General features: G+C 39.2%; 5 protein-coding genes across 6 annotated transcripts; 3 read left to right on the top strand and 2 right to left on the bottom strand.

Moving 5' to 3' along the window:
* Positions 1–5731: 5731 nt before the first annotated feature.
* LOC135706329 (tubulin alpha-1 chain) lies at positions 5732–8052 on the bottom strand. Its single transcript, XM_065227944.1, has 2 exons — positions 7895–8052; positions 5732–7240 (listed from the first exon to the last, which is right to left on the bottom strand). Exons 1-2 carry the CDS (start codon positions 7895–7897, stop codon positions 5891–5893), a joined length of 1353 nt encoding a protein of 450 aa, XP_065084016.1. The 5' UTR covers positions 7898–8052; the 3' UTR covers positions 5732–5890.
* A 27506-nt stretch (positions 8053–35558) lies between these two features.
* LOC135706304 (protein aubergine-like) lies at positions 35559–88419 on the top strand. 2 transcript variants are annotated; one of them, XM_065227896.1, is made up of 5 exons: positions 35559–35758; positions 85127–86459; positions 86525–86734; positions 86796–87734; positions 87797–88418. In XM_065227896.1, the coding sequence occupies exons 2-5, from the start codon at positions 85144–85146 to the stop codon at positions 88059–88061; spliced, it is 2730 nt and encodes a 909-aa protein (XP_065083968.1). In that variant the 5' UTR covers positions 35559–35758; positions 85127–85143; the 3' UTR covers positions 88062–88418. The 2 variants fall into 2 exon arrangements, with proteins under 2 accessions (XP_065083968.1, XP_065083967.1); XM_065227895.1 differs by lacking the exon at positions 35559–35758 and adding an exon at positions 73788–73981 and having other exon boundaries at positions 87797–88419.
* Positions 52548–56697, top strand: LOC135706302 (protein aubergine-like). The gene is made up of 4 exons (XM_065227894.1): positions 52548–53941; positions 54006–54215; positions 54278–55216; positions 55292–56697. The coding sequence occupies exons 1-4, from the start codon at positions 52563–52565 to the stop codon at positions 55554–55556; spliced, it is 2793 nt and encodes a 930-aa protein (XP_065083966.1). The 5' UTR covers positions 52548–52562; the 3' UTR covers positions 55557–56697.
* An 8956-nt stretch (positions 88420–97375) lies between the features above and the next one.
* Positions 97376–97907, top strand: LOC135706352 (calmodulin-beta-like). The gene has a single exon (XM_065227969.1). It carries the CDS (start codon positions 97436–97438, stop codon positions 97883–97885), a length of 450 nt encoding a protein of 149 aa, XP_065084041.1. The 5' UTR covers positions 97376–97435; the 3' UTR covers positions 97886–97907.
* On the bottom strand, positions 97901–141713 carry LOC135706388 (putative mediator of RNA polymerase II transcription subunit 26). Its single transcript, XM_065227996.1, has 6 exons — positions 141635–141713; positions 113471–113679; positions 111812–111950; positions 102041–102246; positions 101052–101979; positions 97901–100988 (listed from the first exon to the last, which is right to left on the bottom strand). Exons 1-6 carry the CDS (start codon positions 141711–141713, stop codon positions 98587–98589), a joined length of 3963 nt encoding a protein of 1320 aa, XP_065084068.1. The 3' UTR covers positions 97901–98586.
* Between the last annotated feature and the right edge of the window lie 2466 nt (positions 141714–144179).

Raw genomic sequence — 144179 nt, 5'->3', positions numbered from 1 at the left:
ATTTTCTGTTGAAAATAGATAATATTTAAGTATTACAATGCATTATTTTTATATAATTATAAGTAAGATATGAAGGTCCCAACAGCTCCGAGAGCATCTTCCAATTGGAGTAAGCATTGAATGTGATTCCTGAGTGCGATCGACTTCGATTCAGTTGCGCCCTCCGCTCCGCTCTCGCAGGTCGTGATACCCGTCGTTATCGTTGATCCGGGTTATCGAACACCGATCTCGTCTGCAGTGTCTCTAGGAAACTGTCCATGATACCTTCCCGCGTCCAAACGGCATCATTGTAGAGCAGCTTTCGTTGCTTCAGTTCCTGCATTTCCTGCTGGGAACGTTCAGAAAACTTCTTTCTGTGCACAATTATGTGGCGAACAATCATCTGCACTGCACTGTGGTGTAATTATCATAAATTGAAACCATATTAATTAATGTAATATAAACCGAAGTATAAACTTATCTATCTATCTTACCCATCGTTGAAGATAACAGCCTACAGAAACTCAAAATTCAATTTGAAAAATTAAAGTTACGTTATTTTCAACATGTCTGTCAGATACTTAGCTGTTGAATTTTTGCATTTTCAATCACATTTTTCATACACCAACAGTTTATTAGGAAAATGAATGATTTTCGTTATGGGCCTTTGATGATACATTTATCTCTCAGATTTGAGATTATGTTCGTTTGGTTTGATACATTCCGGAAACAATATTTAATTCATACAAGTTTAACGTCCGTTATCATCTACTTTAAAAATGATTTTCACTTTATGCTAGGCATACTTTTCACTTGTAGCTGGTTTCATTCGAAAACAAGAAATTGGCATTTGTTAACCCACCGTATGACGAATCATTCGATATATGGCAGGTCTTTTCTTACAGTGTAGATGAACAAAAGTTCACCCGTGCACTCGACCAACAGTTCTTAAGTTGAATTATCTGAAACTGAAAATATCTGTGGACTAATCCTGATTTTTTTCTGAGATTATGGGAGCTGACGAAGTGTTGGCCAATCACAGCAGCATTCTCAACAGGAATTATAAGATGAATCACTGAATCATCGGGACGATTCAGTTGAACCAGTGGTGGAATGGATCTGGGCTTATTTTTATGATTCTGGTTAACTTCCGGAAAGGCTTTGCACAATCTGGGAGAGAATGGATCTTATTGACAAAATCGATATTTCTGAGATCCAACATCCGGCTTGAATGATCTTTGTTAATCGATTACAATTGGTCTTCAAGTTAGGTAGACCAGTACGCTGGTTCTGCCTACGAATGGTGTTACGGAGTCTAATGAGGTCTTTAGTATAGCTGTCAAGGTTCAGAGTGTTACTCACTTGTCTGGATACTGACACGTGTTGTTTTCTGGCCCGGGAAATTGCCTCCTCGATAGTATGTAGGCACCTGTCAACATCTTCGGACGTCTCCGGTTGGACATCGTAGTCGATGGTTGTGTCGACGCAGTGTTTTTTTTTAACTCTTTATTTGTTCCAAATTCAAAATAAATTACATTTCATTTTAACCTAGGTGCTTCAGTTACTACAGTAACTTACCAGCCTTAATTGTTATGATGTATATCTAAGTGTTTTTACATTGTTCCTTCCTTGGCAATTCAGTATTTTAAACAGGTTTTTTTTAAACCTGCATGTCAGTATTACAATTGAAATCTTAAAACTAAAAGCTAAAACTTAATCTTATCTAAGTATAAATTATTAATAATTTAATTGGAAGTTGTTCTAAAGTCTCAACATTCGAAATTCTATGTACCTCGGTAGTACTGTACCAGGGAGGCAACTTCAAAATCATCTTCAGAACTTTGTTCTGAATCCTTTGAAGTGCTTTTTTCCTGAAAGTGCATCAACTAGACCATATTGGCAGAGCGTAAAGCATGGCCGGTCTAAAAACTTGTTTAAATATTAGAAGTGTATTCGTCAGGCAAAGTTTGGATTTCCTGTTTATAAGAGGATACAAACATTTTATATATTTATTACATTTGGTTTGAATGCCCTCAATGTGATCTTTAAAAGTTAATTTTTGCTCAAGTATTAATCCAAAATATTTCACTTGGTTTGACCAGGAAATTGGAACTCCGTTCATAGTGAATATGTGACTACTACTAGGTTTCAAAAAAGAAGCTCTAGGCTTATGTGGAAATATTATAAGTTGAGTTTTGGAAGCGTTTGGAGAAATCTTCCATTTTTGTAAATAAGAAGAGAAAATATCTAAACTCTTCTGCAGTCTACTGCAAATAACACGAAGACTTCATCCTTTAGCGGAAATGCCTGTGTCATCAGCGAACAAAGATTTGTGGCAACCCTGAGGCAAATCAGGGAGGTCCGAAGTGAAAATGTTATACAATATAGGCCCAAGAATGCTACCCTGAGGAACTCCTGCTCTATCAGGTAGTCGATTAGATTTAGAATTTTGATAATTTACCTGCAGAGTTCTGTCAGTTAAATAATTCTGAAATAATTTCATAATATAAAGTGGAAAATTAAACTTTTCCAATTTAGCAATCAAACCTTCATGCCAAACACTGTCGAATGCTTTTTCTATGTCTAGAAGAGCAACTCCAGTTGAGAGGCCTTCAGATTTGTGTGAACGAAATTAAATTGGTAACTCTTAAGAGTTTTTTTTTCCTCTGTTCGGGACCTAACACTACTGCGACCAGTAAATTGATCTATTGTAGTATATCCCGTGTCCATAGTTTAGTGCATGTCGTATTACTCCATCACTTTTGAGAAATGATGAAGTATTCGATGTTTTTTACAGTTGCCACTCTTGCTTTTATCGCAAGGATCCGACTCCAATTGAAAGGTCCCGTATTTATACCCTTCGGAGTGTTGAAAAACCCTCCAAAGGCCCACCCCTGTGTCAGTCAAAATCGGATTCCTTAGCAATAAAATTAAGGGAACAATGAATAGAAGATTAGGGATCACATAGATGAAGAATAACTTACTCATTTTTTCCTTGTTTCAAGATCATCCTCGGTGGACAAAGCCGAGTTTTGTCACAGGCATAAAAAGTAACAAGGACTAAGATGTGTTCCTTTGATTACTGAAAAATCCTGTTCCCCTAGTTTGAAGTAGTCAGCACTAGGAATCGGTGGTTGATCTTACATCCCGTAACGTACCACGAAAAGGTGATCTACCCACGTTACGGGGGAACTCTTAAGAGTTGATGAGTAGTTGAATGCTCATGGCGAAATCTAAACTGCTCATATGCGAAAATTGAGTTCGTATTGATGTGAAGCATCATTCTATTTAAAATTATCTTTTCAAAAAGTCTACTTATTGAAGAAAGCAAACATATTGGACGGTAGCTAGAAGCTTCAGCTGAATTTTTATCCGGCTTCAAAATTGGAACAACTTTTGGTCACAGACTGAAAGACGTGTTGAATCCAATTTTAAAACCTTTAGTTATATGACAGTGTGGCAAGGGTAATACCAACAATCAATTCGAAACTAACGGTTTTAAATTGGCTCACTACTTGACTAACCTATTGGTCCCAAGCAAATCGATTACCGTACCCCATTCTAGTTGAAATTCTAGTACTACACTAGGTTTATTTTTATTCACTATGAATGTTTGATAGATAAAATGTTCGTGGATTTTCCTATGTTTCGAGGGGTGCATCGATTAGCTTGGGACCGAAGATAGTACCAGAGCTGAGCTCGTTTCTTCGGGACCTTCTGGTCTTAGAGTTACCTCGATGGTATTACAAATATGTCTGTATTGGAAATTGAACGCTGCACTGCAGTTGAAAATAAAACGAGGAACCCTCTTACAACAGTGAAAGGGAGAGACGGGAGATACATGGACGTTGTGCGTTGGACGTAGCTCGATAGCGCTATTTTCGGTACTTTATTATGACTCACCCGTTCGCTTATGCAAATCAATAGGTACAGTACCGGACGTAAGCATATAACATCTGGATTTTGTTTTCTCTTCTAAACAGTTCAAAGAGTTCAAAGAGCTGTAACTTTTTTGGATGCCGTGATATTGTCTGAAATCTGTGCTGCTGGTTGATCAAGAATTCGAAACATATCGGTAGAATTTTGAACATTATTAGAAGTTTGAACATTGTTAGCAAAACGCTTCTTTTTTGAGTAGCCTATTTAAAAATTACATTTCCTGGAGTACCTAAATTTTGCTCATTGACAGTTGATAGTTGATAGTTTTTTTTTTCATATGCCTAAAGTTTCACTAAAATCCGTTTTGTACAAACAAACTTTTAACAGTTTGATGATTTCGCTATCTGAAAAATTAGGCAAGGTTATATACTTTTGTCCGAGCTGGATTTTCACTCTGCGGACAAAAGCATATATCTTCCTTTCACGTGGCAGCAGAGAAACGATGTTATATGCTTTTGTCCGCAGAGTGAAAACCCAGCTCGGATAATCTTGCCTAATTTTTCAGCCGGCTATATAAATCAAACTGTTATATCTTTTTTGCATATCCATCCGGGAAATGTAACATTCTATTGATAAGATTTTCATGAAAAATATGCAGAATTTGCAATGTTTCACGACATGAACAGACTCGTAATGTGGTCGCCAGAAGGTTTTTAAAATAATTTTGATTTTTTTTTGTTTGTTTATTTTCATACAAAGTGTATTTCCCCAAACGCATTCCTCAAAAAAAAAATCATATCGTGAAGGTTTTATACGAAAAATATACATTCTGGAAAAACTTGCAAGAATTGTCATTACTTTTGTTGTATGAAACATATGCAGAGGATGTAATATTTAAATCCAACCTTACATTGATAAATTTGTTTTGCGTGACGGATATTAGTGAAACTTTAGGTATATGAAAGACCTATGTCTTAACTATTAATCAGCAAAATTTCCGCATATTTGGTTCAGTGTACTCCAGGAAATTCAATTTTTAAATAGACTACTCCAAAAAGAAGAATTTTGCTGAAAATGCTCAAACTTCTTCAACCGATTGCGCTCAAAATTGTACCGATAAATTTCGATTGCTTGATCAACTCAGCCGCCCAGATTTCAGAATATTCCATGGACATTCGAAAAAGATACAAAATCGCAATGTATTGCAATTGCAATACTTATGCCCGGTACTGTAGGCAGGACCGGATATTCAGTCTGTGGGAAGCAGTTTTGGAGTTGTGGAAAGGTTGTTTTCACACCGCTTCCCACTAGGTGCGTCAATTTAGTTATGTAGCCTTATGTGTGTGTAGGACCCCAGTCGCCGTGAAATGCGTTGAAACCCATTCAAACTCCCACAATCGATTCAGAGACTGCCTTCTGTCTATCTACTACCCAGTGCCAGTGTGTGGGTGGTTGACTCTTTCCTCTGCGTCCTCTTGTTGCCTCTGCGTGTGGCCGGGAGCCATTCTACCTTGTATTCTACATAATTGAGCAAACATGTCTCGAAATCGATTCAACAGAATGACGAATAAAATACTTAACTATCTATTTGGTGGGTGAGTAGGTAGGAGGGCTGGCGACAGACGGCCGGTTTGATCAATACCATACCTATAAATCGAGACGGTTTATTCGCACCGTAAAAGGTTATTTTCACGTTCAACGAGTGATTGCGTCATTTGGTACTGATTTCAAGTGGAACAGAAAAACAAGCCCGTTTGAGCGGAAAGTGTAATTCCATCTAGGGGGAGGTGACGGCAGACTGAATTTAAAGGCCCACGCACGAGTGAATCAATGGATTTTTTTTTAATAATTGAAAACAACTTTTAATTAGAGGTTCATGCTTCTTTTCATTGCTGTGTTTATTTCTGGGAATTTTGAACTATGCTATCAAAATGGAGAAATAGCGTCACTGTTGAATAGCGAGAAAAAATGGTGCATGATGTTGTGTGTGGTTCGGTTTGACTTCGTAACGGTAGTTCAACGAATCAGCTTTCTAGTATTCCTCAGCGCCTTCACCCTCGCCCTCACCGGAATCCATGCCGACTTCCTCGTAATCCTTCTCGAGGGCAGCCAAATCCTCACGGGCTTCGGAGAATTCACCTTCCTCCATACCTTCACCGACGTACCAGTGGACGAAGGCGCGCTTGGCGTACATCAGATCGAACTTATGATCCAGACGGGCCCAGGCTTCGGCGATGGCGGTGGTGTTGGACAACATGCATACGGCACGCTGAACCTTGGCGAGATCACCACCTGGAACGACGGTTGGTGGCTGGTAGTTGATACCAACCTTGAAACCGGTTGGGCACCAGTCGACGAATTGGATGGTACGCTTGGTCTTGATGGTCGCGATAGCAGCATTGACGTCCTTGGGGACAACGTCACCACGGTACAACATACAACAGGCCATATACTTGCCGTGACGTGGGTCACACTTGACCATCTGGTTGGCCGGTTCGAAGCAAGCGTTGGTGATTTCAGCCACCGACAGCTGCTCGTGGTAGGCCTTCTCGGCCGAGATGACCGGGGCATAGGTGACCAGCGGGAAGTGGATACGTGGGTACGGCACCAAGTTGGTCTGGAACTCAGTCAGATCGACGTTCAGGGCACCATCGAAACGCAGCGAAGCAGTAATGGAGGAAACAATCTGACCAATCAGACGGTTAAGGTTGGTGTAGGTTGGACGTTCAATATCCAAGTTGCGACGGCAGATATCATATATTGCTTCATTGTCGACCATGAAGGCACAATCCGAGTGTTCCAGGGTGGTGTGGGTGGTCAGAATAGAGTTGTAAGGTTCAACGACGGCGGTTGAAACCTGAGGAGCTGGGTAGATCGCGAATTCCAGCTTCGACTTCTTGCCATAATCAACCGAAAGACGCTCCATCAACAGCGAGGTGAAACCGGATCCGGTACCTCCACCGAACGAGTGGAAGATCAGGAATCCCTGCAGACCGGTACATTGGTCAGCCAGCTTACGGACGCGGTCCAGAACCAGATCGACGATTTCCTTGCCAATGGTGTAGTGGCCACGAGCGTAGTTGTTGGCGGCATCTTCCTTTCCAGTGATCAACTGCTCGGGGTGGAACAATTGACGGTAGGTTCCGGTGCGGACCTCATCGACTACGGTTGGTTCCAGATCGACGAAAACGGCACGGGGCACGTGCTTACCGGCTCCAGTCTCGCTGAAGAAGGTGTTGAACGAGTCATCACCACCTCCGATGGTCTTGTCCGATGGCATCTGACCATCGGGTTGAATTCCATGCTCCAAACAGTACAGTTCCCAGCAGGCGTTACCAATCTGGACACCAGCTTGGCCGACGTGCACGGAGATACATTCACGCTGTTGGGAAAAGCAAGAGGTGAAAGTATAAAATTAACGGCTTTCTAAAATTGGCCTGCATAACGGTGAAAGGCAGTGAGAGGAAATCTGGGATGCCACATGGACGGAAATAACTGCATTGTTCGGCTTCTCTTTTGCTTTCTATGCTACTCACTGCAGCATAGCAGCAGATGATGAGTCACTGCTCACGATTCATGGCAACGTATAATGAAAATTTTATGGGCGTGGTTTCCAGGTAAATGTTCTAGAACATTATTTTTTCAGTTTGAAATACACTTAATTCTGTTTTACGGGATTTTTATTGCCTCTATTTTTGACCGTGTGATCCAAAATTTAAACCAAATTTAATGCAACTCGTTTAAAAAAATCAATGTAAAATATGGTGTTATAAAATGTACCCATCATGCATGAGTGAAAAATCGATAAAAAAAAACAAATAAAATCGCATAAAAACAGAATTGAGTGTAATTTCTACAGCATTTCCAACAAATCCACGCTCCAAGCAGAATTTCAACTTTTTGATGAGTCACTTTCTACCCGTCCCATAAAACATCTGCCGGTAGATAGTGGAAAATTCCCAGATTTCCTTTGACCTTTACACAATTTCACTCGATTTTCACTCAGTTTTCACTGCAAATAACCACTTTTACTTACCATTTTGATGCAAAAGATTCGGCAAATTCCACAAAAAGCAGAAAAGATTTAGCAGTTAATAAATTAATGCAAGCTTGTAGTTTGATCAGATAAATCCACTCGAGCTTGGACACAGCAGATCAGGACGCCTTCCAAACTGAGAATGAAGCAAAGCGCTGCCTGCTGGGGTTATTTATGGACACCGGTTTGGAGAGAGCGGAAACTGTTATGCGCAGACGCCATGGTAACGTGGGCCGATGATGAGGGCTTTTTTTTGTCTTGATCGAATGCGGCATAGAGCGTAGGATATTTTCTACTTCATGCATGGGAAGAGATGCCGTGTGATGACGTGATGCGACGACGATATAAATCGCGAGGGTTGATTGTGCTGGAGTTTCTCCGGAGCAATCTTCTCCGACTGGAGGAACGGCTGTGGAGAGAAGGTTGATATTTTCTCGCAGATTTGAATTTTTCATGAGAGAAGGCTCGAACGGGAGATTTCTGTTGGTTTTGTGCTATCTTGTTCCAATGTACTTGCATGTCTTGCTCCAATGGAAATCATTATGCTTGAGGTAAAACTTGCATTGTGGGGCTAGTGCATATGTAGGTTTACTTTGAATTATGTACAAAAATCATACAAAATCACGGAAGTCGATAATGAGCCGATGGAAATGATGTCTGCGCTTATTGGCCATCCGATATCACTACAGTTGTTTGTTGCGACATCTGTTGGAAATTATGCATAAACTGCTTTCCACTAGTTGTTAACAGATGACAGTGCAGTCAACAATCAAAAATATCCCTTCGAGTACCGGACGCTGCTTGTGACTTTGACTTTAAATGCTCTTTATTTCTTGTATTTGTGCGATTTACATGTATGACTTATCAAGTGACACAGATGCGTCTTTTCAACTTTAGTTCAATTATTATTAATAACATTTCCTAGTCCTATCAGGCCTGTTCAGATAATGACCATCTTGGTGGGATTGGTTTGTTTGAAATTGGAAAAACGAGACTACTTAAAACTACTATTTACAACTACAACTAACCTACAACTGCTATATACACCTAACCTACTATACACAAATTGCTTATCAAAGCCTATAGATGGAGATTCGAAATTCTTGTATCGAGAGGACGATCAAGTACCATCCTCAGCACTCTATTCTGAGCGACCTGGATTTTGTTCCTGTGCGTCTGTGCACAGGATTCCCACACTGGAGCTGCGTAGAGGATCGCAGGTGCTATTATTTGTTTGTAGACAGCCAGTTTGTTCACCCTTGAGAGGCGGGATTTGCTGCAAATCAGCGGATACAGACACATAACCAAGGTGGAACATTTGACTACGGTATTCTCCACATGCGAGCGAAATAGGAGCTTTTCGGCAAAGAAGATCCCGAGATAGGTTACTTCGGTGGACCAGTCAACCCAACTGGAGCCGGTTTTAGTTTGATCGATTGCCGATGGAGGAATATGATTGCTTGAGTTTTGGAGGCATTGATTTTGATTTTCCACGTGGTGGCATAACCAGCAAAGGCGTTGAGGCATCCTTACTTTGACGGCTATTGCGGTATCATCTGCGAACAGGAAAAACACGCAACCGCCTCCGAGGGGAGGAATGTCGGAAGTGTGAATACTGTAAAGCAAAGGTCCCAGCAGACTGCCATGCGGGACTGGAAAACGTGTCTGAAAGACAACCATTCAACGATACCTTTGCTGGAGGTAGTTCTGGGTGATTTTAACAAGATGTAATGGGAAGTTGAAGTTACAAAGCTTGTACACAAGTCCGTCATGCCAAACATTGTCAAACGCCTTTTCAACGTCTAGCAAGGCCATAGCTGTGGACTTGGATACGGCTTTGTTACTTCGGATGTTATTCATCACCCGTACTAGCTGGTGATAGGTGAAGTGCCCCTTTCTAAACTCAAACTGTTCCGGAAGGAGAATGTTATTTTCTTCGACAAACTTGAGCAAACGAATGAGAATTAGTTTCTCGAACAATTTGCTCAGCGCTTAAAGGAGGCTGATTGGTCTGAAGTTTGAAGGCAATGTTTTTGCTATCTTCCAGACGCTTGAAAAGTAGTGCAGTTTCAAGCATCTGTAGAAGATAGCGGTTAGAAGAGACTGCACTTTCATGCTGAGTCTCTTCAAGATCAAGTTGAATATACCGTCAAACCCGGGAGCCTTCATGTTCTTGGTGCATTTCAGCGCTGGGCAAATCTGTAGTACTGTAATCATATCCGCCGGAGGCACGACACAATGGGAGGCATCTAGGTTTTGAACGAATTGCGCAACCTGATCCGTACTTTGGACAGTCGAAACAAGCAAATGCGATGAAGCGACATGCTCACCGATCGCATTTGTTTTCTCCTGTGGGGTGATTAAAAGTCGATAGTCATCATTTTTAACTCTTGAAAGGTGGAACGGGTTTGGAATGAGTTTTTTCACATACACTCAAGAATGGCTCTACCAAAAATAATGCACATGTTCATGAACGCCGTTAAACTTCTATGAAAGTACATCAGGTTCATGAGCAGTTCAAAATTTTTATTTATTTATTTATTTAATATTCAACACTGGCGACATCTGCGTTGAGCTTTTACCGCAATCTTCCAATTCTAGAACTCCATGGTCCCTTCAATATCGAGTTCTAGTGAGTTCACTGATTTTTTTTTTTAAATACCGTTTGCGTTGTGAACCAATTAAAATTGCACACATAACCAACATAGATGGAGTATTAGATTTCCATTTTCAATGTAGTTTCTTTACTGATACATTCCATTTATAGATCAGTACAGACGCCGGCCGCTTCCTCACAGGCTTTGGGGAGGGGAAGGATGATTAGTTTGACAATCGTTCGAGTATAAACCTCTGCATCTCCACAATAGCCGCGGGAAGAATAGTTGTGTTAGAGGGTCGGCTTATTTTTGGATCGCTGTGGTATGTGATGCGATCAGTGAATGCAGATTGCTTTTGTTTTAAATATAGTGAGCATAGAATAAGGCAAGGTGAAAAATTGCAACGAAGGAGACGGGCCTGGGATTGAACTCTCGATCTTTCACACTTAGAATTTTTTACCGAAATCTGTAAAATTTTACCGAAATCTCAACAGCTGAACGTTCGGTAAACAGTTTCGCAGATTTCCTGTAATTTTTCACAAATATCTGTGAATTTATCACAGATATCTGTAAATAATTACAGGAAAACTGTAAAATTGTCTACCGAGCGTTCAGCTGTTGAGATTTCGGTAAAATTTTACAGAAATCTGTAAACTAATCTTAGTGTGTTCACTCAGTAAGCAGAAACGTTAACCACCGAGCCTTGCCATTGATAAATAGAGCAGTTTCGGGTCAAATAGCAAAACAAAAATGAATTTTTGACTTGACCTTCTCCGATTTGTATGATTTAATCGGTGACCGGATATTAGCCATACGGATGTTTGCGATACGTACGATTGCTATAAAGACGATAACCATAATAGACGATAGCCATAATAGATGATTTATTTCAACATCAACAGGCGTTATTTGCCCCAATGATGTAACTTAAACTAAACATGAAAAGTACTAAAACAAAACATCAATAAGTACATAGAAAGTCATCTCGTGAAAAAAAGGAACATTACTAAACAAACTAAACTGATCTAGAAAAAAACGAACTAAACCTCCGGCGAAGCAGCTGGCGAGTCACCCGAAAAAAAATAACAACAAAAATACATTAAAAAACAATGTAACAATAAGACGAAAATTATTGTCTTAACAATGATTTATGTTGTTACGTCTACAATAAATTTACCTTGATTTATGTTGTACAAAACAGTAAATTTCATGGTAAATGGAAAATTTACAATAAAAAAGGGGGGTTGTTAAGTATCTTAACAATGAAATTTTCGTGATTTTCCCATATAATTTTTTTTCAATAACATTATATATTATTGTTATTTTACTGTTGGTTGGCGAATTTATTGATTAAAAAAAATAACAGTGTATGTGTTGGCTTGACAGATCTACTTTATCGACTTTAAAAATAAATCGAAAAAATAAAACATTGCCCCGGGAAGGGAGGGGGTGGTATGTCTGTTACGGGTGGTCCTTTTTTTACTGGTTATGGATCGAGATTCGATCCGGAACTTGTGAGAAATACAGGCCAACTCCCCTGCGCTCGATATCCCTAGGTCACGTCTCCTTGGTGGTTGAGCGTCGTTGATAAGTTAATGCATTCGACTGGAGAGAATCGCCCATGAAATATGCTTCCACCTGAGAGTTCCTTCCTGACATCTTCAAGTGGTGGAATTTTTTATTATTATTGTATGATTATTGACTGCACGGAAAAGGTCTCCATTAAGCTTTAGAGAGGGTCTAGGATAAGATATGAGCGGACGCGGAATGCCTGGTTTTGAGCCAAACGATCTGTCAAAGCCAGAGCCATACGAGCAGCGCCTATCTTATAGCGAATTCGTTTATTATTCGGTTCCAACCTGGATCGGGTATCAAGATTGGGTCTGCTTGTTTTCTAGCAAACGTCAGTTTGATCGTTTGTTTTTAAAACTTGGCACGGGTCGAGGTTCGCACTGACAAAAAGTTCGGGTTCGCACCCCGATAATAAACGAATTCGCTATTAATTAAATTGGCAGTGTTGCTGACCCTCTCATAGTCTGCATGCTACAATCAGATTTATTTTTATTGTTCGTGAAGTAACCTACAATGAAAATACACCAATATTTAATGTAACAACAATTTTTATTGTAATAGAGTTGTTCATTATTGTTCATGATCGAATCATGTTAACAATAAAATAAATGAAAAATACGATAAAAATCATTGTAACAACATTTTATTATGTACATTCATTGTACAGCTACGTAGCAGTTTTGCCGTTTTCGGAAGAGTACAACATTATAACAATCATTTTTATTGTCGACAATAAATATTAATGTTAAAGCATTGTTTCCACTGAAAATTTCACTGTAATTTTTTTTTCGGGCAGGTAAAAATCAAACAGTGCGGAGACCCTATTGAAGAGTCTCTGTAAACCACCGATAGCACTGAACATGCTATAATTAGTTCGCTGTATGGGCAGGCGCAGCATTGAATTAATCCGTAGGGCTCGGGGTTGAACATTGATGTCAATTTGCTCAAGGAGGACACGGCAATCGGTGCGTCCTTGCAAAATATCCGCAATTAGCAATGCCCTTGCTGTATCTCTTCGGACCGACAGGCGCTCCAGATGGATCAGTTGCAAACGACTTTCGTAGCTAGGCAATCGGAAGGGATCCGTCCACGGCAGTTTACATAGCGCATATCTCAGGAACCGTCGCTGAACAGGCTCAACTCTTTCGACACCGTTGTTGTAGTGAAGAGTCCAGACAACCGAGCAGTATTCTAATATGGAGCGAGACAAGGAGCAGTACAACGATTCAAGGCAGTAGATATCCGTGAAGTCTTTGGCAATCCTGAAGATAAACCCTAGAATTCTGGAAGCTTTGTCGACGGCGTGCGAGATGTGCTGCTTGAAAGAGAGTTTTGTATCCAGAATCACGCCTAGGTCCTTAATTTGGCTGACGCGCTCAATTTCAGTGCCTAACAAAACATACTTGAACATAATAGTCTCTTTCTTGCGCGAAAAAGAGATAACCGAGCATTTGGACGGGTTAACCTCCATACGATTCAGAATACACCAATCAGCAAAAGCATTCAGCTGACTTTGAAGGTAGCAACAGTCTTCAATTGAGTGAATTCGGAGGTAGAGTTTAAGGTCATCTGCGTAAGATAATCGTGGTCCCTCAATTACCAGATTCACGTCGTTGAAATAAATCAGGAAAATCAGCGGTCCCAGGTGACTACCCTGAGGTATGCCGGATATGGCAGCGAACGTACGGGACTGGTGATCACCAATGACAACAGTAAGATAGCGATCGGTGAGGTACGACTGAAACCATTGCAAAAGGCAGCTGTGGATACCCAGCCTGTCCAGTTTAGCGATTGATATGCGGTGATTCAATTTATCGAATGCAGCAGATAAGTCAGTATAAATGACATCCGTCTGAGCACGATCCGACATACTGTTAGAGATGTAGGAAGTAAGGCACAGCAAGTTAGTGGCAGTGGAGCGACCAGCCATGAAACCATGCTGGTCGATACTAATATACGGCTTACAGTGAGCGAGTAACGGTTCCATAACAACGAGTTCGAACAATTTAACAACAGCGCTAAGCGAAGTAATCCCACGGTAGTTGCCAACGTCCTGTTTGTTGCCTTTTTTATGTACACTGGAGTCGCTTTTTACGCGGGTGATACGTCCTGCGTAAAAAAAACCGCGTAAAAAAAACCGCGTAAATTCCGGAATCCGCGTAAATTCCGAAATCCGCGTAAAAAAAACCGCGTAAAAAAAGACCGAGTAAAAAAACCGCGTAAAAAGCGACTCTAGTGCATAATGATAAACCGCGTAAATTCTGATATCCGCGTAAAAAAAACCAAAATCCGCGTAAAAAAAAATCCGCGTAAATTCCGAAATCCGCGTAAAAAAAACCGCGTAAAAAAAAACCGTGTAAAAAAAAACCGCGTAAAAAGCGACTCCAGTGTACTGGAAAAAATGTGCGCTAGCTTTCAACAGGATGGGAAAACTTCGACGTCCACAGACCGTTGAAAAACGTGCAGCAGTGGAGACAACAAACTGTCCAAGTGCGTTTTGAGGAACGCCGATTGAATTCCGTCAGGAGCCGGATTGTACGACGACTTGAGTTTCGAGGAAGCCCTGAAAAACATCTCGGGATTGATGTAAATTCTGCTCATAGTTTGGCCAGAGAGTGGTACGTAACTGGCAGCCGGTCGGGCATGGTCGTCACTCAGTCTCTCGTCCGTGATGACACTAGCAAATTTTTCAGAGAACAGCTGACAGATATCTTGCGTAGATGAGGCCACGTTACCATTATGCATCATAGACGACGGCAGACCAGCTTCATGGCGTTGTTCGTTGACAAACTTCCAAAACTGCTTGGGACGTGACTTAAGCTTTCTCTGCAATCCACGTCGATACTGAAGAAAGCACCGTTTCGCAACTCGTTTGTATGCGTGATTGATCCTGGCATAGTGACGTTGAAGGGATAGTGTGCGGTGCTTGGTGAACTTCCTAAGAGCGGCTCTCTTTCTGGATTTCAGTCGACGAAATTCGCTCGTATGCCATGGTGGATGGGTCGTATGATGATGAGCTGTAATTGTCCAGAAGGAGCGAAGCGTAGGAATGGATGACAGAGTGATCCATGTCAGGATAGAGGAAGCCGTTGCGAGTTTTTTTTTTCTATGAAATCCCCGGGAGATTGAAGTCACCAAACACAATAACTTCATCGGTTGCTTTGGCGGTATCCAGAACAGAGAAAACCGATAATAAGGAATAATAATATAGGTAATACAGTGCTTGTTCGCTAACTGGGCTTAAAGCGCAACCCAGTTATCGAATTTCACTCGCTAACTGGGCTGGCTTGTCAAACGTCAAAAAACACTGAGGGGAACTTCAATGGATTGTTTGATCGGCGTTAAAATTTTTTAATGTGCATTGAATTGCAACAGTGTAAACTTTGTTATTATTATTTTCACAGCATTAAATTTGCCCCCTAGTTTGTCAACAAGCCCGAAAATGTAGTGTTGCCAAAACCGAATGGTTTTATTTTGAAATTTATTTTATGATTCCGGATGGACCACCGCGAAGTAGAGAGGAATCATCTTCATGACTAAGACTTTAATAATTTTAATTTTATTACAAATTGTGATCACATGGAGCGAGAATACATAATCTTCTAAATCCCGTGCTAAATATCGAACGGCTTTGTGGTTTTGTTGCCAACATTGAACCATTCCAGAGTTAAACGGGCACTGTACTCACAAATAATTTTTCTCTTTAGAAAAATGCAATGGAAATGCTCAAATAGTTTCTTGCTTGCACTACTTATTTATACTATAACCCTCCCAGATGACCATGGCAATACAGGAAGTATTGGTATTGGAAGGTAATTGTTATTAGATATTTTGCAAACAGTGACAGATAGCGGACATGAAGAACCAGTGGAGGTGCCGGGCAAAGGTGTTTATCCTAGACAAATAGTAATTTACAAATTCGCTGTTGTCTTTGTCGTAGACGCCACCGTAGTCGCTGTCGTAATCGCCGTCGTAGTCGTAGGCAGTACCGTTAGTATATTTAAAATTAACCACCAACCGCTGAAAATATGAATTATCGCGTATTTCTGTTGTTCATTACATGCCAAGTAAAATTCGAGAGCGTAATTTCATTTGAATAGCTTGTTCAACTAGGTCTTAAACAATCGTCATGTCGGTCATAGCTTGTTATGATTACCTGAACCATGCGTAAAGAGAAAAGCGAAACTTTTAACGTCGCGTGAAAATGGATCTTAATAAAGGCCTCTTTCGTAGCTTTTAGTTTAAGGATTTCAAAGATTGTCGGTTGCAGTGGCTTGCTTACTGAGCAGAAAAACGCGATCCCAGATCCTTTCATATTAAAAATGTATGGTTAGATCGCTTGTTTATCGTGTATTTTGTAAAACTTTTCGTTGTCGTCGGTGCCGGGTCTGAATAGTCATAAAAACTTAAGTAACGCTATAATGTGATATGAGGGGCTCGGTGGCCTTAGTACAACCGGTTTTGCTTACTGAGCAGAACATCATGAGTCTAATCTCAAGCCCATCCACATTCAAGATTCGTCAATCATTTTATTTGTTAACATGACTACATGGTCATAACAGCAACTCGATGATTAAAAAGGAGCTCGTCTGCCTAGTGGCAAACGTTTTTGCTTACTGAACAGAAGACCGTGGGTTCAATCCCAAGCTCCTTCGCGTTATATATGATTGTTAGGACATCAATTCAGCTTATCGTTTACCAAAATGAACCCTGCTGCAAACCCAACCCAACCCTTTTACCCAACATCCCAGTGATTCCTCGTGGAAGTGCAGAGGTGTTCTCGGCTTCCATCAAAGCGAGTATCACGTCAACACATTCCTACCCCTTCCTTTCTTGACCTGTGTTCGGGCGCGGCCGGCGCTGGTATTTTCTAGTTTGAGATCACCAGTTTTTACACATTGAGGATGATCGCTAGTCCCAAGCATCGTCTATTGGTTCTCTGTGTAATTACAGCTGGTCTGGCAATAACAGAGTAGCAACCGTGGGCGGTCAATCGTGCTCATGCTCATGCTCATGCACTACTTCTTTATACTATAAGCTGTTGCTTTTCAAAATTCTATCATAAAATAATCATAAATTATGTTGCTCACTGTAGTACTTCAAACTAACAAAAAATTCTACCATTTTCGTCACATTTCAAGTGTCCATGGTTTTCAATATTTGAAAAGTTGAAATTTATCATCGCAAAATTATAAAATTTGAACAAGGAAATTTTGAGATATTTCAATTGTTACCTACCACTTCTTTTTAAATTTTACTCAAAATTTCTAAAAAAAATACCGTGTATGTTTTTTCTCAGAAACATTTTGTTTTTCTCTACAACTTTGTCTTAGACGTCATTTCGATCAGAAGTGACATTTTCGTGCTATAATTTATTAAAAAGTGTCAAAGACGCCATTTTGAAAAAAATGGTCGAATTTTAGCAAAAATGTGAATGATTTCCCATAACAAACAATTATGCAAAGTTTCATGTAAATCGGAGACGGTAGAGTCTAATCGATTCGTAATTTGGCGTGGAACTGCTCCATTACATTTATACCTACATTTCTCATAAGAAACATGCACAGAGGTGTTGCGTGTGTTAAAGTCATTTTATTGTCCCATTCACAAGTAAAATAAAGGTGGTTATTGGATGAGTATTCAAAAGATTTTAGTACACTCAGGTCTTTTTTACACGGGGGATACGGTCCGTGTAAAAAAACCGTGTAAAAAAACCTACGAGATTTTGATTTTTCGCATGCTTAAATGTTTTTAAAAAATCGGATTTTGATGCCATTTGTAATTAAAGCATGATATGGTCCATACAGACATATTTTAAAAATTTCTGTATTTACACCAAAAATTGTGATTTTTTTTTCTAAGTATGCCATTCGATTACCTATAGCTTGAAACGGATAATGTGATTGGAATCAAGTCGATAGGTTGTATCCTTGTCGAGAAATCGTTAAAAACGTACCGTGTAAATCGTGGAAAACCGTGTAAAAATAACCGTGTAAAAAAAACCGCGTAAAAAAAAACCGTGTAAAAAAAACCGTGTAAAAAAAGACTTCAAGTGTAATTCAAAATGCTTTCATGGGTTCCGCTTCATTATACTGTTCACATTAAAAAAAATGCTTTTCATGATTCTCTGGAATATATGTGAGTTTTTGATGAATCGTTTTTCAGGGAAAGGCTTTTTAACTTTGACATGTGAATGTCATGAGGTCAGAGTTTTCCCAACAAAACCCTCCATGTCACTTTTCTCAACGCACGTTTCAAGTATCATCTTTAAAACATCCATTGAATATCCGTTTAAATCGTACCAAATACACTAGTTTACAGCATATTTCAACTTTGTACGCTGATGGTCATTTCCCATGTAAAATCGTGCGCTGAATCCAAAAATGTAGTCAGAAAAAAACTCAGTAGGATAATTTTACAGCTAAAAAAATGAAATTTCACGTAATAATAGTTTGTTTACTAATATACAGATATCTCCGGCTGTAATGAAGATATACATTATTTTAATGCCAAATTAAAAGTGAGAAAATTTGTTTTCAATCTGGATACTATTTTTCAGTAAGATTAGTGGTATTGTTGGCACAACCACTACAAACATTTGTATTTACCTTGCTTAAAAACTTTGCTCAAATCATTTTTTCTTGGAAATATGCAAAGCATTAAAAATATATTAAACAAACTATTAATTAACAACAATACCAATGATGTTCAGCTGATCATAAAATTTTCTCACTTTTAATTTGGCGTTCAAATAATTGATATAGCTTCATTACAGTCAGAGATATTAATGTTTTAGTAAACAAACTTTTTTGAGCGTAATGTCATGTTTTAGCTGTATCTTGAAAACTATCCTACTGTGATTTATGACTACATTTTTGGATTCAGCGCACGATTTTTCATAAGTATCATAGGTCAAACATTTCACTTTCTTTTACTTTTATTTTTAATTTATTTTCAAAAATTCAAAAGTAGTTTTTTTCACCTACACACTTAGAAAAATTCATGTAAATCTAGGTGCTCTGAGAGTGACATATACGAGCGTCATTTTTGACATAAATTTTTAGTCATAACAGACGCGAAATATAGCTCAATCAAACGTACTTTTCGTCGAACAACGAACTTTTCAGTCTCGGAGCACTTAAAATTACATAACATGTTTGTTTACGTCTCATCTTTTATGTCAGAGATGGATTCCGTCACGTGTAAAATTAGTTATTTCTAAGAGTGTAGGCATTAGCATAACCTTGAGGATTGCCTAACTGCAGCCAGGTCCCAGGGCTTGTCTGTAGCTTACATTTTGAAAAATGCACACTAGTGATGCCAGTTGTGATGTAGCGAACCAAAAGTTTGTTGGAATTGAACTACAAACCAAAATTAAATAATGGTGTAGTTTAGAATTATGATTTTAACAATTATTTTTTTCTTTCTTCTAAATAATTGAGATTTTTTTTATTATTCGTTTCATTCAACACTTTTGGAATGCGACATTGCACAGGTATTACCTTTGAATTTGGCTTGATCGAGTGGCGATTTTCTTTTCTTTAGATCAAGACGATGAAGTTTTGAAGAAAACAACGATCATAAATCACAAGGAAGAAAAAAGTTGGTCGCCGTATTACATCTGGAAAACTAGTGTGAAACAGGATATCAAGTGATCGAGCTATTCCTTGAATTTCTGGAAATAGCTGGCAAATAACAGAAAACAATTTCAAAACGCCACCTACAACGCCACTACGCGAGCGATGGAACAGTATCGGACGATAGCAGCAGCGATGACCTTTACCCAACAAAATTCGAGGGATTCCCTGATAAACGCCATGCTGGGATTTTCATCGGAATTATCGTCATACCTATAGAGGGGGGCGTTATCAAGAGCGCCAACAACAACATCACGGTAAGGTCAGGCATCATAAACAATCAAATAATTTCTCACTAATTTTACCTATATTATACTTATACTCGAATTAGCCACCTTAAGTTACAGCTATCTATGAATCGACACAAACCCCCCTCCCTTGTCTCTTCCCTTATGGCATCTAATACATTAACGTTGAGATGGGGTCTTGCAAATACGTTACCCTACCGGTGATGTTACTATGGCTCGCCCTATTATTCCACATTCGTGGATTAAACAGAACTTATTTAACCTGCTGGTAAAGATGATGTGATGCCACCTGTCTACTGGAGTAGCATGTACGGCACATAAAAGTATTGAACCCCTTTCGATACTACACAATCACAATCACAAAACAAAAATCAAAAGTAGTTTTTTTCTCGTTCAGAACCAAAATTACGTTCATGAAAATGTGTTTATTGCATTCTACGTGCCTACCGGAACACAGTGAACACATTACAGAATTTCGGTTTTAATCGAAAAAAAACTGCTTTTGAATTACCAAAAAATAATGACGTCCCCTGTTCCCTTAATGTTAGGAGAAAGGATGTGGATATATTGGCTGATTCTTAGGATATCTGAAAATAGAGAAAGACTGCATCGAATCTTAACGATAGGTAGTCGATTTAGGGTATTATGCCATAATAAGGACCCAATAATAGGTACTGTTTCAAATTAAGATCACTATTTTGTCACTGAAATATTCAGACATTGAATCAATGATCTTCGCTTCATTGGGTAGCAACATGCCGAAGCAATAAATACTTTCTTATCTTTAGTCCGGACGATAGTGCCGGTTGAATGTGTTGCGGGCAGATACCATCTATGTACCTGCTATCAGCTTGCACCTTTTCCTTCTTCTTAGCTGCAACGTATCGACCTCTCAGATTTGCATATTTTCTGTGGGATCACAGAGGGCTTAGCTCTTTCGACTGCTTTATAAGATGAGGCGCATTTCCGCTTGAATGTTTTTTTTTGTTTTAAGCAGTAAGCATATGCAGGGTAGACATAGCAATGGAACATATTATTGGTGTTTCAATCGGGATCAAACATAAAATGTAACACGAATACAATTAAGGGTAAGCGTGTGGAACGAAAGCATCAGTTTATGTGGTGGCTATGTGTTGCTTCAGCAATGTTTTGACGGTGTTGTTATACGAAGTAAATGCGTTCATTAATACTATGACATTGTTACATTCCACTAGCAGTTCGTTGATTTCTTTCTCTTAAGCCTAGTATACAGATCGAAGCGAAACGAAATTTGAAGCACACGAGAATACATGAAATTTTGCTAGCAAAAAAGGTTGTGAAAAAATGTTTGTGGAACATTTTCCAGTTTCATTTTCTCGCAGTTTACAGTTCATGTGAAACGGAATCGATGATTTTCGCTTCTCTTCGATCTCTGTACAGGCCTTTATACGATGATTCAAGATTGAGTGCACTGTTCGAAAAAGTAGTGTAAATATCTGTTCAATATGAAGCACATAAATGGAGCCTCACATATCATATAAGTTTTCATTATAAAACGTTTTAAGTTCTGAGACATTTCATGAAATGTTGCAAATATTGTATACAAACAACATTGCTTAGAAGTTGCTCATTTGCGTGAAATGAAATACAAGTCTACGTGAATGAATGCAATCTAAAGCATGTGATTGTATGTCTAATTTGGAATTGTGAATTACAGCCGTATGTAGTATTTTTTCAGTTATGTGTGCTCAATATTTTTTTTAATCCACTCAAGCTTCACGATAAGTCTTGGACTTTCCGAATTCATCATAGAACCGTGGTGTTCATTCACAAATTATGTAAGGGAATTGGTCAGGATTTATTATTTTCTTAAGATTTAATACGTAGAAGAAAATTATTTGATCTTTATCGTTTTTATGTCCAATAGGGTTAACTACCCCATTTCCGGCCTATTAAGCACAACCCGCACTTGGTATTTCTTAATCTAGCACAGTTTAGCACCAAACGGACTGTTATTATTACTGATGGCTACCAAATTTATTTACCTTTCCGTACGTACCGTTAGATTTGATAAAGAGAAACCTACCGTTGAGATATTGTCAAAAGTCTAACACTGTTTCTTGACGCCAAACTCGGCCTACGGATTCTAAACTCAGCCTAACGCATTGAAACGCCAATGAATTCACTTCGGCCTATCGGATGAAGATAAAAAATTGATTCGGTCGAAGCGCTTCATTTGTGTTTGGGAATTATGGGCGCAAACCTTCATATCACGCGTTCTCATTGACTTCGTTTGGTAGCTTATTAACTAAAGTATCGTACCAAACGCATAATTGACTTTTCAACTCTGAAATCATGGATTTATTTGAAGTTTTCTGCTCGATAGGCCCAAAATGGGCGATTAGGCCGAAGTAGTTCTCTACCCTATCTGAATTTCGATCAACTTTCCAGGGTTACCCGAAACATCTCCGGGTGTTGGCCAATGTGGCCCTGGGTTATAAACTTAACACGAGTACTCGCGCGTTGTACTTTGTACAACAGTGTGAGTTTTCCATTGCCATTTTGCAGCCGAGCTACCAATCGATATGAAACCAACGGGTATTTCTTAAAAAACTTGTTTTTAAGTAAACAAGCTAAACTTTTATCACAGTTAACCCCCAAAAAATGCGGATAATAGAGAAAATGTGAATGGAAACCGCGTTAACGGTGTCCGTACTACGTGGGATTTGACTTAATTAGTTACAACATGAAAAATCTCGAGATCCTGACCAGATAGAAAATTACTGTTTTATGCAAAGTTGTTTTATAGATCATAACCTTTTCGCTAGTGGAGACTAGTTCAGAATTTTCTCACTACGTAGCATTAGAATACATGTAGAATTATCGCATGTGATATATCTCGAGATCATGACCAGATAGAAAGTTACTGTCGTCGGCAAAGTTGTTGATGAGATCAAAGCCTATTTCTTGGTTCACAATAGTTCAAAATTTTCTCAATAAGCCGCGCTAGTATACCCGTGAAATTCTCATATAAAATATCTCGAGATCCTGACCAGATAGAAAGGTACTGTCTTCGGCATTGCTGTTCAGAAAGTCAAGGCCTTTTCGTTGGTGTACAGTAGTTCAGAGTTTTCTCACTTCGTGGCGCTAGTATACATGTAAAATTCTCGCATATATAAAATATCTCTAAATCCTTTACCAGATAAAAAGTTACTGTCTTCGGCAAAGTTTTTCAGGAGGTCAAGATCTTTTCGTTGGTGGAGTAGTTCAGAAAATTCTCACTACGTGGCGCTAGTATATACGTACAATTTTCGCATATACAATAGCTCGAGATCCTGAGCAGATAGAAAGTTACTGTCTTCGGTAAACTTGATCAGGGGATCATGTATTTTTGGCTGGTGGACACTAGTTCAGAACTTTCTCACTACGAGGCGCTAGTATACACGTGAAATTATCATATAAAATATCTCGAGATCCTGACCAGATAGAAAGTTACTGTTTTAGGCAAAGCTGTTCAGGAAATCATAGCCTTTTTGCTGGTTAACAGTAGTTCAGAATCTTCTCACCACGTGGCGCTAGTAAACGTGTACGATTCTCGCGTATGCTATAGCTCGAGATTCTGAACAGGTAGAACATTACTGTCTTCAAAAAAGTTGTTCATGAGGTGCTTATTGCTTGGTGCACAATAGTTCAGAATTTTCACACTACGTGGCGTTAGTATACACGCAAAATTTTTGCATGTAAAATATCTCGAGATTATGATCAGACAGGTTTCGCTAGTGGACAGTAGTTCAACATTTTCTCACTACGTAACGCTAGAATACACGTGAAATTCTCGCATGTGGTTTGTTGCGAGATCCTGACCAGATAGAAAGTTACTACCTTCGTCAAAGTTGTTCAGGAGGTCAAAGCATATTGCTTGGTGTACAATAGTTGAGAATTTCCTAAGCGACGCTAGTATACACGTGAATTTTTCACATATAACATATCACGAGATCCTGACCAAATAGAATGTTACTGGCCTCGGCAGAGTTGTTCAGGGAACCCAGGCCTTTTGGCTGGTGGACAGAAATTCATTTTTTTTTCACATGATTGCGCTTGTATACACGTGAAATTCTCGCATTAGATATATTTCGAAACCTGATAAACTGTCATCGGCAAAGTTGTCCAGGAGATCAAAACTTTTTCGTTGGTCGACAGTACAGAATTTTCTCACTACGCGGTGCTAGAATAACCGTGAAATCTTCGCATGTATAATATCTCGAGATCCTGAACAGCTAGAAATTTATTGTATTTGGCAAAACTGTTAAGGAGATAAAGATCTTTTGGCTGATGAACAGTAGTTCAGAAATTTCTCAAAACTTGGCGGGCAATATCGCAATTTACATCAGCCTAAGTGGGATAAGACAAATATATTCTGGATTTCTGTTACTGGTGAAGATTTGCATGCAGATTTGTGGATACATAAATTGGGGTGATTCGTTCCACTTGTATACCTCTGATAAATTAGTGGTAACACGTAACTCAGATGGAAAACATTATCTTTAAAGATCAAAATCGCTGAAACTTCCACCAAATTAATGTTTAGAGTCTCCCTTTCATTTAAGGCTAGTTTCAAAATGTCTTATCGTCTAGAACAACAAAAAAATCCCTGTATTTACGTGTGCATGGACAACGAGACTAATTCAGAGAGTGAGGCACTTTTGCTCAGTTGAATGGAGAAATTTATAAAACCGTACACTCCCGATCATAAGTTTAAGGACACGCCCTAAAAACGCTCAATTTTCGTTCTCTTTAGACCATTTTATAGATTTTGAATGAAAATTGAAGAGGCAGATAGCTCAAATTTTATATACCAAAGGTTCACCCAAATTTACACTATTTTTCAAAATTTACTCTGAAGAATCATGACTGATTTTCTCAGAATTTCTCATACCTCCGCCATGGTCAAATAATCTTTTTCGTTTAAATATCTCCTTTTATCACACAACGTAGAAGTCGGGTCCTATCCGTGCGCGATCAAATGTTTTTCGACAGTCAAATCGCTGCTAAGGTCCAGCTAGGACGTGACCTGGCTATGTTTGGCATTGCTCCGTACTATAAGGCAGAGTTGAAAAAAACACTGCAAAATCTTTTGTTGTTGCATGGTTTAGCGAATCCCTAAATAAAACAACAACAAACAAACAACAAATGGATTTGAATGCCCGATTCTGGGATGATTCGAAAACCGAGGTGGCAACTCGTTACATGACGTCAAAGTTTTTGGGAAGATCCCGGGCATCAGATCTACTCGCTGCGTTTATGGAAGCCCTTGCCGGTGTCTCTTCGAAAAATTTGCTACAAGTGTCCATGGATGGGCCCAATGTGAATTGAAGCTAGAGGTACAAAAAGGTGGCGAGAAGCTGATAGATCTGGGAAGCTGTGGGCTGCATATTTTGCATAATGCATTCAAGGATAGTGTTCGCAGTATAAGCTGGGATGTTGTCAAATATTTGCGTTCGATCTACAATATCTTCCTACAATCGTTCTACAATCGTCTTCCAGCAAGACGAGCGTTTATCACGATGTATTCTGGATCTACCATATTCCCGTTAAAGTTTTGCGGTCACCGATGGTTGGAAAATAGTGGTGCTGCTGTTCAGAGGGCAATTGAAATTACTCCATAAATACGAAAATTTATTCAAGGCGTCCAGAAAGACAAAATCGAACCAACGTCAGCTTCCTATCAAGATGTTAAAAACTGTTTGAATGACTTGCTGCTGATGGCTAATAGTACGTTCAGACTACAGAGTTATAACATAAGTCCGATATACCGTTATATAATGTTATAACTCTCCAGTCTGGACAGCGTTTAAGCTAGCTTTCTTCAAATCAGTTGCTGTCGAAGTTGAGCTATTCCCAAGTAACAATTTCCAGTTGAAGAAACGCTTTCGTTTTGATTTTGTTCAGCTGCATGTTGAATAATAATTGCACAATGTGTTCACCACAACTTTTATAAAACCCTTTTTACACTGGTTTGGAGAACCTATACAACTGCAACACAAAGGTGTTGTCTAACGTATTCAGTAAAACGTTTACCAAAAATCAATTTCTTGTTCAAGAAACGCTTCCATTGTGATTTTATTCAACTGCATGCTGAATAATAACTGTACAATTTGTTTATTACAACTTCTGTAAAACTCTTGTTTACACTGGTTTGGAGAACCTGTTCAACTACAGTATTATATGTATACGCGGTATAGGAGTAGAAGCAACTTTTATACAACGTTTATAGATACATATTTAAAGTCAAGCTTTATTGTTTTGATGAAAACTCTTATACAACGTTTGTAGACACTTCCTGACAGCTGCTTTGAAATTTAGTAGAGAGGAAACCTGAGAGGCGTTTGTTACACTCTTTTATGACTCCTAAATATTAATTGAACAGCAAGCGGTGAAAAGCGTTTATAGCACTTTTTAATGACTCCTTAATAACCGTTGTGTAAGTACTCACAATATTCACAGATTAAAATTAGTTTAATAATTGTCGTGGTACGCCAAAATAATTGCTTGTACAGTTTTTATTAATTTAATTTATTTGTGCACATTAAAAAAATATGTAATTATGCCATAATTCACATTCTGTGATCATGGAGGAAGTAGTAACAAGCATCTGTTTAATCTTTGATTGATATTCTTTCAATTAATCTCTCTTATCATTAATTGAGAGAATTTATCTAGAAATGTTATCGTTGATTATATGATATATGTCTTAAATTAATGTTTGCATTTATTAATAACACCTATATATAATTTACCTCTACTCCACCGAGGGTTTCTCGAAGCAAGATTCGAACTCATGATTCCGGATTACCAGCCGCTTCTGTTTCCATCTGCTCTATTCTTGAATACATATTTTGATCATATGAGAGAAGTATATGAAGCTCATCTTGAGTGACTTCTCTTGCAGTCGAATAATCATTGCCTTATGGTCATATAAACGTGCCTATCACTTGTGCTATTTTTTGCAACAAAATTGTGGTTGGTGGTTGGTCGAACGTAAACAATCATACAAGAGCGTTCCATGCAGTTTTTAAAGCTTTTAACCAAATGGCAATACAACTACATTCTTGTACAACTCTGGAAGCTATTATTCAACGTTTGATCAACTCAGGTGTTGTATAAGAGCTCCCAATGGTTTGTTTTGATGCGTTTATTCCACGTTCTATATAGCTCTTGTCAATCGGTTTAACTGAGGTGCTATAAAAGTTATTGTATGTCTTATAAAGCATATAGGTAAACCGAACGTAAACAATCATTTAAGAGTGCTCCAAGCAGCTTTTGAAGCGTTCAACCAAAAAGGCAATACAACTACATTCTTGTACAACTCTGGAAGCTATTATTCAACGTTTGATCAACTCAGGTGTTTTATAAGAGCTCCAAATGGTTTGTTTTGATGCGTTTAATCCACGTTCTGTATAGCTCTTGTGAATCAATTTAACTAAGGTGCTATAAAAGTTATTGTAGGTCTTATAAAGCATATAGGTAAACCGAACGTAAACAATCATTTAAGAGTGCTTCAAGCAGCTTTTGGAAGGAAATACAACTACATTCTTGTTCAACTCTGGAAGCTATTATCGAGGCTATTATTCAACGTTTGATCAACTCAGGTGTTTTATAAGAGCTCTCAATTGTTTGTTAGGTTTCTACCTATGCGAATTTCAGACGGACAACCATATGGTGCATTTTTTGTACCACGCGATGTCTCAAATGGTTAGAGGCATTATGAAAAGGTTCATTAATATTGGTCATCTAAACAATATTGCACAGGTAAATGCACATTCGATCAATATGATCGCAAAAAGGAACGACTGGACGTTTTTTTGGCAATGAAAACATGTGGGAAGAGTCAAGGCCCAAGCGCAATGACAGCAGAACTGCAGTGGTAACGGAAAAGCCTGATCTGAGTAAGCCTACTTGTCGGATTGAAAACTAGTTAGAATCAAATCGACTGCCGTTAGGCATCTTGATGCCATTTGTGACAATTGTCAAACTTGCCGTTTTCGTTCCGCTTCCGCCTACATTGCGTTTGGGCCTTCAGTCGTAGCGCGATGTTAGATCTATAGATCATATATGATGGTGTCACTCATACAGGCGGGTTGGAATACTTACAAATTTTGGGAGTTGGTTGGAAATGCTATCTAATTTGAAGCTTTAGTGCGATAATTTATTAGTTAGAGAATGATCTTAGTAGAGGGTAGGCAGATAGTTCCGTTAGAGTACGGAAGTATGAAAATTGAATAGAAGTTGAAAATGAGCGAAGGGCCATTAATGCGACAGTCAAACGCACACCTTTTGCCTAACCCGTACGATGTACGCGGAGATTTCAAGTATGTCTTCAAATCTACAGTATGAACTTATTCAGCGAGTTTGAAATTCGCATTCGCTTTCCATGTAGACAAGGATCGTCGTATGAAAGAAGCGAAGTTGTTGAAACGCCAGAGAGAAGCAGAAGCGAAACATCTCGAGAATAAGCGAAGAAAGTTATTGGAAGATGCTCATAAAGAAGCCGAGAGTTTGCTGGAGAAAATTGTTCTGCTCAAATGATAAACATTTTTAAAAGTAATCCGAACATAAACACAAATTCAACTTGTAATTTCTCCTTGTTATGTGAACTCACTGAGATAATAAAATGTTAATGATGATTAAACTTAAATTATTTTGCCATGTCTGAGGTTGTTATTGCTAGATAATGGTCTTAGCAGAGTGTATATAGTTAGTTCCGTTAGATAGCATTTCCAACCAACTCTGAAAATCTCGCGTCACCTTTCAAATAGACCAATCTACATTGATCGATTCTCTTCATCGACTCTCTCTTTCGTTAATAACGTTGCTGCATTCATATTGCGTGCTAGTTTTTCTTTATATGTAGTCTGTTAAAAGAAAGTATTACTAAGCGTATTGGACAATAAGAACAGCTGACCATGTTATTGGAGACGAGTTATTAACTAAAGAGGGAGTCGATGAAGAGAATCGATCAATGTAGATTGGTCTATTTGAAAGGTGACGCGAGATTTTCAGAGTTGGTTGGAAATGCTATCTAATGCCTTGTTCAGACTACAGAGTTATAACATGTTATAGCGCTATCTTGATGGTGGTTTCTGTGTTGCAATTATTTGACAACCGTTATAACATGTTATAACTCTCCAGTCTGTACAGCGTTTTAGACCATTATAAAGCATTCTAGATAGCATTTCCAACCAACAATAAAAATGTAGACTATTAGAATTCAACAAATTTCAGCACAATTTTTTTGTTTTTTTTTTATTTTATTTTTATTTTTATGAAACTAGGCTCTGTATTACGCACTTCTTACGCTCTAATTAATCTATTTTTGTGAACTATAAATGATTGATTTGTTTATATTTATGATCTTGCAAGTTGGTTCTATTATGTTTTCATCATTAAATGGACCTTAATTAAATGAATCTAGTTCACGTCTGTTTTCCAAGGTTGCTGATCCGAAGCACAATTCTCGCGTCACTTTTCAAATACACCAATCTACATTGGTCTATTCTCTTCATCAACTCTCTCTTTCGTTAATAACGTTGCTTCATTCATATTGCGTGCTAGTTTTTCTATATAGCCTGTTAAAAGAAAGTATTACCATAGAGGTAACTCTAAGACTAGTAGGTCCCGAAGAAACGAGCTCTGCTCTGGTACTATCTTCGGTCCCAAGCTAATCGATGCACCCCTCGAAACATAGGAAAATCCACGAACCCACGAGCGAAGCGTTTTTAATCATTCAGCTACTTGTGTGTATGCGCGAGAACAGTAACTGTAAGGTAGGAAGAATATCTTCTATAAATAAAAATTAAATAGTATTCGTATGTCACGCTATAACTCGAGCACGGATTGCCAGATTTTCAAGATTCTTTTTTTTTTATTTTGTTTGTTTTGGCAGCACAGCGTTTGCCAGGTCAACTAGCAATAGAATAAAAAGATTTCATTAGCCTTTGCTCCTACAGATCTGGATCCAAAACATTGGTGCTGTTGACCAAAATCCATATGAAAGGTGTTGGTGACCGTGTAACAGAAAACAATCGGTACCACCACTGAATATAAAATGAAGATCTATTGAATGTTAGGCAATCTAAATGTAGTATGTGAAACATATTTTGAGCGTTAATGGACCACTTTGTCAAGCAGTTTTGGCGTGATTTTCGACCACCGATTTCACAAAACTGAGCCAACTAATTTCTACTTTTTTCATGAAACGCACAAATGTTGGCTACTTTTCTCGAAGTTCTAGAAGAAAAAATCTCAAAATTATGTTTTATTTCTATTACTACCACTCGAAGTAAACGTCATTTTAACTGCTCGGATGAAGTGGCTAATTAAAAAAAAAAAACGTAAGCACAATCCCATGTGTAGAGGAGATGTTCCAACGAACTGACTATGGCAATTTATGTGGGTATCAGACAGGAGTAATGATCTGCGTAGTCACATATACCGGATACAGTAAAAAAATTGTTATGAGTCATGGATTTTCAAATTATGCCAATTTCGAAATAATCGAGAAGTCATATAGGGGAAATTGCCCCTAATTTGGGCCCATACATAAATTCAGCAATCGACTAAATTTTTATTAGCGTCCAAATATATCCATTAGTACAGTCCCAATGACGAGTTCATCTAGGTAAAATTGATAAATAGCAGATTTTTAGCGATGGGCCCAATTTTAGATCCATAGGCCAATATTAGAGCCTACATAACTCTGAAATTTTCTCCAGTGAAAAATAAAAGGTTTTTTAGCATGAATAAAATTAATTTCTATAAGGCAATATTTTTTCCTGATTTTCCACCGTGTAAATTTTAATGGAAAACATTTTTCAGTTTATATATTGGTGGGCGTTGGCCAAATTTGGATTTTTCAGATATAATCCTAAATAGGACCTAGATTATTTAATACTCTACTAACCTCAAGTCCGTGCTCTGTCACAATGTTTCATTGTGATTAATCAACACTCAGAAGAGTAAAATATAAAATTTGGGGTAAATTTGAAAGAAAGGGTACTTGGAGTGTAGAGCGCACTGCCCACTGAACGATTCTGAAGCCTGGCCAAGTGAGTGGGGTATGGGATTATTTGATTGAACATCATTTCCAATGTATATATTGATACATTCAAACCATTGGCATTTGAGATAAGACAGAAATAGGATGCGAAGAGCCCGCTTAGGAGGAGCGTAACCCATGTTATGGTTTCCATTTATTAAATAGTTCAGATAGGCTAGAAATGGCAGGTTTATAGTGAGAGAATGTACCATATTGGGAAAGCATAATTTTCATAGGGTTCAGAGCGGCTGAGCTGTTCGTTTGTAGTTTGACCTTCCTTCAAAACCAATTTGGCACTAGAACAATTTGAAACTTGTTCTGCATTATTCACATGTTGCAATTATTGAAAAGAGCTTGATATAAGATAGCCACAGAAAACAGACGTTGAGGCTCCAATATTTCTCTAAAAACTTGTGTAAAGATTCCTATTCGACTTAAGCGCCACTAACGGCGACTTCCCCACTTAAAAACCCTCTTTGACAACATGATGGCGTTGCAAAACTTACACTAGACACTAAGTGCTGGTAGCGCCAAGTAGCAATTTTCAGCAGGTAATTTATCGGTACTAGCGACAAATTGGTCGAAAGTGATAAATTTATAGAGGAAATCAGGAGATGCTAGCGCTACGTAACGGCAACGTTTCCACTTAACTTTACACAAGTTTCTGACCGAACTTGGACATCTGGCCTCTGTGAGATAGCTTAATACAATTAAATAGAAATACCAAAATCTTACCGAGTAGTTTAGCTGTTCTGATTTCGGTACAGTTTGTTGAGGTCGGGTATAGTTTTATTGCCAGGGAACTTTCTTTTGGGATCGTCTTTTCTTCATACAATTCTCATTATTCATACTATACTAATTATGTTCAGTCTTAGAAAATGTTATATGTTTAAGCCCCGTTCTAGATTTGTTTGTTATTTATATCTTATGCATTGCAGCTCGCAAGAGGTTACCAAACATGGGTTCTTTTTCTCATCCGCAATAGTTTGGGGGGAGGGGGCGATCAGAGAGCTGAATAGAGGCAAATAAAATAGGGAACACAACACCATGACCCAAACGACTAACCAACGCAAGCGGCTCACACTTAACTTGTTCTATTTCTTTCTTCCTCTCATGTACCAATATTACCTACCTGAGAACAAATGGGAACACGGCCAGATTTTCAATAGGCAGAAGGAAAAAAAAGCGAGAAAACGAAAGAGAGTAAGCAGTCAGAAAGGATTAGGCCATTTGGAAACAGCCAATTTATACTGGACGGAACTGGTAAGTAGGATACCAATTGTAAAAGGTGTGTGCTTGCATGATTTACATGAGAACCTCATTTCCTTCAATTACTACTCCATTGCAGCACACACCTAATAATGATCACTAACATTCATATAGTTTCAGCATTATCGACATTTATAATCAAAAGGTGAGTTGCACAGTATAATTACCATGCATAGATATAAGTTAATGTACCAGAACCTGGACGGACACGAGCCTACCCAGGGGAGGACCCGGATACGACCACCCATGTGTGTCTAGAGTATCGCACGAGCTGACGAGTGCAACGGGAAGGACAGCCAACTTAGCCAACATTTTTCAGTTTATATATTTTATGGATCGCTGTGATATGTTCCTTGGTCTCTGAGTTATGCATTATTTCTATCTGTGGGCAAACATTCATAAAATTCTGATACCCTTCGGCCCGTCCGGTCCGATAAAAAAAACCCAATCACCTTTTTGCACTTTTTAGTTTTCTTTTTCCAATAATCATCTTTCTCTAAACAGGTTACGAACAGCCCTAATTTTGTCCGATGATTCAAAAAATCCCAAATCTCATTTGTAATACTAGCACGATAGGTTTATTAATTTGCAATAGACTTACCATTCGAACAATGCCATCCTCGTCCTTGAACGATAAGTGGGGCCAACAATAAATTGGCACCTTCCCATTGTGGATACCTTATGGGAAGGTTGTGCTCCGTTACCATTTCCAACGTACCCAGGAGCATATCACCACATTTTCGGTGGTTTTGCGCGTTTTGCAGTTTTTGTTCGCGGTCACTAGTCTCCTCCACAATATTTAGTCTCTGGACCACTTCCGGGTGGCAGGCATTAAAGTGCCGTTTGATGTTCCCCGGATTGAACACCTTTTGTTATATTGGCTATATTAGCGAGGCAACCCACTGCCATCTTTTACTTCTTCCACCGCGTCACTTATCTTCCTTTTTATATATCCACGGTTCGTCTTGCTCATATTGGCAGTTGCACTCGCTGCGAGTATTAAATTGACTCACCGTGAACGTTCATTGAGGTCTGCACTCTCATCCGATCACACCAGTTCGTAAAGAACGATGAGAATGGAACGAGAGCAAATGGAAGGCAGCCTACCAATACTCCTTCGCACACAGTTTACTCACGAAGACTCACGGCATCGTTCGGTTCGTTCAGGACTGTATGCTTTGCTTTCGATATTCCAAACGCGTTCGGAGACGGTAAAGCTGGGTTTGGACAGGGCAAGTCAATTGATCAAGTCAGTTTAATTCAACTGACTTGAACGCGAATTGAACGTGTAAACCATGCCATTCAACTGAGTTGATTATTTGACTTGCTTAGTCTAAACCCAGCTTAAGCGCTTTTGAGTCGTACGATGCGAGTAATCAGTAGCCTTGCTGTTTTCGTTCTTTAAATAAACAACATCACCTGATTGTATGTGTACTGGATTTGCTGTTAAATCGTTTATTTCTTTTCTTATTTGTTTTTGTTCTTATAATTTTTGTTTAACAATTTAATGAGATTTTTGAAGTTTATATTTTAATTCTTTGCTATTGTCGCGCTTATGTTAAATTCTCATTTGGTGACGGTCGAAGCGCGCCGCTGATAAGCGCGCTGCAACCCCGCTCATTAGAATTATTCATATGTGTGTAACTTAGATAGTATTTTATGTATGCGACTTGAAGAGCAAATCCTGGATAAAGAGCCGCCGTGTGTTAAATCAATGGGCGCAGTCGTACGGCCATAAACTGAAAACAGATAGTATAATCCCATTTTGAGAAATTATACTACCACACACAATAATAAAAGCTTTATTTGAGGCATTTTAAGATTTTATTGCGCAACATTTTGCAATTTTCAACATTAGGACATTTTTCAAGATGGCCGCGAGAGACCAAGTTTTACCGGCCTATTAGATCGAATAACGGGTAAACGGTTGTAGGTAGAACATTTCTTTCTCATTATTGGTTGGTAGCCGTAAGCTTTCATAAGTCGAAAACAGATCAATTCCTGATGTACAGGGTGCGGAAGAATAATTGTCACCGATTGACACACAATTGATAAAATGAAAACATGCGTACACAGAAAAAAAAGTTGTTGAATATTACATCCAAACTGCTGCAACCAGGTCAATCCATCGGTTGTGTAATATAACGTTGTACGATGTACATCGATTTTGCGAACAAAATTACATCCATTGATGTAATATTGTATCTGCTTTTTGCTATTACATCATTATTTCACACATCAGCTTGAATTACATTGATCGATATTAAAAATTTTTTTTTGCTGTGTAAATATTTTTGTTTTAAATTTTATACAAATGTCAGCTCGGCTTTACGATAGTGTTTGAAATTCCATTCATTTCATTTCCGATTTCAAGTGACAGTTACTCTGGCTCACCCTGTATACCGGCGTTATTAGAATTGGTGATGATTTTCATTGCCGTTTCGGTCGACTAGAGAATATACCTGAAACCAAGCATAGAGTACAAAGTACAAAGGATGGAAATTAACAATGAAAGTGCTCAAAACATTTAACAGAGAACGTCCAAAAGTTCCAGTTGGAACGTAATAAGAACATGAAAAAGAAGAACATGAGTTTCATGACATTATGAAATTATTATTTTACATTCAGGCAAATTTTCTATAACGACATTTTATCATAGGTAATCAGTTTGTGATCTAAAAACATGCATAAAATGGAATGATCTCCATAATTCAGAAAATATAAAAATGTATTTCCGTATCCAAACTGTCGCGAGTATTTCTGACAGTTTCTTTCGTATTATGAATGCAATACCTTTCTCGCCTAAAATGAGAAACACATCCAGTCTGTTCAGTCAGTGTCTAGAGAGAGGACTAGCCAAACACGTCAGTTTGACTTGAGACGGCTTCGAGGCTGCAATTCAAGCATTTTGAGTTTTTCGTGATTATAATCGTGGACAATTGAGACGTAAAGGTAACAGCTATCATTTTACCATCTTTTTTCCAGAGGATATGTTTGCTCGTGTTCATTTTCTGTGGTTAGCCATAATAAATGAGTGATTGAGGCGTAGTTTCACGGTGATGTTATAGTTATAAGGCTACACATGTTTGAAAGCAGACCACGTCACTATGACTTCCGAGTCTGAAAATTGTACGATGGGTTTTTTGAGAAAACGCATGGGGTTTAGTCTTTAAAATGGTGAAAAATATATCTGTAATATGACGAAATCCAAATTTCATTTCACTCTCACAATGAAAGTGCCGAACAAAAACACGGCTCCACCATATGTGTGCGTGCATAGCGGGTGTGGATATGTATATGTTTTGGGTGGTTCTATGTTGTGGATGAATGTTTTGTCGCTATGTCCCCGGCGCAGTCTATCGTGGACTTGGTGCTGTGCGGGTATTTGAGCTTCATGGGACTGGTTTGTAGTGAATCTAGTTTTTTCCGCACAATTGACAAGTGAGATAGGCGGTTTGCTTTCTAAGGTACTGTGGATCTTTTTTGCATTCTATATCTTTAATGTGTCGATGACAAGAGGGTAATACTCTTAAAGAAGTGCAGTGCCCAAATGGGTGGTATTTTTTGTGTTGGAATATTTCATGTGACTACCTGGAGCCAAAATGGCGAATGCAGTTTTGACACATGCACTAGTTTCCCTATATTTATTAGTATTAATGGCGTCGTTGAGCGATATTAAGTGGCGGTTCTGTAGTTTGCTATGCGTCAAGATGTTTGTTTATAAATTTTGGAATATTTATTCATCGATTTCCAAACAACATGCAAACAAAGATTTGTTTATTTTAATTGAGATCAAAATGTAACCCGTATAACAAACTTTGCCTTTTCATTCAAACTGTCCTTTTTATATCTCAAATTAATGCCATGTGAACGTGTGCTTGACAGTATCTTTTTAAAAAGCCGTGGTAATGCTAAACGTGAACCTAAAGCCCGGTTTACACGATTCAGTTATGCGTCCAACTCATTTAAACTGCGGAATGGACGTTCAGAAAGCTGGTCGATGTCGAACTTGCTCTATTCGATGTCATATCAATTGAACGCTGACTTCTAGATCGGGGGTGAGTTGAATCTACTGCCTCAAACCGTGTAATTACGTCTTACGATTCGAATGAAATCTTGCAACATCCAACCCATAAAGTCGTGACTTTTGTTAGCTCAGGCGAGCTGATAGAGCTTTTATGAGGCAAAATAAACATCTGGCCTTCGGATGGGGTCGACATGTAGGGTCTAAGCAGAGTCGGTGATTGGTAGAAAATATACAAACCAAAATGGGGCTGTATGGTGCTTACCAATTGTTTGGAAATGAATCATAATTTTAACTGTTGGTTCAGTTATTTTAGTAGGCACATAACGTGGATTGGATTCGATAAACAAATTTTTAACCAATCAATTACAAAATTATTTCAAAAAGAACGAAGTTATTTTCTTTATCTCCGTGGTGGTCCTCAGACCTATTTTAATTTCACACATCAAGCCAGCTTTCGGTTGCCGGTATCGGAACACTTGGGTAAATGGCGTTATTTTCATGCTGACTCTGATATTTGCGTGCTTCTTCTTCTTTTTCTTTTCTGCAAAGTAAACATTGAAAGTTTTCCGAAGTAAGCAACAGCCATCAAAGTGTTTGCTTCAGTGTCTGAACAATTGGCGTTGACGGCGACTCTGGTAACATCCATAAGCAAACATCAGACTGTGCGTGAAACATGGCGGACTATCCTGTCAATATATGCTAGAAGAGACGATTTTTCGGCGGTGCCGTCAACGCCAATTGTTGAGTCGACAAAATTTATGCACCACCGCTCGAACAGAGTAGTGTTTGTTGAGTACGAATTTCATATTTAACATTGATGCGCTCCCACCATCGACACAAACACTGCAAGTTTGTGTGAAGCGAACACTGAAATGCGACTGGCACACGGAGTTTCAGGTTTCCGTTCGAAATGCAGACGACAGCAATTAAATGTTAGGTCTGCTGCCCTCGAACAAGAATCTACCTGCAAACAAAATGTTTTTTTTCCTTTTTGCCCTCCGAAGCAAGTCTTATCTTCTCAGAAAAGTTATACCTAGATTTTTGTATCGACTCATGAGCAGATGTATGTAACAAACATACCAATTGTTTTAAGGGGGTAGTACACTTTGAACGTCCAAAAAGTAAAGCATTTTCGTTAATTTGTTTAAGCAATAAAACACTCAGGGAGGGCAAATATGTTATAACCCATTTATTAGTCATCCTTCGAACTACAATTTGTATTTTTTTTTAACTAGATTGGCGTCTCCCCGTGGCCGGTGCACCAGGTCGCGCGGGCGTCCTCGCGGGGAAGTCGGAAAACGGTGTGGGTAAATACTCCTTTCCATGTGATCCTGGAACATAAATCGAACAAAAATCCTGATTAGTAATGAAATTTGGGTTAGAAATACGTATTCCGATTTTTTTTAAATTAATTTTTTCAAAATTTGTGGCCTTAGGAAAAAAAAAAGTCAATTTTTTCACCCTAAAAATGCTTACAAAATCGTGGATTAAAAATCCATTTTTGACAAAATCGAAAATGTGGATACGTATTTATAAGCAGAATTTAATTCTGAATAAGAAAACGTAGGCGATATCCAAATTTGATGATAACTGGTTAGAGTTATTTCCCACGCCAGTTTGAAAAACCCCGTTTCGAGATAAACGCGTTTTCGCGATTTCAATGCTCTCTCAGCGCGCCGGTACATGTTTTAGGAAATCGCTTCGTAAAGCGGTAAGGAATATTCTGGCGGACTTGGAGTCTTTTCTAAATTAAAGTATACATCCCAAGGAACATTTTAAGCCAAAAAAAATGTATTCTTTTGAAAAATCAAAGTGTACCCCCCCTTTACTTTTAAATTTTCATGCACAAGCATTCGGCCTGCACAGCGACATTTGACAAGTCACATGTGGCAAATGGCAGAAGAAAGGCATAATAAAAGCATCGATTGTGTTGGTTAAAGATCAAGTATTGCGAGGAGAAGCCAACAGGACGCGGCGATCATAAATTTGGTTTATTTTAAACAAATTCAAAGCCCCACACTTGACGACAATCAATGGGCTGCCTTGTAGTGATTCTTAAACGCAAACTGGGTTGGTGGTATGGTTTGGTTTCAACACATGGCAACATGGCTTTCCGTTTCATAAACTAATTCGGAATGAACTTATCTGAATATCATTACAGCAAAAGCAAGCTCGGAATGCTAGAATATATTTGAAAACACATACAGTAAATTATAGAACCTCACATCCATATTTGAAGCATTCCACTCTAATGTCCGCTAATCACCCTTTTTGCAATAAAAAGTTGACTTAGGGCTTCCGAGCTTTACATTAGTCGTATATCGACCTAATATGTCAAAAAGGGCCAGTGGCTAGTGGGACTAATGCAGTAAACGCATAACCATCAAAACATTTGAATATTTATGCAATTCAACATAAAACTCAGTATTCCATCTCAATTGGGTTCTTTGAAGGTATTGAGGTAAATGCATGTTCGAAATCTGCATTAAGAATGGAACCAAAATCCCAAATTTCATCCATTTTCTTTACACTGGAACTATTTAAAAAAAAAAGTGCCCCTCGGAGGGACTTTGTATGGGAGCGAGCTGTCAGTTTGTTAGTTTTGTTTCAAACAGTGAAGTTATTGTTTTAAATCTTGATTCTTTTTTTAAAAATTAAAGATCCCAATTGTTTGAAATACAAAAAAAAGACACGAAAATTAGTATTGTTGTCGAAAACATACAGAAGAAAGATTCGCCTGAGATGAAAAAATTATAACATTTGTACTAACTTTGCAGGCATAGAACGCGAGAAAACGAATAGTGGATGGGAAATTCTATTTCATGGCTTGATTACGTATTTTTTTGGAGATTTTTTGATGAGTATTGTCTACCTGATCACTAACCAGGAAGCATGAACAGCCTATAGTGTGGAAAACTAAGCTCGAAGAAGCAGGGCAAAGGTTTGAGTCGTGTCCCAACCCATGTAAGCAATCATATATGTATAACGAGCAAGGAATCAAAAATATCGCACAATGACAAAATGACAAGCGATCAACGAACAAGCAATATACCATTATCCTTCTATCACTCCGATCGAGCTATGTTACAGAGCGAGTTTGTCATGGTAGTCGTAGCAACCGTTTTGTCTGTATCGTTGGCAAGCTTTCCTAAGCTCCTGGAACTCAGATTATGCCGTATAGATGCTCATTCATCGTGAGCTAGTTCATCTCTCACATATAAAGAGCAATGATGTCAAATCCAAAGAGCGCAAAAGAGCTCGAGCTCAGATTGATGCTCAAGCTGGACTTCCACAAACACGCATCACGATGAGTGATGCGGGGTTCGTTCTTGAGTATGGCGTGATTTACATCGGCTCTGCTCACCAAACAACATTTTGAGCTTCGGGATGGACTCGGTGCTCGGCGCCTAATACATAGGTGCCACAGTCGGAAGAAGTGTTAGTTTGTTTACTAAAATGAACCGTGCCCATTTTGTTATGGCATGTTTGCTATAAGAAATGTGCCTCGTGTTTATTAGCGAATTTCACGTCAAAGATTGATTAATTGAGTAGGAAATCAGTTTGGCACGGCATTTGTGACCAGCATACACCTTCCGGTAGTATGAAACAGGTCAAAAACTGTTCAAATCCGCAGATAAAAATTTTTGTTTTGAATTTCTGTATAGCAAAATAGTGAACTTTTCGTGAACATTAACGGCAAAGAACTCACCAACACTGGGAGACCGTGAGTTCCTGCCCACCTGTCATAAAACCGTCTTGGACTCGGTGAAACCGTAAATATAGAGCTTCGTTATGCATTCGGAGAGAGCACACAACAATACATTCAATGGACTATAGGACCACTCCCACAGAACGTAACATTTTGAGAGATTGATGTTTTTTAAACTTGGGGACCACTTTTTGGGTTACTCAAACTCAGTCACAAAAATCGTTGATCGTTTTTTCCACTAAGTGCTTTATGAGTGGATAAACGAAATTATATTTCTGACTTAGAATGTACGAGGGAAAACCTAGTAAAAGCACTAATTACTCCGTTTATGGATTATCCCTTGGTGATGTTTTTGTATTCCCCTGTTACCTTTTAACATGTTCATTCATTCAATTCGCTACCCTCGCTGCACACACGGTAGCTCGGAAACCTTTCTGGACCAACAATTGAAATAGGTGGAACAACCCAACGTATTTTTTTTTTCTTGGATTTGTTTTACGTCGATCTTGTTTTCCGTGCTGAGCACCAATGCTACCGACACCAGGAAGGCAGCTCCACACCTGGACCCTACCTATCGACCCATCAACTCATGAACCGGGGACCAACGGCTTTACTTCCCTTCCGAAGGAAGGCGTGATCAGAGATGTTATGCCTTAGAACATCCCGGCGACGCCGACTGGGATTGAACCCAGGCCTGCTGGGGTGAGAGGCAATCACGCTTACCACTACACCACCGGCGCCGCTCAACCCAACGTAAGCAATGGCTTTAAACACAAAATTCTCGAGAATCAAAACACTACCACTAGTAAGCTAAAATTACCATTCAATAAAGGAAATTTGCTCTATCCGATGATGGTGTTAGATTGTTTGGATGTGTTTTGATTTTCGAGGAATTTGTATTTAAAGCCATTGTTTAAATTTGGTTGTTTCACCTATTTCAATTGCTGGTCTAGCGACCAGTTGGAGTCTAAATCGATTAATTATTCATAACCTTCAGTTGGTTGCAAGATGTCGCAGTAACGCAAATCAAATTTTATGCATAGGGAAGAGCGCTACTTTGTCGTAATCGCCCATTTCCGTTCTATTGAGCAGAAATTTTCAATAATATCAATGATTTCATCATGCACAAAACAATAATACCTTTGTTCATAAGCAACAACATGAAGCCTATTACAGCGCATTGTATGAATATTTACACTCATTGTGCTCAAAACCAAAGAAGCGCTCCTAGCGAATCCACTTTTTCTACGATCATCAGTAGGACCAAGAAAATCCCGTAAGATTTTTAATAATATCTCAACATTGCTTGACTCTTTATCAAATCCATATGGAAAGGTGAATAAATTAAGAAGTTATTTTTGATGAAAATATTACATGTTTTGTTCAAACCCTTTCAAAAAAGAGATGTAAAGTGCGGGATGTGCTTAGTAGGACGGGAATTAGATCAAAAACCCTATATGCATATGTTCCATAATGCTTTTTTTTTATTTCTTGGTTGTGCACTTCTTTCTCGAATACAATATTGTGTGTGGCAGGATAATTTCTCAAAAAGGGATTATACCATCTGTTTTCTGTTTATGTCCGTACCACTGCGCCCATTGATTTAACACACGGCGGTTCTTTATCCAGGATTCGCTCCTCAAGCCGCTGCCATAAAATACTGTCAAAGTTACCCACCTGTGTATAATCCTTATGGGCGGGGTTGCATCGCGCTTATGAGCGGCGCGCTTCGACCGTCACCAAATGAGAATTTAACATAAACGCGACAATACAAAATCACGCATTCATGCAGTGCGAGAGAAGCAATGAAGAGCTAAGCTCTCTACGAACACATCACGAAGCTCCAAGTTTACTGCTTTGCGCGAGCGCATCACGAAGTTAACATAACTGCTCGGTAGTCAGAGTCGATGTACACCCGAGAACGAGCTCCGAATCCCCCTCAGCGAAGCGGGTTGGCAAGAGCCCAGCTTGAGCATCAACTATAGCTTCGTGAGAGCAAAATATATCATCATCAAAATATGCTGTAGCTCAACTTATTGATGACTCTTGATAGAGCTTTTGGCAAGCCTGATCGTTGGTTGCTTTATGTGTTTGGATTCGCTGATATCAAGTGCTTATTTACTCTCAACAAACATAAATGGAGCTATCCACCCATAATCTAAAAACGATTATTCGTCGATGCGGTGTAAATATTTACAATATTTGACTAATCTCATGTAATCATGACAGCCTCAGTAGGTTTCTTTTCTTCAGTCACATTGTTTTCAATAATCAGACCTGCACCAAAGAATTATACCACCCATCATGTCAAATCGATGAGAAAAACAGCATCACGTGGTAGGTTTAGTATCGACCTACGACCCTGATGTAAAAGATTTGTGAAAAACTGAGCTTTTAGGGCTGTGGATTAAACAAATTAAATTCTAAAATTATACTCTCAAGGACATAACCAGAGCTGAAGAGTCGGAGGAAAATTGATCGACTCCGACTCCTTTGATACAATTACTTCAAAGAATTCCTGAAAAAAGTAAAATTTAACAAAATCTGCCTTCACTTTTAACCAGATCGATTACAAACTTTTGTTATGGAAGTGAAAAGTTATAAATTCAAAATTCGTCACAGTTTCGAGCAAAATGTGATAGATTGAAAAAAAACAGGAATTTTATACAAATTGATAGCATTTGCACTGGAATTAGTCTCAACTTATAAATTTCGGTCACAGCTTTCAAATCATATTTTCCAATCAAATGACAAAAGGTGGGGACATGTGGGGTCTTGAGCGGGATCAAACCAAACTGTCAGCATTAGGCATGGAAAATCATTTCCGTGCATTCATTTACATTCATTTGCCTTTAACTTTTTTCTTCAACAGAATTCCGTAAAATTATGTATAAAGTTTTTGTAGGTTTTGATATTAGCTACAACTTTTGTAAATAACACAAATCTGTATAGCTTATGTTGTCCACTAATTGCAATAATGTTATAACTGCTCTGTCGGGCCAGCGCTTTAGCATTCTTCTTTGGTAAAACGGGCAAGTAGGGTAGAGCACTACTTCGGCCTAATCGCCTATTTTGGGCCTATCGAGCAGAAAACATCAAATAAATCCATTGTTTCAGAGTTAACAAGTCAATAATGCGTTTGGTACGATACTTTAGTTCAACAGCCAATGAATGTTTACACCCATTTTTTCTCAAAACCGAAAGAAGCGCTCCGACCGAATCCATTTTTATCTTCATCCGATAGGCCGAAGTGAATTCATGGCGTTTCAATGCATTATGCCTAATTTATAATCCGTATGTCGAGTTTGGCGTCAAGAAGCGGTGTTAGATTTTTAACAATGGGCCATATGAATAAAAAGAGTTTACTTTACTTTCCCGTGCTTTTCTTACGGGAAAAGTAAAGTAAACGCTTTTATTCATACGACCTAATATCTCAACAATTGTTTATGTTTATCAAATTTTACGGTACGTACGGAAAGGTAGATAAATTTAGAAGTCATCTGCAAAAGTGTATGTGTAACCTACGCTTTTAGATAACCGAATGAGTGAAACTGACTCACTCTCTGTGTAAGATTTGTTTTCAGTGTAAACAACTTGTCGGATGGCAAGCACTCAATTTAATGAAAACAGTGATCACCATTCCGAGAAGCATACACATCATAAAAATGTCTACTTCTATCGGAATCACCATCCTTTTCCGGACAAGCGAGCATTAACCTTCCTAGAACTCGGCTCCTGAAAGCATACAAAGAGTTATCCATTTTTCCATTTGATTACCACATGAACATGGACTGATCTTCCGTTCTCCATTATCGACCTTTCTTTTATTTCCAGTATAGATCCTTATTTCTACAAAAGTCACACCTTTAATGCCACTCGAAGCACTTGATTTGGTTTTTATTTTTAATTCTTAAGAAGAATAGGTATGGTGGGTGGCAGGGTTGCTTTCACTCACTTAGCATTAGCATTAATTACTTACCTACTTGCATTATCTGAAGAGAAAGTGTCGACACATGAAAATTATTATAATCAATTGACGCAATTCTGACGTGTCTTCACTTTCTTTTTAGGTACTTTAGGTAATTTGAATTTACCAAAATTCTTCAAACAAATTTTCGGCAAAATTTCGCAATTAACTTTAAAATACTCACATGTTTTTGCACGTATAAGAACAACCCGATTTACTTTCACGGATTTTTTTCATTCAAAGATATCCATATATCCATATATCCAAAGATATCTGATACAGATCAGCATACATTTCAAAAACTGAAGTCAATTTTGATAAGCTGATTTTATAAAACTACTAGCTGAGTGTGCCCAGTCTTGCTCGGGATTCAATATTAGCTTGAGTTTATGCGCCGATTTAAAAAAAAAAGCATGCTATATTGTACGTAGCCCCCCCTTTTATCTAAGGGGCTACCCCCTATGATTATCTCCTTATACCCCCACACTCGCCCCCACATGCCTAATTTGGTTCCATTTGCTTGATTAGTTCTCGAGTTATGCAGAAATCTCTGTTTCATTTGTATGGGATCCCCCCCCTTACAGAAGCCCCCAAGGGGTCTCGAACCATCATAAGAACCTTCCACGGCTCCAAAAACCCCTGTATACAAATTTTCACGCCAATCGGTTCAGTAGTTTCCGAGTCTATAAGGGTCAGACAGACAGACAGAAATTCATTTTTATATATATAGATTTAAGGTTCAATTTACTTTGATGCTTTTTGGAAAAATTCAAAAGCAATTTTTTCCTACGCATTATTTCAGATTGTAAAAAGCTCGCACTATTCGATTCCTTTTGATATTTTACGCAAAATGACGCGAGCTTTTCGCAATCTAAAATAATGCGTCGAAAAAAACTGCTTTTGAATTTTAAAAAAATGCATCAAAGTAAATTGAACCTTAAAAAGTAGAAGAGTATGTGCCTAGGGACACGAACGGAAGCTTGACGTAGGACCGCTAGTGGACGGAACAAATATGTTGATCATTGGGTTCTTAATTCTTTCCTTTTTTGAATTGGTGGCTCTGAAAAAGGCCAGTTGTTTTTCAAATGGTGACCGGATGACGACCGCCTAGTCATGCTGCCTATTGCGGGAAGCCTTCCCTCCGGTTGATGTGGGTGCTCTCGACGTCGTCTCGTCTTCGTATTGGTGCGATGCGTTCTGTTCCACTCATACGTCGTTTTAGAGAATGACCACTATGGTGGGGTTGGTTTGTTTGACGAAGAAAAAGATTTGGCAAGCTTTTTTTATCGCTGCTTTTCTCCTCCCTGCCTTTCATTGGTGAAATGGTGAGCGGTCAACCGAGAATTGAGCTCGCTCATGTGTCGTGTGTTCGATTTGCGCTCTATCGTTGCGTCCGTGTTTGGGATTTTTCGTTACATGTCTGAATTTTGATTTTTTTTTATGTGATCCCCAGTATAGACATAGTCCTACGTCAAAATGTATAAAGGTTTAGTCAGAGGTTGCATAAAAAGTACCCTATTTACAACATTCATTATTTCTGAGTGTGCGTTTTTGCTGATTTGAGTAAACGGATCTCAAGTTTAAGTTGGATTTATCGGCCGTGTACGGGGTTGTTGGCCTCTCTTAGTTCAATCGATACATGCGCAGCTACAAAGCAAGACCAGGAGGCGGCTGGTTTCGATTACCGGTCCGGCCTGGGATTTTTTTTATTGAAAAATTTCTCGACTTCCCTGGGTATAGAGTATGATTGTATGTACTTGGCACTCAATTATACTAATGCATAAATGGTACAGGCCTAAAACGTTCTCAATTAACAACTGTGGACGTGCTCAAAGAAGACTAAGTTGAGGGCCAGTGTTAAGTCCCAGTAGGGACGTAATAAAGCCAAATAAGAAGAAGAAGAAGCTGTCGAATGAGCTAAAGTCTGTGTATACGAGTCACGTCAAGAGAAAAACAATGGAACTCGCATCACGGTTTTCGAAAGATTTCCTTCCCTTTCACTTGGCAACAGAGGGCATCTGCATCAACTTCAGTTGAATTCTAGCGAGAAAACAAATTAGCTGCTGTAGTACATCATTATTTCAGTTATTTTGTCGAATTATCTCATCAACAAATATTACAAATTTGCATTACTGATCATTACCATGACAATTGAAGCCACACTGCGTGTTTATGATCATTTATTCGACTAAATTTTATATGTTATTGGAATTCCTTTCGGGGAGCATTCATAGCATCGTAATGTTTGTTTAATTTGCATGATAGGTAGCCGGTTTGACAGTTCATTAGGTAGACTTGGCTTCACTCTTGGTGTGACTCATTGTGCTCATTATACACCGACATTGGAATGACCGATTTTAGGGGAGTGTGCCTAATAGGATTTGCAGCCTACGGCTGAAAGTCTCTCAGGCTGTGTTCCATTTGGTGAATTTTCATTTAAATTTGACAGTTCGAAAATAAATTAAGATGTTAGAAAATCCCTCTGTTGTTGATCTTCCTCTTTTCGATAAGGTGTTTGTCAAAATTGATTCCTGGTCTGTCAGAAATAAGTCTGGTACAATAGCAGGTTTATTTGAAAATATTCCATCTGTCAAATTTAAGTGAAAATTCACCAAATGGAACACAGCCTTAGGCTCTGAACCATTTGGTGGATTATTTTAACTTTTGGTTAAAATTTGTCAGATGGAAAGTTATCGATTAACCCTGCTATCCGAGCGTGGATATTTCTGACAGACAAGAAGTTAAATGTTGACAACCGTGGCTGAGTTCTTCTCGAAAACCGATCGATCGACAGCACAGGGATTTTCGAACATCAAGAACAACTTTCGAAATGTCACTTTTAATCACGAGTTAAATTTAACTCGGCAAATGGTTCACAGCCTTAAAAAACAACCTAATACGATTGGGCGATCTTGGACGGATCTTTTAAGGATCGATTTTTTCCATCACGATTTTCGATTATATTAAGGCTCTGAAGCATTTGGTGTATTTTTTTTTTACTTTTGGTTGAAATTTGACAGATGGAAACTTATCGATTAACCCTGCTATCCGAGCGTGGTTATTTCTGACAGACAAGAAGTTAAATTTTGACAACCGTGACTGAGTTCTTATCGAAAACCGGTCGATCGACAGCACAGGGATTTTCGAACATAGAGAATAACGAAATGTCACTTTTAACCATGAGTTAAATTTAACTCGGCAAATGGTTCACAGCCTAAATGATCATAAAAATCGATCTAATAGATAGTGGTGCTAGTTTACATAGGCAAGCTGGTGCTATGACAAATCGGCGTTCGAAATCATTGTTTAGCAGTTGTGTCGATTTAAAAGTTTGCGCATAAATTGCTGGGAAATTACTGTGAGTATCTGAACTTATTTAAACTATTTAAAATGGTGTCGGCATACAATATCTTGGTTTATCTCATGCAGAAGTAAACACTTAATCTAGCTCGGTAAAATCTCCAACAGCCGATTACCTCGGCATTTACTTTTGCTGATATCTCTGCAAAATATCTGTTTGTTAGCTGAGTCTCGGTAATTGTTTTTCAGCAAAATAAATTGCAGAACTATTCACATGTTGGAATCTCGGCGAAAAAAATTAAGTGTGTAGTGTAGTATAGTTGCGGTACGTTAGAAGCGTTAGGTTCCTATAGTTGTGTATGGAGTCTCCATACACAACTATAGGAACCTAACGCTTCTAACGTACCGCAACAGGAGCGTTTACCCTACATCTAATTTTTTAAATTCTAATGGGTCATTTTCTTGAATGTGGTGAAATGGATAGGTGGGGTAAAATTGACCATGTTTCTACAGAACAAAACGTTGAAATCCATTGCTATGGAATATAAATAGAATATCATTGTACTTGTCACGAAATATGAATGCTCATGAAATCACAATATTCAATATTGAATAACCAGATCTATGGTAAAATTTTACTATGGCCTAATCATCCATTTTCGTCCTATCGAACAGAAAACATCAAATATATCTACATGGTTAATGAGAATAACTCAAAGCAAGAGTCACTTCTACCATAGAGGTAACTCTAAGACCAGAAGTTTCCGAAGAAACGTGCTCAACTTTTTGGCTCAGCTCTGGTACTATCTTCGGTCTCAAGCTAATCGATGCACCCCTCGAAACATAGGAAAACCCCTCATTTTACCTGTCAAACTTTCATAGCGAATCAAAACAAACATAGTGTAGTACTAGAATTTCGACTAGAATGGGGTACGCTTATACACAGCTAAAAAAAAGTAGTGTAAATTTCCGTTACTATGATGCACATAAATGGAGCGTCATATATCATACAAGTTTAGATTATAGATCGTGTAAATTTATGAGACATGTCATTCAATATTCCAAATATTGTATACAACTGTCCACTTTTGTTTGCAACATTTCTTGCAAGCTGCTAGTTTACGTGAAAAGGAAGTTTACATGTATGAATGTTTGCATGCATGGATGTTTACATCGCCAGTAAAATTAAGAATTTTTTGGTGTGTAGATGTACTTGGGACCAATAGGCTAGTCAAATAGTGAGTCAATTTTGTAATCATTAGTTTCCATCGGTTGGTAGAAGTGACTCTCCCTCTGAGTTATTCTCATTGGTTTATGAGGTCGTCGTTAATGATTCAATTATACGTTTGGACCGATACTTTAGTTTAAAAGCCACAACACAAAGTATCAATATTCAAATCCTTTGTTCTCAAAAACAAAAGAAGCACTTCTATCGAATCCATTTTTCCATTCCATTTTTGAGTTCATTCGTATGACGAAGTAAATCCAATGACGTTATTATGTGTTTGCATGAAATTGAAATCCGTAGGTAGGGACACCATCCGTCCTGATTTACGAGTTACATTGGCTAAAATCATCGTCTCAGCTTTCCGCCATTAGTGTGGGTCGAGCTGCCAATTTATGGTATGGTATTCGTCAGAAAGCAGGTTCGGTATGCGAAAAATGAAGCTGTTTCAGACGATGGGGATTTATTACAGTCACTATATTCATAGTCTGGCGGATACAAAAACCGCAAACTAGCAAATCAGATTGAACCTCATGAAAATGCTCAAGCTTTTGCAGAACATTTTCGTTTTGAGCAACAATTTTTTTTTATAAGCTATGTATCGATACTTACGATTTTATACTAATTAGAAAGAAATGTTCAAGCAAAATATCGATAAACTCACTTATCGACGTTTGCCATTATGTATGTAGGAAAAATAATGAAATAGTACAGGTTTTATAACCTATGCGTTACCCGCGTCAATGTGAAGACACACAAAAATAGTGCAAAGGAACACATTGATAGACCACCAAAAAGTATTTCAGTTTCGTTAGATTTAACTATCGCACGATCACAATACTTCCACCACATTGATGCAATAAGAAAATGCCATGCTCGATTCGCTCCAGAAGTTGACTACAGTCAACTCTCCACACGGCCAATGAGATCAATCCAAATTAAGTTCAGTTTACTCATAATCGCAGAAAGTGCAGGAGTAAATGGAGTAAATTCACGAAACACAAATTATTTTATTCATGTGTTTCACTTATAAATTTTTACCAAAACATCAGTCTTATAAATTCCATAAGACATACCACATAGGTACTATAAGACTGCATAAACGGTTTGTGTAACCATTTATACATTTAATTTGACACATGATCTTCATTAACGTTTTACAAAACGTCTTCTTATTAGTTGACTTATACATTTCATGATTAATCAGCAATAGATATTTGCCAATGCCAATGCCTCATGTTTTTCTGTGGACAACCTCAAACATCCGGAAAATTAAAATTTAACGCAGTCTAGGAGTAGTACCAATAGACTGATGGAATCCAATCTTTTCTTTTCTCATATCTCTCGCTTTATTGATTCCTTGATTCTTTAATCTTAACCCAAAAAATAAAAATACATTGAGATCTCTCAGCGGAAACTGATTTTAATCATTTTTACTTGTAAAATTCCCACAGTTTTGTTTAAAATATCTTTATTAAGGAGACTTTCAGCCCTGGGCTGGTTCTTCTTCTTCTTCATTCCTTTTTTAACGTCGGTCTCTGTTCCGCAATCTAGTGCCAATCACCGACGGACATCGATTGCCATATCCATTGACGGCAATCGAATGTGCAGGAAGGCAGCTTCCACACCTGCATAGGATATCGCACCCATTTATCAACACACATGGGCCGGGACCAACGGCTTCACTTCCCTTCCGAAGGAAGACATGACCAGAGATTTTTATGCCTCAGAAAAATCCAACCGACCTCGGCTGGGATTGAACCCAGACCCTTTGGGGTGAGAAAGCAGTCACGCTTACCACTACATCACCGGCGCCGGCTCCCTGGGCTGGTTCATCTTCCAATTCCCACAGTGTGATGTATATAAATTCGACATACACTACCGGTCATGAGTAAGGACTTGCTTGAAAAAGTATTGCAACGCTTCTATTGAACATTGCATCGCCTTGAAAAGTTTAGGATCACCCCACGTATTCACATTCTCTTTGGGTGATGCTAAACTTTTTAAGGTGATGTAATATTCAATATGAGTGATGTAATAATTTTTCAAGTGATTCCATACTTATGACGGGTAGTGTGTATTCTAAGGCGTTCTTTTAGGTTAACGTATTTCCAAAAATTAAAACATTTCATGCAAAGGTAGCTTCACAACTAACCTCCCTCCCCCCATTATATGTTAACATCTGGTGACGGTCGCTTATAAGATTAAACATGTCCTGATTACCTCCCCTGTACTAACGGCATCCCGTTGGTCAAATTTTGAATGAAGAATTATTTTTAATAAAAAAAAAATCATTGTCAAATCTAGCGGTACATATGAAAAGGTAAACCAATTTAGAAGTCACCTGCATTAAAAAAAAATCAATTTTGTCTAAAACTCCGCTCGAAAAAGAGAGATAAAGTACGGTATGCGCCTAGTTGGCCGAAAATTAGATTGCAACCATTTAGGAACTGCCTATCTTATCTTTTCATTAACTGGACATAGACATTGTTTCCGTTCCCCTCTATTCATGGCTGCATGTCGTCAATCATGCTGTTTGCGGAGGCGCTCCGCAGATCGCCTTCCACTTGGTCGACTCACCTGTCCCGCTGCGCACTTCTTCGTCTAGTTACAGTCGGGTCGGTGTGGAAGACCCTTATCACTGGGTTGTAGTCTGATATGACGTGCCCAGCCTACCATAGTCGCCTGATTTTTGCAGTATAGACGATGGCTGGTTCAATTCACGTTTCATTCGCCTCTTCCACCTTAATTCGATTACACCCAGGGCGCGTGAGTAAATTTACAGATTTTTGCTGTAAACATGTCAAATTACTTGATAAACATCCCGCATAAACAATAAACCAAAAAAAATCTACATATTGGGTTTGTGTAGAAATTTCTTTCTCTTTGATGAAATGTATGCCCAGAATTCAACTGTAACCATGTACTTTTATTACCTATGACGACCATGAAGACACATAATAAAATTGTGATATTTTCGTGAAATATATCTGCGATGATTGATTCTCTTCATCGATTTTCTCTATTGTTAATAACCCGGCAGGATTAACGTTTATCGGTGCGAGTGATATTGTCGTTGCTAGCTAATACAACCTTTAACTACAATGTATTGCGTCAAATCCGGAAAATTCGAACTGTGGTAATGCGAAGAGATAATCTATGAAGAAAATCGATCATCGCAGTTAGGCCCTAATAATTCTGAACGCTAAACATGATCTATAATATCGACAGTAAGCATGCATAAGGGCGTAAACGCGATGAGCGATTTTCTTCGTCGATTTTCTCTTTTGTTAATAACTTGCTAGAATTAACGTTTATCGGTGCGTTTTCTGTTGCATTTGACGGCCAATACAACCTGTAACAGCTCTGCATTGAACAAATTCTATAAAATTGTTTCGCTTAGTTGTAGCAATACAAAAAGAAAATCGATGAAGAGAATCGATCATCACGTATACGCCCTTATGCATGCTCACTGTCACACATATGCATCAAGTATCAGGCGTAGCATTTGATAAAGGCACAAACACTTTTGTAAACAAAAGTTGTAAGGGCCTTTACACGCGAACTGAAGTACGCCTACGCAAACCAATACAATTATCGGAAAGGGGAAAATTTCTCCCACCCGATGATGATGTTGGTTTACGTGGGCGTTCTTCGGTTCGCGTGTAAGGGGCCTTACAACTTTTGTTTTCAAAAGCTTTGGTGCCGTTATCAAATGTTACGCCTGATATATTATATAATCTACTGTGGTCAAGGGATAGGGGGGATTTTAAATATAAATGGATGATTGTCCCCGCAGGGGGAGGGGGACAGACACTTGTCAATACTTGCATGCTATAAATCCGTTTCTGCATGATTTTAGTCGAATGCGTGGTCGAATCAAATAGATCGGTTAGTGTTCTTTGTGTCTACCGGAAAGCCTTAGAGATTCGGTAAGTTTCGGGTCTATAACACGAGCAAACAATCCAGTACTCTTAAAACTATGAATCAAATTACAGAACTCACATTCAGTGATTGCATTTTTAGAACGGCTTGGCCCTTCAATGGCGGATAGACAACAAGGTAACCGTGGAGGTCGCGGTCGCGGCCGAGGAGGTGGCGGCGGCGGCGGCGGCGGTGGTGGCGGGGGCTACAAAAAACGTGGTGGCGGCAGTGGTGGTGGTGAAGGATCTGGTGGACCACCACCGGGTCAAGCTTGGCCTTCCCTTGGACAACCTGCGGGGCAACAATCATCTCAGCAGCAGCAAGCTCCAGGATGGGGACAACAGCGCCCACCTCAGCAGCCACAGCAGCAACAGCAACGCCCATTGCAGCAGCAACAACAACCCCCAATGCAGCAGCAACAACAACCCCCAATGAAGCAGCAACCCCCAATGCAGCAACAACCGCAAGCTGGTGCTGATGGAGGTGTACCTCGTGCAGCAGGACCACGTCCTCAAAGGGGTGCCACCGGAGAAGCGCCAGGTCGTGGAGCTTCTCGTAATCAGCGAATACTACAGGAAATCGTTCGTACGCGACCGACGAACAGTACCATTACAAAGCATGGTAAAACTGGAACACCGATCGTTCTGCAGACGAACTATTTCCGTGTGACGAAAAAGGACGATGAGGCCATCTTTCAGTATCGTGTGGACTTCAATCCTCCGGTGGAGAGTAGCAAAATGATGAGCTCGATCATCTACACTCTGAAGGGAGTCCTCGGTGGGTACCTGTTCGATGGAACACAACTGTTCACCAGACATAAGCTTCGTAGCGAAGAAGTGGAGATTACGACCAAGGAATCTATTACAAACCAGGAGTATATTGTAAAGCTCCGAAAAGTCGGTGCCATTGACGGTACTAATGAAATGGCATTCGTGATCTTCAATTTGATAAACAGGAAAGCAATGGGCGGTCTGAAGTTACAGATGATTGGGCGGAATTATTTTGACCCTATTGCAAAGATCAGCATCAGCCAGTACGGAATTGAGCTGTATCCTGGCTATGTGACGAGCATTCGTCAACATGAGCATGATGTGCTGATGTGCGCCGAATTGACACATCGAGTGATGAGAACAGACACTTGTTACACCATGTTCAAACAGTGCGCTAATCAGGGTGGTAACTGGAAGGACAACTATAAGCGCATGCTTTTGGGATCTGTGGTGATGGCCTCTTATGGAAAGAACAATACCTACACTGTTAATGATGTAGAATTCAACACGACTCCGGAGAGCGCATTCGAAACGTCAAGTGGTCGAATTACGTTCATGCAGTATTTCAAAGATCGATACAACATTATAATCCGTGATCCACGTCAACCTATGTTGGTGTCCCGTGCCAAGCAGAGAGAAATACGGGCTGGAATGTCGGAGTTAATCTATTTGGTACCGGAACTGGTTCGTGCCACCGGACTTACAGACGAAATGAAACGAAATTTCAAGTGGGTACCGATGGGAGGTTGATTGGGAGCAACACTTAATCGTTGACAATCTTTTACATTTTAGTCTGATGCGAACACTGGCTGATTATACTCGATTAACTCCAGATAAGCGCATCCAGCGGTTGGAAACTTTCAACCAACGCCTACAGCAATCGAAAGAAAGTGCTGAAATATTCCAATTCTGGAAAACAGAGTTGGATCGGCGGTTGGTTGAGGTTCCTGCTCGAGTTCTTCAACCGGAACACATATTCTTCCATCCGACACAGGATTCTTTGTATGTCTTACTTGTTCGAGGGTGTCCAGAAAATTTTGGAATTAAACTTTGAATATTTTTAGCAACGTTGTAGCCGGCGATATGGCCGATTGGCAGATGGCGTTCCGGAACAATCCAATGTTCCTTTCGGTACCATTGATCAATTGGTATGTCGTCGTAGCGGCTGGATCGGAAAAGCTTATGGTCGATTTCATGTCGTGTTTGAAGCAGGCCGCTAAGCAAATGCGATTCCAGATTGAAGACCCCCAGAGAGTTACCATCCATAACGATTCACCGGCTGTTTATGTGGAGAGCTTGAACCAGATTGTTCAACGGGATCCTCAGATGATTATGTGTTTGGTGAGCAACGATAAAGCTGATCGTTATGCTGCCATTAAAAAGAAGTGTTGCGTTGATCGTGCTGTACCAACACAGGTCATGAAGGCTAGAACGATCACTCCGAAGGGTGGTAACGTGCGGACATTAATGTCTGTGGCCACTAAAGTTGCCATTCAACTGAATTGTAAATTGGGTGGAATTCCATGGGTTTTGAAGAACCCACTCACTTCGGTGATGGTTATCGGGTTCGACGTATGTCACGATACACGCGATAAATCTAAATCATTTGGAGCAATGGTTGCGTCAATGTATGGAGCCGGAATGAAGCATCCAAAATATTTCTCAACCGTAAATCATCATTCGAGTGGAGAGGAATTGTCCAACTTTATGGCATCGAACATGATCAAGGCAATCCATTCGTACAGAAATGATTTCAATGGAGCTCTGCCGCAGCGAATTATTGTATACCGAGACGGAGTCGGTGAGGGACAACTGAAGTACGTCTACGAGCACGAAATTGGAGCCATGAAGGAAAAGCTGGCTTTGGCATATAAGGATCAACCGTCTCATGGTCGATTATCGTTCTTTGTAGTAAGCAAAAGAATCCACACACGACTCTTCCATCGTAAGCAAAATCCATTACCGGGAACAATCGTAGATGATATCATCACTTTACCGGAGAGGTGAATACATCGTTTTAAAAATTCTTCCATTTTTGCCATTGATGAAATTAATGATCGCTCTTCATTTGTTCCTAGAAATGACTTTTTCCTGGTGTCGCAAAGCGTTCGTCAGGGCACCGTATCGCCAACGTCGTACAACATTCTGCGGGACGAGTCCGGTCTTACGGCCGATCAGTTGCAGCTGTACACCTACAAGCAGACCCATCTGTATTACAATTGGTCCGGAACAGTTGGTGTCCCAGCCGTTTGCCAGTACGCCCACAAGTTGGCATTCCTGGCTGGACAACATTTGCATCAAGCTCCAAATAACTTGCTGGAAAAGAAACTCTATTATCTGTAATTTGTTGCTGGTGCCCTAAGGGTGTGATATTTGAAAATGGTTTGTAAGTTTCGTAGAACTTGAGCAGGCTTTTATAGGTTTTCAATTGCCATATAAAAGTATTGAACTGTTGAATTATTTTCAAATATTATGTAAGAATGTATGTTCTTTGGACTGTTATAGTTGATTTAAAAGACTGATGTATTCGAGACCATGCGTTGTGGAGATTTGTACATTTGTGAGATGGATGTTCTATGTTGTCTTTTTATATTTTTATTAATGACTCAATGATTACATCCACAAACTTCATTTATAATTTATTCCTAACAATTTCATTTATTGATAGGCTTGTTTTAGATTTATATTTTTGCCAGAATGGCTAAAATTTATATTTTGCCAGGAGACCTGCAAAGAACACAAACGCTCTCTCGTGAATCTGCACCAAAAACCAGTCAAAATTCAACCATTAAATTTTCAGTGAAAATCACTAGAAATGTACTCAGGATGTCTAAAGTTTGATTCACTGCAAACGTAAATCACTGTCAATAGCGTGGTGCTCTGCAGTGATCACCAAAGAGAGAGTGAAAACTGATCATCAGGAAGTTGTCAGCTCTTAAGGCCGGCGTAGATACGTTTTCAGGTTTTTTGACAGTTAGCCCATGCATTATCTGTTAAAAAACCCGAAAACGTATGCATTGTGCGCCGGCCTCTACACTCTCCTGTTCCATCTTTGTCTTCTCTTCAGCCCGTAGAGAATCTCCGCAGAGACGATCAGTGATTCACCTCAGTGAGTGTGAAACTCTCTCCCCAGTGCAGTATATCAGAGAATTTGTAGCAATCCTGATATTATCTATAGAGCTTTAAAACAATTGGAGACTCTTTCAATCAATCGTAAAATACTAAACTGTAGCTTATTAAGTCAAAAGACATCTATTAAAATGTTCAACTGCTCAAATGTTTGCTGGGCTGTTTTGCAAACTATTTTCAAATGTTGCTCTTGTTATTCACCCATAAATTGCTGTTTATTACTGTCCATTCAGGTTTGGCTCATGTCCAAATGTGAGTTGATAGTTATGAGATAAATATAACGCTGAAGAAAAAACTTTTTATTATAGGTTTAACGTAAGATATCTATAAGATATACAATAAGAAATAAATCCCTATCTTTCTAACAAAGCCAACCGTATATGATACTTTTTCAAACAACAAACCATCCCGAAAACCTGAAGTGTTAGAATCTAGCCTGTAGCAAAATGGCGCGCAGAGACACATGAATATTTGCCTCTATAGGCCATTAAAACTTGAAAACGGCTTGATGATGCAGATTATCTACTTTCAATTACTTAATTAATTATCTATCTATTTGAACCACTATCACATATTTCGGATGTTTAATCAAATACGTCTATTGGGTAGTCCTTGCATTTTTATCTCTCAGGGTTCTGCATTTTCGAAACAAAGAAAAGAAAATGAACTCTCCGCAGAATCGCTTCATTTCGAGCAATATCATTTTCGTGTAAGTCATCGTGTTTCTTGTTATCGAGTCACGATGAACATTCCTCTTTTCAAACATGACTGGACTATCACTTGTTTCGTTCGTCAATTGCTTCAGTTCATTTCATTTGAAGTAAAGACTTGTTTCAATTGACGCAATGAATGACTCGAAAACTTCGTTTTTTCCACTTTCACTTCAATTAGGGGCTCATTCGACTTGTCACGACCTGACGACGCAGGCATCAAAATATAGTATCCGGATAGTATCCACACAATATCGGTAGCCGATAGGGATGGCATCCGGATTATATGTAGTAATAATATATTATTTTATATTAAACGAAAATTAAATTAACGAGGTTATTCTGGAGTCCAAGATGGCAGCCATCGGGGTCATAGAAAGTCTCAAATACCCTACAATACGGGTATTTTCGGAACGGCGACGACGCGAAGGTGCCGCAAATCGATATTCAAAGTTATTTTGGAATCCAACATGGCGGCCATCAGGATTCAGAAAGTATCAACTATCCTACAATATGGGTATTTTCGGAACGGGGATGCCGACAATCGATATTCGACACCATTTTGGAATGCAAGATGGTGGCCATCAAGGTTCATAGAACGTGTCAAATACCCTAAGATATGGGTATTTTCGGAACGGAGACAACGCATGGCTGCCGAAAATCGATATCCGATGATATGTTGGACTCGGCCATAGGGTTTCAGAAAAAGTGTCAAATACCCTACAATATGTTTATTTTCGGAACAGGGGCAACGCGTAGATGCCAAAAATCGATATCAGATACCACTTTGGAATCCAATATGGCGGCCATTAGGGTTCAGAAAGTGGCAAATACCCTACAATTTGGGTATTTTCGGAATGCGGACAACGTGTGAATGCCGAAAATCGATATCCGATGCCATTTGTAGGCTATTTAACACTTCTTCTGAAATCGGAAGCCACCATCTGGAATTTCAAGATGGCGTCGGACATCAATTTCTTTCTTCTAGATGTCAGCCCGATTCCAAAAAACCCACATTGATCGGTATTTGACAGTATTTCTCAGTTTTTCTGCCATCTTGGATGTAAAGACGGCGTGACATCAATTTTCGGCATCTACGTCTTATTCCCATTCTGAAAAAAAAACCATATTTTAGGATATTTGACACATTTCCGCACATCGGAAGCCGCCGCCTTGGATTACAAAATGGCGTTGGATATCGATTTCCGGCTTCTAGACGTTCCCAACGAACAATTTGGGTTGATTAACAGCTGAATAAGCCATTTTTTAGCTGAAGAAGCTTATTTTTGCCTGAATAAGCTCTTATTTAACATTCAATGTTTGTTGGGTTACCCTGATTCTAAAAAAAACTGTTTCTTTGGGTATTTGATAGAATCTAAAACTTTTTCTCTAACTGGAAGCTGCTATCATGGATTTACAAATTGGTGTCGGTTATTGATTTCCAATCTCCAGACGTCATCCCGATTCCAAAAATCCCTGGGACTGCATCAGCATTTCCTATTATTTTTTCTGGATATATTGGATTTACAAATGGCGTCCGATATCGATTTACGGCCTCTAGACGCCATCCCGATTCCAAAAATGCCTATATTGATGGGTATTTGATAGTATTTCCCACTGAATCTAAAATCGGAAGCCGCCATCATGGATTTCGAAATAGCGTCGCATATCAATTTTCGATCTGTAGACTTCATACCGATTACAAAAATACTAATATTGATGTGTATTTGACTGTGTTTCCACTTTTTCGTAAATCGGAAGCCACCATCTCCGATTTCAAAATGGCGTTGGATATCGATTTTCATCCTCTAGACATCATCACGATTCCCAAAATACCTTTATTGATAATAGAGATGAACTAGCCTCAGGCTAAAAATCTCTAAAATAAAGAAAAAAAAAAAAAAACCTTTATTGATAAGTATTTGACAGCATTTCGCACTTTTTCTTAAACTGGAAGCCGACATCTTTTATTTCAAAATGGCGTCACATTTCAATTTTCGGTCTGTAGACGTCACCCCAATTAAAAAAATACCCATATTGATGAGTAAACAAACCAACAATGATAAATTTGACATCCACGTGCACAGATCTATGCGCATACGCTTAAATCAACAGAGTGAGCAAGCAAAAAAAGTCATAAACTCATGCAACAAAAGTCATGACTTTCAATTGAAAGTGATGGTTGACAGCTTCGTCGTTGCTTGACTATTTTCGATTGAAAGTGACTTTTTGAGGCCCTGCCTGTGGTATAATTGAAAATAATAATAAATGCTTTATTTGAGAAATAGAAGCATTTTAAAATTTTAATCCCACTCCACGGCAACTAGAATCGATTTTATTATTCCCTTTCAGAATTATATGAAACTTCGCTTGATTGTTCACTTGGCAATGAACTAAGTTTGTGCTAGAATTCGGCCATTTTGACTCACGCCTAATTTTTCATAATGGTGTATTCGATATTTATCAATAAATCATAGCACGAAAACAGTTCATCTAATTGAAATGACGTCCGTGACCAGTTGTAGAAAATAGGATTGCCTTTTCATAAAAAGTACGCTGAAAAAAATATCACACGTTTTCGTTAAAAATTAAAAAAAAAAAACTGTTAAAAATTCAATAACATCAAATGTGCATTTTATAGATTTTTACACTTATGTTTATTTGAAAACTTATAAAAATGCCAACTTTTCTTAAATGGACACAACATTGTGGAACACCAACTATACGCCTTTTTAATAGAATCTACCCAACAAACAATCGCCTATTGAAGAAACGACTTCTGGACGATTTTATTCAACTGCTTGCTTAATAATACTTGTACAATTTTCAACAATAACTTCTGTTCAGGCTTTGTTCACAAAGCCTGGTGTTGGTTAAGGTATGTCGAGAAGCTTTTATTCGACTTCCATGAGTTGTAACAGAGCTTATTCGATCAATTTTTTTTTATTAATCAGTGTTTCTTAAACACTGATGATGTATACACTTGATTATCATATGGGAAAAGTAACGTTTAAATTAGACACTATTATAAATTTATTAAACGATTATTCAACTGCATTGAAATTATTCCGAAAATAAAGAATGGTAGAGACAGACAGACAGAGTTGTCTTTTCTTTAGTGATTGTTATTGTCCGATCACCAATCGCTTGCCTTGCCATCTAAGCTATCCTAGAATACAACATATGGGCTGCTCAATATTCAATAAAAGCTTACTTGAAACTGAATACCTATCAGCACTCCCGATCGTCCTAAGGTCCAGGGGGAATCATTAATTCATTCATCGTTGTTTTACATGAGACCAATTCTACCTCTTCACCTCTCCAATTTCCAAGGAAAGGATGCTGGGTTATTTATTAAACTAAATCAATGAATTTGTTGTCGTGAGTGATGTGATCGATGATTACAATTTAGAACACAAATATAAAAAGGGTTGAGCTTGGGATTGAACTCGCGACCTTCTACTTGGAAAGCAAAAACGGTAACCACCGCTCTACTGATTTCGTCTTGTTGTTAGACTGAACCAGTGTTCTGGAATAATGAATCTAATACGTCGTTTATAAAGCATTTACAAAGCATGCAATTAAAACATGGATGCAAAGTGGTAGGTATAAGAGCTATTTTGCTGACTGTATTCACTTTTATACAGCAATATTGTAGAGCAATGCAATTAAATCTAATAATGGAGCTATAAAACATTTATAAGACGTCTAATAATGCAAGTTATTAAATCAATTGAAAACAGTTGAATTAAAGCGTAAGGAGGACAGTCAACGTTTATAAAGCTTTTAAAAAGAAAATTAATCTTATCAGAGCAAACAGCTGAATAAAGGTACATCTATAGAGCCTTCCATTCATTTTGGCTAAAAAAAATGTTCTATGAAATTATGGAATAATAAGATATTATGATAATATTTTGTATGTGTAAGTAACAAGAAAAGATTGTAAAGTTTATGTTTGACACACAAAACATGCAAATTTAGCTTTAACAGAGTCACAATGAGCGTATTTCTGATCGCCTCTTCGCGAAGAGTGAAGAGCGAAGAGTGGGTGAGATAAATGACAAAATCGCTTATTGCGACTCTAATGTAGCAAAAATGGCAGGTATTATGCGTCAGACACAAACTTCACAATATTTTCTTGTTGCTTACACAAACAAAATATTATCATATAATCTAATTATTCCATAATTTCATAAATGAGCTTTTTTCAGGACATAATTCGACATTCTGTTTTATTCAGCATTTTACACTGTTATACAGCATTTATTCAATGTCTATGCTTATTTGTGACTTTGATTTGTTTGTTGGGTAAGCGATAGATTCAACCTCTAGTGGTGAATAGGAGAATGTCAAAACAGTGTTGTGAGTAGAAATGTAGCCACTTATTTCCTTTTCCCGATAAATTCGTTCATCTGAGATCTTCCAAAACTTGATGTACAGTTGAAAAATTTAATTCAAGTATCGTTTTTGGCAGGATCCTGCTGGTGTTGAGGAACATTTTTGTTGAGAACAATTGAAAATTAGAATAGTGCCTTATGATCTTCCGGATTTCTTGTGTGTGAATAGTTGACGTACAAATTTGATCAGATCTGTGGAAAATCGTAAAATAAGGCAATTTCCAATGGAAATTCGCAAGATGTTCAATGGAAAATGCATCGTGAAAAATCCTTATTCTGATGTACAAACGGTTTGATTGACGTTTCCTCTAGAACTCGCCTGGCGCCCTCTACATTGGTGGTGCACAAAGTTACTGATATTCGTATCATTTTTCCCGCAAGATCTTCGAAGCATCGGTATCCCACTCTTGAATGAAAAGGACACCAGCGTAAAAGTAAATCATGGTGAGTGATCTGCTTGAAAGGAATATGAGTGTTGATGCAACACATAAATTATGCGTGCCTCTTGCCTTCGGCATTTCCTCGTCCTACGCAAGATGAGTAGTTCTCTTCGTCCTTCTCATACTTTTATCACAGATAAACAGACAATTCACTCGCAAGTTGTTCATCGAATAAGCATTTAACGGTAAATTTAAAAGTATCGTAGTTGGTAGTACCGCCACCTGTGGCATGCATAGTCAATTCCCTTGCGTTTGAAGTTTACACGCTACCGCCATCTGTTATGCGTACTACCCACCATAGTGTACTCAACAGATGGCATTAATGTTTAGCGACGATGTTGTTATCTCAGTTTGTCTGTGCTTTTTATCTTCATGAAGATGCAAAGTGTTTGGTTCTTTATTCATCGCGAATAGGACATAATAATTCGCTGCGATCTGCCTAGGAGCATGCTTGGCATACACAGTTTTGGTCACGAACTGCTCATTTGCTAATAACTTTGCACACAGTTGACGAAACATAGTTCTTTTTGAAGCAGTAGATAAAATAGAGTTTAAGCTTGTTATAGATACGTGAAAAAAGTAGATTTTAATTCTATTAGATAACTGTATTTGTTTTTGCGTTGTAAAAATGAAGTGAGAAATGCTCGCTGCACATCTCGGACTTTAAGCGTAAAAATTCATTGGTGTTGATTCAAATGTTAAGATTTACCTACTCTTTGCATATCTATGGCAAGCTATGATTCTAATATATCAATTACTTTAAAGAATAACAAATTTCAACAACTGAGTGAAAAGTTATTATCAAATGAGTAGTTGGTGTGTACAACTGTGCATGTCAAGCATACCTAGGAGACGTAACCCAACAAACAATTGCTTATTGAAGAAACGACTTCTTGACGATTTTATTCAACTGCATGCTTAATAATACTTGTACTATTTTTAATAATAACTTCTGTTCAGGTTGTATTCACACAAATCTGGAGAATTTTTTCAACCACAACATCGAAATATTTGGTGTTGAATAAGGTATGTCGAGAAGCTTTTATTCGACTTACAAGAGTTGTAACAGAGCTTATTGGATAAGTTCTTTTTTTATTATTTAGCGTTTATTAGATATCATTGCTTCCTTAAACAGCGATGGTATAAAGGTGTGAAATTGCGTTTAATTAGACACTATTATACATTTATTAAACGATTTTTCAACTATGGGATAATTAATCCGAAAATAAGAACGGGACAGAGCAGGGTTGTTCTCGTTAGTGATTGTTGTGTCATTATTTCTGTCGACGCACGGCATCCACCACACAGAAGATACTAGAAAATGTGTAACATGCACACATGTCGTTGCATGGGATTCGAACCATAGACCTTCCGCTCACCAGCCGCTTGCCTTGCCATCTGAGCTATCCTAAAATATATCATATGGGCAGATAAATAATAAATAAAAGCTTGAATCTGAATATCTATCAGCACTCCCAGCTGTAACTCTAGCTAATTCAAGGAGATGTGAGAATGATTAATTCATTCATAGTTGTTTTACAGGAGACCAATGTTGCCTCTCCATCTCTTTAATTTCGATGGAAAGGATGCTGGGCTATTCTTTTCGATAGGTTAAAATGTCAAGATCGCAACTGATGAAACTACAACGTGTAGAATCGGTACCTACCCTAATAAAAATGTTATGGTTTATTGGCTTAACAACGTGTTCGGGGTATCATCCAAACCATTTGTGGACTAGTTCAATCATTTGAGTTATCGTTCGTTTATGGTAATTTTTATTAGGATACCTAACTAATAATAACCACAGATTTAAGTAAAGGAGAAAAATCTATTCAAATCTCTAATAAGGAATGTTAACTGCAGCGGGAGCTTGTGTTTTGTGTAGGAATAGGAATTTGAGCGGGGTTCTCTCTGTTTACACTCTTTAGTATGACGCGCTTGGTATAGATGACCCCCAGCGACGAAGAGCAACTGATTCCGATCAATAGCGGTGCGGCTTCTTCCTCCTTCTATGGATGCTCATGTGGGCTGCAGCTCGCTGCTTACAGGCAGCCTTTCGTTGTGAACTGGAAAACACCACCACTTACCACGCGGTGATTGAATAATCACCGTTTGGTGAGACCGGATGGAATTCATATTTGAAATCTGTGTTGGGGAAATCGCTTTTCGCAGGCAATCGGTGATAAATTTAGTTATCATAGCAACAGTTGGACATTCGTGAAATTTTCAATAGTGATATTTTGAAAAATGATAAAGTCTTAAAATAAACAGATGCGTAGGAAAATTTCTGATCGATTGGTGATAACATTATTGAAATTGGTCCAGGGGCAGCTGAGTTATTAACGTTCAAAATCTTTCATAATTTTGTTAGATGTTCCATTTTAGGTTTTCACAAAGTGTACCCCCATATAGAAATCACAGACGTAGTCCTATATCAAAAGGGGTTGAGGTTGGGATTGAACTCGCCACCTTCTACTTGGAAAGCGGAAATGGTAACCGCTATGCTACCAATTACTTTTGGTTGTTAGCCTGAAACAGTGTTTTGGAATAATTAACGAATACGTCGTTTGTAAAGCATTTACAAAGCATGCAATTAAAACATGGACGCAAAGTGGTATAAGAACTATTATGCTGACTGTCTTCACCTTCATTCAGCAATATTATTAAGCAATGCAATGGAATCTAATAATGGAGCTAGAAAACAATTATTAGACGTATAATAAACCGTGTTATTAAATGAATTGATAACAGTCGAAATGTATGTGCAAATTACACTTATTCAGTATGTTTTTAGATCGAACTTCTGTTCTGGTGTTGAATCAGGAAGACAGTCATCGTTTTTATAGCCCTCACTATCCCTCTCCAAAGGTGGAGTTTGGTAAAGAGAGATGAAAAAACCGATTTGTACCTTCCTTAAAAGTTGTCCTAGCTCGCTATTCTAATATCTATATGCAATCTTCACGCTGCCGTACTCTAACGGAACTATCAACTCTATGCTTTCATCTACTCCATCTATCGTATAAAAATTACCACTACAGTCTGTTATTTGAAATTAGCATCTTCAACTATGTAAATCGTTGACTTCACGTAGAAGTAATACTAAAACATATAGTCAAAGTATATTAATCAAATATAAGCAAACAGCGGAATAAAGGCGCATCTATCGATCTCAATGAGGTTTTTTCAGCACATTTGACAACCCGTTTTATTCTGCATTGTAACTGTTATAAAGCATTTTTTCAATATATATGCTTATTTGTGACTCTGAATTGTTTGTTGGGAAGGCGTCCATGGTCGGCTAAGTACGCGGTATCAATCAATAGTTGATCAAGGATGCATTATGAAAGCTTTTGATCCTTAGCATCTGGGCCTTCATTTTGTGAAATCCAATTAGTAAGGAATTCCGCCGCTAGGGCAGCGCTGCTAATAACTTTTTAATATAGTATTATAGAAGAATAGTGTCTTCGACATGTCGGGAATACCATTTTGACGAACTCTTCTGAAGATACTAGCTTTGCAAAACATACTGTTTTCGGGATTATGACCATTTTTTTGGAATAAAAATGCCAATGGCTAGTTTTGGACCGAAAATCACCTATTCGCTGTTCTATGGTATACTTTTGTTATGCATACTGCTTTATTCATGAACATAATTTACTACATCATCGAAACAACTCAGATGTGAAAACGTGGTGAAAATGTGTAATTTTCGATAAAAAAAGTAATTGAAAACCGAGTGGATGTCGTATTACTCCATCACTATTGAGAAATTATGAAGTATTCGATTGTCATTCTTGCCTTCATCGCAAGGAATCGATTATAATTGAAAGGTCTCGCTATTTATACCCTTCGGAGCGTTGAAGCACCCTCCAAAGGATTCCTTAGCAACAAAGTTAAGCAATGACACCGATAATGACCATGCATCAGACCGTAGTCTTAACCACTCCAAACTAGGGAACAACGAATAGAAGATTTGGAATCACATGGATGACGACTAACTAACTCATTTTTTCCTTGTTTCAAGATCATCCTCAGTGGACAAACCCGAGTCTTGTCGCTATCAATAAGGCATAATAAGTAACAAGGACTAAGATGCGTTCCTTTGATTACTGAAAAATCCTGTTCCCCTAGTTTAAAGCAGTCAGGACTAGGATTCTAGGTTGTAGATCTTACATCCCGTAACGTACCATGAAAAGGTGATTGAACCACGTTACGAGGCAATCGTGTCTGTCTTTTTTGCACCACAAATTTTTTTTTTTGATATCGCACCTTCATTTTTTTTTCCTGTGTTGGGGACATAATACCACCGCGACCATAACTTTGATCTATTGTGGTGTATCCTCTTTTGATTTTGCCGTAACGCAATGACAAGATGCTATTTATATGAGCAACCACCACTACTGTTGTTGGCAATTATCCCAAACAGGTAATGCATTCCTTATGAAATGTAAAACTTGATTGGGAGAAGCAGCCCAGATTTCCCAGGGTTCCATAAGCCCCTTATCTAGATATATACGTCGTTTGTAAAATAGTGCAACGCAGTCACACAGCAGATGTTTAGAGCTCTCACTCTCTAGTTTACAAAAACGGCATCTGTCTTCATCAACTTTTCCGATAAGTTTAAGGTGATATTTACTAGGACAGTGTCCTGTAATCAAACCAGTATATGTACTCAAATCGTGTTTCGATAAGGTCAGCAGTTTTTGTGTGTGCAAAGCGTTGGGCTCTATGAAACGTTTTGATTGCCGGGCATTTAAGGTATTATTCTTTCCCAGTTATTGAACTCCATTTTAAGAGCACAAAAAGATAATCCTAAAAATGGTTCAGGTCCAATAAATTGCATTGATGATCCCACTTTAGCCAATTGATCAGCTTTTTCGTTCCCTTCGATTCCGCAATGACCAGGAACCCAGTATAGGTTAACCTTATTACAGTAGGACAAATTCTGCAATAGCTTAGTGCATTCCCAAACCAGTTTTGAAGTGCAAGTTTTGGACTTTAGAGCATTCAACGCTGCTTGGCTATCTGAACAAATACATATGTTTGCATTTTTATAATTTCTTTTTAAGAAAATCGTGGCACATTCTAGGATGGCATATATTTCAGCTTGAAATACTGTTGGCCATTTTCCCATCGGCACCGATAGGCTGATCCCAGGACCACTTATTCCAGCCCCAACCATATTATCTTGTTTCGATCCATCCGTATAGAATACTATTGACCCAGGACGAAAAGATGGCCCTCCTGTATTCCAATCATAACGAGTCACTTCAGGAACTTTGAATTGGTGATTGAAGTTGTTACGCTTTAACATCCAGTCTTCATTCATTAAAATTAGTGGACTTATTTGAAACTCTTTTAAAATGCTCAAATGTCCAATAAGATCTCCATCAAAGAAATTCATGGACCGTTTGAGCCTCAGAGCACTTTTCATTGCATCCATTTGAATAAATTGATGTAAAGGAAGAATATTGAGTAGAGCATCTAATGCCTTCGAAGGAGTACTACGCATTGATCCAGTAATGGAAATAGTAGCAAGTCTTTGTAACTTGTTCAATTTAACTTGTGCCGTTTGTTGTCTAGTTTTCGGCCACCAGATTAGTGATGCATAAGTGATTCTGGGTTTAACAATAGCCGAGTAGATCCAATGTATCATCTTCGGCTTTAGACCCCATTTTTTACCAAATGATCTTTTACAGACCCAAAAAACATTTGTTGTTTTTTCTATTTGTTGTTTCATATGTCTGTTCCAGCATAGTTTACTATCTAGGATTACTCCCAAATACTTAACTTCTGACGACAGTGATAATTTAACATCTCCTAGTTTAAGATCAGTGGTAGAGACTCTACGTCTTTTAGTAAAGTGCACCATGATAGTGTGAATTTTAATGCTTTTTGCATTCTATCAAATACAATTTTATCAAATTTTCCGCGAACTATAATAACAATGTCGTCAGCAAATCCGATTACTTCAAATCCTTGATGCTTTAACTTTAAAAGAAGATCATCAACTACCAGAGACCACAGAAGTGGAGAAAGAACTCCTCCTTGAGGACAGCCTTTTACAGCTGTTACTTTTACTAGTGCATCTCCAAGATTAGCTGATATTTTTCTTTTGGATAGCATCTCCACAATCCATTTAATTATGTTTTCATTAAAGCCACGATTTCTCATGGCGTTTATCATTGACGAAAAAGACGCATTGTCAAATGCACAGTTCAATATCCAGAAACGCTGCTAATAGAATTTCCTTTGCTGTGAAGGATTTTTCTATTTTAGTAACTAGCATATGAAGAGCTGTTATGGTGGATTTGCCTGACTGATAGGCGAATTGGGCTCTAAATAGTGGGTTACCATGAAGAACATCTGATTTGACATATTCATCTATAAGTTTTTCTATTAACTTAAAAAAAAACTCATTTAGACATTTCGGTGAAGTTTTGTCTTTTTTGTTTGCCTTAGGTATGAACACCACCCGGACTTGCCTCCATATTTTTGGTATGTACCCTAGAAGAAAGCTCGATTTGAAGAGCTTAATTAAAATAGGAATTATGAAAGTTTTGCACTTTTGGATATGTGCTGGAAAAATTCCATCTACACCTGGGGATTTGAATGGGCTGAAAGAGTCTATTGCCCATTCAATTCTAGAGTCTGTAAATAGAATGTTTGCTAGATTGACAGCCTCCTTGTTGAACACTACTAGTTCACAAGAGTTATTCATTCTAGTAGTACCATTTTGTTCTTCACTTCTTAGAGATGTATCTTGTATGCAGTCAGTAGTAGGACTAGACCCTGGCAAATGAGAATGCATCATCATTTCCAAAGTTTCTGTTGCATTTATAGTAAAAGAGCCATCAGCTTTTTTTAAGAGCTCCCAGGCCGTTAGAATGGTCCTTTGAGAGAACTTTATGAAGCCTTGCAGTTTCAGGAGTGCTTTCTATGTTTTCACATATGTGCCTCCAGTCTTTTCGCTTGGATCTTCTTATTTCTCTGTTATACTCACTTAGAGCCTCTTTATACTGAGACCAGTTTGCTGTGCATTTGGCAGAATTGAATAGTTTCCTAGTCGTTTTCCTTAGTTTTTCTAATCTATCATTCCACCATGGCACATTTCTGTTAGTCGTGCGCACCTTTGCAGGGCAACTAATATTATAAGCCTGATTTATATTGCTTATTAAGCAATTAGCAGCTTTTTCTAGCTTAGAAATTGAATCAAAATCCTGTAAAATAGGCTCATTTTGACTCTGAAGACTGAAGACTGAAGCTGTATAGCTCCCAATTTGTTTTACGAGGATCTCTGTAAGTTTCCTTTAATACATCATTAACCGTGAATTCAAACATAATTTGAATATGATCAGATAAAGAAATTTCATCCGATACATGCCAATTTACTATACGATCTGAGATTGTTGTATTGCAAAGTGTTAGATCCAACACCTCTTCCCTTATTGAATTAATGAATGTTGGCGAATTACCCTTATTACATAGGGGAATTTACGTATTCTCGGCAACCTAAGCAGCGACCTTCTTTCTATAGCCTTTTTCTCTAAGGAACGCACACATATGCAGTATTGGTTTGTTTACAATATCTTGCTGCCAGCTGCTCTAACAATTTCAGTCGAAAGAATTGTCAAAAACTGGTTTGAAACGCTTTTACAAAGCTCCAATCTTCTCTAGTGAGAGCGAGTATTGTCGGCAACCAGTTTTTCTTCGGCAACCGTTCCATTTGAACTGCATGTAAATCTGCTGTTCTATTATCGGCAACTCGAAATCAGCTACAATTTGTAGTGCGTGTGTTTCATTTCAAGAAAACCTTGCTAGATTGCTTTTTCTCATCACAAAGAATCGTTTGCATGCATTCAGCGAAGCGTTTTCGTAAGAAAATCCAGTGAAAATAGTGTTTCAATTTAGGTTGCCGAAAATAGTCTGGCATGCCGAAGCCGACACGATTGTGTAGGCATTCCTAAAATCCTACTTTTATATGTCCAAGGCTCTTGAAGAAGCGCTACGTCCAGTTTGCCTTTGATGAATGTCTTACATAGAATTACGGAAGCTGCCTTTGCATGATGAAGGTTTTCTTGTATAAATTTGATACTTGTTCCGGTCATTTCTATTTCTGTGAGTTACTATTTTTACCAAAACTGGCATTATTGTCTGCCTTTATTACAAAATCAGGTCGATTACCCAGAGGATCCGTGAGCTTGAAGCAAGAGGTGGGCAACACAGAATTTCCATTATTTGTTGCTCCACTAGTTCCAGGAGGCCACTGATCAGCGTTGTGCAAACTAAACTCAACATCTGCAGAAGCATTGCAGCTTTCACCGCTAGCTTCTGTCCTTTGTTGGTTAGTATCACGCATCTCAGCGTCCTCAGTATTTACACAGATTGTAGAACTTGAACAGGACTGTTCTGCATTGCCCTTACCCTTATTGTCATCAGGTTTTTCCTCTTTGGGACCTTGCATCAATTCTCTATTAGTCTCCATCGCAATACGTACGCTACCTTCATAGTTTTCAGACTAATGCATATCTTGAAACACTAAAATTCAACACGTAGCCAACGAATCTGAACCCCTTGAATCTAGTTGTCCAAATAATAAGATGAAATATGTGCTTGTCATGACAACGATTAACAAGCATGTTGCTGTGATAAAATTGGGGTTTCATCAATCATTCAACTATCAGTTTATCTCATTTTGATATTTTATTTTCATTTCATCTATCTTGAATTGCTACCGAACGTACCGTAACAACAAGAGGTTAGATGACCATTGTCACAGTAATCACAATTTTTCAGCGTCTAAAAAAATATGTTTTTTTTTGTCCGCAAATTAATAAAAAAAAAATACGGGAAAAAATATTTTCAAAACCTGAACCAAAAACAATACCTTACGATTTTGTGTTATACCCCAATGATGAAATGCATACAGTCAAGACGTCTATAGTACGGATCCGCCGTTATGGAAACACAAATACATTCGAGTAACGTAAAAATATAATACACGAGAGGACTCTAAATAATTTACCCATACATTGAGTATACCTCTCTTTTTTGAACGGGTTTGAACAAAAAATGAATATTTCTGTCAAAGATGACTTCTAAATTTATTCACCTTTCCATACGTACCGTTGGATTTGATAAAGAGTCACAAATTAATGAGATATTGTTTAAAATATAATACTGCTTCTTGATTCTAAATTCGTTCTATGAGTTTCAATTCCGTCCTAACGCATTAAAACGCCATTTGATTTTCTTCGTCTTACGGATAAACGATGGAAAATTGGATTCGCTAGGAGCGCTTCTTTTGTTTTGAGAACAATGAGCATAAATATTTATACAATACGCTCTAACAGGATTTATGTTGTAGCTAATGAACTAACGCATCGGAACAAACCTCTTATTGGTTTGTGAACGGTGAAATCATTGATATTATTGATCTTTTCTGATCGATAGAACGGAAATATGCGATTACGACGAAGTAGCGCTCTACCACATAACATATGTGGAACTCGATCATCCCAAATCGACCCCATTTCAGTGATTTCAAATGGTATAGAAAGGAATCGATCTGTCAAATTGATTATTCCAGCTATAAAATGAGAAAGGGAATCAAGGGGTTGGTCAATTTCATTAAAATAATAATAGAGTGGTTTATAATTCTATGACTTCTTAACACTTCTGAACTAAACCTTTGTTTATCGTTAATGATTTACGCCGTTTTCATAACTATATAGCTGGATTTAACAAATTAATCACCTTGCTTCACACAGCAAAAAATATGTTAATGTTTGCATTTAAAAAAAGTAGACTTTTTTCGCCGATATTTTATGCAATGACCTGCCACCAACTTTAATCCTAAAATGCCATTGTAAGCTACCTTAACTGTTTACAGCCCAATTTTGAAAATGATACGTATTGTTTTTCTCTAATTCTTGTTAAATTTTTCAAATTCTAATTTATTTTTATTTTTGTGAACTTAGAAGAAGAATGTATGTACCATTCTTTTAGTTAAACTTCTTTCAAATTATTTGGAACCAATTGCATCAACTTTTGATTTTATTTGGATTCGTAGGAGGAAAAATACGACCGTGCAAATTAAAAGTTTACAGCAGCGAAAAAAGTCCAGAGCGAAGCAGCAAAATTTTGCAACAAGTGGTCCAGTTTAGGCAGAAAATATGCAGTGTTTTGAGGTTACCATCGTTCCATTCGCAAGAATTTCGTAAGCAGGACGATAAAACAAATCGAACGCTTCGATACCTGTAATACCCAATGATTTCACCCTCCGTATGTTTCTCAACTGCGGCAAATTGAAATGTTTTGCTCAAATCCCAACATAAAGATCTACTCCAATTACTTTGTACTTAAAAACGTGGAAAGGTTGATCTAAAATGCAAAGGAGAGGCTAAACAGGATCGTAACAAACTTTTTTCGACCACTATGGCTGGGACTCCCAGCTAGCTGACTCAAAGTTACCAGGAACAGCTATTTTTTCAACGTAAGCACTATTTACAAAAGAAATTAATCGTTTGGGTCTATTTTACGTAGGGTAAGTGTACCAGTTGTGACACAAGTGGCACAGTTTTTGACCCTAGGGCTTAAATCAAATTTGAAATAAAATTCCATGGTTTTATTTGCGTAGATTAATGACAAAAGATATGTTCGAACATTGTATCGAAAAAAACTGGCTAGTAACGCTCTTGATTGGCTTCTGACAGATTTGAAAATACTAGTTAAAAATCCTTTGATAAGCCCCTTGTCACTAGTCGAAAAAAGAAGAACCGCGTTACCTTGAAACTTGCAAATAGCCTTTTCGACCACTCTGTAACTCTTTACTCCTATAGTTAATCTCCCTCAGCAAACGTCTGTCTGTGCATGAAACATGGTGGAAATTTCCCTTTCACTCCTATGAAAATTTCATAAGATCCTGTCAAGCTTTGCGTGAAGAGACGGTGCCTCACTGATACCATGGTGGAGTGAAGAGACAAGACAAAGCTCGTTAGATAGCATGCAAAGATTTTCAAATCCTTTTGGGATTTTACCATAGGAGTAAAGAGTTGCCGAGTCGTCGTCCACTTCAATACTTACTGAGTATGCAATCAAAGCATTTCATAAGAGTCAATGTCGCAAACTAAAACAATGACTTTTTCCGCGAATTTCTCGAGAATGGAAAACCACTCAAGTAAACCACCACGATGGTTATGTAGAGGGAGAGTCCCCATATTCGATAGTATTGGTGGCTTACATGGATTGACTTTGAGCTACGAGAATTTTACGGAAGAAGCCATTGTTTATGTTTTCGACATTGGTCTATGTGAACGCTCAGTGTCGATATCATGAATGTTTTGTTTTGACAGATCGATGGCCAACTATACCAGTTATACCACTGAGGCAACACAAAAAAGGGGTAAACTTTTTGTCAGTTATTTTGCATGAAGTTCCACATGTGTTATGTGGCTCTACCCTACGTAGATTGATATTTTTCATGAAGAATGAATATCAATCTAGGTATATTCGTTATTGAGTGGCATCGCTTGCGAAGAATGATTATTGGAATCGTGTTGCTGCCAACTTGTGAGTGAGTGACGTATGTGGTAACTCACCGAATGAAAGAGAAGGTAGGAGAGGCGAAATACTACGAATCGCTTCGTCAGTGAGAGCGATAAAACTTGAATACTTGATAAGCAAGCTGTTTGAAATTGAAGGGATTGCGGTGTATCATTTTTTATGTCCAGTACTGTATCACTGTTCTATTACACCATAGCTGACCAGTATGAATCAACAATTTGTTTGCATCGCCTGTTGTTAGGTTCTACGACTGAAGGCCTTTGCGTTCGTTAGCAACTGAACGGACAACGGGCAAATTAATCCATTGTTTAACTCTTATCTCAACCGCTGTTGTCGTTCTATCGATTTGGTGTTGGAATGTTGTGATCGGTGGAGCGTTTTATTTTATCGTCTTGTACGTTTATTTAAAGTGTTTGATTATGTGACTTTTTCCATGAATGCAATTTTAATTTTCCGGTTCGATATTTTGATATACCTGAGTGATTTATAACGTGACAGTATTACACACAACAATATGGCTTCAAAAGGTTAGTATTGCGCATTTCACACCAAACTGGACTAATAAGCGCGTTTTCACTTATTAAAAAGTGTGATTAAAGTGCGAGCTTCAGTCTTATCGTCTTGGTGTCTTCGGTGCACTTATTTCTTATGATGCAAGCAATAAGTGCTCCGAAGACACCAAAACGATTTGATGCAAAGGTCCACTTTTATCACACTTTTTGCATTTTTGGGGCAGTCCAATTTCAGATGCAATCAGCAATAACATGAAGCAAATCAGTTGCCAGATTCTAAATGTTTTGAATGTGTTGCAAAAATGCAGAATAGGTTCTATCAAATGATATAAATCCTATTAAATTAGGACTTCAATGAACTAAATGTGTCAAATGCAAAACACTTTTTGATTTGCTTAATGTACGCCGGGGCAAGTAGAAACGCGTGGAGATGTTGGCTATACGTTCCTATTACCGTGGACCCCCGGTAATCTGACCATTCTTAATGTGAACACTTTCTAGTTTGAACCTCCGCTAATCTGCCCGCGGGGGCCTTAACTCAGTCGGTAAAGGCGTAGCTTCAAAGCAAAGCCATGCGGGAGGTGGCTGGGTTTCGATTCCCGGTCCGGTCTAGGAATTTTTCGGGCTGGAAAATTTCTCGAAATCTCTGGGCATAGAGTATGATTGTACTTGCCACACAATTATACTAATGCAGAATTGGTACCAGTCATCGAAAGCTCTCAATTAAAAACTGTGGAAGTGCATCTAGAACACTAAGTAGAGAGCACGCAATAAGCTAATACGCGATAAGCAATAAGCTTGAAATGCGAAGAAGAAGAAACAATCTACACGCCTATGCTTATTAAAATCAAGTGCAAGCTCCTGTTAAGGTCAAGGTTGATAGAATCCACAAATGGCCGTTGTCATGGCTGATGTGCCTTTTAAAATCAGCCATGATAGCGGCCATTGTAAATTCATTTATTTATCAAGACTTAAATGCGGAAGCTTTACCGAGCCGAAATTCATTTTACTTTCAACAATGTTTCTTAATACTCGAGTTTGTACAAGAGGTGTCTGAATACTCGCGGCGTACTCGAGGTTATGGACTACAATCTATTAACAGATAGAGAAGGGATCAAGAAAAAGGTACACAAGGATTCGATTGATATTTTACCACCGCCTGACTGTTTTTCGATGATTGACCATGGGAGATGCATCAGTGCGGTGACGGGAAAGTGCTCTTGATCTCTCTCGAGATGACTGATGGTTGTTTACAACTGCAACCAAACATAAAAAGATGGGCTTCGGAAGGGACAACAGATACTAAAATTGATACACGAACAGACTAAAATCTACCAAACTTCAAACGTTAGTATTTTAAACGTCAAAGTTGATGATCGACGAAAGTAATGGCCATTTAGAAGCTAGTTGCTTCAAAAATGTCTTTCAACATTAGTATCATCAAAACAATAATTTTCCTCATGGAGTCAGACACATTCAATATTTCGAGAATGACATCCACAATTCCAGAAAACGTTAACAAACGTTGGAAGAACCTGGAAATTGCGGAAACTCCCTATCAAAATCAAAAGATTTGAAACCCGTTGGAGGAGCTTTCGGAACATTACCGCTACTTCCTGGTTTCTTCAAGATGACTCGAGATTCAATACGAGAGGCCTCCTGAGGCTATTGCGTGGTAATTTTGGATCGCTTCCTAGGTGGGGCTTTGACTTTGAAATGAAATGACTTCCCTCGCCAACATTAGGGGCAGAACCAAGGTCATCAACTTAGAGAAGGTCGAATGGGCTACTACATGGGGGAACTCGGGAAGATGGAGTAACTGATCACAGCGTGACCGCAGTGTGCCATAGTCGCTTGTATTTTGTGCAATTCATTACCTTTGGTACAAACAAGCGCACTGGTTGTCGGATCATCCCAACCACGACGTAGTCCGGTAGAGCTGAACCGGTGAAGGTCACACAACACGAAGCCGAAAACGTGTAGATCTTCTTTGTTCCAACGAGTGACACTGAATGCACTTGAATCCAGTCTAGTATTTTTTATTTTGAACAGGTTAGGGTTCTTGAAGACACCAACCCCACCTTTCAGAAAATCATCACGAGCCATACTCGCTTCGGTCACAACTCCCTCGATTTCAACTTCGAGACTCAAAAATAGCTCAAAGGTAACAATCTTGTTTGTCTGCACACGGTCGGCAACGGTAACGCGCAGTTTATTTGGCCTCACCTTCAAAATCTCGGTCACGGCTGAAAAATGTTTAATCAGATCCTTTGAAGTCTTTTTTGCGTTGGAAAAAGGCATCCCACGACCGTTCGAGTTTTCTTGGTTAGCCTTAGCGAGTGGCAGGTGATGTTCTCAGGGGAACGGGTGAAGCAGGGGGCAATGGAGAAGCTGGTGGAGAAGGGGGCTTTGGAGAATGTGTAACCTTTGGATACGCTCCGGTGTACTAATTGGTGGCTGAACCATCACCACCATCATATCATACATGAAATCCCGAATCCCACACTATCCTATACATGCTCCAATCGATTCGATGGACTTTTCAACTTAAGAAATTGTGTGTTTTATGTTTGAAATCTAGCGGTACACTCAGAATAATTTTCACGTCAATGCTACGTGAAAACATAGGTAGATTTTTTCCATCGTACTTTTCACATAAGACCCACGTAATTCTCATGTAGGGGCACTCATTTAATGAAGCTTAACCGTCACATAATTATCACATAGCAGTTACGTGATTTGGTCGGTAATATTCATTGGAGGATTCTAGTATCAATATTTTGACACTGTTTATACAAATATTTCCTTAATATGTAGATAACATCCTTACCGTATTCATAGTACTAAAATATAATAATATTTCTTTAATTTATTCATATATGCTAAATTCACCACATCAGATTTTTTTTTAAATATTCGGTACGAAGCACAAACAATATGGACGATCATGGGGATGGGCCGAGATACTTTTTTCCTTAGCGGAAGAAATTGCTGGACAGCTTGAAATCATTCTGTTGAGCACGATGAAACAGTCAGTTTGTTTTTGTCAAAGAGAAAAAAAAAAAAATCATAATTTTACACTTACATCTTGCCACTTTCTTTCAAAAATACCGAACAAAGGATATCGTGATGCCGCCATGATTTGCAATGCTCTGAGTGTACCTACGTACCACTCTTTTTTCAGATGTGGAAATAAGCTTTACGTGAAACGCACATAGACTCAGTGTTATGTGAAAATCACGTACATTTCTAGAGTAACATTTGAAATGGGTCTATGTCCAAAACGTAAACAAATCGGGTTTTGATACCATTCTTTAGCACCGCTTGATAGCTACTAATCGTGTAGGAAAGTTCCGCATAATCGAGAAAAATCATTAAAAATAACTCGATTTTCGAAACGGCCGATCAACGAAATTTTTTGATTCATTAATAGGCCCGCACGCTGAAACGGCCAACCATTCATTTATTTCATTCCATTGATAAGCCTAGTGACGTAGAAGGGCCGATGATTGAAAAATTTCAAACCAAAGCTAGGCCCTACTGCTTGAGGCAGGGCCGATGATTTGTTTTGAATTTATTTGACGTTGCGAAAAGGCTTAGCAAAGGGCCTACCATTTCTCATGACAAGCACAACGGCTTAACAAAAAGGGCCTATCCATTGAAAAATTCACAAAAAAGGCTTATTAATTTATGAAATTATATTGTTATCGATTTTCTTATATTTTTGAAAGATTTTCGTATATTTTGGATGTTGTATACTGAGATACAGTTACTATTGTTATTGTGAACAACATAAATGCCTAAAATACTTCAATTTTCTTAAATATGAATTGAATTGGGGCAGTCAAAATTTAAAATTCATTTTCTGGTTTGTTTACGTTTTGGACATAGGCCCATTTCAAATGTTACTCTAGATTTAATTGATTATTTAAGTGTGTTAAAAAGGAACTCCATGTGAAATGCAAGGAACATGACACACTCTCTACGTGGGCCACATAAAACTGAGAGGAGAGGAAAAAGTGAGAACTTACGTGATTTTTTACGTAGCTTCAACGTGTAGATTATTTTGAGTGTAATTTTCAAAACTGTTAATTATAAGACATAAATAACGAGTTTTGGGGAAAATGGGGCAATATGGGCTATCTGTTAAGTCTGCACAGTATGACTTGGATTCCTACCATATCATTCTTAGCATTTTATGGCTGTAGACAACCGGTAGTCTCATATAAAGCCAAATAACTACTAATTTCACCAGCGGTATTAGATTCCCCGGATTTCTTTTACATGAGAATAGGTATCTCAAACCTCCTGGAACCAGCGGCTCCAGAAAGGTGGTAACATTTTGATCACGAATTCGGAAAAAGCTCAGAAATTTGCTAAGCGATTCAAGAATTCCCATAATTTAGGTTTGGGTCTTACTAGTCCTATTGAGAATCAGGTTGCTCGGGATTATCTGAATATTTTTTTCGGGAAAATATATTTGGACGAATTAAGATCTATATCTAAAAAAATGAATTTTCTATATCCTCATAAAAAAACTTTTAGAGAGTATCTTGGATAAAATTATTTAACAGATGTTTCCATTTGGCATACTTTCCTGATAAATGGAAAAATGCAAAAGTTATTCCAATTTTGAAGCCAGATAAAAATCCAGCTGATGCTTCTAGCTACCATCCAATAAGTTTGCTTTCATCAATAAGTGAAATATCTTGGATTAGTACATGATGTGATGTGATGTGATTTGATGTGAATGGAACCCACCATCAGTGCAAGGATTACCAATGTCGGCAGATACTTTACTGGTCGTAAAATTTTGCCTGAGGGTTTGTTGCAGCATGGTGAATCATCTTCATTAAGACCTTTGAAAGACAAAACGACCAGATGGCCACCTGGAATCACGTGACAAGAGACTGGCAAATCCACGAACCCTCGTCCAGTCAACAAATCCTTTGATTCCCTTACCCCGTTCACATTACAGCCTATATCACGTAATATAGGCTGTCTTGTAATGTGCACTCATACATAGGATTTCCAGTGAAAACTAGATGTATGAGTGCTCATTGCAAGACAACGTATATCACGTGATACACGCTGTAATGTGAACGGGGTATTAGGCTGCCCCCCAATCCAGTATATAATATAATGTTTTAACATCTATGATTTACAGTAATGTTCCACCACATGCTTAAACATGTACAGACAATTCATTTGGCATTCAATGATGATTCCAAAGACACAAAAAATAGGATGCGTGGAGAAAACTCCATTAAGAATTTGTCAAATTTAAGAGAATCATGTAAATTTAGTTTAAATAGATAAAATCAGATACGATCGCACCAAGTTAGTCCAAATGAATCCACAGGAGGCATCCGTGCTATTGTTGCATTGTAGTTCTAATCAAAGACGGTTCGCTTGATGGGAATCAACATAACCTAGTCCCGTCCTATGTAGAACCAGTTTGAATTGTCCAAATATAGTGAACCTTCGGCTTGGGATAAAAGATAATCGGCTGTAGTCGATTGCTGGATCCGAGTGAAGGTAGCCAAGTAAGAGGTCCAGCAACTTGAAATTTCTTGACATGAATACGAAGGACAATGGAATATCTTGGTTCCAATAAACGTTCCGTTTCGTTTTCGTAGCCGTATGTCAGCGGCGAATCACAGTCAGTACAGCAGCATGACTGACAGCCAGTATCCCTTGGGGATGGGATGCAGTTCTCGCAGGGCTTCTTCTGCATAGATGGTTTGATTCCTTTTGAAACGGATAATCACGTTCTTGGCCATCTTAACAATTTTTCTAAACTCTAAATCTTGGATTAGTACTTGACCAAAAATTAACTTTTAATGATCACATTGAGGGCATCAAGCCAAATGTAATAAATAAATAAAATATTTGTATCGTCTTATTAACAGGAAATCCAAACTGAAGAATAAACTTCTAATATTTAAACAAGTTTTTAGACCAGCCATGCTTTATGTTGTACCAATATGGTCTAGTTGTTGCACTACCAGGAAAAAAGCACTTCGCTAAATCTGCTAAATCGCAAAAAATCTGTTGTTTATCAATTTTATCTAGATAAACGCTAGGTAATAATGAATATGTTCGGTCTCTATTGAAAATTTAGTCGATTGTTGAATTAATGTATGGGCCCAAATCAGGGGCATTTAGGCCGACATTACATCCATTTCCCCTATTCATCCAACACGTTGCAAAAAGAAGATTTTTTCAACACGAGTCGTAGCCCGAGCAAAGTCTGAGATCAAATTGAAATCTGAATTTGATGTTGTGATTTCGCTGATAATGATTGCTCAGGTTGCTGTCGTTTTGGTCGTTTTATCGGTTAAAATATCAAAATCTGGGTTCAATCACAGTCGAGATCGGTGGAATTTTTCTGAGGAATAAAAATCTCTGGTCACGTCTTCCTTCGAAAGGGAAGTAAAGCCGTTGGTCCCGGCCCATGTGTCTGTTTGAATGGGTGCGATATCCTATGCAGGTGTAAAAGCTGCCTTCCTGTCAGTGTTGGGAAAATATCAAAAAATCAAAGCTCACCAACGCCCAAGATCACGCTTGATTTTCTTAGACAAAAATCAACAAGCAAACAACTGCGGTTGATTTTGCAAGCTCTGATATCGCAGCTCGGAATATCAAGATAACAAAACTCACCAAATGCAAATCTCACCAAACTGTGGTGAGATTGAGTTTAATGATTTTTGCTTTACATCCGAATGCAACCGAAACTTCCATAACGACTTACAGCAGTCCCTTCGCGTCTGCCATCGGTGAAGATTAAAAAGAGATTGCAAACTATGCTTTCTCTTTCTAAGAAAATGATGTGCAATTGAATCATTTTTGTGTCGAGTCAACTCTCAGCTTGATTTTTGCACATTGTGAATAGTCTCGCAATATCAAAGGAGCTTGTAAAATCAATATCAAGCATGATATTTTGTTCCAATATCATGCGTGATATTGCGAGCTCATGAGAGCGGAAAAATATCAATTGATTTCTGATTTTGCCAACACTGCTTCCTGCACATTCGATTGCCGTCAATGGATGGCAATCGATGTCCGTCGGTGATTGGCACTAGATTGCGGAACAGAGACCGACGTTAAATGAAGGAAAGAAGAAGAAGAAGAAGAAGAAGAAGAAGAAGAAGAAGAAGAAGAAGAAGAAGAAGAAGAAGAAGAGCAAATGTACCGAGGGGGGCGACACATCTAAATCTCAATTTGAGATACTCAAAACATCTCACACTAGCGAATCAATCTTCGAAAAATCTTCCTGCATTTCTCGCAACTACTTGCATCGAGCATCATCTTTTTGCAGGAAATCTTCAGAATCGTCATCAATCCTCTTTCTATCTACTCAGCGTGTGAGCAGCTAGCCACAGCAGAACACAAGCTTTCCTGCAGCGTAGATAGAGTCGTCCCCCTCGAAATGTACAGAGAAATGAAAAAGAAATTTTTCTATTGCATAAACTGAAATCAAATTATGATTTCAGTTTGATGTTGATATCAAAACTTGTTTTCAATTTGCTTTCATTTTGATGCTGGACTTTGCTCGGGAGTCGTAGCATACCAAATTATTTGTGCTCAAAAGAGTGCCGAAAAGTAGAACCTTTCGGCACTGGATGCGGAAAAGTAGTACTTTTAGACACTGTTATTCGTTGTTTCACTTCCGATCTTCTGAAAAAATGGTGGGTGGAATAAATTTACAGCTGTATTTCCGAAATTCGGCAATGGATGAGGTCAATACCGAAATCTCAGTAAGCGTGATTGCTGATTTCGGTATTAGGTATCTCTAATTAGGCTCTGAACCATTTGATGAATTATTTTAACTTTTGGTTAAAATTTGATAGATGGAAAGTTATCGATTAACCCTGCTACACTGAACCAAAACATCATCCTGGCATCGAATGATTATTGCCTCACTCAAGCCCTATAACCTATAACCATAGAGGTAACTCTAAGACTAGAAGGTCCCGAAATAACGTGCTCAACTTTTTGGCTCAGCTCTGGTACTCTCTTCGGTCCCAAGCTAATCGATTTACCCCTCGAAACATAGGAAAAACCAATAACCCCTCATTTTATCTGTCAAACTTTCATAGCGAATCAAAACAAACATTGCGTAGTACTAGAATTTCGACTAGAATAGGGTACGGTAATCGTTTGCTTGGGACCAATAGGCTACTAAAGTGGTGAGCCAATTTAAAATCGTTAGTTTCGTATTGATTGTTGCTATAACTATTATCAGATGATTTTGAGATGATCGTTATTTGATTTATCATCTGTTGGAAAATGAATAAATCACATGACAACCATCCATATTTATAATGAATGATTTTAGATCGTTTTGCGAAAACCAAAGTAGTCATAAATCATAGGATAATCGTATTATTTTCAACAAATAATAAAATGAAATTATATGACGGAATTTCGGAGGAAAGTCAGGTTCAAAACATCAAGTCAAGTTTTACAATTTATTTATGATTATATTATTAACAAGTTGGGATTTAAATTGAGCTGGGTCCTTGAGAGACGAATGATGATGGCGAGGTAGAGCCAAACGAGGGTTAAAGATGTTGTTATACAGCAGATTGATGTTGGCTTCGTAGAACTCCCAGTAGTTGTCAACGATGTCAATACAGGAGGGATTGAATGTGCACGTAATAGTATTGGTATTTTCGGTGCTTATTGCTTACTTGCCAAGGAATAAGTGCACCAAAGACACCAAGACGAAATATTTTATAATTATTAATCAAATGATTTTAGTTATGGGACTATCTCAAAAGATATTTCATTCGTTTCCATACTGAATGTTTTTCGTTATATTTAACATATGTATTGCTATCGAAATACATACAAAAAACATGTCAATATTCATTCAACAATCAAAAGAGCATCACACGTTTCCTAATAGAAAATCATCCGGTTGATTTTGTCAAACGGTTTTCAGAAAAATTGAAATTGGATGCAACTGAATGATGTTTCATTCTATAAATCGAGGGGGGCGACACATCGAAATCTCAAGTCTAGATGCTCAACAAATTTCACACTAGCGAATCAATCTTCGAAAAATCTTATTTCATTTCTCGCATCTACTTGTATCGCGCATCATCTTGTTGCAGGAAATCCCCAGAATCGTCATCAATCTTCTTTCTATCTACTTAGCGTGCGCGCAGTTAGCCACAGCAAAACACAATCTTTTCTGCATCGTAGATAGAGTCGTCCCCCTCGCTATAAATGGAGGGTGATTTGGTTCAGTGATATCTGAGCGTGGTTACTTCTGACAGACAAGAAGTTAAATTTTGACAACTGTGGCTGAGTTCTTCTCGAAAACCGGTCGATCGACAGCACAGGGATTTTCGAACATAAAAAATAACTTCCGAAATGTTACATTTAACCATGAGTTTATAAATTTAACTCGGCAAATGGTACACAGCCTTACTGATATGCGCAGTGATTTAATTTGCCGAATTTCGGTACAATCAGATGAATTGCTGATATTTCGGCAAATGTTTTTGGTTAATCTCGGAACAAATAGTGTGATGGCCGAGATAATTATGAAATTGCCGTGTCGAATCAGTATTTTTTTTTTCTACCGAACTCGAGAAATTTTTTAACTGTGCAGGTGACGGTATTAAAAAAAACCCATGCAGGTAGTCCTCGTGTTATATAGTGAGACAGAGAGTTATAAAACACTCGGCAGCAGTGATGCCATATTTTATTGATTTTCAATCTGTATTTTGATCGCAAAAAATCTTTTTAATCTGTATTTGGCTGACAAAAATCTGTAAATTAATCTGTAGTTTGGCAACAAGCCCGAACATTTAGTGTTGTCAATATCGAACGGTTTTATTTTTAAATTTAATTTATGATTTCGATGATTATAAACCAACGTGAGTCATCTTTATTACATAGACGTTATTAATAATTATTCTTTTATTGAAAATTGTAATCACATGGAACATTAACGTTAACTGTTATTTATTTATTATGGTCTCAGTGTGGATTTACCTAAATCTTCATTGAGTTCATTCATAGTTCAGAAGTAGTTTGTTCAATGTTTAAAATCTTAAAAAAATACTAAATTTTGCTTTCTAAAGAATTTGTTTTTTTTTAATCGTGAAATCCTATAATCTTGATTTTTTAAGTGATTTGTATCCTTCCTACAATTGAGAAAATACAAAACATTAAGTTCCAGTAGTACCGAGAGACAAATCTGCTTCCAACGGAAAATTTCCTGCGTTTACTAAAATTAATTGTTTACTGAATTGACGCACAGTTAATTAAATATTGTATCTGTCACCATGTGACATGGTAAATTAAACAAAAAGAAAGGGAAACTAATATCCCTTCTAACGAGAAATCAGAACATCTGAACATCAGAAGTTCATTCAAAAGATCCAAGCAAATTCGAAGATAATACAATCATGTTATATTTAGTCAAAAATACGTTTTGGGTTTGATGCTCACAGATTGAATTCAAGCTGCTCAAAAGTATGAAACGATTATTTATCAGAATTAATAAATATGAAAAATAATATAAAAAAAATATTCTCCTTATTAAAAAAAAAACCTGTATATTTTTCAAAAATCTGTAATCTGTATATACATATCAGTATCAAACTATTGAAAAAAAAATCTGTATAGTTACAGATAAATCTGTATATGTGGCATCTCTGCTCGGCAGGGAATTTCCAAATTTTCTCGGTCAATACCGACATCAATGAAATGCAGGCTGTTTTTTTTGGTAGAACGAAAGTAGGAACATAAACAAGATAAACAAAAAGAAAGAAGATTTATGCATAACTTATTTTTCCATGCTCGTGTTGGGTGTCCCTTCCATAAAACAATTATGTTAAGGGGTAGAAACAAGAAAACCTACCCATGAAAGCGCCGTCACATTGAACACACATGTTTGGTATCATTTGCAAATGTACCCAGCCATAAGATTGGTACAAACAGTCGAAGCATAAATCTGGCTGAAAGTACTAACAGATTTGTGTATGTTCATTATGTAAAGCTGAGTGCAGTAAGAACCATCGTGAAAGACGCTTGTGTTGAGTGATTTTGTTTGATTTTTTTTTAATATTTCAAAGGTATTATAGGACAGTGTTTTTGGGCGTTCGATAAAATATTTTTTTTTCTTCTTCAAATCTCCAGGACGCTACTACCGAAGGATGGCCGATAATCCACAGGAGGGATCCAGTGGCGGTCGGATACGAGCCCGTGGCTACGTAGGAGCATCTTCATCGCGCGGTGGATACAATGGAGGTTCATCGCGGGGTGCGTGGCCAGGATCGGATAATGGACAAGGTGGCCAGAGAAGTCAGGTGGGCAATTTCGAGCATCGGCAGAAGCAGTTCCAGCATCTGGAACCAGGTCGTTCTCCGAAACCCTATGAACGACCGGAAGTTTCATCACCAAACGTCCGACCAAAAGAAGAAATGTCGGCTTTGGAGTCTGAGGTCAAGACGGAAGAAAAATATCAGCATGGACGAGATGGCGGCAGAGGCGGTGCCAGAGGCGGTGGTAGAGGAGCCCGCGGTGGATTGCGTGGAAATCGCTATTTGCCGGAAATTGTACACACTCGATCTAATACAGCGGTAAGCAAGCAAGGAAACAGTGGAAAACAGGTTATGCTACAGACTAATTATTTCCGGGTTGTCCGGAAAGACGACGAGCGTCTGTTCCATTACCGTGTTGATTTTAAACCCACCGTTGAAACGAGTAAGCAAATGAGTTCCCTCATCTACAATATAAAAGAAAAACTTGGAGGTTACTTGTTTGATGGGACACAAATATTTACGAGAACCAAGTTGGATGCCGATCCAACGGAGTTCACAACTAAAGACAGGACAAACGAGGAATCCTATATCATTACTTTACGAAGAGTTGGAGTAATCAGCGGAACAAACGAAACGGCTTTCATGATATACAACCTTATCAATCGCAAAGCCATGGGTGGCCTGAAGTTGCAGATTATTGGACGAAATTTCTTTGATCCTGAAGCCAAAATCGCCATCAGGCAGTACGGAATTGATCTGTACCCAGGGTACGTCACCAGTATTCGCCAACATGAGCAGGACGTACTGATGTGTGCCGAACTGACGCATAGAGTTATGCGAACTGATACATGCTACTCACTGTTTGAACACTGTATGAATCAACGAGGAAATTACAAAGACAACTACAAACGTATGGTTCTGGGATCGATCGTGATGACTACCTATGGAAAAAACAATACTTACACTGTATCCGATGTGGAGTTTGATGTAAACCCGGAGAGCTCTTTCCAGACTAAGAATGGGCCCATCACATTCATGCAGTACTTCAAGGAACGGTACAACGTTTTAATCCGTGATCCACGGCAGCCTATGCTGGTATCTCGTTCGAAAGCCAGAGACATACGAGCTGGAATGCCAGAATTGATCTACTTGGTACCGGAGTTGTCCAGGATCACCGGTATAACCGACGAAATGCGGAGAGATTTCCAGTGAGTATCTAACTTACACAATCTTTGTAAGCAACATGAATTGACACGATTCGTCACATTTTCAGCCTAATGCGTGCAATCGCCGACCATACCCGGTTAACGCCTGACAAACGTATTCAGCGATTGGAGGTCTTCAACCGACGTCTGCAGCAGTCAAAGGAAAGTTCCGAAGTATTCAAATTTTGGAAAACTGAGCTTGATCGTCGCTTGGTCGAGGTCCCTGCTCGCGTGTTGGCACCGGAAACGGTATTTTTCCACCCAGAGCAGGATAACTAGTAAGTAGTTTGGATTGAGCAGTTCCTCGAAATGTTGATACTAAAACAAACATTTTTACAGTAAAGTGTTGGCGGGTGAAATGGCCGAATGGCAGATGGCTTTCCGCAACAATCCAATGTACCTAACGGTAGCACTGACCAACTGGTGCGTTGTCATACCCGGTGGATCGGAACGGCTGATTGGTGATTTCATGTCCTGCCTAAAGCAGGCTGCCTCGCAGATGTACTTCCAGATCGAGGAACCAAGGCGCGTATTGATTCCCAACGACTCACCTGTTGTTTACGTGGAGCAGCTCAGTCAGATAGTTCAAAGAGATCCCCAACTGATCATGTGTTTAGTAACGAATGACAAGGCCGATCGCTATTCGGCCATCAAGAAGAAATGTTGCGTGGATCGAGCTGTCCCAACACAGGTGTTAAAAACGCGAACCATTACGCCCAAGGGAGGCAACGTACGTACGTTGATGTCCGTGGCTACCAAGGTTGCTATCCAAATGAATTGTAAATTGGGTGGGATTCCGTGGGTCATCAAAAGTCCATTGGCATCGGTGATGGTAATCGGATATGACGTCTGTAAGGATTCCAAAGATAGATCGAAAGGATACGGAGCTTTGGTTGCCTCTATGTACGGAGCAGGCATTAAGCATCCAAAGTATTATTCCACCGTAAACCAGCATGCTTATGGTGAAGAGCTGTCGAACTTCTTAGCAATTAATGTTATTAAAGCAATTCGTGCGTACCAGTCCAGCTTTGGGAACATCATGCCACAGCGTATTGTTGTTTATCGCGATGGGGTAGGGGATGGTGACTTGGGCTTTGTGCACGAGCATGAAGTTGGTGCCGTCAAGGAGAAATTGGAGCTCGCTTACAAGGGTCAGGAGATTACTCCAAAGCTAACCTTCTTCGTAGTAAACAAACGAATCAATACGCGTCTGTTCCACGACAAAAGAAATCCAACCCCGGGAACCATTGTCGACGATATCATTACGTTACCGGAAAGGTTCGCTGAACTTTGTTCCATGTAATGGAAAAACTCTATTAACACGTTTTTGTAATTTCCAGAAACGACTTCTTCCTGGTATCGCAAAGTGTACGTCAGGGTACGGTATCACCTACTTCCTACAACATATTGTGCGATGAATCCGGACTTAGCGCAGATCGGTTGCAGCTGTACACTTTCAAGCAGACGCACATGTACTACAATTGGTCCGGAACGGTTGGAGTACCGGCCGTTTGTCAATATGCCCACAAGTTGGCTGCCCTCGCCGGGCAGTATCTTCATCAAGCTCCCAATACATGGTTGGAAAAGAAATTATACTTCTTGTAAAACTGAATGAATCTCGACGTTAACGGAAATAAAACAAACACATTTTCAGCGTAGCGAGTATATAGTTCTTTCATTCAGCAGAAAATATATTATAGTACTAGTACTTTGCAGTAAATTTTTGCTTTGTTCTAGAAGTAGTCCTTTATATTTCTTTACACTTCTATTGCTCTACGTATCCAGCATAGTTTACTGAACTTTTTCAATTTAAAATGTTACTGATTTGAAATGTGTGTAAATGGAAGCAAATGTCATTCGCTATACATCTTAAAAACTCTTTTCCCTCACGCAATCTTTTTTTTTTCGGAAACTAATATGTTTTTGATAGGTTTAGACTCTTATGGTCGATTGGATTTTTAAATCACAAGGCAACTAATATTTTTAAACAACAATCAAAATAATAGTCGTGTCATTCAATTTATTATTTCCGAAAAAATCCGCACACTTACCTAATTTAGGAAAGCAATAACATATGCTGAGTTGACGAGGCTGTTTGGGCAGAAGTTCCTCAGATGTGACTTATGCGGTGGCCAGACTGAGCAGTTCTAACATGTTATGACATATTATAAGGCTATCCTCGAGCCAATCTTGATGACATTTATCTTGTCAATAATTATTATAACATGTTACAACGTTACAACTCTAGTCTGAACGTTGAATTACAGAGAAAGCACATATTCATTACTGTCGTTATATACGCATAATTGTTCCACGGTCAACAAGGAGTCCTTATTAAGGACTGCATTGAACATGGAACAATCAACAATCAATACGAAACTAACGATTTTAAATTGGCTCACTACTTGACTTGCCGCTAACGTACCCCATTCTAGTATCAATTCCAGTACTACACTATGTTTGTTTTGATTCGCTATGAAAGTAAAATGAGGGATTAGTGGATTTTCCTATGTTTCGAGGGGTGAATCGATTAGCTTGAGACCGAAGATAGTACCAGAGCTGAGCCAAAAAGTTGAGCTCGTTTCTTCGGGACCTTCTGGTCTTAGAGTTACCTCTATGGTATTGATGCTGATACTTGGAGCCAGGGCGTCACAATATCAGCTTCAATCGACCAAATCGATGCGACGAAGAGACTGCTGGCTTTCTTTTTCTGTTAAAGTCGAACAGCTTCGCAGCATTCTAGAACCTCAGTCGGCGTGCACAAACAAATGTTCAATCGCTTGTCTCTCTTTCTCCCGTCGCTCCATTGGTCTTCCTTTCAAGCTTCGCCGAAACGGATGAGCGAAAGAGCGCTCGACTTTGATAGTTTTCTCTTTCATGAAACATATCAACAGAGGTTTCATGACGTATATGACGGAAAATGAAATAACACATTTAAAGCATTTCTCACGTCAAAACACTTGAAGATTACACGTCATATTTTTAATTTATCTTCCATCCATATATTTATCTAAAAAAAATGATCGAAAACGGGACATAACGCATTTTTAACAAATTGAAAGAGCGGTGATAGAGTGTTCGTGAAAGTGGATTGAAAGCCATACTAGAAAATCGACGTTAGTTACATTGAAAGCGATGAGCAAAGCAACGACGAGAAGTTCCACAGCCAGCCTTTCCTTCTAAGCGTCCTGCTTTTTTTCTTTTCGTTTCTTGCTGATAGTTTAGCTAGGCGTTATAGAAATGAAGTGTCGAACACGTATGTATGAGAGAAACAAAACACGAGTTCATTTTAGAGCTTCGAAATTGTAGAGCCCTGCTTGGAGCTGTCCTTCCCCTAGGCGCTAACACAGTTTGAGTACAGGTTGTTTAGTTGTTTAAAAAGCACTTTTGATGTTAATGTTATTCAGCAAGAGTGGTTGGTTGTGTAGAAGCCATCAAACAAGTAATATTTTCGCTTTATTAGCTTTGTTTTGAAGCTAAAAGTTGAAAGTTGATTGATATTTGTACAGAAGTGACATTAGCGTTTATTAGCTGATGTTATTCAGAGCGACTGACAAATTGAATAACGGTTGTGAAAAAGTTGAGTAAACGCTCTCGAAAAATATTTTGCTAGCTTCTGCTTGTAGCTGTATATGCAGCTTTGTTTCAGCTACTTTACAGCACAACGCTAGAAAAGTTGGGTTATAAAGCTGAAAATGTTAGTTGGGAATACCATAGAGGTAACTCTGAGACCAGAAGGTCCCGAAGAAACGTGCTCAACTTTTTGGCTCAGCTCTGGTACTCTCTTCGGTCCCAAGCTAATCGATGCACCCCCCGAAACATAGGAAAATCCACGAACCCCTCATTTTATCTGTCAAGGTTAGGTTATCTTGATTAGCGAGACTTTCAGTCAGAAGCTGGTTCATCTCTTGACGAATATTGGGGAATTCAGAAGGGGTCCCCCCTAGTGACAGAGTTTGAAATAGCGGTGGGGAGCCAGAAGGGACCCCCTAGTTATAGAGTTAATGAAGTGGGGTATCCAGAAGGGACCCACTAATTAAGAGGAGTGAACAGTCCAGAAGAGACCACCCCGGTAACAGAGTATTTGTCTATCAGAGTTGGCTGTCGAGGTGCTGTCGTAGGTAGTTAGTGGTTATGGTGGGGAATTCAGAGTCCGTTATAGAGGTTGGTCCTGGTTCGATGCAGTGGGTCCGTTATGGCTGGTTCTTGTCAGTGAGTTAGGTCAGATGTTCTTATACATGTTGGCTTCCTTGATGAAACATATAACAGTTGCTTCGGTTGAAGGGTCATTGGCCAAGGCGTTTTAATGTTCATCGGGATTCCATAAAGATCCCTAATTCCCTGGAAACCTGGGCAATTCACTAAGAGGTGCTCTACCGTCATCGTTGTGTTGCAAATATCACAGTGTTTTCGGAACAAAATCGCACTTCCCATATTGTGGGTCGTCCGAGTATGTCCTGAGCGGAGACGAGAAAGAATCAGTTGGTCATGATGGTTTGGAGAATCTTGGCACTTGGTGGTTTCCCCTTTGATTTTACGGAGGAAGGGTTCCTTTGCTGGCTCACTCCTGGGCCCAAGCATTCCTAAGTTTGAACTTCATCCAAGTCTTGATATCAGGTCCTGGAACGGTTTTAGTAGCGAGCCTTCCAGATCGGCCTTTTATCTGTCAAACTTTCATAGCGAATCAAAACAAACATAATGTACATTCTCCCTTGAAGCCTTGTGCAGTAAAGTTGGAAAGTACAGCCAGGTGTATCAGTGCGCGTAACGCGTTGTTTTTAAGAGAATTTTTTATATCCGCCATTTTGTTTTTCTTCTAAAATTTATTTTCGAGCAAATTTTTATTGTAGCATTGTGAAATTTGTGTAAATTATTATTGTTATTTAAACTCCATTGGATTTTTACTACATTATAGGATAGGCTAAGGTAAGGTAAATTCGATTTTTCTCCACGAGGTCTTGTAAAAGACTGGTTGGAGAGAAAGCATGGATGAAGATGAAGATGGGGCTTATGGCCCTATAGATGAGGATGGCTCTGGTACAGGATATGAATCTGCGAGTGACGCATCATTGAGTATCCGCCGGAAAAAAGAATCATCAGACGAAGATAACAGAACTGGAAACAAGAAATTGAAAAAGGAACAAAGAAACACGAACGACAAGAAGACAGACAAATACGCTGAGAGAAAAAAAAACTAAAGATCTTCCGGACGATGGCTGGATTCAAAATAAGATTCACAAGACTTTTTTCATGGAACCGACTGACGAAAAACAAAAATTGCACATCATGGAAATAGCCAAATTGTTGCATAACATCAAAATCACAAATTACAATGAACTCAAACCAGCAGGAAAATTCCGATACAAAATCACATTCAATAACCAAAGACACGCAGAAAACTTGATTAACTCAAAAATACTGACAGAAACATACAAGTACAAGATCTATGTCCCAAAAATGTTTCAAGAAACCATAGGTGTAGTCAGAAATATACCTCCCACAATAACAGAAGAGGAATTACAAGACAACATTGAAAGCAAGAGAATTAAAATAACAAAAGTTGAAAGAATTCATAAAATGGTAAACAAACAACTGATTCCCACATACTCCATTAAAATATACGCAGAAGGTGAGAAACTCCCACAAGAAATCAAAATATATGGTGTAATGTCAAAGGTAGAGGTTTATTTGTTTCCACTCAAATTTTGTTGGAAATGTTTACGCTACGGACATAAACAAAACGCATGTAAATCACAACAGGTCAGGTGTTATAATTGCTCACAAAATGATCATGAAGGAAAGGACTGTAAATCATTGAATGTTTCATGTTTCCACTGCAAAGAACCACATAAAGCATTTGACGCAAACTGTAAAGAAAGATCTCGGCAAGATAATATTCGAAAATCAATGGCATATAACAAGCTCTCATTCGCTGAAGCTGAAAAACTTAACCCTCGTCCATCACAGACAGCTCAAAGACTTCAATCACTGACTGATTTTCCTCCGATAATAACAGACAACGACATTAACAACAAACAACAGCCAAAACCCCAAAATAAAAAACAAATCATAACAAATACCCAGAATAACATCAACACAAACAAAGAAGTTAACAATGATAACTACATAACAAAACCAGAATTGGAGCAAATCGTAAATAAACTCAAAGTCGAAATAGTAAAACAACTCAACTTGAATAAACTCATCAACAAAATTAAAGAAATTCAAGAAAAGATTAACGAAAACGTTTCAAACGAAATCCAAACCAATTCAAAGGATCAAAATCTGTTTCTTATTAATATCAGTGAACAGTTAAATGATCTTATCAACCCAGAAATTCTACAACCACCTAAACCTCCATATAATAAATAAAAATGGATCCAGTTCGCAATCTAAATATACTTCAAAATAACATCAATAGTATAAGACCGGTAGCTAACCGTTCACTTCTTACTCATCTATTACAATCACATAAAATAGACATTGCTATCTTATCTGAAATTTGGCTAAAACCAAATGAAGATTTTAAATTTCCGGGATACAAATTCCATAAAAAAACAAGAGACAAAGGCTATGGTGGAGTAGCCTTCTTAATAAAAAATGAAATAAATGTCCAAGAAATAAAACTTCCAGATGTAAAACCTATAGAAGCAATAGCAATAAAAACAACTAACACAGTATATCCATTTTTATTCATTTCCATTTATATACCTCCAAGTCCTATTAATAACACTCAAATTAAAAAACCTTTGACTGACTTATTTAATTTTATTGACCTAAACAAATACAAAACAATAATAGCTGGGGATTTTAACGCTCATCATTCTGTATGGAATGAAGCCAACAAAACGTGTACAAGAGGCGAACTAATTTTAGAACTAATTGAAAACAGGAACTTAATTATCATGAACGACGGGTCACCAACTATGTTGGAACATCCAACCATTACTCCTTCTGCAATAGATTTAACTATAGTTTCATCATGTTTAGCACCAACAATTGAATGGTCTGTACTAAATGAAGAAATCTGCGGAGATCATAAAATAATAATTTTTAAAATGATTAATCAAGCTCAACATTTTTTCTATAATTGTACTCTTATAAATAAGAAAAAAACAATTAAAAACATTAATGAAATAGATCCAAACACAATAACATCACCAGAACTACTAAGTAACTTATTTATTTCTAAAATTGATGAAACAAAATACAAACCGAATAAAAAATTTTACCCAAAAAAATGGCGGAATCCATTAATTCAAGAATTTTTTGATGAAAAAAATAAAGCTTTTAAAAATTACTTAAATAACTTAACCATGGAAAACTTGATATATTTCAGAAAAGCAAGAGCTAAATTAAAAACTGAAATTAAAAAATCTAAGAGAAAAAACTTTCAAGATCTCACAGATACTCTCACACCGGATTTAAACTTAAAACAATTATGGCAAACAGTAAAAGTAATAAGTGGAGGGTTTCCTCAAAAAAATAATCTACAACTATTGAATAACAGAGAACTAGCTAACAAATTCATGAATCTAAACTTTCCCACAATAACTAATGATATAGAATACAATGTAAATAATAATTCAAATCAACTTAAACTATCTATAAATGACATTATCAACACTCTAAAAACTAAAAAAGACAGTTCTGCTCCAGGTCCTGATAACATTTCATATCATATTTTAAAAAATACAAACATTCATCTTCTTAATGTAATAGTCAACATGTGTAATGAAGTTTTAAATAGCCGTAACATCCCAGTCAGCTGGTTAACCGTAAAAGTAGTTGCAATTCTTAAACCAGGGAAAAATGAAATTTGCCACACATCATATAGACCTATTTGCTTAATACCTACATTCTTAAAAATAATCAATATTAAAATTAAATCAGAAATAGTCCATTTCATACAAACCAATAATACTATACCGAAATACTCCTTTGGTTTTAAAAGCAAAACATCCTCAATAAATTGTGTTAATTACTTAGTTTCTAAAATAGAGGGCGCTAAAAACAGGAAACAATGTATCATGGTCACCTTTTTGGACCTATCGAAGGCGTTTGATAACGTCGATATTTCTATATTACTGGGAATTTTAAAAGAAAAGAAATTTCCGGAACATTTAATAGATTGGATATATTTCTATTTAAAAAAAAGAATAGCAGTATTAACATTAAATAATGGCACTACAATAGAAAGGATTACAAATAAGGGACTACCTCAAGGCTGCCCGATATCACCTATTTTGTTTAATATCTACACAACTAAATTACATGAAACAATAGAAGAAGGAACACTCATTCAATTCGCAGATGATTTTGCTGTTGTCATAGAAGGTGTAGATGCAATAGATACTAATAACAACATGAACAGAACGCTCAACACAATTTGTTCAAATTTAGAAGATTTAGGAATGCAAATCAACCCAGATAAGTCGGCAACATTAGTTTTCATGAACAACAATATTCCAGATGATATAGTTATCAAAATCAACAACAAAACAGTTGAAATAAAACATGCACATAAATATTTAGGAATTTGGATTGATTACAAATTAAATTTTAAGGTACACATTACAGAAACGGTTAATAAAGCTAAGAAAAAAATTAATATTTTAAAAATGTTAAGCAGGAAAAAAGGCGGGTGTCACCCGAAAGTCCTTCAAAAAGTAAATAACTCCATAGTTAGATCTCAATTAGATTATGGATTATCGGTATATTCAAAAGCAAGTAAGACAGATTTATCTAGGATCGAAAGAGTACAAAATGCTTCAATTCGAACTTCTTGTCGTTATTTACAATCTACACCAAATCACATACTTTATGCAGAATTGGGAGAACTTCCATTAAAATACAGATCTCAATATCTTACTTATAAAGAATTGCTAAAAACACTCTACTATGAAACAAGTCCAATAAATGATCACTTAAAAGATTTAATTAATTCAGATGAACTACCTAAACACCATAGCTTTCTAGAAAAGATTGCATCAGTTAACAACTTCCATACACTACAATGTAAAACCCAACAGATACAAATACATCAATCAATTAATACTAATGTTATTGAAATAGTACCTATAATAGCATCTTTACATAAGAAAAATACACCATTAGCGTTACAGAAGTTAACCATTCAAAAATTAATCCAAGAAGATTACAATTCATATTTTAAAATTTTTACTGATGGCTCAAAAACAAATGTCGGTGTGGGCTATGGAATTTATGATCATGAAAATAAAATATCCTTCAGTAATAAACTAAATTCTAATTTTACAATAATGAATGCAGAACTAGTAGGTATTATTGAAGGACTAGAATATGCTATCACTATTGAACAATTTAAAGTAGTTATTCTAACTGACTCACAAAGCGGCTGTATAGCCCTAATAAATAATAGTTTTGAAAATTACCTAGTACAGAAATTTTATACTCTCGTTCACTACAATAACTTTCAAAAGGTGGTTATCCAATGGATTCCGGGTCATACAAATATAACAGGAAATGACAGAGCTGATAAAGCAGCGAAACTAGGAATTACCAAAGCTAGAATTGAAGACTATCCTCTAAGTATAGGGGACTCACTAATCAGTTTTAAAAATGAATTACTTTCAGAATGGAACGAGGAATACAAAGAACTATCAAATGAAAAGGGAAAAGAACATTATCAAATAATGGATAACATAACAATGAAACCATGGTACCATAAAATGGAAATGACTACGACACAAACAATTACAATGGGAAGAATAAGAACATTTCACACAGCAACTAAAGACAGGCTATATAAGTGGAATTTAATAAGAACTGAAAATTGTGAAATCTGTGGAGTCCAGGAAAATTTGCTGCATATCCTTTATGAATGTCCAAATCGAAACTTGATCAGAAATAACTATCCTGTATTAGCAGACAAATCCAAATTCATCAGCATCCTAAAAAATAAAAATATCGATGAATACCTTCAAATAGCCGATTTTATAAAAGAGGTTGGAACCAATGTTTGAGCAAACCGATCGCGAATTTTTAATTGTTTAGACTTTAACATTTCCTTAAATTTAAATCTTTTATTTTGCACTCCTTTCCAAGACATACTGTTCATTTTTGCTTGAAAATTTCTGGCAGAAGTTAACCAAAACATAACATAAATACCGTATACGTCAATTGACAACCAACTATCACTTGATAGCCTGGCTAATATGGACCAACAGGTCTGTGCCATAAAAAGGGAGAAAAAAAAAAAAAAAAAACATAATGTAGTAGGGGAAATGTTTGCTTCGGCAATACCTTAACCTATTATCGTCAGGGTGTAAACAATGTCTTTGAGGGCTCAATTTTGGTATGTGGATACATTGTGTTTTTTTTGAGCATCCATTGGCCACATTTAAGTGCTCTAGGACTTTGTTTACCCCGATAATAGGTTAAGGTATTGCCGAAGCCAACATTTCCCCTACTAGAATTTTTTTCTAGAATGGGATAAGTTAATCGATTTGCTTGGGACCAATAGGCTATGAAATTAGTTATAAATACCAAAACCAGCGGACGCCTCTATTAGTGATCCATCCTAGGATCCATCTGTGAAGAACGATCTTGCGAAATCAACTTGGCCAAACTTTGCAGCGAAAATTTACGGAGGAATCATGGAGCGATGATGCTCTGGGATCTCACGAATCTCCGCGCCATGGATAAATCAAATTGCAGAATTGCCGAAGTCGGAGAAGCAAACACGATTGGGATTATGCTGCGAAGGGCTGAAATCCTGTGTTATGTACACGTAGTATAGGTTCCGCTTTTTGATAGATCAAAATTCTATCCGCCAGACTATAAATATGGCGACTATAATCGATAGGGGTCAACGTTAGTATGCCATGACCGTTTTAACAATGACTGATTTTATTATTTCATAAACTCACGTTCCGGAAACAAGCTCTTCCAAATTTATCGTTGCTGTTTACATTTTTAGTGTCAATAAATAAAACAAAATGTCCGCTCACAGTCTTACGGAGCAGCAGGAACGACAGTTCCGCCAAATGTTCGAGATGTTTGACAAGGACGGTAACGGTTCAATCACAACCTCGGAGCTAGGTATGGTCGTGCGGGCATTAGGCATGAATCCTTCAATGGCGGAGATCGAGCAGATGATTCACGAGGTCGATCTGGATGGAAGCGGGACGATTGAATTGAACGAATTTCTCATGTTGATGGCCCGTAAGTCTCGGGAAAGTTCATCGGATGAAGAGTTACTGGATGCCTTCAAGATATTCGATAAAGACGGAGACGGATTTCTGACCGTCGATGAGCTGTCGGCTGTAATGAAGAACTTTGGAGAGCGTCTGACGGATGACGAGTTGGCGGATCTGCTAGAAGAAGCGGATATAGACGGAGACGGGAAGATCAACTATGAGGAATTTGTGATCATGTTGACTAAGTGATTGGTGAGGGGAACGTCGGGTATTAATCATTTTTATTACTACTATGAAAATATAAAATACCTATGCCTACAAACATCTGATTTTTATGGTCGTTTAATGGTTACTGAAATAGATCTCCCGTTGGAAGCTGAGGTAACTTGGTCCACCAAGTTACCTGTTCGTTGCATTCTAAGCAGTGAAGATTTCCGATAATATGGTAATTGTTATACCCCATCGTTTTAACAAATAATTAACAAAATAAGTCAAACATTATATGTCTAGGTTTCCTTAGCTTACAACTAGATACGCTCGCTTGATCGTGGCGCATTTATTTACGTTTTACTGATATATTTTACAAGTACATATAAAATGAGAATAAACTGTAAATATGGCCAAACATTTCCACTGTATTCTACTATACTGCCAGTGCTTCGGTTACTCGCAATAATTTCTGGTTATCATACATTTACACATGTTCCGCCTTGCACTGTCTTACAAAACTAGCATATAGATACAATCCGCTCACGCGTACCCCGTGAGTAGATCCCATTGTTAGCATTCGGTTACACTCTGAATTAGATTCAAGGGAATGATATATCTGGACTTAGGCACTAACCATTCGTAATCTCCGGAAGCTCTCGTGTACACGTTCTACACTCAATTGCACCATTTTAAAATCAGTATTCACACTCGCTTGCGGCCTGCCTGGATGACGAACGGCTTCAGTTTCCGTTCAACTTGCCGCTCGGATGCTTTGACTGGTTCTTGATCGAGGTGATGCTTACTGAAACCTTATTGCTAATGTTGTTGTTGTTGTTGTTGTTGATACTGTTGTTGTTGTTGTTATTATTGTTGTGTTGAGCGAACGGTGGCGGTGATCGTGGGCTGTCATGGCCGTTGTTCAATTTACTGACCGAATTGAACACTGGAATTCGCGATGGACTCGCTTTGGTGGCCGGTGGGCTCGATCCGTTGCTGTTACCGTTCGTCATGGGCTGTGGGCTAGAGTTAACTGCGGTGGAGTTGTTCAAGTTGATTGATGGGATCGAGGTTCGTCGGATTAGTACCGGGATCTCGGTTTTGGAGTTGCTGCGTTCCAACACAGATCGTACATCGGTTTTGGAGTTGCTTCGTTCGAATGTGCGAACGTCGGTTTTGGAGTTGCTGCGCTCGAATGGACGGACATCGGTCTTGGAGTTGCTGCGCTCGAATGGACGGACATCGGTCTTGGAGTTGCTGCGTTCATATGGGCGTACGTCGGTTTTGGAATTGCTACGTTCAAACGGGCGGACATCGGTCTTAGAGTTGCTTCTTTCGTATGCACGGATGTCGGTCTTGGAGTTGCTTCGTTCGTATGCGCGCATATCTGGCTTGGAATTGCTGCGTTCGAAGTTGGAGCGAATCTGATCGATACCCAGAGGACGCTTCTCGTGGCTCTTGCCGGAGTCGTATGTAGAAGTTGTGAATTTGATTTCCGTGTTGCGAGGAATATAGCTGTGTTCGCTGGACATTCTTCGTTCGACAGGAATTCTAGACGGAGGAGTCGTTGGTTTTTCCGGCTTCGGAGGCTTCTTGGTTACTTTCGGTGGTTCTTCAGGTTTTCCGTTTTGTTCCGATTCGGGGGTTTTGACTGTGATTTCCGTGACAAAGCTGTTCGGAGTTTTGGGCTTTTCCGGCATGGGTGGAGTAGTTTCAATGACGGTCTTGTTAGTATCTGACGAGAAGTTCAGCTGAGGTTCTGGAGCTATGGTATTTTCAATACTGTCGTCGAAGTCATCCAAGGTTTGCAGGCTGAAGTCGAGCTTTTCGTCATCGATTAGGATGATCGAAGATGGTTGAGATGATTCAGTGGAAATCGTTACAATGTTGTCCAGCGAAAACTTGGGGGCTACTGTGAAAGGCTTGTTGTTCAAGGATGTGGCCAAATCTACTTCCAATGAAGATATGTTGATGCTGCTGACTCCATTTGTGTTGCTGGAGAAGACGGGAGAAGCTTGACTGCTCTCAGTTTGATCATTTTCAACCGAAATGTCTTCAACGTTGTTGACCAAGGTGAGACTAATCGGTTCACCGACATCGAGATAGTTGTTTTCGATTGTGATCTTGTTGGAATCATTATCGCCAGAGATGAACACGGACGGGGTATTTTCCAGCTCTTCTTTCTGACCCAATAGCTTCTTCAGGACGTCAGATTTTGGTCGTTCAAGACTTCCAAATGGATAGCGTGATACTTTCACGTCATCAGGAATGTTTGTGTCATAATTAGCGATCTTGACGTGGTCAGTTTTGTTGCCACTTTCTTCCGATTCCGTTGGATAAACGCCATTGTAGTCCATATTGATTGTAGTTAATGAAACATGTTCCCTGTCATTCTCTTTTTCCACCTTTCTTTCTTCCGCAACGATCACTGCTGGAGCGATTTTATCAACTACTGTTACGATCTCAACAATGTTCTCATGTTTTTCTTCCATTGGTTCGTCTTCCATGCTGATGACGGTTCCATTCATTGGACTCACTTCATTAACCATCTGAATCACCGTTGTGTTGATTTCCATCAACTGTTCCTTAGCCATCTCCTTTACGTTATCCAATTTATTTTCAATGACAGTGACCTGTTGTTCCATAATCTCCTCGGTGGAAGTCTTCAGCTCACTTTCCGACGAACTGTTCGTCAGTTCACCGCAGTTGATGGCGTCCTCCAGGTTACCCCAAGCGGAAGCTCCCTTAAGACGGTTTCGCTGCAGCGAATTTAGCCCATCGATTCCAATGGTCAGCTTCGGTTCTTTCGATTCCATATCAACCTGGCCTTCGATTGACGCCTTACGTTTCTTGGTTCCAGGTGCTGTGGTAGTTCCAACTACGACGGCTCCGGTGCCGGCAATCGTCACAACGTCGCCGGTGATTTCCAGGCTCTGGGCACGCTCGAGAGTATTGCAGTTGCTTCCGGGATTGGAAATTTGAGTCTCCAGTTTGGAAAGGTCACCCAGACTGGCGGTGCGCCGATTACTGTCATCAATCATCTCTTCGCTGCTCGATGGACTCGGTGAACTCTGGTGCACGGTGATATCACTGGAGTCCAGCTCGATTTTGTTGCTACCTATCGGGGTTTGTTCGGTGTCTGAGTCTGTCAACGAAGAAGAATGAACTTAACACTATATGGCAAAAAAGGAGATATGAAGAAACTTACCATGTTCTTCATGCGTCATGCTCTCCGTCATCGAGGACTTCTTCCGCTCGCTCTTCGGTGTTGAGCTATTGCTCGGTCCCTTTTCCTCGAATTTTTCCACTCCGGAGACGCTTTCAAACGTACAGTTGAGTACTTCCTCGGCGAAGTTATCCGAGAAGTTCATACGATCGCTCAGGTTGAATTTCCTCACTTCAGTTTCCATGTGTACAGCCGCATCGGTTGTATCCATGCTCAGTGTGGTATCCATGGTGGCTGTACTTTCGTCCATTTCGGTTTCGTTTTGTGGTGGCCTAGGAGCTTTACCTTTGCGTTTGTTTTCGGCGTCGATGACGCTGGTAGATTTCCGGTTGTCCTTGGCAGCATTGGCGGCCTGCATCATGAATCCAGGCATCTCCTGCGGGATTCCGTCAGCGTCTCGTTTGATTCCACTGGATGTTAGACTATTCTGTCGCTGAAACTCGCTGGGCATGGTAGTGGTTATGTTGGTCGTCGCGGATTCAATTACAATCACATCGGGAACGATCTTCGGTTCCTTGGTGCGTTTCTTCACAACCGGAGGTGATGGCGATTTTTCCTTCTGCTCATCGGATACCTTCTTCTCGATATTGGTGTTATTTTCATTGTCGGCTTGGACCTTGTTTGGGCTTTTTCCGAAGAGTTTATCGTTCACAGATGGTGGGAAGACGCGAATGCCGAATTTGTGTCCCTTCTTGCCTTCGGCGGCGTTGGAGTCCTTACGTTCGACATCGGCATGTTTGGTTTGAAACTTTTCCTCGATCATCTCCTTCATCTGTTGCTTGAACGAGTGCTTCTTGGGTTCCTTCTCGTTTTCCTTGTGCACGGTCGGTAGCACCTTGTTCAGCGTGGTTGGACTTTGCTGTTCCATCTTGAGCGTGGAGTTGCCATCCTTGCGGGAGTTGCGTTCAATCTGAAAGAGTAATCGTTTGAAATATCTGCATATATTGTTCAGGTAATTAAAATTATCCCACCGTATTCATGTCTGACTGACTGCTGGACCGCACCAGTGGATGGGTGAGGGCCTGATGTCCCGGTTTAGGGCTTTGCGTCGGAGGGATCTTTTCGCCGCTTACACACTCCAGCTGCACGTTGTACGGAGAAGCGTAGCTTAGGATGGTCATCGCGTCCTCTTGGACGATGTGACGAAAGTCGATTGTGATGCTGGTGATTCTGTCACCTGTGGAGGGGAAATTGATTTCATTACAAATAGCTTAAATAGTAAACTGAGAAATGTTTTGTTAAGAATTCCCATTCATTACCAGCTCTCCTGCTTTGAAGCTGCCTTCAGCAAAGTTTTTCACAGTACAGATGCAAATTTGTGGTAATAGCTTAATTTTATATAGGTATTTCAACAATTACTTCAAAACAATAATATTTAAAAAGCTTGTAGTAGAGTAGAAGTAATATTCAAATATTCTCAATCAATTAAAGCGTTTTTATCTTGAATGTTAACAAGCTAGAATATGTAATGGTTTCGGAAAGGCTGGTGTAGTTTTTTGTAATGCTACACTCAAATGCTTTTAGCCAGTTAAATATTTGGCTCAACTTGTTCCAAATAATCATGTAAATTAAATTGGAGGAGTTAACATAAATGTAAATGGGTCTTAAACTGCATTGTGTATATTGACTCAAAGTTTGCATCAATGTGTCTAATCGGATTCTTCTGATAAACTAGATTGTAGCACATTTCAATAACCTCCACGCTAGTATTACTAAGTTTAATCACAAATTAGCCTACACCCTATAATCCATTATAATAATTCGAGAAAAACGCATTCGCCCTCTCGGAGCGCTGTCATTCATCGCATTTTTTCCACCACATCAGCATGATCGATTATTCTAAGGAATGTAGGCCATCGTGGTAACCAAGTTATGCCTTTTTTTCTCGCTCCCTCTACACTACAAGCATAAGAGCACCTTTCGAAGTTCCACGCCGGCGAAGTGAACCTGTGTGATTACCGTGCGCAACTTTTCCGCACATAAATCTCCTGACAAGTCGCGTATATGTTGCTTACTTTTCAATGCCAAGCCACATAATAGTCCGCGATCGACCACATTCATTGCAGAAGGGAAGGGGATCTGCACACGCTGCACGACGGACGACGCCAATACAAAAGATACTGTTAGATTGGAACACGTGCATCGACCGCTCGCGCGCCCCTAGTATCGATTCTTTGACCGGTCCTGGAGTTTTTTGCCCCCATGCATCACCTCGACCGCCAGCAATTGGACCTGATGCAGCGCCAACCCAAACCAGCAAAAACTGAAACCTGACACGGGCAATAATAACTGCAATCAGCATAGATCTGGAAATTGACTGTCCGCAGCAATTGAGCAGCAGCAGCATAGCTGGCGACCATACTCGCAGCATAATAATGCATGAGTCGATCATCTTGTGCAGTTTTATAGGCATATGATCCAATCACAATTCGAGGAGAGGAAAAAAATATAGTAGTTGCAGCGACTGCATGGTCGTACTTTTACTTTCTAGAGTTATTAAAAATTTCGTTTCTAAGCTGTAGGGGAAATTGAGTGCCTACATTAATTATCGCAGAAAAAAAAATCAACATCTATGAAGAGGTACCTATGTTGGAGTATTTACTTAGATCCAAAATTCACAATTCAAACATATTCATACTTCGCTTATGTTTGGTTCACCCGCTTCATCACGGCTGTACCACAGACAAACAGACATAATTCACATTATGCAACAACACATTCTTACAAAATTTCGTCAACCGTATTTTGCATGTACACTAGCACCCTCTATCATGCACATTCCCAAGCATTGCTTTGCAACCGGAGTATCCCTCGTTCATGCAATGTTTTACTAGTTACTTTTCCCTCGATCTGTCAACACCTCAGCTGTGTTGAATAAAAACAAAACAGATGCAGGTCACTGATGTCGGTTTGATTGAAATTTGCAGAAATACGGATCGTAGAAAATATTCACCGAAGCTTAGGGATTTGTTTTGTTTGTTAAGTGGGGTTTTAATTTGCTGGAAACAAGTTTTCAAACGTGGTAATGCATCACTAATGAGTGCCATTTCTACCACCGCTCATAACTTTAATGTGAACACATCAAACAAATAAAATATGTATCAATCAATGATATTCATGATGATTTATTGATCATCAATAACTGGTAAACGTTGATAAAATATTACAGATATCATAACTACTTGTTTTCAAATTCTGTGGACATCGTGCAGCGTAATATTACACTAGTGGAATGACCAATGTGCAGCAGTTTGGATGTACAACTTTTTTTCTGTATTCGACAGATGTGGTGTGTCTTCAGTGGGATGCCTTAGCCACTAATCATTTTCAAGAGCTAACATCTACTAAATTTACCCAAAAAATAACTGTCATTACTGATAAGTTTGAAATGTGGTAGCTTGCTTAACGCTGACAACCATGACAAATGCGAGCACATTCCCAACTAAAACCTTATTTGCGATGAATGTGATTGTGAGTGTTATGTCTGTTTGTCTTTGGCTTTACTATGACCATCCATTGATAATGAATGTCCAGGGAGGCTCCCTCAGCCTAGTTTTAGACAGACGATTATCGATTGTAGAAAATGCGTTGGCTACTGTGACCGCTAACAACATTATTAAGGACCCCATTATTGGCCACAACCGGACATGTTCCGGATGCCACCGGGGAAGTTGTCAGTTTCACGAGGCGCATCAAATTACCTCATGATTTGAAAACTAGATCAAGGACAGCCAAACCGAGTGCTTAGGACCACATTGGTCCTGTTGCTAATTTACGCCGGGGAAAGTGCTGATAATGTGTTCGCCGCTAGTTTTGGGTGGCCGACGTTGCCGTGAATCAGCGAGTTTACGGCTTGCAAAAGAGCTCGTCTGCTGGTCTCTCACCAGTGTCGGAGATTGTGAGCAAGCTGAAGGATGCCTCGCTGGATACGCCCAAGACTTGACGGACGATAGCTGGTGGCCGTGAACGGTTCCTTGGGAAATCACTAGACGCTAACCTCCTCCCAGATGACCATGGCAATGCAGGAAGTATTACAACAAAGGTAATTGCTATTAAATATTTTTGCAAACAGTGACAGATTGCAGACATGAAGCTCAAGTGGAGGTGCCCTGCAAAGGTGTTATATCCTAGACAAATGGTGAGTTACAAATTCGCTGTTGTCGTCGTCGTAGGCGCCATTATATTCGCCGTCGTAGTCGCTGTCATAATCGCCGTCGTAGTCACCGTAGGCAGTACCGTTAGTATATTTAAAATTAACCATCAACCGCTGAAACTATATGAATTATCACGTATTTCTGTTGTTCAGTTCATGTTGTGAAATTCGAGAACGTAATTTCATTTGAATAGCTTGTTTAACCAGGGCTTAAACAATCGTCACGTCGGTCATAGCTTGTTATAATTGCCTGAACAATGCGTAAAGAGCAAATCAAAACATTGAACGTCGTGTGAAAGTGGAACTTAATGAAGGCGTAAGCTTTTAGTTTTCGGATTTGAAAGATCGTCGGTTGCAGTGGCTTGCTTACTGAGCGGAAAAACGCGGTTCCAGGCGAGGGAGACGACTCTATCTACGCTGCAGGAAAGATTGTGTTGTGCTTTGGCTAGCTGATTGCACGCTGAGTAGATAGAAAGAAGATTGATGACGATTCTGAAGATTTCCTGCAAAAAGGTGATGCGCGATGCAAGTAGATGCGAGAAATAAGGAAGCTTTTTCGAAGATTGATTCGCTAGTGTGAGATTTTTTGAGCATTTAAAATTGAGATTTAGAAGTGTGAAATGTAGGATAAGATCGTTTGTTTATCGTGTATTTTGTATAACTTTTCGTTGTTGTCGGTGCCGGGTTTGAATAGTTATAACAACTTGAGTGACGGTATAATGTGATCTGAGGAGCTTGGTGGCCTTAAAGCAACCGTTTTCGCTTACTGAGCAGAACATCATGAGTCTAATCTCAAGCCCATCCACATTCAAGATTCGTCAACCGTTTTAATTGTTAATATGACTACATGGTAATAACAGCAACTTGATGATTAAAAAGGAGCTCGTCTGCCTAGTGGCAAACGGTTTTGCTTACTGAGCAGAAGACCGTGGGTTTAATCCCAAGCTGCTTCGCGTTATATGATCGTTAGGACATTAATTCAGCTTATCGTTTACCAAAACGAACCCTGCTGCAAACCCAACCTTATTATCCAATATCCTAGTGATTCCTCATGGAAGTGCAGAGGTGTTCTCGGCTTCCATCAAAGCGAGTGTCACGTGAACACATTCCTACCCCTTCCTTTCTTGACCTGTGTTCAGGCCCGGCCGGCGCAGGTATTGCCTAGTTTTAGATCACCAGTTTTTACACATTGAGGATGATTGCTAGTCCCAAGCATCGTCGATTGGTTCTCAGTGTAATACAGCTGGTCTGGCAATAACAGAGTAGCAACCGTGGGCGGTCAATCATGCTCATGCTAATGCTCATTAAATACAAGTTAAAAATACTTTCCCTACTGCCCTTTACCCTAATAAAACTACATTCAATTGGTTTACTTCCACTATATACAATACATTTGTGATTGCCGTGTGATCTAATGTAAAGTCATTTTGATTGCATCTGGTCGGCAACTAAACATTTAAATTATTAGGAGTAGGGTACTTCGTCGTAATGGTCCATTTCCGTTCTATCGATCAGAAAAGATCACTTATATCAATGATTTCACCGAGCACAAATCAATTATAGGTTTGTTCCGATGCGTTAGTTCATTAGCTACAACATAAATCCTGTTAGAGCGCATTGTATGAATATTTACGCTCATTGTTCTCAAAACAAAAGAAGCGCTCCCTGCAAATCCCCTTTTTCTACGTTTATTCGTAGGACGAAGAAAATCTAATGGCGTTTCAATGCGTTAGGATGGAATTGAAACTCGTAGGACGAATGTAGAATCAAGAAGCAGTATTAGATTTTGAACAATATCTCAACAATTTGTGACTCTTTATCAAATCCAACGGTACGTATGGAAAGGTGAATAAATTTGAAAGTCATCTTTGGCAGAAATATTCAAGTTTTTCCGTTCAAAAAAGAGAGATAAAGCGCGGGTTGTGATTAGATCGAAAACCCTATGAACGTAAATGAAAGTTGGATACTACTCTAGTAGTAGAGCAAGTATGACATTTCGAAAGAGCGAAAGTACGAGAAAGCAGGATCATGTGGACATGCATTTACACAAGCAATCTTTTGCCTCGCTACTGGAGGTGCTGTGTCAAAGTACATATTATATTACTAATGTGATCTCTACTATAGCCCATTTGGGTAGTGCTAGTGGATCCAGATCAAAGTTGCGTATGGAAAGTCGATTTTTAGCTTAAAGTTTGTGACTCTTTTAGAGCTTTTGACTTATTACCGAAAATACCCGTTTCATTGAGTCATGTAAAAGCGGTATTTCGGTAATGGATTTAGGACCGGTATTACCGGTTTTCGGTAATGAATTTCCTGAAAGGCAAGGTTGGAGTCTTTAAGAACCCAAACATCCCGATACTTTAAAAACTAGACTGCATTTAAATACATTCAGTGTCCCTCGTCGGAACGAAGAAGACTTAAACGCTGTCCAGACTGGAGAGTTATAACATGTTATAACGGTTGTCAAATAATTGCAACACAGAAACCACCATCAAGATAGCGCTATAACATATTATAACTCTGTAGTCTGAACGTACTATTACACGCATTCGGCCTCGTTTCGTGTGACCTTCGCCGGGTCAGTACTACCGAATTGCGTCGCGATTTTTGTCGTGGCACTGCAAAATGTTTATATGTTTATATTATACTACTCTCGCTGATTGTGAGCAAGGCAGGGAGCAAAATTTGAGCGGTCTTTGAAAGCTCGCTCTCGGCGTTCTTTTGTGGAAGTCCTGAGAACTGTCGCTCCATCCTCCAGAATTATGCCGGGTAGCAACCCCTTTGACCTTCTCCTAGATGATGATCAGGGTTCTGACCCTGGGTTGGCGAGGGAAGTCATTTCCTGTTCAAAGGCCCATCTAGGAAGCGATCCAGGAGCGTCGCTCCACAGCCTCGGAAACTCTCTCGTATTGACCTTCGAGTTGTTTTGAAGAAATCAGGAATAATCATTTGATTTTGAAAAGGACTTTCCACGTCTTTCAGGTTCTTTCAAGGCTCCAGATGTTCGAACTTCTCAGAGTTTTGTGGAATTGTGGACAGCATTCTAGAAATATTGAATGTATCTGCATCCATGATAAACATCATTAGTTTGATGGTTCTGACGTTGAAAACTCTTTTGAAGCAAACAGTATTTAAGTGGCCATTGCTTTCGATTTTTCAATCCAATACCTTGTTCAGACTACAGAGTTATAACATGCTATAGCGCTATCTTGATGGTGGTTTCTTTGTTGCAATTTTTTGACAACCCTTAAAACATGTTATAACTCTGTAGTCTGCACGTACTATAAGTATCTATCGTTGCAGTTTTGCCATCAGCCATCAGACCTCACAAGAGAGATCCAGAGCACTTTCCCGTCACTGCAGTGAATCACCCACGGACAATCGCGTTACGAGGCATGGTTGGTCCTAGAAAGAAAACTCTATTTGAATCGAAACCTTCAATAGTTTATGATCTATTGAAGATAGAAACTTATTATCGAAGACAAAATGTCGTTTCTTTCAAGGGGTGCACATCAAAAAAATAATTTTGATATCACATCAAAGTGGAAGCACTTCATTAGTGTCGAAAACATGGTGTAATATAACTTGCCAAAAAGGGCAAAATTATCATTAATACAGTGCATGAACTGACATTACGCTGCTTTTACTGCGTTTGTTTATTTTTGTGGCCATAAAAATTACATAAGATTTTCGACATGATTGAAGTGCATCCTCTTGGATGTAATATTAAAATTTAGTTTTTGCTGTGTGGCCACTCTACACACTCATTCTGCGCCAACTTTTTTCTCAGTGTGCCGCAGCTGTGCCAGCAGTACCGAGAGTGTCAGTCATCGGACTGACATTGTTTCATTGTGAATAATGGTATGTTTGGCAACCCAGTTTAATTGACAGTTCAAATGTTTTGTTATGAAGCAACAACACAACTAGCAGAGTAGGGGAATCCGAATCAAGAGACCATCATGAATTCCATCACCAAGCATCACGTAAATTTTACGTGTTAATCCAGTGACGATGATGCTTATTGAAATGAGTTCTTCCATATGATGATCACCTACACACTTAATTCAGATCACCGAAGTCGGTAGGAATTTACCGGGTTTTTGAACAGCAGAACAAGTCGGTAAAATTTTCAAATTACCGTTACACGTGAGAAATCAAGAAAATTTAAAATTTTTATTTTTCACCAATTAATGGGGTAAACCGAACAAATTCTGTACATGTTCAGAATAAATTTTCAAATAATTGGATTTTTCACTGATTTTTAAACTTTTACCGAACAGTTCTGTAGTTCAAAATTTACCGAACGATGGAGGCCTGGATTAGTGTGTACACACTTAGAAAAAATCACCGACTTCGGTAATTCATTTACCGAATTCTCAACAGCTGAACGGTCGGTAATGTTTTCGGTAATCGAGAACATTACCGAAACATCTGTAAACAGGATCAGCAAAACTAGCTGTCAAATTTACCGAACGATCGGTAACGTTTACCGATGTGCATTCCTTGATTTGTAGTCGACTTTACCGGAGAACTGTAATTTGAGGACGATATGCAAATCGAAAATTACCGAGTGATCTGTAATTTTTTAAAAAGGTCGCCGACTCAACTGTAATTTGCTTTAATATTGTTTCAAGGTGGCGGTCACTGCAACCTATGCAAAAATTTGGCTGCCGTCGTGATCAATAAGTTAGTGTTGCAAATTGCACCACCAATGAACAAAACCGTTGGCGACGATCTGAAAACTTAAGTTTTTGTCGGAAAGATTCGGCGCTACATTGAAAACAAGCAAGCATTGGAAGATCGTCGCCAACGGGAATGGAACTTGGACCGACAGAAAAAAAACAAGCAACAACATCGGCCATCTGTAATCGGTATTTATTTAGAAAACGAAAATTAATTATTTACGGAAAATATCTACGATTCGCTCATCTTGGTGTTGCATAACAGTCTCCATAATTTCACCTTTTTATTTTTCCAATATGGTGGATTTGACGTTTACCTAGGCCGTTACCGAACTCAGTAACGGAACGCTTTGTTTATCGAAACTTCAGTAAAATATTTCACCGAAGTCAGTGATGAAGCTAATTTACAGACCCGCCGCTAAAATTTTTATCGTTTTCGGTAAATTAAAATAAAATTACCGAAATTCGGTCATTTCATTTACAGTTTTCAGCAATAAAGCGAGAAAATACCGAAACATCTGTAATTTTGAGCATTACCGATCTAAGACGATATTTTTTTTTACCGTACTCAGGGTCTCTGTTTAAGTGTGTAGTCCTTACGTGAAAATGGGTGTCCAGCCATTTGGCCGAATGGGTTGTTTGGCCGAATACTTGAAATGGGATTTCCAATTTTTTAACACTACTAGATTCCTAAATGGCAGTATTGTGACCTTTTCTTTTGCTTTCCACAATTTTGGTTTTTTGAAATTATAACTATGGGATTTTTTGTTAAATTGCATATTGTATAAAACTAAAATTTAATATTGTCGATGGATTAATTATTCTTTTAAAGATAAGCTGTTAGTTATGTAATTGGTATTTTTAGCCACCCTTTTTAACATGAGCATTTCTTTGGAATTATGTTGTTCTAATTATTTTTTGCACAGTAAACGCAGCATGTCATAAAATTAAGACAAATCAGAATTTTAAAAGAATATGAGATTTTTCCTTTTTTCAAACATGGGCAGTTCTTTGGAGTTTTGTTGTTAGGCATTCAGCGAAACGACCCATTCAGCCAAACGGCATTCGGTCAAATGATACACATACATTGCATTGACGTGTCGATTATTTTGAGTGCCCTATAAAGCGTTGGGGAGTAGAACTTGTAGCTTCCTTTCCCTTGCAGAGTCTGTTAGACCGTTATAGGTGTTCCCCAAACCTCCAATTATTATTGTAAATTGTTTTAATTTAGCATGTTAGACATTACGTAATCACGAAGATCAACAGACGAGACAAATTTTGCCTTTTTCCACCTTAATCAATAATGTAATGCGCACCTCGGGCAGACGAACACTTTCTACTCTTTACTAGCAGCGGCTGGCGCGCTTCTAATCGCAAAGCAAATATTTATTCAAATTTTACGACTTTCAACAACTATTTGTGGCATCATTTTATTTGGGATAAACGCCAACAACACGGTGTATGCATACAGAGACGAAAGCATCCGCGACGCAGTAACAAACAACACCCAGCTTATTATGGGACCCACGACAATGAATGGTGTCGCGTTTGAACCGGTACCGCCATATAGCATAACCCATTGGTCCGGATTATTATGAGCAGCGATTTCCGACGACACTTAAATGCCTCGGCGGCTGAAAGTTGTGCAATTTGGACACATTAGACGCTCCATTAGGTTGATGCAGGCTCTAATATCTGCGGTGAAATTACACGAATCGACGACGAGCGTCGATCGCTCATTATAAGGTCCGCAAATTGGGGACCGCCCGCGATTTTATTTGTGATTTTCTAAATTCCCAAGATCGTGATTTAGGCGACATAAATTAGATTTTAATTGGCAGTCGCTGATCTGCAGGGAGTTCACACTCGACAGCATAGCCGAAAAATTGCACATATATGGAACTTACCTGTATTTACGGATCCAGCCGCTGGGCCCTGGGGCATGACTTTCTTCACGAAAATGCCCTCCTTGAGACCACCGTACACCTCCACCCCCAATCCGGTAAAGTCGGAGCCGCGCAGCGAGACCAACCGAGGAGTGGCCGCCTGTTTTCGGGAGATCGGAAAAGAAAGAAGAAAACATACATGAGTGGGTGAGATCATGAAATGATTAATTAAGTTAATGATTGGCGACGAGCAGTTTTTTTTTTGTTATGTAAATATTTGAACACGTCTCTTCTCTTTCTTTAAATCATTCGGAGAATTCGGATCGGCTCAAGTGCGGATGTTTCGATCAAATTTCGCTTTCAGCTTCGATCTCTTGTGGTGATCTTGGTGGTGATGATTGTTCGGGAATGAAAGTGTCGGCAAAATTTGAAGAGATGGCGGAAGAGTGAACAAGTTCGGAGTATGTATGTTTGCCTTGGTTGCACCAGACACAAGCAAAAAATATCAATTAAAACAGGTGCGATTTTTGGCTAGTTTGATGGCTTAATGGTCGGTGTGATTTTGGGGCAGGAAATTAAGCTTATGGGAAAAATTAAGGCCGATAATTGTTGACTCCGAATCCGGATGAATGGTTTAAATTTTAATTTTGGATGCATTGCACAATTCTGCAACCAACGTAACTGGTTGCGTAAGCTTTTTTTTTAATTCTATGCCATGTTCCGTATTGTTAGATAATTTTTAGACAGCTTTTTTTTAAACATCTCGAATATGGATAGGCGATGGGTCAACGATTTTTTTTACACAGAGAAAATGGCTTTAATGTTGGCCTATGGATCTAAGATTGGGCCCATCGCTAAAAATCTGCTATTTATCAATTTTATCTAGAAGTACTAATGGATATTTTTGGTCGCTGTTGACAATTTAGTCGATTACTGAATTTATGTATGGGTCCAAAATAGGGGCATTTATGCCGACATTACATCCATTTCCCCTATAACAATATTATTTTAAAATAAGTATTACTGAAACACCTACAAAACGAAATCCTAGGTGCCTCTCTTTCATTTGATGCTTGTTTCAAAATGTGACTTTTACATTAATTTTTGGATGTGAGCTAAACAATACGAAAAACATAACCCCCGGTAGAACATTTAGATACTATCCTCATATGAAAGGGGCGAGATTAAGCTTTCGTTTCGTGGGTATTTCAGCGATACTGTTATTAAATAAGTGTATCTGAAAAAAATATCGACATTTTGTCATCCCTACAGTTTAAAAATACATAGTCATATTGAGTGGTCTACTTTTATCGATGTCGATAACTATTTATCAACAACGATAATTAATTCGAATCTCGAAATGAAATTTTGTTATGTATATGAAATCGGTCAACTCATCTGAACTCTGAACATAAATCTGGATCTAGCGGTCGACGATGATGATGCTGATGATGAAGTGAATGAGGTAACATTACTTTTCCCAATGATTCCCCACACAAAAATTCACCAATGAAGACCATCGGTAAATTCCAATCCTTTATTAATTTCCAATCACCAATCACGGGGCTTACGACCAATTCCGGCAGCCAATTAACATCATCAAAAAATTAAGCTTTTGAACGAGCTCGAACTCTTGCACACTAACACATTTCACACACACGCATATACACACATACTCACATTGATGCAACTGTCGTCCACGGTTTTCCGCTTGTCGAGGCTGTTCTGCTTGGCCGCCGCCGTCGTCGACGATGTCCAGCTGGGATCCAGCGGGGAGTTTGTTTTGTTCGTGGTGGTTCCACCGGCTCCATCGCCAGTCTTGAAGGCCGGATTATCGAACGCGTACTCGTCCTTCTTGCTCTCGGGGTCTTCTGAGACCAGTTGTGATTCTGTTGAAGGAAAAAGACAAGACAAAACATGTTCATGTTAATGAAATCAATTAATAATAATTTGCTTAAACTATACTACGGTGTACCCACCGCGCTGGGATGATGGGAATGGCATCCGAAGAGGGTAAGGCATAAAATTAATAAAATCCGTTGTGATCCCTTTGCTCAACAAGCTACAAGCATCAACTCATCCTATGCAAGTGCTTTTATTTCTCAAAACGAGCCGGGAAATGAATGTTCAATTTTTTAACTGCCCAACAATCGTTATTACTTTTTCGAGTGTATGTGAATGGCTCGCGCATTCGAACGGTTGGTATAATTTATGTGGAAAGGTCGGCATAAACGCCTCATTACGGGCAATTATCGAATCGATCGATTAGCGATGCGATATTGTACCCTCTCGCGGGGTCGGCACATGGGAGATGGGACGCTGGATGCATTGGATGGGATTTTTTTTTAAAGGTAGGTTGTATCTTAAAGTGGCAACAGCATTGATGATGTGGAGGAGAAAATTGATCGTAGCATTGAAGGCCAATCGTGAAGCTGGGTCATAATTTCTAATGAGCTGATCAAAGAAGTTATGCGAGAGATGACAGCTATTTAGTTAAAATATAGCTACTTATGGTAAACGTTGCAAAAATTGGCAAGATGGGAGACCGTTCGATGGGTTGAGGTTAGGTTATGTATATTTGGAAAATGGCAGAGTTGAGTAGAGAAGAGTTTTGAACTAAAACACCAAAGCAAAGCACAATAAACATATGATGGAACGTCACAACGCCTTTCAGTCGCGAGAGTTGCAACTTCATTCTTATCAGCCAAGCTCATACAAGAGAATGTTTGTGGTCTAGTGAGATCGATCGAGAACAACGGCAGCAACTACAGGATAAAACCCCAAATAAGAAACAGAGAATTAGTCAAGAAGAAAAATAGTAAAATAGCTGTTAAAAACCTGATTCATCCACCTTCCGGTAACAAGTGCCTATCTCGTATGGAATTATAAAATTTGCTTCATGTCATACCTTGCCTGATAATAAACTTTCTTACAAATTTATCGGCAAAAACGAATTTGAACTTGCTAGGGACATCACCTTGATCAGTGGCTTTATAGAACTTTTGTCCGGGAAGCTGCCCATAATCCATCTTTATGTACGTTTCGTCTTCCATGAAAAGAACCTCATTGTAAAACTTCCGGGCACGTCTTTTGGCCACTAGATTCTTCATATATCATATATCATTTCAAATATCAGACTAAAGTGGTAATTTTTATACAATAGATGAAAGCATAGAATTGATAGTTCCGTTAGAGTACGGCAGTGTGAAAATTGCATATAGAGAGTAGAAAGCGAGCAAGGACAATTTTAGGAAGGTACAAATCGGTTTGATCATCTCTCTTTACCAAACTCCCCCGAGAGGGATGGTGAGGGATATTCCAGTGGTGGCGTATAAAAATTATCACTTAAGTCTGTTATTTGAAATTGGCATCTTCAACTATGTAAATCGTTGACTTCACGCAGAAGTAATACTAAACATATAGTCAAAGCACTAGATTCTGCTTCAGTGTCCTGTTTGGTTACTTACTGGCCCAAAAAGATCGAAATCATTCCCGCTGACGAATCCTTCTGACGTTGCATTGGCTGGCAAATTCTTGGCGATATCATAATCCGACTGTCCTGGGTTTGCCCTAATCGTTCTCAACATCTGTAAATGCAGCTTTTGATCCTTAGTTCCACTACGACGCTTGCTATGATCGATCGATAGTATGCCGTTTAGCATTGGGCGATCTTGAGGCAAGAATCCATCTTGAGGCAAGAATCGATTTTGAGGCAAGAATCGATCTTAGTGAATCGATTCATTTTTTTTGAAAATAATCGATTCACCGATTTAATACATCATTTTGAATCGATCTTTTGAATGGATCATAGAAAAGTTGGTGCAGATTTATGCCAAGTTGATATCACGTTACATAGCCTATCTTTTTATGACATTTCACTTATAATAGTCATTTTGTGTGATAATCGATATCATTTGGAAATAAATGGTCTAGAAGGTACTCAGTAAAAGTTGTGAGTGTAACATACATACATGATGAGAACATAGTAAAAGACTATTTCGATTTCATTTGTCATGTGGAAGTTTTTGCTCAGGATACTTGATTAGGTGAGTGAATTAACAGGTTAGAATTTTCGTTTTATTGGTATTAAATGTTAAATCGTTCATCAAACGAAAGATTAACATATGAAATAAAACGGGTGTAGTGTAAAAGTAGAAAAATACGGTTAGTACGGAAAGTATTTAATTCAGTTATCCCAAAACTCATGCGAGAGGGATCCCACACGCAAACCAAAAATTTATTACAATGAATGTTAGTTCCATTTCCTATCATCCTCTGTTCATGAACATCGCAGCGAATGTTAGAAGTTGACCTTGCAGGCGATGTAATGGTTTTTTGCCCTTTTTATTTCGTGTTCTGTCTGTGCTCTCATCTACACAAGCAAGCATTTGCCTTGATTTTTATGTATAACATGGCAGAACGACGCACACACTTGCCTCGAATCTCTCCAGCAGAAAAAAAAACATACGAAGTCAAGTGTGAGAGGAAATGAGCGCTTCTTGTTTGCTTTTAGGCTATCCATATTCAGAAGCATGGAGAGAGCAGTGGAGAAAGCACAGGTCTGATAATCACAACGTTCGTCGTTCGAGTCCCAGTCGGCAACCTTTTTCCAATTTTTTTCGACGTAATTCATTTCACTCACTACCACTCCACATTTTTCGGTCTCCAATTCTCTTGCATTGGACCGCAGCTAGGTATATTGCATCCTCGGTTCATGCGGTCTCCACTTACATCCTCTGATGATGAATCCCACATAATAGTAAGCGAATCTTACATCCACCGGTTGGGTGCAAGAAAGCTTATAAGCCTTTTTAATGCACCACGTAGAGGGCACCACGCCAGTTCGAGAGGAAACGTCAACCAAACCGTTTGTTTACATCAGAAGAAGGATTTTTCTCAACGCAAATTAAAGCATTTTTCATTGAACATCTTGCCGATTTACATCAGTAATTGTCTTATTTTACGATTTTTCACACATCTGAACTGATTTGCACCTAAACTATTCACACACAAGAAATCTGGAAGATCATAACCACTAAGGCACTGAGGGATACGCTCCAGTATTGGCCATGTTCCTATTTTGGCCACCATTTGACGATATTTTACGTCGTTTACAATTTTGAGATGTTCAGTTGCGTTCAGTCTGTTGGTACAAATCATATTCATCGGTGTACATAAACATTTCGACCACAAAATGCACGTATATTGTAATTTAATCGGTTTTCTGAGGTGTGGCCAAAATAGGAACCAATGGCCAATACTGGCGCACTGCCACCAATTGGAATTTTGCATTTTTCTCATCAAAAATATTCCTGAATACTAAACATTTTCAACTATAGATCAAGTTTTCGAGCATCTCAGATGAATCAATTTATCAGGAAAAGTGAAAAAGTGTTCCGCTTCCAATGTCCCACGGCAAAAATTTCTGCTCGCAACACTCTTTTTGGCGTTCTCAAATTCACGTCCAGATGTTTAATCGATCGCTTAGTTTCTATTAAAAAGGCGTATTGAGTCATGCGTTTTGCATTGAGCCGATATCGATTATGTGTGGTTTCACCAGTTTTAGAGAAAAGGATCGACAGAACGTGGGAAAACAGGCTGGTGCAAGAAATTTTGTATTTCTGCCGATGTGCCCCCATGGCGATCCAGTTCTGAAATAGCAGAGGATTGATGAACCGCGCTCGAACACAGGTCAAGAAAGGAAGGGGTACGAATGTGTTGACGTGACACTCGCTTTTATGGAAGCCGAGGAGTCCTCTGTACTTCCACGAATAATCACTGGGATATTGGGTAATAGTGTTGGGTTTGCAGCAGGGTTCGTTTGGTAAACGATAAGCTGAATTGATGTCCTAACGATCATATAACGCGAAGGAGCTTGGGATTGAACCCACGGTCTTCTGCTCAGTAAGCAAAACCGTTTGCCACTAGGCAGACGAGCCCCCTTTTAATCATGAGTTGTTGTTATAACCATGTAGTCATGTTAACAAATAAAACGATTGCCGAATCTTGAATGTGAATGGGCTTGAGGTTAGACTCATGATGTTCTGCTCAGTAAGCAAAAACGGTTGCTCTAAGGCCACCGAGCTCCTCATATCACATTATACCGTTACTCAAGTTGTTATAACTATTCAAACCCGGCACCGAGGACAACGGAAAGTTTTACAAAATACACGATAAACAAGCGATCTTACTATACATTTTTCAGTAAGCAAGCCACTGCAACCGACGATCTTTCCAATCTGAAAACTAAATGCTACGAAAGAGTACTTAGGCCTTCATTAAGTTTCACTTTCACGCGACGTTCAATGTTTTTATTTGCTCTTTACGCATCGTTCAGGCAACAAGCTATGACCGACGTGACGATTATTTAAGCCCTGGCTAAACAAGCTATTCAAATGAAATTACGTTCTCGAATTTCTTTTGGTATGTAATGAAGAACGGAAATCGCGATAGTTCATATAGTTTCAGCGGTTGATGGTTAATTTTAAATATGCTAACGGTACTGCCTACGGCGACTACGAAGGCGATTACAACAGCGCCTACGACGGCGAATACGGCGGCGCCTACGACAACGACAACAGGGAATTTGTAACTTACCATTTGTCAAGGATATAACACCTTTGTCCGGCACCTCCCTTTGAGTTTCATGCTAAAGTCTAGAGTCTTGAAATTTTTTTGTGAATCTTTGATTCAATCTGATGATATTCAAAAGTTTTCATTCTAGAGTGTCATTAGGGATGCTACATTTTTTGGAGGGGGAAATGGTTTAACAAGATGATAAATCGAATTCTTGTTGCTTCTCTCAGAAAATCACAATTTCAGCTGAATCAATTCTGCTGTCATCAGGTCAACAGATAATTTTACAACAGGAAAAACCACTCAGCGCTTGGGCCTGGGTCTGTTGTATGATACGGCTCACGAAAGTGAATTCAAATATAAACCTCAAATAAAGTTCAGGGATGCTGTTGTCCTCCTCCTATGCAGCACAGGATAATAACGAAGAAAATCGTGGAATGAGAAAAATAAAGATCAACAAAAATGAGTCCCTAGAAACATACAATAAATTGGCTCCTCACCGTTACCGAATTCCCCCTTGAGAAAGAGACGACGACTGAATTCAGGTAACAAGAGCAAGGAGACCTCAATTCAAAATGTGATCATTTCTTTTCCGTTCCTGGTACAATAATACAGGCTATTCATGTTTTACTCCAATCCAACCAGCATATAACATGTAGGTACCGACGAACCGTTCGTCGTTGATTACATACACGTACCTACCTGTGCCACGACCGACCGCAGTCGTCCCAGTCCGGCAGTCCATCAGGTACGGACCCAGATGGGAGCATTATTCTTTATGATTGTGGCTTTTTACCACGCGATTGGAAGATGGAAGATGTTTTGGCTGCTGTCTGCCTGTTTCACCTCAGACTGGAAGAGGGAATTTACGCGTCTTCCCTAGGGGTTGGGCGGATATTTATTGAGCCATTCAAGAGAAAACAGGAAGAAGGAATGTGTTTTTGTAATGTGAAATCTACGAATGATTCGACGATGATCAAATGATATATCTTTGATGTTGTGCCATGGATTTACGTAACCGGTGAAATCAAATTTGATTCGATCCGGATGCGACTGCATTTCGGTGCATTTGCTTGAGCTCCTTCCAAGAAGGGAGATTCGATTTCAACGGATTCCAACTGTGAAACCCGAGGTTGCGAAAACAAACAAAAGCTGAATATGCATTTCGAAATGTGAGGGTCGTTCGTATCCCAAACGGAAATAATTTAACAACCCATCATCAAAAGTCAGTTTTCACCTTTAATGTGATCCTCTCAATTGTAGGTCACGACGAGGCAAACTTGCCCATGGCGTCGCTTAAAAAAAGAAAAGAAAAACAATCAATTTTCGCGAAAAGCCCTAAATCAACAGTTTCACCTTCTCGAAAGCCAGAGTTGTCCCTGGCTCCAGAGTCAAGTGCGATAAACAAAACAGGTTCCACAGGTTAGCTTACTCTTCAATCAGTTGTGCCACCAAATGTGCAATTGCAGTAGGTAACAACATTTTCGCACACCAGGTCACTGATGCTACACAGAGTGGAGGAAGGAGCTCTTATCGCGCATCGCCGGCGAGGGCTTGACCAAAAACAGCAGAACCTGTCTCGTGGTTTGGCTCCTCAAGTGAAACCTGTTTCGGAGCAATCGGCCAGCAGCGACGTGTCAGTGCGTGAAGCTCAACCGCAAACATTTTTACACTCTAACAAGTCCGAAATTGAAATCGTGGCCTGTGCAGAGTTAGCCATGTAGAACATGGGACTCTTAAGGAGACGATACGAACGAGACCACATTCCTATCATTTTCCAATCTAAGAGATATTACTTCATTAAACGTATTTGTTGGCGGTCCTTTGGAATCAAGATAAATGAACTATACAGATGAAGAGCATAGGAACGAAACCGCTCCATATTGTGGCTTATACACTAACCGCAGTTGGAACGTGCTCTGGTTTTTTGCTTTGGGCCCTGATGAGGTAGGAATTTCAACGCGTGTTTCAGCGGGGAACCCGCACCGTGACTGGACCTTGCTTGATTGAGCATTGGGCGGGAAATTATTACGAACTTTGTAGGGTAATAACATATGTAATCCAACGAGCGAGCCCGATTCACCACGATCACTGACGCAAATTGGCAATTGTTCCCGTGGGCTGCCGATGGAATGAGACCGGCAGTGGTGGTTGCGTGACTGCTGGGGAGTAAACATGTGTTTATTGAAAGTTTGTTTGATCCAATGTGCATTGCACAACTCGAAGAAGTTTGAGGATATGATGCTTGGTCTTGGGAAGCTACGGCCGTCAGCTAGTCATATTTTGGGGGCAATATTTGTTTGACCTTGGTATTTATCGTTTTATGCAAGAATGTAATGAAATTCAGTTTGTTTGCAATAGTTGGGAAAAATTTATTTGGGAAATGCCCATATCAGTACTGAAAATTTAATAGAAATGGCATTGAGTATCATTTGCATCATATTTAGATGCAAAAAATATAAAAAATAAAATAAATTTGAGATGACGGAATATATTTTTAAGCGAGTATCTAGCAATCTTAATTTTCTAGAATTTTACTAATTGATGAAGACTTACATTTCTACATTGAAATCATTTTATTTAGAAAAAGGGGTACAGAAAAAAGTTACAAATAAGGTGTTAACAGGTTTTCTCATTAAAATCTACATGTTTTCATACGTCATATATCTCATATTTCATATGACTCATCAAAAACATTTTGGTTACTCGTGACCACTGATCTAATCCGGAAGTTTCGGATATCGGTTTCGGTGGCCACAATCAACATTCTCACAAAAATGATAATACGACACATCAAAACACATCCAATTGATGCATAAACAGGGATCTCCCGAATAGCGTTGTGGATGGTGCACCCACCGCTATTTCTAGTATGTGACTGTTGTCAACCATATACTAGTCACTTTTAGAAAATCACCTCCAACCAGGACAATCGAGAAATAGCGGTGGGTGGACTGTAGCATACATCGCACTATTCGGGGGCTTTGTTGTAGATCGATTCTGTGAATGTAATGCCATATTTCTAATTCTTCGTGTCCAGAAATCTAATCCGGATTTATTCAGAAGATCCAGATTACGTAGATGCCCTCACACAAAATTGTAAAATGGCAGAATATTCACTGAACCGATCTATACTAGAAACACTCAGAGTGAGAGATGGGCGGAGAATACAAAATACAATTCGGCAGCAAGGATTTGTACCTAAATTATCTTGCAACCCTTGCTAGAAGCTAGCATTTCACATGACTTTTATTTTTGATTCGATTAATAATAAATTGATATTAATAATTGACTACATCGGAAGATTTTGCACTTTTATTGGTACCATTAATTAACCAACTAAGATCAATTAATCAATAGAGTTAGAATATTGCTTTTGATTCCAAAAACTAATTGAATTTAAGAAGCACACGAAACCTAAAGGTGATTGAATTTCTGTTCGATTGCAATACTCTCAAATTTAATCTAGTAAGAATAAGAAATCAGTTTGACAGTTCATTTGGCTCAAAACATTCTCTCCGCCCACCTCTCCATCTGAGTATTTCTAATCTATAGGCATCAATTTTATGTGTTTTGTTTTGTCACATCAGGCATAACATTTGATAACGGCACAAAAGCATTTGTAAACAAACTTTCTTAGGCCCTTTACACGCGAACCAAAGTACGCCCACGCAAACCAATACCACTTTCAGAAAGGTGATAGTTGCTTCTATCCGATGATGTTGTTGGTTTGCGTGGGCGTATTTTGGTTCGCGTGTAAAGGGACTTAGAAAGTTTGTTTACAAATGCTTTTGTGCAGTTATCAAATGTTATGCCTGACATGATCATTTTTATGAGAATGTTAATTGTAACCTCTAGTACCGGTATCCATAATATTCGAATTAGGCCAATGGTCACAACCAATTAGCAAAATGATATTATATTCATATATTCATATCTGGAACATTCGATTAATGACATGAGCTAAATGGCATTATGGCAATTTCTTAGTGAATGTTTATCACCGACGAACCGAAATGCCACTTGACCATTTCGTTTGTCCACAATTCGATTTGTCAAACGAGCGATTCGAGCTGTCAAATGGGTGATCAGATCTGTCGAACGAGGAAAGACACAAACAAAGTCAATATAAATTATACCAACCCCTGCAATGCGATCCAGTTCTTGAAACTGTCGAAAACATCAGCAGCGCTGGTGATCCATAACATATTTAAGCTCCAACCATGTAACATTAAATGCGGCAAGGTTTCAACAAATGGAATGCCTTCAAACCCATTCTTACTTTCCCGCAATCGACAATTAAGAAATGATTTAGTTGTTTTCGAATTGACGAGCACAATTTGCGTGGATCATGCTTTGCTATAACGTTATCTAGAAAACTCTATCTATTTTCCGCAATGCGGCGCGACATGTACCAAGCTTAATAATAGAGGAAAAGGAGAAGCTGTCAAATTAGTATCAGAGCACCAGAGAAATTTGGCTTCACTCGAGTTGTTCGATAGGCGTTGCAGTCCTGTGAATTATACGTGTGTCCGTGTCCTTGCTCACGATATGACGCGATTGGATGAGTAGATGGCGGCAGTGTTTAACGTTTTTTAAATGTGGCGTCTTGGGCAAAGAATTTGAATGTGAGCTGGTACATTGGTACGTCGGTGTTTTAATTGTGATCTCCAGAACCGGTATTTGGAACATCTGGGTTAGGTCAGTGGCCAGTAGTAACCATAATGTTGGTGAAGAATTGATTCAAATGCATCAATGCGTCACATGACCATTCTTATGAGAAAGCTTATTGTGGCCATCGGAAACGGCATCCGGATCCTCCGGACTAGGTCACTGGTCACAAGTAATCAGAATTTAGCCAAAATATTCGAAGTATCGTTTCATACACATTAATTTGATGTGTTTTGATGACCATTCTTATGTGAAAGTTGATTGTGACCACCGGAGCCGGTATCTGGAACACAACCTTATTCGTCACAAAATATTCAAAAATATAAAAAATATGATCATTTTTTCATCGTGGAAGTAGGGTTAATGTACCTAATGTAGGCTTATGTATCCATAAGATTCGGTCCATACAAACATAAGTTTCTAAGGAAAGCATTTTTTGCCAATTGTTCACTAGCAACCACTGATGTCCATTGGTATTGTTCAGAGGACGCATTGTTCTTAGAAAAATTAATGAACAGGTCATTGTTATCGATGGGCTCAATCATTAGATCTATAAAGCCATTTCCCCCATTTAGGATTTTTAAATATTTACAAATGTCATTACACATAATTTGAAGAAAAACCTATAGAAATTAAAATTAAAAAAAAAACAGCGTACAGTAATGGACCGATTTTGGCAACACACAATTCTTTACTTCACAATAGAAAATCTATGAAAAATATTAAATAAAACATGAGGTTTTGAAAACTCATAGCATACGCAAATTAAAGACATTGGAGACATGTTGCCAAAGTCGGATCCCATTACATTTTTAACGTTGAACACCGTAGTAAATATCTGTCCCTAAATAACAACATTAGTATAACTTTGGTAGAACTAAGATAGGGGAACGGAATCTATTCTCAGCCTTTGCTCCTTTTTTCGGCCTAACACTAAAACTCAGGATTGAAGCAACATTTCACTAATTTTTATTTACTAATGATATTATGAATTTACTAATGATTCCAGCATAAAAATCAGGCCCAAGTAGGTTTAAAACTGAGTTTTAGCGTTAAGCCCAAAATAGAACCATAGGCCAAAAATAGGATCACTAACCCTACCACAAGACAACCGTTATTTTACAAGTCGTTAAATAGGTTCAAATATTTTTAAAAATTCTTCGAAATCGAATGACATGAATATTCTTAAAAATAAGATGGAGATTTTTTTTTTCCTGAGAGGCGTCAATATTTCTGCTTTCTCTAGTGTCCAAACCTCCTTCTTTTCATGCAGCATCCTCTGCTTCACATCCTCCGTACTTTTTGTACCTTGCACAAATCCAGACCTGTATTATAGCACTCATCACTACGGTACTTGAATACAGACTGCTGGTTCAGGGTTTCGTTTCCGCTCGTCGTCGCAACACGTCATTCTTTATAATATCTTCCTAAGCGCGAGTTCAAGGATAACAGGAGCGTTACAAATTTTTGGAACCCTTCACGTACGCCAAATGCCAATTTATCCCCCAGCATGGAGTCACCCAATCAACTGGTTCACCAAGAGAACGCCATGACAGAATAAATGACAAATCACCAACCTGTTCCAAAATGGCCGGTTTCATTATTGCCATTTTCTTTGACAAATGTTTCACTTGTCTCTACCGAACTTCATCCAAACTCTTGACCACTCCAGCAATTTCCATCTGGCTTTTCTCATCAGCCACAGTTATAGCAAATTTGTTTATTATTCAGTTCCATCCTGGATTGGGTATCAAGATCGGGTCTACTTGTTTTCTTGCAAACGTCAGTTTGATCGTTTGTTTTTAAAACCTAGCTCAGGTTGAGGTTCGCACTAACAAAAAGTTCGGTTTCGCACCGAAGTTGGCCTCATGGAAGCACTTGTACCTCACACCACAGTCAAGCCATTCCAATCAGCGTTCAGCTATCGTCCCGGCTCTGCGTGTGGGAGTAGTGCAGAGCCGTTCCAACTCGACAGCATAGGCAAGTCAACTTCTGTTAACGTTTTAACGACTCCTGATCCGTCCATTGCTTCCAGCCAATATTCGCTTGCACCATCAAGGCATCCTTCGCAAGTTGCTCAGACTCTAGGACGTATTGAAACTATACCTGCTCCTTCAGACTTGCTGCTGTACTTTCAGGACGTCGGAGGGATCAATAGCTCTCTATCTGACTACAAGCTCACATGCTCCGATGTGTGTTACGACATATACGCCTTCACGGAGACTTGGTTGAATGAAAATACGTTTTCTAATCAATTGTTCGACGATAATTACGATGTATACAGACAGGATCGTTCCCCGACCTATTGTGACAAGCTCTCTGGTGGTGACGTTTTGTTAGGTTGTTGGGTTGTCTCTCAGATGAGCGCTTGGGATAACATCATTATTATCGGCGACTTCAACCTCCATGGCATCACCTGGCAGTTTAACCATAATTGGTTCTTCAATCCTGACGCCACTCGTTCCGCGAATAGTTTCACATCCGGATGTTTGCTGGAGGCAGTCAGCACAGCTTGCCTTGGACAGTTGAACGGTGTCATGAACGAAAACGATCGTTTGTTAGACCTATGTTGTGTGAGTGATGAACTCGTTACTCACTGCAGCATGATTCGAGCTCCATGTTCATTGGAAAAAGATTGCAGACATCATCCTCCTTTGCAATAATCGTTGCAGTGTGATGTTCGAAGTACTCTCGTTGATGCTAGTGCTAATACCATATACTACGACTTCAGTAAAGCCGATTACGCCAGTATGAACTCCTTGCTCACAGGTATTGATTGGGCTAAACTAATACGTGATTGCGATGTCAACCTAGCTGCTAGCACTGTTCCAAAGAGGTTACAAAAAGAACAAGTTTACCCTGTCTTGACCAACTCTCATTTAAAACGTTTAAAAATGTAGCCCGTTACCTAAGAGCCAAAAGGGTATGCAAAGACTGAATAAGCAGCTATTTCACGCACGTCAAAATCCTTTGCAACGGAGTCTAAAATCGAAACCGAAAGGATTTTTGCGCTATGTTAGTGATCAACAAAAAGAGACCGGACTTCCTTAAATCATGTCCAACGGTGATTTAGAAGTTCCAACTACTGATGCAATAGCATTCCTTTTTCGTGAACAATTTACTGGTGTTTTCTTAAATGAACCAGCTAGCAAGATATCGTCGATGTTACTGTCAGCCCTAGCAAAGTAAAATAACAATCTGATATCACCTTGAAAACAAGTCTTGTTATTCCAGATATCATTTTGTTTTCACTTGTTATCGCATAATTTAGTTATCAACCTCGACTAATTTTGTTATCCGTTGTTATCATGAAAGAATATGAAATGATCCAAGGTTAGTTCAAAATTTCAAATATAATCCGCATGGTAAAACAAAAGTTTTCAGTTATCAGTATAAGCCTTTAATACCAAATCGATAAAATAAATTGAACTTTGTTGAAAACATTTGCATGGATCTCATGTTTTGTTATCATGATGTTTTCAATGATAGCTAAATCAGTTATTTTTCTGATACCCAATGAGTATTCTTTTGTTTTAATAGTTGTTATATATGTTGGCTCTTTATTCAACCACAATAATAACATGTTCAGTTATCAAATCTTGATAACCGGGTATCAGATCTTGTTATCAATTTGGTATAATACTTTGCTCGGGAATGTGCCTCTTTTACCATTCGATGACAACCGATGTTGTCCTAGCCGCAACAAAACGATTGAAAAGTTCTACTAGTTTTGGCCCCGATGGCATTCCTGCCATTATCCTTAAAAATTGCATCCATCTGATTGCATCGCCGTTAGCATCAATATTTGATTCTTCGTTGGCTTATGGTGTTTTCCTAGCTGCTGGAAAAACTCATTCGTTTTCCCGGTTCATAAAAGAGGATGCAAGTGTACTGTTTCCAACTATCGAGGTATTGCCGCCTTGTGTGCGTTGGCAAAACTTTTTGAAATGATTGTCCTGGATTATCATAGCAATGCTCGCAATATATCTCATCAGAATAACATGGATTTACTCCCAAATGGTCGACTACCACCAACCTTGTGACATTTACTTCTTTCGTCGTTCGTTCGCGGATCTGTTGGTTGCTTTCGATAAAATGGATCACGAAATTACCCTGAACAAGTTTGACAGATTAAGAATTGACGGTAGCCTTCACTGTTGGCTGCGCTCGTACCTGACAGTACGGAAAATGTCCGTCAAGCTTGGTGAGTCTGGGGTACCACAAGGCAGTCAACTTGGACCATTACTTTTCCTGCTATACATGAACGATGTTAGCAACGTCCTTAACTGCCATATAAAATCTTAAGCTGACGACCTCAAGCTATATTATGTTATCAACAAACCAAGTGACGCTTTATTTCTTCAAGAACAACTGGAGGCCTTTGTAGCTTGATGCAAGACGAGTCGTATGGTCTTAAATGCTTCTAAATTCGCTGTTATTTCCTTTGGGCGTAGACGACCACTGGCCCTCCACGACTACGTTTTACGTGGTACCTCTCTTAAATGTGAGAGCACTGTGAAAGATCTTGGAGTACTTCATTGACGTCCAAAGATCAAGTGTCACACGTCGTTTCAAAAGCCTCATCACAATTGGGATTCATTTTCCGATTCGGCAAACATTTCAAGGATGTGTATTTCTTGAAGGCATTATTTTGCGCTTTAGTGCGTTCAACGATCGAGTATTCTGCTGTGGGCGCTGGTTTTTCAAAACGGAATAAATAGAATTGAAGCCTCCAACGGAAGTTCGTACGCTACGCATTTCGTCGCCTGTCATAGAATAACCGTACTAATGTTCCCAGCTACGCTGATCGATGCAGGTTGATTCTTCTTGATTCACTCAACGTTAGTAGAGATGTAGCCAAAGCTTCTTTCGTCAGCAACTTACTAACATCCAATATCGATTGCCCAGAGCTTCTTAGTCAACTGAACGTGAAAATCCGCAGATGTGCCCTTCGTTCCCATACGTTTCTCAATATAGCTAGATCTGGGACTAATTATGGAATGCACGAACCCATCAAGAGTATGTGTCGTGTTTTTGAAAATTGTTTCGATTTTAACTTATCTAGATATATGATAAAATATAATTTTGTGAGAGTCCTATCTGTTTGATGTTTTTTTACATGTTACTTAATTAGAGGTAGTCATTGGGGTTGTTTTAACCTGTTGACTGTACAAATTAAAAAATAAAAATAAAATAAATAGAATAAAGCATCCCTCTTATTTTCTGATCGTTGTCGTCGTTGTCCAACTATGTACCTCCAGCTCATAAACCAACGTAAGTACTGCTTCCGCTCTGTTATTCGTCCTGTTATTGCACTTGGAGCAGGTATTCATCCGGTGCCCCTCCATCCTCCATAAGGAGCATTTTGTTAAATTACCATCGTAAAATATATTCCTCTACCGATTGAGTAAATGGAGTGAAAAGGGGCGTCTCCATTTTCACATCCATATGCAACTTAGCCGTTTGTACAGAACAGAAGTGGTACTTTGGATCAGAAATTGGCTCCACTCTTAATTGGTGAACACTAGTGCACCTAACGGTATAAGGCATATTCTGCCTGCAGTTAAGATATGCAGCCTGCTATGATAGTGTACATAGAAGCCCTTGTGGAACGCTACCACAGCGCATCGCTTGTTGAGCAGAAAAACGAACCATTTTTTGTTTCTCCGATTTGTTTGCAGTTCCCCTTCTGTTCTGTGACGCTTGTGTACATGTCCAAGCCCAACACCGCAGGGAATTTCGCCCGCTTACTTTCTCGTTTTTCTTCAGCACCAACGTTAGAGTCAGGATCTTCTCGCAAGTGAAATCCGTACCTTCGATGCCTTTCATTCACAAAATGGAACATTAAATGTTTTGAGTAATACGTCAATGTATGCAGCATAGATTCTTCTGCTTTGAACGATATGAACAATGATTTCTCCACCGCAACCCAGTAAGTTGCTTCCATCTGACCGGGGTTCGCATCCAGTGCTTTCACAAACGTCCGTATGGCAAACGTTCATATGCTAAACGTACTAGAAGAAGTGATAGAGGTACTCGACGAAGAGGTTGTGAATATGGACGTGGGGGAGGGGATAGGATACGTTCCTCAAGCAGGAATGAATATCTCGATACCTTAAATTAGTATGGATTAACCTGACTAAAAGAAAAAATACTAAAAAAAAAACTAAAAAAAAAATATTTCCACAATAGGTAGCAGTCCAAATTATGCAAAAGCAATAAAGCATATTTAAAAAGTATTTTGCATGCAATGTTTTGGTATTATTATTTGATGTGTTTTACCTCTTATGTCAGGCTCATCAGTACTACAATTTGGAATCAGATCTGAATGAGGTATTCATAAGTTATTTTCTCCTGCTTGGGTCAGGGGTCAGAGGTCTCAGATAGCCAGGGTTGCCTTCACCCATTTCGCTATTAAACTGTTTTTCGGAGTAATCAAATTATTAGATGTTAGATTAGATCTAATCTTTTAAATTTTTAATAGTAAAGTGAGTGTTGTTGTTCTTGTTGTTTCTTTATTAAGGAGACTTTCAGTCCAATATCAGATAGTCTAGTCAGTTGAGGCACGGTATTACCAAATCAGAGGCGTGGGTTCGATTCCTGGTCCGGTCTATTATGTAATATTTCGGGTTGGAAATTTTCACGACTTTCTTGGGAATATAATATCATTGTGCTTGCCACAAAATATACAACCTTATGCATTGATTGGCATAGCAACTCAAGTAACCAAAAGTTCCACATTCAACGATTAAAATTATTTCCAAGTTCCATCAAGTTCAAATTAAGTTCAAATAAAGTTCCGACCGAACCTGTAAGTTCCATAAAGTTCAATTAAAGTTCCGACAGAATTTTCAAGTTCCATAAAGTTCGAACAAAGTCCTGACAGAACTTTCAAGTTGCATAAAGTTCTGACAGATCTTTCAAGTTTCATAAAGTTCAAATAAAGTTCTGACAAAACTTTGAAGTTCCAAAAAGTACAAATAAAGTTCTGACAGAAATTTTAACCCACATGAAGCAATCCGCACAAGTTTTTATTAGTAGCAAAATTTAATGTACGTAAATATGAAATGATCAGTGGCCCGAATAAATCATAATTCTTACATTTACGCAGTGCATCAACATTTTATCCAAACATAAAACCATTAAAGAGTAATTTCCTGGATTCGAACCCGTGTATTCGGCATGCGATCTACCATTGCTAACCACTGCGCCAGAAGTGTGTTGGAATACCATGCGGGCAAACACCAATTTAAAATTAATCAAAGTTTTGTGTTTCGTATTCAAGTCAGTCAGCTGGCCCTAAAAACTTCAACAGTAGGTGGGACAACATATATCTCAGATGACGTAGCGGTTCGTGCTGGGGCTCTCACGCAGAAGGACTGGGATTAATTCTTCAAACAGCTCCAATTCTAATACTAATGCTGATATATCAATACACATCAATACCTGCCTTTAGAAATAATTTTCATACAAGTGCGAACTAAATATAGAATTGGTGTAGAGGACAGAAACCATTTTTAATTTATTTTCTAAAAGTTCCGCACAAGTTCCGCCAGAAGCTGCTTAGAATGCTCTTCAATTATAGGACCAATTCTAATACTAATGCTGATATATCAATACACATCAATACCTGCCTTTAGAAATAATTTTCATACAAGTGCGAACTAAATATAGAATTGGTGTAGAGGACAGAAACCATTTTTAATTTATTTTCTAAAAGTTCCGCACAAGTTCCGCCAGAAGCTGCTTAGAATGCTCTTCAATTATAGGACCGGAACTTTCAAGTTCTTATAACGACTTAAAAATGAGGCTGCTTAGAATTCTATAGACCACCTTAAACCAAGCTGCTAAACTTCAAATAGCCTTTTATCAGAACTTTTGGTTGCTTGGGAAGTTCTCAATTAAAAAGCGTGGAAGAGCACAATTCGATGTTGAGAACGGGCGTAAATTTCCAGTTGGGACGTAATAACCAACGAGCAGAAGGTCTTAAAAGCAGCTATAAATGCAGTGATTAATTTGAAAGCACCCTCCTCACGAACAAATGAAATCCCGTAGATCATTCACCCACCAACAGTCCCGTCCATTATGTTACCACCAGCCTTACACCAAGTCCTTTCTCACCCATATAACTCGATTAGCTTTCTCCGACGCAAGACCACTTGCCCGTTTATCGACCATTCATCATTCTCCAAAATAGAAATTCCCACTTTCGTTGAATGAAATCGAAACCTGGTGTAATCGAAAGTAAAAGTGTCGCCACATTGATCGCCGATCAACGTATACCACAAGCACGGGCAGGGGGAATAGCACACGAAGATGATAAAGAGCCCCCCAGAAGACAAGCCAGTTGGATGGCCTGCGGCAGTGTGAAGAATACCATAAATCACCGCATCATTCCATTGCCCATATCGGTTGGTGGTTGGATGAAATCACTCCACAGCTGCGATGACGATGATGCGATACGCACTCCTATTATTGGAGAGTGTAACTTGATAAAGTAGCCACTACAACTGGGCTGTAGACCGGGATTCCTCGGTCGGTCGGTCGGTCGGCACGACGCGTGTGCACTCGTCTTCAACTTCATCACCATCTGTAGATCGTTCACAATTTCGCTCGCTGTCTTGATAGTGAACACTGACTGATGGTTAATCACTCTCTAATTAATCATCTGGCTGCTTTTCAGTTGATTGACTTCAGCTTTGCGGTTTGCGTTCCGTTGTTCTTGCCGGTCAAATCCACAGCACACGGTCAGGGTTTTGTGCCGAGTGTCGTGATTTATACGATTGATCACAGTAGCCGCAGGTTTCGTCGGCTCTAGGGTGGCCCGATGAATTAGCACTTCTATTAAAGTTGCGTGAAGAGATGCACACCCTGCAGCGGCATGTACTCTTGAGATGTTTGAGATCAAGTTCAACATTTGTAGGTATCAGATTGCCGCCGTCTAGTGTCTTTTGCATAGATGAGACACCCCTGCTGATTTCGAGGCTTCTGCGGCAGTACTTCTACGCTGCCATGTTCATGTAGGACCTGTGATTTAATCTTTAGAGACATACACCAGAGTCAGACCGGGCACGTAACGAATTCTGGTCCAACCCAGGCAGTGAAAATTTACCAAGCGAGGTTCAAAAGACACCACCGCGACAGATCAGATCGATCGAAATCGCAGTGGCAGATAACGAATCCTTCTCTGGTTGTCCGCTGGTCGTCTCGTTGGCCACTGTGTGCGCAGCGGGAAAAGCGCAACTGGATTAGCTGTTGCTTGCCGTTTCGCAATTTCGCGCGAACTTGTTCTTCGCGGGAAACAAGTGAAATTTATTACCCTGCTCGAGCGGGTAGTCAAGGCAGGGGGACGTTTTTATCTGGAAGGTAAGAAGTGTAGATACCCGATGGCCTCCTATAAGGGCTGCAGGGTTTCAGGCAGCGCGGACACTTGTATGAGCCAATGTCGGAAGGTGGTAGTTTGGTGCCATTTACTAAAGGAGTGAATGATTACCGTTGTTCATGCGTCCAATTAATTTCAAGTTTACGAAATTATGCTGAATTATAGAGCGCAGAAAGATTCAAGTTTGCGATGGGATTTGAAGCATGTACCATCATGATTCGATAATAAGTAGGGCGTGTTGAATGTCATTAATGTCACAAGCATTATGTTAACAACTCTTGAAAAATTTAATTGAAGTCCGACGAATCGATTTTATTTAACCCTCTCCGAATTCCATGTGGCAATAAACCAAGTTTGTGTTGGAATTTGGCCATTGCCTCTCACCCCAAAGGGCCTGCGTCCAATCCCAGTTGGTATCGCCGGGATTTTCTGATGCATAAAATTTTTGGTCACACCTTCCTACGGGAAGGGAAGTAAAGCCGTTGGTCCCCGGTCCATGTGATAACACCAAAATTACTATTTGGGAAATTGGTTTTCTCAAGCGTGGAAATAATGTTCGAGACATTTGTTAGATAGATTAAAATTAGCAATACTTAATTGGTTACTGATCATGAATATTGAGTACGAAAAATCTATGAAAATTTATAACAACACTTCTATGAACAAAGTCGCAAGTATTTGGTGTCGAAAACAGATTTAGTTTGTTAAGTTTAAATGTGTGTCGCAAGTACCTATTTTTATTTCATGTGTGCTAGGATTAGAAAACTGATATCAAATCATTCTTTTCCTCTGTTAGGGACCTAACACCACTGCGACCAGTAATTTGATCTATTGTAGTAAATCCCGTGTCCTTAGTTTAGTGCATGTCGTATTACTCCATCACTTTTGAGAAATGATGAAGTATTCGATTTTTTACAGTTGTCATACTCGCATTTATCGCAAGGATTCGACTCTAATTGAAAGGTCCCGATATTGATACCCTTCGGAGAGTTGGAACACCCTCAAAAGGCGCGCCCCTTTGTCAGTCCAAATTAGATTCCTTAGCAACAAAATTATGGAATGACACGGATGACCATGCATCAGAACCCTAGTCTTAACCACCTCAAACTAAGGAACAACGAATGGAAGATTAGGAATCAAATAAATGAAGGCTAACTAACTCATTTGTTCCTTGTTTCAAGATCATCCTTGGTGGGCAAAGCCGAGTCTCGTCACTATCAACAAGGCATAAAAAGTAACAAGGACTAAGATGTGTTCCTTGGATTACTGAAAAATTCTGTTCCCCTTGTTTGAAGTAGTCAGGACTAGGAATCGGTGGTAGATCTTACATCCCGTAACGTACCACGAAAAGGTGATCTACCCACGTTACGGGGCATATCAAATCATAGGGGCCCTACATTACAAAATAGACAGACAGTCCTGATCACGTTAAATTATAATGCATTTTTCAATATTGTATTGTATTTAAGAAGTATCACTATATGGTAATAAATATTTCAGACCATCCAGGATTTAATTTGTATGGTATTTGCTTCCATGCATGGCACCAATGGCACTCTAAACAACTATCATAGAGTTATATGTCACCATATAAACGGTTTGCATATTCTGGATTATTGTTCCATGTGGTCAAATTCATATTAAGTGACATATAAAATTACATCTACTATTCAAAACAAGGTCAATATCACACAAAACAACAATCGAAGATGAACGTAGAGCTGGTTCCGGATATTCCGGATTATCATTCCATTAGGTTAAATTCGTTGTTTATAGTCTATCACATATACGCTTCGAAATATGACCAATGGCAGTCAAAACAACATGAGAGACATACGACTACCGTTAAACCTATTCCGGATATCCCGGGTAATGGTTGAATATCAAACCGAACAATGCATTAGGTTCTAAGTAGCATTGACAAATTCTCTTGCTCTTTGCATCCCCACATCTGGTTAAAATCATCCGTAACTACCTCCAGCAAAGGTCGTTTAAGATATCGTTGAATGGTTGTCTTTCAGACACGTTTTCCATCCACGTTAAAGAAATTCGGTTTCAGGGCCGGGTACGTAAAAGAAGCAATATTTGAGTTTTAGGGAAGACGTGTAGATTGGAGATCCAAATCAAATCCTTCTCAAGAGTAGTGGTTGTCATCATTGGTGAGGTCGCCACCGGGATAACAACACGTTGAACGGAAACTTGATCGTAATTGTTTTGTGAAATAAGGAGCTCGGTGGCCTAGTGGTAACCGATTTTGCTTACTGAGCAGAAGACCGTGGGTTCGATCTCACGCTCCTTCGCGGTATTGAATCGATAGGACATCAGTTCAGCGTATCGTTTACCAAAACTAATCCTGCTGCAATCCCAACCCTTTTATCCAACATCCTAGTGATATCTCGTGGAACTGCAGAGGTGTTCTCGGCTTTCATTAAAGCGAGTATTACGTCAACATATTCCTACCCGTTCATTTAGGTCACCTGTACTTACACATTGAGGATGATTGCTAGTCCCAAGCACTTACTTACTTACTTATCCTGGTCAGACATCCCTCAGGATTGCACCTGCATCACAATGTTACGCCAATTCACTCGATCCTTGGCTGCTTGTCTCCAATTTCTTGACCGTTCCACACTTCCAAGATCCTGCTCCACTTGGTCTAATCAACTTGCTTGCTGTGCTCCTCTTCGTCTTGTACCGGCCGGATTCGGGGCAAACACCATTTTTGCGGGATTGTTGTCCGGCATTCTTAAAACGTGTCCCGCCCATCGAACCCGTTCAGCTTTCGCAACTTTCTGGATACAGGGTTCGCCAAAGAGTTGCACCAGGTCGTGGTCCATCCTTCGCCTCCATACACCGTTCTCACATACCCCGCCAAAGATGGTCCTAAGCACTCGTCGTTCGAAAACACCAAGTGCTTGCAGGTCCTTCTCGAGCATCGTCCACCTCTCGTGCCCGTAGAGAACTACCGGTCTTATCAGCGTCTTGTACTTGGTACATTTAGTACGGAGGTGAAGTTTACCCGACTTCAGGGTCTTGTGGAGTCCGTAGTAAGCACGACTTCCGGCAATAATACGCCGACGAATTTCTCTGCTGCAGTTGTTATCCGACGTCACCAATCATCCGAGGTACACAAATTCATCCACCACCTCGAACTCATCTCCGTCGATTGTCACGCTTCTGCCTATGCGAGCCCTATCCCGCTCGGTTCCTCCAGCTAACATATACTTTGTCTTCGACGTATTCACCTTTAATACAACCTTCTCTGCTTCACGTTTCAGCCTGTGGTGCACTGCTCCGCCACGGCATGAAACGTTCTTTCGACAATGTCCACGTCCTCAACGAAGCAGATGAACTGGCTGGACTTATTGAAGATCGTGCCCCGCATGTTAAAGCTCGCACGTTTCATAACACCTTCTAGTGCAATGTTGAACAGGAGGCAGGAAAGACCATCGCCTTGTCGAAGTCCTTTGCGACTTTCAAACGAGTCCGATAGCGCACCCGATATCTTCGCGCAGCACTGTACACCATCCATCGTAGCCCTGATCAGTCTGGTCAGCTTTCCGGGAATACCGTTCTCGTCCATAATCTTCCATAGCTCCTCACGGTCAATAGTATCATAAGCGACCTTGAAATCGATGAGTAGGTGGTGCGTAGGGACTTGATATTCACGACACTTTTGGAGGATCTGCCGCAACGTAAAAATTTGGTCCGTTGTCGATCGCCCGTCCACAAAACCGGCTTGATAACTTCCCACAAATCTGCTTGCTAGCGGCGAAAACCGTCTGACACTCTTTGTCGAAACAATCGTTCTGTCGATTCCGCTCCATGAACCCAACGGCGTCTTCAGCAGCGCTGTTAATGGCTGCTTTCACGTTGCTCCAGCAGTCTTAAAGAGGGGCTTCGGTGAGCTCTTCCTCATCCGGCAACGCTGCGTCGAGGCATTGCACGTACTCAGTTGTGACTTCGGGCAGCTTTAGTCGCTCCAGATTGTACAGTGGTGGGCGTCGGTACCGAATGTTGTTGGCAACGGAAAGTTTTTGGCGCACCTTGACCATTAGAAGGTAGTGGTCCAAATTCTGTCTGCTGCGGTGATCTCCAGGTGTACCGATATGGGAGGCTATGCTGGAAGTAGGTACTACGTATGGCCATGTTCTTAGAGGCGGCGAAATCGATGAGTCTAAGGCCGTTGGCGTTCGTTAGCTGGTGAGCGCTGAACTTTCCGATAATCGGAATCCTCCTCCTGGTCGACCTGAGCGTTAAGATCTCCGATGACGATTTTGACGTCATGGCTTGGGCAGGTGTCGTATTCCCGTTCCAACTGCGCGTAAAAAGCGTCTTTATCGTCATCGTCACTTGCTAATGTGCACGTTGATTATGCTCACATTGAAGAAACGGCCTTTGATCCTCAACTTGCACATTCTGCTATCGATTGGCTACCACCCAATCACGCGCTTCTGCATTTCACCCATCACGATGAAAGCTGTACCCAGCTCATGTGTATTGCCGCAGCTCTGGTAGATGGTATAACCATCCCTATACGTATGTACCGACGGTCCCTTCCAGCAAACCTCCTGCAGCGCTACGATGTCGAACTTGTGGACCCTCAATAAATCGGAAAGAATGCGGGAACTTCCCAAGAAATTGAGAGACTTGCAGCTTCATGTTCCGAGTTTCCAATCGTTAGTCCGTTTCCGTTGTTTGGATCTATGCCGATTGTTCCGGTCCGTATTTACATTGCTTGCTTCCTGTACTTTTGTTTTTTTACGGCTGGCTTGTAGGGCCTGCACCAACCCCCATTGTCTCGCCGGGGACCATCGTGCACCGCACGGTTTAGAGTCCCACGCTGCCTCCAGGACGTTGATCAGCCGCTCCTAACATGGAGAACAGACGCCGTTTTTGAGCCGCACCTCCATGGTGAACAGACGCTCGAAGACTGCACTCTTCGGAGAGAGGAGTCCCCCCCTTCCCTGTCAGTGTACGTCCAAGGTCTCACCGGGGTTGGTTACCCAATTTTCCCTATGGTTACTCGTACCCCAGCCGGCCCCGCGGGAAGGTAGGGATAGTAGTTACTAGACAAGAGGCTAAGGACCACTAGTGGGGTCTATTTTATACCTGCAGATACGCGAAGTATCAATGGTACGCATTGTCCAGCCGTTTACCAGTCCCAAGCAACGTCTATCGATTCTCTGTGTAATTACAGATGATCTGGAAATAGCGAGTGGTCAATCATGCTCATGCTCATCATGCTCCAAGAATTTCTACGATTTCACTTGAACATGTCCAAAGCCACTAAAGTTTAAAGAAACTCAATGAAGCTAAAGAAAAAGGGGGAAAACTTTATAGAGCTTCTCCAACTTTCCACCAATATTTTGAAAGTTTGCTGAAGTTCTACTAAATAATTTACATTTCTACGAAGTTCTTTGAATTTAATGAATTTCACTGGATTTCTATGAAGTTCGCTGAGCTTTTACAATTATAGCAATATATAGTTTGATGCAATTCTAGAAAATCTCCAGAACTTCTACACCGTTCCTGAAGTTCTAAAAAGTTTTCTAAGATGCAATGACATTTCTGAAGATTTATGAGGTTTCTTGAAGTTATACAACATTCCCTGAAATCAATCTCTTCAGTCGTAGCTTCTTTTTTTCTCTTGATTTGTTTCCATCGATCTTGTTTTCCGTGCTGAGCACCAATGCTACCAGCGCTAGGGAGGCAGCTCCCACACCTGGACCCTACCTATCGACCCATTAACTTATGAACCAACGACTTTACTTCCCCCCCGACTGGGATTGAATCCAGGGATGCTGGGGTGAGAGGTAATCAAGTCGTAGCTTCTAGATGCAAACAAAATCCGTTCCCATATTCGTGAATGAGAGCCGTGAACTATAGTTCACGGTGCAAATTTCCTTTTACGCATGGACCGTGAACAAACTATGGTTCATGGTTGCCGTTCACGCTTAAAAAGATACGAAACGTTCCTTAAAAAATCAAAATGGTCCAATAATAAATGGGAATGATACACAAGGAAGTTGAAATGACCCTCAATATTTTGAACGACCAAAACACATGGCAGAAATATCAGTTAAACACCACCACTCGAAAAATGATTCTCCCATCATATTTTGTGTGCTTTTGCATAATACAAATCACCCGATCATTCCGATGACATCATTTTTATAATGACTGAACCATTCGCAATAAACCAAAACAGCAGCGATAAAAATCCACCGAAAAGCTGACCGACCACAAAAAAACCTAATTCATACTAAATTCTTCATCTAAGGCCGCGCAGATCAGATGCAAACAGCCTAATCACACCGCGAACGGCAACTATTCAAATCGCTTTGTAATGCTTTAGCTTACGTCTTAAAAAAACATAATCTACAAAAAAACAGCAGTCGACATAATCGCTGCAGAGCAATGGGGAGCAATTTCGTGGGGTATCAATTAATGAGCGAACGCCAGCCAGCAACGCGCGCTGAAAGGTGGGTTAATCGCTCGTAAGTCCACCATGTGGAATGCTTGATTCACGTGCCGGTGCGCCAGTACGATGCTGTCGCGTCTAGTCTGTCCGGGGTGAAACCTGCTCACCTGATTTCGGTTAGAAAATCCGCCGAAAAGGGCAAAAAAGCGTGTTATGAAGCAATTAGCTTGGCAATTGGTGCAACTAAATAGTGGGTCAATTCTTTGCGTTTGAGCAGATAAGATGGTATTAACATTAGACTTCTGTAGGAGTTAGTAATAAGTGTTCGGAAAGGAATTTAAATTTTAATATTGATGATTTGAAATAAATTAACTATTAAGTGAATACTAATTCCTTAGATTTTATTGTGGTGCTGTTCGATGAAATTGTGTCCACTGCCAACATATCAGATGCGACTTCTAAAGATAAATGTTTAAAACTAAAGCCTGTTTACTCCCTTGAAAATCGTCGTAAAAATATCGTACTCAACGTAAATGACGAAATATTTCTTTCGCAAACAAATACACATTCACTGGATCTTGGCTGTTGTAGAGAGTGTTGTTTGCTATGAATCATTATCGACGGCTTACGGCATGGCATGGTGATTCTACGCGGCCATGCTCACGTGTGCGTTGATCGGTTCGAATAGTAAATTATACAGACTCTTTCATGGTCCGGATCGTGGCTCGGGGTTTGCAAATCGGCGCATAAGCGATTCGACACTTAGGGGTAGAATAGCGAGAGAAAAATAGCTTTTGGAAACTGGCTTTCGTCGCGTGGAAAACCTGTATCTTCGAGCCGGTGGCGGGCGGTGGCGTGCCATCGGCCAGTGACGGGAGTCTATAAACAGCAACTTAATAGAATGGAGATGGATGGAATTGGGGAGACGAATGAAAGTTGTAGTCATAATCTTTCCTCGGTAATCTAGACGGATAGCCCACGTCATATTCATTGATGATTGACGGTGAGTATGATGTAGAGAGAGTGATGTGAGCGGATTGTGACGGTCGTTTTGATGCCTGAATCAGGTAGTTGATTCTACGTGAAAGCCTGAGGAAATGGGTTAACTTTGACACAGAGAGCAAACGGGTTGGATATCACCGAGTTGGAGGCACAGTTTCACGAAATCGAATGTCAAATTAAACACTCTTCGTAATATTTTCACAAGTATATAGTATACCGCAAAACGGGGTCAAGTAGAGTTGGGAGTACTTGACCACGGAGTTTTATCATTATTTTTGATCATAAACCATATTTTCATTAGGGTTGTTTACCGGTAATTTCAGTACTGGCAGTATTTTTGTTCTAAAATCAAATTTAAAAAGTCTTAAACACTATTATTATTAAACACACAGTTTGTGTTCCGCAAGAGCAAAGGAACAAACGATTGTCTGGCGCTGCTTTTCACAGTATTCTTGGACATTAAGGGGGCTTTTGATTCAGTTTCCATTGAAATTCTGTCAGAAAATCTGCACAGATGTGGACTTCCTGGAATTTTAAATAATTTATTGTACAATTTGTTATCAGGAAAGCAAATGAACTTTTCTCTTGGACAACTGGCAACTTCCAGAATTAGTTACATGGGCCTGCCCATGAATGTCTCAGCCCTCTTCTTTATATTTTTTATGACAAAGATATCGACGACTGTTTGGCAGAACAATGCACGCTAAGACAACTTGAAGATGACGGTGTGGTTGCCGTAAGAGATCCACATGCCGTGGACTTGCATGGACCATTGCAAAGTTCCTTAAATACCTTGTCTTCTTGGGCTAGGAATCTAGGGATCGAATTCTTGCCGCCGAAAACTAAACTGTTAGTGTTTACTCGAAAGCGGTACCCAGCCCAAATGCAGCTTAATCTTTTGGGCAGAAACATTACTCAATCATTGCCTTTAAAGTACCTTGGGATCTGGTTTGATTCAAAGTGCGCTTGGAATACCCACATTACGTATTTGAAGTAAGAATGTTAGCAGAGAATCAACTTTCTCCGTTCAATTTGGGGCACATGATGGGGTGCTTATATTGGAGTCCTCATAACCCTCTTTCTGTTCTAGAGTACGAACAAATTCAATATAGTTGTCTGCGTATTGCTCTCGGCTATATGCACTCAACATATAACGTGAGTCTCGAGGTTCTGGCAGGAGTAACACCTCTCCAGAACCGTTTCTGGAAGCCCTCTCTCAGAATACTCATTCAATGCGAAGTGACAAACACACTTATAATTGCTAATTTTGATAACCATAAGTTGAAATATTTACATCATTATTGCATTGGAACTATTCCTTACCATACAGAAAAAAAAAAAATGATTTTTTTCCGTAAATTCTCTGCTCGTTTAATTTTGTGCTATAGTTGACATAAACAATGAACTTGCTTGCAAGCTTGCATACAAAATTGATAATTTATGCGTTATTACAATTCAAATTACATGAAATATCGTTTAAATTTACGCAAATCTAGCGTTAATAACGCGTGCGCTATATACCGCTGAAATTTACATTCATTTTTCGTACGGTACTCTCGGTAACCATGAACCTTAAATGCACAAACACTAAATAAAACGAATATACTCTTTCGATATGGAGCACCCCCACTGGGTATTCTCCAACAGAGCAAGCGGCCCCCAGTCGCCGATAAGCCCAGCATCGCGTCACTGCTGCAGCGGCCCAGCCGAACTAAGGTCCCTCCACTGCCCCTGGTTTATCGTATGACAGTGCTGTGTCACGTGAGTCCGTCGACGATTCCCCATTTACCTCGGAGGAACTTGTGACCCTCGTGGCAGAGGTCATCATCATCCAGCGCACCTGCAAGACTCGATCTGAACAGCTTCATGCTGCCTTGTCCCTTGTCACTAAGTATGGACCGTGAAGTTATAAAGATTGCAAATTGGAACGCTGAAGAACAAGCATATCGAACTGCTTGACTTCCTTAACGCCAAGGAGATCGACATTGCCATCATCACCGAAACCCATCTAAACTTGGAAGTCAACATCTACCAATCGGACTTTCGGCTTTTGAGACTCGACAGAACCAGCTTTTGCTGTGAGGCGTAACATCAACTGCCACCTGTTGTCGAATTTCCAACTCAAAATTATCGAAGCCATCGGGGTTGAAGTCGACACATCGCTTGGCCCCATCACCATCATTGCGGCTTACTGCCCAATACAAGTCAACAATAAAGCGGCGGCGGTGGTGTAGTGGTAAGCGTGATTACCTCTCACCCCAGCAGGCCTGGGTTCAATCCCAGTCGACGCCGCTGGGATGCTCTGAGGCATAACATGTCTGATCACGGTTCCTGGTTCATGAGTTGATAGGTCGATAGTTGTGGGAGATGCCTCCCTGGCGTCGGTAGCATTGGTGCTCAGCACGGAAAACAAGATCGACGGAAAAAATGTCAACAACAGGGATGATGGGTCGGCAGCGGACATTCGACAAGATATCATCAAGTTGACTCGGCGGTGTCAAAAATATATCATCGCTGGCGACATGAACGCAACACATCAAGCTTGGGGCAACAGTTGGCGCCATCAAAACGGCTCCATCACAATCTACAGGAAGCGCAGGACAACATATTGAGTCCGGACACTCCCACCCGGTTGAGTAGGTCCGGTGCTAACGCCACCATCGATATCTACATCAGAAACATGGGCAACAACATCTAGCAACCTGTCGTGTATCAGGAAATCAACTCGAACCACTATCCGGTGGTGGCTGAAGTAGAGGTTCCTCAGTCAACAAGTTCCAAGCATCGCGGCCGGAAAACGAACGACGACATCGACCGGTGTCTGCGCTCCATCAATGAAGTGATTTACCGGGCCAGGGAGCAACATGTTCCAGTATCCAGACAGGTGAGTAATACTCTGAACCTTGACAGGCCCACTAAAGACCTCATTAGACTCCGCAAAACGATTCGTAGGCAGTACCAGCAACAATCAATACGAAACTAACGATTTTAAATTGGCTCACTACTTGACTAGCCTATTGGTCCCTAGCAAACGATTAACGTACCCCATTCTAGCCGAAATTCTAGTACTACGCACTGTTTGTTTTGATTCGCTATGAAAGTTTTTACTGATAAAATGAGGGGTTATTGATTTTCCCTATGTTTCAAAAGGGTGAATCGATTAGCTTGGGACCGAAGAGAGTACCAGAGCTGAGCCAAAAAGTTGAGCACGTTATTTCGGGACCTTCTAGTCTTAGAGTTACCTCTATGGTACCAGCGGACTGCACAGAAAATAATTCTGAATTTTAACTATCGCGTAAAATCTCCCTTCGTTTAATTTTGAGCTATAATTGGCATAAACAGTGAAATCGTTTACAAGATTGCATACAATATTCCTAATTTATACGCGATTGCGCTTAAATTTAAACAAAATATCGCGTAAGTTTATGCCAAATCTAGCGTTTATTTTATGTGCGCTATATCTCGCAGAAATTTACATGAATTTTTCGAACGGTGTGGGCTGCCCTGAAGACCAACTGAAACTGTTTGAACAAAATCATCCAAGGATGGTGGATGTCAGAAATATCGATTTTGCAAACAAGATTTGCTCTCTACCAGATTGTGCCAAGCCATTCTGGAAACTGGCAAAGATTTAAAGAAATAAGCCGACGCCCATCGCTCCTTTTTCCTCTTCTAATCAGAATTTGGATCAAACCTTACAATGTCTGGCATGATGGCCTAGTGTACAAGCTGCATCAATACAATTTCTCGATCTTACTTGTCAAGATTATCAAAAACTACTTGTCGGATCATTCCAGGTTTTCTTAAACAATACGCCTTCTGATACGTTCAACGTTGATTCTGGGGTTCACCAGGGTAGCCTACTTGGTTCTACCTATAGTCGCCAAATTCATACTCTGGTGGATAGAATTTTGATCTATCAAAAAGCGGAACCAATTCAATATATTTTAGACCAACAATTGAAAAGGTACTATCAACTTTTATAAACAAAACGTTGATTATTCTTTCCTCGCTAATCGAACGGCATGGTGTTAGTTTGCGTAGGCGAGCCTTGAGTCACGAGAAAAAGGTTTCCGAAGTTTTGTTTGCAATAGCTGATGTGTTATTTTCTGTTGTTGGTCGTGATTTGCTCGATTGGTTCCGCTGTTTACAGCTCAATTGGTTCCCGAGATTCTATCCGCCAGACTATGAATACAGCGACTATAGTTCTACCCTCTTCAACATCTTCACGTCAGATGTTCCTCCCCTTCCGGGTGGTGGTATTTTGTCAATGTTTGCGGATGACACTGCCATCATCAATAAAGGTCGAGTGATCCGTGCTCTGACGAAAAAAC

The sequence above is a fragment of the Ochlerotatus camptorhynchus genome, unplaced genomic scaffold (genome assembly GCF_037179485.1).
Source record: "Ochlerotatus camptorhynchus isolate MF236.1 unplaced genomic scaffold, CSIRO-AGI_Acam_v1.1 ptg000277l, whole genome shotgun sequence".
NCBI classification, from domain to species: domain Eukaryota; kingdom Metazoa; phylum Arthropoda; class Insecta; order Diptera; family Culicidae; genus Ochlerotatus; species Ochlerotatus camptorhynchus.
The sequence above is the reverse complement of the archived record's forward strand: the minus strand, read 5'-3'. Positions and strand labels throughout refer to the sequence as shown.

What these genes read in the sequence shown, in the direction of transcription:
- LOC135706388 (XM_065227996.1), bottom strand. Translation starts at nt 141,713, where the DNA reads ATGAAGCTGTTCAGATCGAGTCTTGCAGGTGCGCTGGATGATGATGAC. An exon ending in GGGTCACAAGTTCCTCCGAG is followed by an intron (nt 113,680 to 141,634) that starts GTAAATGGGGAA and finishes TTCCTTCAACAG; the next exon opens with AATCACAACTGGTCTCAGAA. An exon ending in GGCTGGATCCGTAAATACAG is followed by an intron (nt 102,247 to 111,811) that starts GTAAGTTCCATA and finishes TCCCCTCCACAG; the next exon opens with GTGACAGAATCACCAGCATC.
- LOC135706304 (XM_065227895.1), top strand. An exon ending in CACCCAGAGCAGGATAACTA is followed by an intron (nt 86,735 to 86,795) that starts GTAAGTAGTTTG and finishes ACATTTTTACAG; the next exon opens with TAAAGTGTTGGCGGGTGAAA. An exon ending in ATCATTACGTTACCGGAAAG is followed by an intron (nt 87,735 to 87,796) that starts GTTCGCTGAACT and finishes TGTAATTTCCAG; the next exon opens with AAACGACTTCTTCCTGGTAT.
- LOC135706302 (XM_065227894.1), top strand. Translation starts at nt 52,563, where the DNA reads ATGGCGGATAGACAACAAGGTAACCGTGGAGGTCGCGGTCGCGGCCGA. An exon ending in GAAATGAAACGAAATTTCAA is followed by an intron (nt 53,942 to 54,005) that starts GTGGGTACCGAT and finishes TTTACATTTTAG; the next exon opens with TCTGATGCGAACACTGGCTG. An exon ending in ATCATCACTTTACCGGAGAG is followed by an intron (nt 55,217 to 55,291) that starts GTGAATACATCG and finishes ATTTGTTCCTAG; the next exon opens with AAATGACTTTTTCCTGGTGT.
- LOC135706352 (XM_065227969.1), top strand. Translation starts at nt 97,436, where the DNA reads ATGTCCGCTCACAGTCTTACGGAGCAGCAGGAACGACAGTTCCGCCAA.